Genomic DNA, 144,179 nt, shown 5'->3' on the forward strand with positions numbered 1-144,179 from the left:
CAGGCTCGTGCAGCCGAGCGCAAGCAGCAACTGCGTACCGAGTATCCGGCAGCCTTCCAAGCCGTCGTTTAATGAACCATCGGGATTAACCCAGTGATAAACACTGGGGCCGCACGTTTCAGCTTCGCTGATTAACCATCTGTGCGGAATGCTTGGGCGGTGACATTTTTTTTTTTTTTTTGCTAAAGTCTGAAAACCGTGGGTTTACGAACTTTCATGTTCGTGTATAAATCTTATCGCGCCGCAGCCTTATACTCTGAATGTCGCAACGGGGTCGAAACGTTGGCTCTTTTGCTACTTTACAGGGTTGCTGAAAACCCACAAATATGCGCTTAGACTGTTACGTTTATGTGGCAATGTGTTTTTGTAGCAAAAGTATCAAAAGCATCCGGCCGATAAACTCGACAAGATGTGCGCAGCGCAGTAATTTCCAATACTCCGGTGCTCCAGCGTAAGTGATGTGATTATCATATTTCCTTTTTTTTTGCGATTACATGTTCGGCGGGCTTATCTGTTAGCAACAAAGGACTCCTATTATTGGGAACACGAGCGCAATGTTGTAAGCGCAGGCTGATAGGCACTATTTTCTGTCTGAGACTGCCCCGAAGCCAATGAACCTGACACAGAATGTGACAAACAAGGCCGTTTCTCGTGGTATACCCTTTCAAGTCCCGAGCTTGCGCGTGGGCCATTAAGAGACGCGCTGAAATCATGGCGCACAATCGTTCCTGTGTTTGGTAGGCCGTCGTGATAAGGCTATGCGGCGTTCGCTACAATCGCACACCGAAGAGCGATGGCATCTCGTAATAAGCCGCATAAAGTATCTGTAATTGAGCTGCCGCGGCGGCTGCTTGTATGCATAGAAAGTTTACTGTCTACAGTCGAGCAGGGGCCTCACTCTTGTAAGAACCGCGCCCCCAACTCGGCAGTCCAAAATTTGGAGAGAGAAAAAAAAAATGTTCGAAAACACTAAGCGTGGCATGGCGGTCTTCGGAAGGGGTTGTGAAAGGCTTTAACATCACAAAGCATATATACCTAACGCCACCAGTGGCGCGAAGGATGACGTCATCTGCGAGGAGCGCTGCCGAACCAAGCCCAAGCAAGCAGCGGTGACAGTGTTGAGGATAGACGGATATCAATAACGTGCGTGCTTTGCGGAAAACTCGGCAGACTCGACTGGAGTTGACGTCTATCCGTAGTGCGAAGCATTCATGATTTGTAGAGAACGATTGTACGAATAAATGTGAAGCGAGCGCTTATGTAGGTAATATATACGCAGTGTGTTTCACGTAACTTGAACCAAGGGTTTGAAAAAAAAGCCGGCAGACCCCACGCCCTGTGGGAATCGATGTTATGTGTAGCAGTGGGCGGGGAGCCCACCAAGTTAACGAAACGACCATGAGAGCACCAAGACGTAGGCGGCTGCTTCACGGCCTACATGGCATTCATGTTATGACGTTTCATTTATGTTCGTCATACAGTCTTGTCGTACTATGCCAATTTTTATACATACCAAGTCAACGAAACGACTATGACCAGACAGACAGACAGACAGACGGGCAGACAGACGGGCAGACAGACGGGCAGACAGACGGGCAGACAGACGGGCAGACAGACGGGCAGACAGACGGGCAGACAGACGGGCAGACAGACAGACAGACAGACAGACAGACAGACGGGCAGACAGACGGGCAGACAGACAGACAGACAGACAGACAGACAGACAGACAGACAGACAGACGGGCAGACAGACGGGCAGACAGACAGACAGACAGACAGACAGACAGACAGACCTGTCAAAGTCGCAAATGTTCGCCAAGAAATGCTTCCTATTTAAAAGTGATTAACTACGGCTGGATGAAGCCAATGACATGCGGCTTGCCATCATGTGGAACTCCTTAGATAATGTATTTATGCAGGCAATTAAAACTGCAAGCATGGGCAGAACATAATGGCATTTTGGGAGAACTTCTGAATGGCTTCAGAATCGGTAGATGGTAGAACTAGGAAGCTTGGCAACAAGTATGCGACTGGCATGGTTAGCAACGTGGCAACAAAGAACGTCAAACGCTAAGTCAGAGGGGCTGAGACAATCTCATGGGCAGCAGCCAAGGAAAAGAAACCTGCTGTGAGCAACTACCTAAGAAGAAAAAAACGAAATCAGGAAAGAAAATTTATCATAATTCAAAGAGAACCTCCTTGCTATTCGAGAGAGGTACGCCAAGGAAGAATAAGCATGTGCTTGCTGCAGTAAAGCTAGGGAAACGAAACAACTTTTTTTTTAGAATGTGAAGATATCTGGCCAGTTGCCGGTTTAGACTCCTTTGACCTCGTTGAAGCCCTTGAGTTCAGCGATAGCAGGGGGCAAGGGAATGAAGTCCGCAATAGGGATTAGCAAGAGGCGATTGGAGGTTTGGTGGCCGAAAAATAGGGAGATCACAAACAACGGAGGCTTACAAAAATTAAGCTTCCAGTAGTGGTTCAGAAAGTTTGATTCTAGGAATACTTTGAGAGAGTGTGTGTGTGTGTGTGTTTCAAAAAGACAGTAAGGACATTAGTGAAAGTAATAGCAAGTTTGGTGGCGCAACCCACCACCCCGTGTCAAAGGGGATGCTCATAGCATCCATCCATCCACTTATTATGCAAAAAAATTAATATGCACTTTAGGGTCAAGTGCGTTTCGTTACGTTGTACAGGGAATTCAGAAACGAGCGATCCAACCTTTTGTGGCAACGTACATGCTACGTGACTTTCTTTTGGCGTTTAAAGAAAGCCCGCGAAACATGATATCAAACCACGTGACTGCGCTCATGCGCTATCTTATTGCAGCGCTCTCATCCTCGCTTCGAGCGAAAGAACCGTGCGCGCGGACCGTGGCGGAGTGAGCGGCCGCGGTACTATAGGCACCGGCTTCAGAGTGCGTGCAGCCTCTCTGGCGGTGACACACAAAAAGGAAGCGCCGTCGTCCCGGATAGGCGATAGGCTCACAAGTGCATTATAAAAACGATAGCATTCTTTTATTGCGATAGCAATTATAAGAACACTCGTGGGGTATTTCTACCTTCGCCGTCGGCGTCGCCGTGAGGTCCCGTATAAAGTCCAAGGGCGATGAAACTGTCGCCGCGCGCCGTACGTATGCTGTATGTGCGAGTGAAAGCGTGCGAGGGTGAGCCACCGATCGGGGCTCAATCTGGCGCGCGCGAAGGTGGAATGCGGACAGAAAACACGCCGTCTTCCGCCGCGCGAAAGGCCGCGGGGGGGAGGAGGGGCGGCGTTGTGCTCGGGCAGCAACTGCGTATTTCGCAACCGGGCCCAAGGGGAACTGACTATATCGCGGCCCAATCTCGCGCGCGATAGGGAGCAAAGCGGGGAGGCTGCGAAGGAGGGCGGGGGCGGCTTCGACTCCGCCAACAAGTGCGTACACTGCACGGTCGCGCGCTCCGTATCTTGAAAGGGGCCTGCTGAGGGCTCATACGTTTGTGCGCGCTGTGTCCTCGCCGCTCTTGCGCTGAAGCGAGAGACAGCACGAAGGTCACTTCGCTCGCTGCTGCTACCGCGCTTCTTCACAGCAGCGTTTTCACAGCGAGTGTGCGCGCTCATCGAGTGTGATGTGTTCATGTTTGCTTTTGCGCGTTGACACCATATTCGTGTTAATTCAGTTAGTAAGCAATTGTTTCCAAGTTTATACCGCCGAAATAACTACTACCCTTACTTCGTATAGCTGTCTACTAACTTGCTAACGCAATCGATGCTTCGCTTTTCGGGAGAAACTGCGACTTTTTTGGTACAAACGGATCACTGGGATTACGGACTGTCGGAAAAATTACGCCGAAAGAGCACGTCCCCGTGCGAGGGCCACACCTCGCCAAGGTCGTGAAAAAGAGTGTGGCATGTATACTGCAGTACGCTACCGGCCGTGTACTTGAACCGCCGTTTTCATTAGTGTAGCACGGTCTTTGAGACAACAGGCGGTTTTCAGCTAGGCTCTTAAATCTGTGCTACACGCATTGGCGTAGAATGCACGTAGGTGTGGATCTACTGTGTATGGTCATTGCGCCGTTAAGTTGTGGGCAGAATTACTTCATTGCGTACGCTAATACAAGATATTGCGTATATTACATTAACATGTGAGTGACAGGGAAGTGTGCATAATGTACTTTTTTGGGCGAATTTCAATGTTCTCTTTCGCTTAAAATATTGTATTACGGCACTTGGGATAACTAACTGAAAATGTCTTCCCTCGTTACGTCTCTGTTCATCGGTGTCCAACACGTCATGGCAAGCAAGCGTACCTGCGATTATTACGTCAAACCTCCATATAGGCGAGACCGAGAGAGAGAGATAAAGGGAGAGAATAATTTAGTGATATGATGACTCTAGACCTATTTGGGGCAGTTGGTAAGGGGAAGGGAACTACAGTATCGTGCATGATATGCGATACTTTTTGAAAGCAAATTACTGTTATTCAAGAAACATAGACACATTATATTTACTCATTTAATTGCGTTAAATTAAGGTTCTAAATCATGCAGGCACTAGAGAAAATATGGTGGCAAGCCTCAGCACTCCCTGAATAATACAGCCAGTTTCGGCTTTGTTACCAAGCAGGTTACTGTGTCATGACGTCATGACATAGGATGTGGTCCCGTGATAGCAGGGCATTGTGACGTTTTGACACTCACTTCGGCTTTCGTTGTAAGGGCCGATGTAGCAGCCCAGCAGACGACAGAGCGAGCCAGAGCGTCAAAACGTCGCAATGTCCTGTTCCCACTCGACCGCACCCTATGTAATGACGTCACGACAAAGTTGGAAAAGAAAACGAAACTAGCTGCAGGCTAAATTATTTAGGGCACTCTGAGGCTTGTGGTGAATTTTGCGACATCTACAGGTTTCGGACTTTCATATAACGGAAAAAAAGAAAGGGCTAAAAATCCTTGAAGTTGTTGAATCAACGTTTCCTGCTCCTTTTCCCACACCCATAAAATTTGAAGTAATCTCATGCTGACTACCGTAGTAAAAGATGCAGTCTGCAGTAAAATGCTAAGCGATCAATGGTGAAGCATTATGAGTGTATAAACTTGTAAACTGTTCAGCAATACAAGATATACGTGAATGAGGTTATAATAATATTAATTCTAAATAAAAGGCAACCACTATGATAGCAAAAGACGCAGAATGCAGTGTAAATGCCATACATGGAAAGGTGAAGAGAACATACCGAGTGTGAAAAATAACAAACAGTGCAGACTGTCTGCCAAATAAGATGTGTGAATTATGTTATAGTATTCATAATGAATGAAGGGAACCACTTCTTAAGACTTGCAAGCATGAAACAAAAAAGAAAAAGAGGTACACAAAAATACATATTACTCACGTCCTTTACTGCTAGAGCTAGGTAGCACGTCTGGCATTCGAAGTACTGCGATGCACTTATGCAAGCAATATTCATTGTTTTGAAGAGCCTCGAAGTTTCTGAAGGGCTACTTCCAGTGTAAGTATGCTCCCAGCAATCAAGATGTTTCCTTCAGCCTTTCAATCTGGGTTCAACATGGGTTGGCTTACCCATGTAGTAGTGTGCTTTGCAGCACGGACAACAGTTTCTCAAACTATAGAGCCAGTGCAGGACAGTGACACATCAGTTTGTCCGGTAAAGCAGTGCGAGCATCTTTGAAGCAGCTACTTCAAGCATGACTTACCACGACATTTGCGGACATTACCGCCTAGGTCGCCTAACCCTCCCTCCTTTAATGATTCGGTCGTCACGCATACACGAGGTACTATGGCGTAAACTACAGACTCGCACTTTTCTATCTCCTGCCTTACGTCACAAAATTCACCCGGGAATATACACTACTTCAGCCTGCAATTTTTGTCCTGCTAGCAGAGCGGACCTTAACGACATTATGTGGCAATGCAAGAACCACTCCCCTCCCCCTAACCTTTGTAGAGCTTTAAGTAGTAGGGAGCTGTGGGAGGCTGCCATGCGCAGCTACAACCCCGAACTTCAGGAAGCTATCCTGAGGTGGGCTGAGGTGGTAGAGGAGGCCTACCGCGAGTAGGATAACCTCCCTCGCCTTCTTCCCGCACTTCCTTTCCCTTTAAGATGGGATAAATAAAGTTGTCTCTCTCTCTCTCTCAAGCATGATTCATAGATGGTGTACTTTCTTTCACCATTATAGAATTGATGTAGCTTCCACGTGTGACGGTTCTGCATTTTCCCACACAAGAAAAAGAAAGGCCACAAAGTAAGTAAACTTTTACATTCAGTTGTGTGTTCTTTTTTTCTCATTTAACTGTTGCTAATAAGGTATGTTTTCTCTTTCCCAGCATAAACTAACGTGGATGAAAATGCGGGACTCTTTTCAGAAGCGCTCTCACTTGTGCGCGCTTTGCCTCTGTAGCTTTCCCTTCATAGCCACAGAAAATTGTCAGCGAGTATAGGATACTCTGTTTTTAAGAAAACACGAAAACTGCATTGGCATATGTGCTGAGACTATGCACATTCTACTGTAAGCTTCTCAGTCTGCTAGAGCAGTAAAATTACTGAAACACATACCATTCATCATCTGTGGTTAAATCCATTTCCACCTTCTGAATGTGCGAAATATCAAGGAGGTCATCAAGCACAGGTGGTGCACATCGATGAACTGGTGAAGAAGTTCGAGGAACAGATTCTGTTTGCGTTCCAGTGGTGGAAACTGCAGCTCATGTTTGTGTACCTGGTAAACACAGAAGAACAAATATGCACAAAAACAATTTATAGGAATGATGCCAGCAAAACTATTTAAAAATAAACTACTGCTACATGAGAGGAACACTGTCAAATAAATGTACACAAAACTTAATACTCACCAATAGTTCTCACACATGGCTTTGTTTGCACTCCGCGTGTATACATCTGGTTCGGCTCAGTCTGTATACTGCACTTAGCCGAAGCATACAATGATGTATTACTGAGCTCAACTTCTGGTGTCATCCGTGTCTGACTGGCGCCACTATCAGCTGAGGATGATTCAATAATCACACTGGCTGATGCACATGATCCAGCCATGGCTTCAGCAACAAGCTGCAAACAGAGAAATAGGTGAAGTTTATGAAAGAGCTGGCATGCTAAAAATCGCGGCAACAACGTAATTACTGCCGAGATGCAAAGCCAAAACAAGGATCTGGGGTTGAAAAGCCAGTTCCCAGATTTCTATACCAAATTACATAACCTTTTATTTCTCATAAATTGAAACCACATGGCAGCTCTTGGCTATGCGTAACTACAGCGGAGCGATAAGGATGGGCTGAAAATATTTTATAGGTCCACACGACAGCTGCGCGTTACACTGCTACTACCACGAAAGAAATACATGCCTGTACAAATAATAAAGCAGCCATAAATAAACCCAAACACAGTAAACATGGAAATGATAATAGCGCAGAGACCTCAAATCCACATCAACAATGCGCGAGCCATTGGTCAGTGATAGTCTCAGCTAGCGTTTTCTCGTTGTTTATGGGCGAGGTTCAGGGCATGTTCTCTGTGCACCTGAAAGCACTCATGCAACCGGTAGCACATGCCCGCAGTAAGCTGCACGTGACAGACGGCGGGCAATGAGTATTTGGTGAATCATGACAATCAGCAGTAGAGTGCTAGAGACCCGGCGCTTCTCTTTCAAGTGTAAAGAGAACATGCCCCGAGTGCACATCTCATACACCGTGACCGCGGCACTCGCCGAGCGTGATCTCGCCAATAACAGCACGCTAAAAGATACACCGCTGTGCGTGCCAGGGGCGTATAAGATCGGCTGTCCGGTATCTCGGTCAGCCAGCTTTTATGCGAACACCCCCTAGCTGGCACGCTTCGGCCTCCGCGGCCCGAACTCACGGGCTGCCCTGCTTCCAGCTTTGATCCCCTTGCTACCCCTTTGGTGCCCTGGAGATCCCTGCGCAGCCTCCTTTATTATAATCTCAGGTTCTCTCCTGAGGCCTCCGTTTGCCGGTTACACGTGCCCTCCTGAAGCAGTGCTTGTAAAAAAATCCGATCTATTGTCGCGGCGAAAAAAACAACCCGCGACTTATACAACACCAGTCAGAACCTTGCCCTTGACTTATCCGCACATTCAAATTCGTGCGCCCTGGGGCACCTTTGGGCAAGCCTATGGCTTCAACACGCCTATGCATCAACACAAACACCTGAGGCCGTTCAGTTGCTTGTTTTATGCGAAAGCTACGAGTGACATTTGTGACTACCTATGGCGATAACGGCTGCCCATTTAATTAGTTGATTAGCGCTTACCTCCTTTCTTCTCCTCTTCGCGAAGACAGTATGTTCAGGCAATAGCGGCTTGGAATGGTCAAAAATCGTGGGCACCGCATCAGGCTTCAGCTTCCCTGCTCGCGGCCTTGCACCTGCAGCTATGCCGAAATCCAGCGAGAGGCGCACGCTCAACTCGTAGCACTCGTCTGTAAAGTGCGCCGAGCACAGCCTGGAGTGTTCCGAAGGAGACCAGTTGATGCGACGAACAGCGGCAACCCACTTCGCCCGCAGCCTCTTGTCGACGGGAAACTTGTGAAGAGTCACGTCGGGCGTGTTTCTATCACAACCCACAGCACAACAGATCCTCCCCATTATGCAGCGTTGTGAAATAAACCAACTTGCAGCGCTAAATCCGGAAGAAAACGATACACACGTGCGAGTGCAACGCAGCACGGCACGACCGCCCGACAAGGTCCCATGTGATGTCACGCTCACTGTGGCCAGCGCGTTCTGCCGCTGACGCGGGATTTTCAAAAAAAGTGTTGAATTTGATACTTACTTCAGGATGAATTACGCACTTGCCTTATTCCTGCAAGCTGCTTAAGAGTTAAATAAAACACATGCTTTATCCTAAGACCATTTGTTTTCGTTTGTAAAATGACCGGACAATCCCTTTAACAATACTCAACTTTGTCAATTAACTTTGCATCAGAAACTGGACGCCAGGTGGCGAACGATGTCTAGGCGCGTTCGTGCTTCGTCTTCAATCGTGCTGAGAACAGCGAGAACCGCGTGAACGAAGTAACTGCCGTCCCGCCTCAAGTTAGACAGCTCTGCATTCTACCACCGCGGCTGCAGGCGACAACAGTTGTTGACTACACCTGCACGAGGCCAGCGGCGCGCAACATGGCAGCGTCCAGCAGCAGCGGCAACGGTGGCGTCGCCGCGACGGTCCCGTCGCCCAGCGAAAGTGAAACGCCGGAAGCTCGTGCTGTGGCCATCCAGCGGAAGCTGGACAACGCTTATCGGCAGATTGTGTTCCTCGACCGCGATATCCGCGACCTGAAGCGCCTCTACAAGCGTGCCGAGAGAAACAACAGCTGCGCTTTTCGCTACAACATCCGCATGAAGGTGTCCATCGCGAGTGGCATAAAGATGATGTACTACCACTACGCCAAGATCAAATTGGCCGAGCTGGAGCGCATCACGAGGCAGAGAAACGCGCCCAACAGCCTGCGACGACGCTGATCGCCACAAGTGAATGACAGGGTTCATTCAAGTTTATCGTGGATCTTCCGTCAAGTGCAGCAGTGCTCGGCCGGAGGCCGTCGTGCCGACTTCCCGAACCGTGTTTGTTCACGCTCTACCGTTTTTATTTTTACGTTTCTGTGATAGACTGAAGAAAGTCATAGTTAAACCAATGCGGCACGAAACGCCTCGTGCCTGCAAAGCGCAGAGTTCATGCGGCGACTTGGAACTCAAGTGCGCATCATGCGATTTCCATGGGAGGCCGCCTCTGTGCGTGATGTTCTTCGAAACCCTTGGCACGTTGAGCATGGACGAGCCACTACAGACCTTCTTTGCGAACAGCGATGTTGGTGCTGTGCGACCTGCAACAGAAGCCTCTGAAGATGGCGTCTTTAAAATAAAGCCGTTAAGGCAACCCGAACACCACGACAGCCACCAGGGCATAGCGAAACTATACCTCGTAAGGAGTCAAGTCCGTGTGACGATGTCACTCTGACCAAAGCTTCATGTCTGTTTGCCCAAGCTTCTTTCTTGGCTTGACGAGTCTGTTTGCTTCACAGTTTAACTGTGCCACTAATTGTTTCGTTTCTTTCTTTCTTCTTTTTTCCATGAACTTCTATCTAAAATACAATGTTGGATGTTGGCTAGTCAACTTTCCCTTAGTTTGGATATTACGGTTTCAACATTCTTTCGGATATAAACACTTGCACTGTTTCTGTTTGATGGCTATTCTACCCCAGCTTTGTTGCAAGTTTATTTGCCTCTCAGTTCAACTGTGCCACCAGTTTCTTGCTATGCATTCCTCTCTTAAGTATGGTGTTGGTTGGCCATTGTTCCCTCATTTTTTCGCACTCTCATATATTTATATTCATTCACTGTAGGTAAGTGGTAATCCTGTATTCAGATACCATGATCCACATTGGCATTAACCACTTGGTGTATCATATGATACACATAGAAAAAGCCATTCAAATTTTATAAAATGAAAACAAATAAAAACCTTACGTTCATCTGGAATGTGTCATGCTTAGGAATGATAGCCCTAGGTACCTCAACTCCGAAAGTGATTTTGACGCTACTTGTTTTTGAAGAATGTATAGCGGCAGCTCATTGCACAACACGCAAAACTTCAAAAATAAACAGCTTATTTTCACAATATGTACACTTGAGGTTGGCATGCAGGAAAATACCACAGTCTGTATGCTGTTTATCGGCCTGCTGCAATGATTTGATTTGAACGAGGAAGGTGGTCGGTTCTATGACAAAGGCATCAGTTGCTGTATCATATATGATACAGCATGCATTTATAGGGGTTGTTTTGTGGTGAGGGCAGATATATGTTTCCTCACAAGCGAACGAATTTGTTAGTGAAGTCTTTTTCTTTTTTTTTTCAGGCTGTACTGCTTCATAGAACCATTGTGAATAATTGAGAAAATGAAAATGCTATCAGTGTTGTGATAAACACGGCCTGTTGCCTTGCTCCACAAGCTAATGCTAATGACGGTAGCAGTGACAAAGTTAACTCACCGAGAAAGAGGATGAACATAGTCTCCTGTAAGACTACATATACAAAGCAAAAATTCACATAAAAGAAAGCGCTCTAAAGGTTCTGCCCTAGATATTGGGGCTGCCAATTAAAGACGCCGTCACCAAATTTTAATAAACTCTTGCTCGATCGAACTGCGAGAAATGCACTTCGTATTTTACTGCAAACTTTACAAATTATTTGCAATGGCTCAAATATTCTGTTTTAAGAGAAGCGATGGCAAGCACTAGATGAAGCCTACTTCATTTCACCAACTCCCAATTGGATAGGTTCAAACAAGACTTTGCAGGAGCATGTTTCGCTGACATGTTTGTGCTTGTTCTTCACAGAGTTTGCCGGCGTTTGTTTCCATTGGCAGTTGTTACAGCTTGGTATACATAGCTGTGCCACCGAGTGGGAGCACCAAGATTTTTGCGACTATAGTGTTGTTCTTGATTTTTTTTTTTTTTTTTGTGCCGGCTAAAACTGTGGGGCTGCCACAGATATTGTGCAAAGCAGTCATCATGCCAGTCCCTACCAGCGATCGCTGTAAAGCAGCAAATCAGCCATTAGGGGCACCTAAAATCCTTCACTGTACAGGCGAATTCATTGTAGTTGCCTTCATTGCAGAGGCATTCACATTACATATGAAAGATGGGAATTTGGCTGGAACGTACGAAATTCTTCGTTAGACAAGTAATTCTGTTCTAGTGGTGTTCATTGTAGGGGCATGACATTGTATGTCATGCATCATGTAATTCGATGTACCATTAGGTCACATTACTATGCTGCAAAACGCGATGCAATTATTACATGGAGGTCATGCTTCTGGGAACCAGTGGCCACAGTTAAGCACTTGCTCTCGTGCCCAAAACATTTTTGCTTCATTGAATAAATGACAATGTTCAAAAGGGAGGTAGTGGAAAAAATACTAGGTGAGGGAGGCAAGGTGCTTCAGTGAACCACCCTAAAGCAGTAGCACCTCGACAAGCATATAGCCTTACTGGCTTTCAACATTACGAACCGTTTTCTTTTATTGCTTTGCCAGATTCAGAAATCATTCCTTCAAGTTTGAAGAATGTGCTAGCTTGGATGGGAGTTCGAGCTCAGTACCCCCGATTACAGAAAGGCGATTCTCTGCAGCTACTTCACGCTATTAAGCATGGCATGCTGCTAACTAAATCTTCAACATACGTACCTTAGTTACAGTGTGCCGCAGAGCAAAAAGAAGCACAGTTCAACACAGACACATGTAAATATGTATACATATAGATTTATATTATATATATAGAAGTCTCTTCAAACAACAGCAACAGACTCTGCATCACCTGCTATGTCACAAAGCAAAAGAAACAACAAAGGAAAAAGAAACAAACAGTCGGCAACAATCGACTGAGGGTTATCACAATGGTTTTTCACAACAGCACAACTTCACCAATCGCAGTCATTCGATACAACAAACTTATCAAGGGTGAGACAGAAGTAAAGAACACCAGCGTCTCCATGCCCGCTGCTCTGGCACATTCGCTTCACCTCCTGGCCAGGCAGGCCAGTGCAATGTTACAACTCAGCCACACAAACGAGAAAATATATATATATATATATATTTCTTTTTTTCACTCGCAGTCAAGGTTTTGTCATTTCAGTGGCTGCCACGGACGCTGTGGCAATGGGAGAAACCTGGCTGTCGGCAACCCATGCGTGAGCATTTAACCAAGGCAGTCGCATCCCAAAAAACATGACAAAATTGATGTCTGTCGCAACCCAAGCGGCACACATCTGGTGGGGTATTCCGTAAATGTCCACCTAGTGGACATGTCAGCTTCATCTGCGCTGAAGTTCTGATTTGCTGGGCTGAGGTATGCATCAGACAGAGACAGGCAGTCCAGCCAATCAGCACTTCAGCAGCAGACAAAATGGACACGTCCACTAGGCGGACACTTACAGAATACAGCACTTGTGGTTGTTGGCCATGTGCAACTGTGGTGTCAACGAGCTCTGCAGTGCGTGCTAACTAAACTGCGATATCATTGTGTTAATCACACAGCAACAGCTTGAAACATACCGGGAGGGATTGGTGACCTTTTTTTTTTTTTTTGAACACATGCAAGAGGTGTTGGGCTAACCAGTGATCTCTTCTGCGTGCTCTCTGCGCATACTCAATTAGTGGAGAATTTCAACACTCTTTTGACTTCGCCAGCTTTCTTCCTGTTTCTGCAATGGCATGACTGCACAAATATTGCACTGTCACTGAAACACTGAGGCAAGATTTTCAGCATGCGAGTAGCACTACTAACAGGCTGCAGATAGCCGTCACATAGGATACATACATCCTCAACTCCAACTTTGCTTAGCTCTTCTTAAGAATGACAGAAATATGGTTTAACTGAGGAGCATATTGCAGAACTCTTAAGAATGTCCCGGACATTAAAATAGTAAACCGTCAACTTGAACAGAGTTTTCAGTTTATCAAAACCCGACGCCCTATGTCACACTACTTTTTAGTCACCACGAACATGACTGCTGCCAATTTCAGTACAGTTGTTTTTTGATTGGGTAGACTTCGGCAAGAAATTCAAGATTCGTCCAAATTGTGCAAAGCTTCAATTAAAGGAGGTGTGAAAGAACTTGGGCACCTTCCAGAACTTAAAAAATATGGTATGTAGAAATAAAAGCTAAGTGTGACTATGTCATCTTAATATCAACATCCATTCATGCACCACGTTTCCTCCTGTTGCAGTGAATTTCAGTTTCCTCTTACACTACTATTATGTAGGGCTGTGTTGCTGAGTATTACGCTAGGCTCGGGATTTCTTTATAAAGCAGCACCATGCTGCAAAAAAAAAAGGAAATTACGAAAGGGGGGTTAATGTTCAGATGTGTCCTATGTAGTGTCCCTCGGCAAAGAAATTGCTTGAGGGAAACTTCCTCTCACTTTTAAGGGAATTCTCGTTTTAGCTGCACACAAACAAACATGTCAAAGTGCCCCTTGTAAACTTTAAAACAATTAAAAATGACAGATCAGAACATTCAACTATGGCAAAAACTACAAGCGGTTCCCGTGAAACTGGGAGCGAGTTCAGATCTTGACAGCGACCTGACACCATAGTTCAGACCTCTGCTGCATACAGTGCTGTCGATTACATTTGTTAATTAAATCGCCGCTTACGGTGCACAATGACAAATTTTCACCAGCGAGGCTTGACGTACATGCCTTGGTAAAGCTTCTGTAGTGCCCGTGGCACAGTAATGGGTCATCAGCATAACTTCAAACAAATTGCAAAGTTTTAACTGCAGCCAGACAGTGCAGAAAGTTTCTAAGCTTAAACAGTTACTGTGAGTCTCAAAGTTGCACAATACTTTTCAAGGTATATCAAGCCTGTTCAGGGGAAGAGAATGCTTAACTGCCACTCAACAGTCCTATCTGAACTTTGTAACCATCCAAATGATAAGAAAGAAGCACAGACCAACAGCTGTTGGCTGATAAATGGCCAATAATCCAGCTAAAGTTGCCAGTTATTTTCAATGCAGCAAATTGGGCTAATTGGTTGAGATTCAATTTTAAAGACGGGTGACAGTGCTAAAAACAAGATGTGGAAAGAGAGGGTCGGACACAAGAGTTTTTGTGTGTCTCTTCTTTCTCATCCCATCTTTCCAGCACTACCACACGCATTTAAAAATTAGTTATATTTCCACTTGGGTTGCAACAATTAGATGACAAGTAAATTAAGTTGGGCTTCAAATGCCCGTGCCCCTTACATACACTGCTCACGCTAGGGGCACGTCGGGATGTCGAGCACACTCAAGCCGGCAACGGTTGCCGCACACTCGCTAGGACTAAAAACTGAAGTACTCCTCGGCAAGTGACAGCTGTAAGGGTTACGTCTATTGCAAATAAACAAGAATCTGTCTGTCGAGTGGAGCTCACGTAACCAGTAACGACAATCAGCAGCTGGAAATTCGGAGGCAACACGACAACACTCTGAAAGAATCATGACTGCATTGCTAAAAGCAGTGAGTGAATAAATACACTTGATTGTGAGCCCCAAATGTCACAGGGCAAATAGCATGACAGCAAAGACAAGACCAGTCCAAATGGTGCCATCAATCCAGAGCAAAATTCAGGCGTTTAAGCCCCTTTCTGATGCTTAACACAACAAAAGGACAGTTGAACAAGACCTGCTGTGAATGGCAACTGGCAAGCGCGCAAGCTGAACACTTTTTCATGAACCAGATTTCCAGCATAATTACAACACGGGGTAAGCTCAAAGAACACAATTCAAGCACAACAGGCCGCGTGCACGAAATGCCAATCCGCCACACTGTAAACAGAGGAATCCACAAAGCAACTCTACGTTATCACAACTCTGTCTGGCAATCTGCACCACGACTGGCACTCAGACATTTATCTGCAACGTGTATCATCAGGTGAGACACTGTGAAACCAGCAACCGTACCATTCTGCTGGCTCGGTGAAGCATCCTAATGTACAGTGCGCCAGCAAAGCACGACACCACGAACAATGGCCACAACTGATCTCATTAACAGCGTGTTTTCAAGAGCGATATAACCAGCAAGTAGCCACGTAAGGCTATGTAAGGAAAGAAAAGGGCCGCAGCGATCCATACACAAGCAGCAGACACACAACACAATTGCACAGCATGATCACTGGACTAACAAATTACTCGTGATATTCGTAAGAATTTGCAAAGTAACCACTACTAGCATGTGCTGCCGAGGCTTGTGCCACACAGTAGACCTTTCTGGAAAAGGCAATGCCAGCTGTAGTGCCCACAGGGACTATAAGAACTAGCTCCCTGCACCTCTTTTTTTGGGGGGGTAGGGAGGGGGGGTCCTGATGGGAGTTAGGCAGCAGTGCTAGAATCCCTCCCAACGAAAGCTGGTTTCTGAACCGGCATACCTGCAGACGCCAAGTGGCACAGCTGTGACAACGAAGCCTACAGCGCAAGTGATAAGGTGACGTCGTATTGTGATGGGCATTGCAGCTGAAAATGGCAACAAGAATGTGCGTGCACCCCCGGTGCTCTCCAGGCCGGATGCCACGTCAAATCAACGCCAGGCCTCTTCATGTAGGTCAGGCTTACAGTACACGCAATACTTCGTACATACACTGGCGGGCGAGTCTGGACTTAAGAAAGTTTGGCTCAACTTGTGGAGTAAAATTAAGTATAACCCGAGTGCTGCTTGCACCATGCGGGTCATAAACTCGCTCACAACCTGCTGCGTGCAATGTCAATGTCCAGCCAAATCCAGCCGAAAAGTGCTTATTGGTGTTTCTCAATCACGGTACTAAACTGCGTGAACGGGAAGCTCTGCACGTGTCCTCACATCGAAATGGTGTTCAAGCGCAGGCAACGCGCATAAAAGGGGCCAGTGATGGCATGCATGCAAAACATAATTTCGCTTCAACATTACAGTACCTGCACTGGCACTTTGGCAGCCATTTATGCATGCACAGTTGTGCTTAACTATCAGTAAGCAGGCGTGCTCATATCGAGCTTCAGCCACACTGTGTTGACATAGGAAGATGCAGCTGGCTCTGCGACACAACTTCCTGCTGCGCAGCGCAGACAAGTGCAGTGCTTGTCCCAGACTGCAGCAGTGGCAAAACAGCAAGCACATTGGGGCTAAAGCCTGCTTTCTTAGTGGTGTAGCTTAGTGGTGGGCATTGGCCTCAAGCAGCACCCATGGCAACAGTGTCTGCCTTGCAGACATTGTTGGCATGGTCCAGGAAAAAGAAAGACCAGGAGAAAGGTCCGGGAAAAAGAAAGACCAGGAGAAAGGTCCAGGAAAAAGAAAGACCAGGAGAAAGGTCCGGGAAAAAGAAAGACCAGGAGAAAGGTCCAGGAAAAAGAAAGACCAGGAAAAAGGTCCGGGAAAAAGAAAGACGGTCCGGGAAAAAGTTCCAGGAAAAAGAAAGACGCAATGGCACTTTTTTTTTTTAGCAACAAAAAGATTGAGACTTCCTGAAGGGCTTTGCAAGAGGAAAACAACAAAACAGTCCACACAACAGTCAAACTGCTCAATGCGTGGCGGCTGCAAGGGCAGCAAATGACGGAGCGCTGTCCCTCAAGATTTACGTAACGAGTTTCGGTGGTGGTTAAAGGCACGCGCCACCTTCCTAAGAGACCCACTAGACGTGAAGTTTATAATCTTACTGCTTTTTCACAAGAGTGAACAGAGTGGCTTTCACAAGAGTGGCTGCAATGCAAATACAGGGGCAAACAAAAAGATGTGTTGCCACATTTTTGCGAAAGTTGTTACATGTTTAAAAAGCTATCAGTTAATACTTTCTTCAATAATATCCCACGGGATGGGTACGTTTTGTCCACTACTCTACGTACATTCTTTTGTTGTGAGAGCCAGCAACAGCGTTCCACAATTTTAATACCTTTCAAGTATTTCAATACCCTTTTATAGCTTGCAGCAACAATGGACATGATGCCGTAAGTGCCCACATTTTATGTCAAGACACTAGTCAGTCATTTTGTCGGAACAGATGCACTGATTAGTTCACAATTAAATTTGTTCTACATAATTTTTCGCAATGTCATGCATTGTGTGCCAAATGGGCAGGGAGCGTTTGCCCCTAGGGGGAAAATCCACAAAATGCAGCCATGTGTACTTTGATGTATTTGTGTATGCATACCATTCACCATTCCAATACAATCCTGCCGTCCAGCTTCCAACAAACTTTCAGTAACAAATCCTTATACTCCAGCTCACCAACTGCACTAAGTCAACAAACAGCCAATCACATTGGCTATTAGAACCGTTGTCCCAGGTGCCAAACGGCCACAAATGCCAGCTTAACACTGTGCAATCACTGAAACCTAACCTGTCATTAAGCATATCAGTAACCAGTGCCAACAGTGAAAATCACAATTTCAAAAGTACGAGGGCCGAGTGATTGTCTCCAGAGATGGTAGAGGGGACACGCCAGGATGGCTATGCACAAAGGAACCTTGCACTAGTCATGAAGAACACTATTCACCTAACAACAAGATGCCCAGCAAGCTGTCTGCATTACATCGCCATGGACTGCAGTTAGATTCGTGCACTGCTCCACTAAATTAGACCACCAATATGAAACCACATTATCAGCCTCCAGGCTACACTACGTATTATTATAAAAACTTCGAGTGCTGAAAACACACAGGACATAGAAAAAGAAACACACATTACAGTGCACATTGTGTGTTTCTTTTTCTACGTCCTGTGTGTTTTTAGCACTCCAAGTTTTTATAATAATGCATTACGAACTAGCCCACCTACCCAACCTCTTGCTCTAAGTATACCACAGGATTTCATCCGATTGAGTAATTACGTATCCCACATTGGTTCAGACACAAGCATGGGCACAATTTAAAACACGCTTCACAATCGTCACAACTGTGTCTCTGATGCAGCCGCAGTTTTGAACGATGAAGCAACCGAGACGTAGGTTCACTGAGCTTAAAGCTAAAATTACCCAAAAGTGGGCAATACATGGCCCACCTTAACAGCAGAGTTCCATTCGAACAGAATATAGGCATCAAATTGAGATGAGACACCTACAACAATGAACAGACACTGGCTACCATAGAGACGCATCACGCTTTCTTTCCCCGTCCCTCGAACAAACCTGGTTAACAAGATTGTTCTCTTTGCAATCCCGATAACAGAATTTTTGAGTTACCGTAAAACACATTATGGTAACTTTTTACAACGGTTGTCTCTGAACAGTAACGCCACAGAGAAAGGCTCGAATGCACCATGCTGCTCACCAAGCTACTCAAAACAAAAAGTTGGCACATTTTCAATACAACGCTCATTTAAACATCCACACAAGTGTGGATGTTGCCGTTTATGATTACCTAAAACATAGTTAGCCATTTTATTCTATCTCAGATCGTTTCAGTCTTGAAGCACATGCCAGCAAGCTTGGAAGTCTGCCAAAAAAAGTTTTTCTACACTGCTCGAAAGCACAGACTACACTTCTGAAAAGAGCTCGCCAAGCTTAGTACGAGTAAAGTTTCTAAAGACGTTTGTTCAGACACTCTTTCATAAAAAGCTGCAAGTTTCTAATGCCGCTTCCCCTCTCCCTATTACAGTTTTCCTGGATGTTCTGAAGCTGATTTTGCAGAACCTAACAGAAGTCGTTCGGCCACAGACTATGCCTGCCTTGTTAAATGAACTAGCTAGGAACCCCACAAAAGCTACTACAATGTAACGAAGTATCAGCTCAAGACATTCTGTGATTTTGTGGGCACACCTAGTGCCCCCTTGACAGCTCCTTACAAACATTGGATCGCAGGAAATTAGGCTAGTTCGTGGCGACTGGTCTTGTAATGCACCAAGCACAACTGACAACTTAGAAGGACACAATACAGTTTACACCTTATGTGTCCTTCCGTGGCTATCAGTTGTATTCAGTGCATTGCAACATGAACATTAGATGTTGCACGCCAGAGCTGTGCAGACGCATACGATAGCAAATTGGTTTTCAGTTTGATACACCAGCCCCGATGATTATTTTAAACACTGAAGTGTTGGCCTAACTTGGTCAGAACTTTACATATGCTTCGCACTTGCAGTAGAAGCTACACCAGTAGTATCACAGAAATCTGTGACAAGTAGTAGCTGCACAAATCATGCGGCTTCGTACCAAAATTACCAGTGGCAAATCTGCTGCTAGTGTACGCAAGTGGCGGCGTTACAGCACTTCATGCAGCATGGTAATAACTGGCAGCACAGTCGAACCTCGTTATAATGTGGCCGCATCCAACACAATATCTTCGTTATATCCGATATTCGTTATAACTACGTATGCGTTACATGCCGATATCGGCGCAAAAGACTTTAGATTCACTTTGTAACATGTAGGTTCGTTATATCTAGGCTCAACTGTACATAGATTTGCCTAAACCCTCGTCTTTCTGGCTTCTGACAACCTTCTGGTATCTTGTTTCAACCTAATATTGACATTTGAAATTTGATATATGGCAGTAATTAGCCTCATTTTACCCACTAGCTCCTACCATGGTACTGTTTTCAATACATTACGAGTAAAAACATTTTAAAACGTCTAAAATATTCGCCCGGGGTGACTGTCACTGCCCAAAAGCCATCCAGACCTACTGACACATTCAGGAGTGTCGAGACCTACTTATGCAACCAAATTTACGTCCCATAATGAACTACCGTATAGGCTCGTGTGAGGGCCTCCCTTTTTTTTTTTCACAATTTTGACGAGGTGCAGTCCTTGCACGGGACCAAACCTTTTGGTCAAAATGGTGCCGGATCCCTGGATGTACCACTGCATCAGAGGTCAGCGCGCAGCTCTCACCGTCTATAAGTGGCACGTGGAAGAACGCAGGGCATGAAAATTCGCCGATGCGTGCATGTGGAATCGGGGCATCGAATGCGATTGCTTCACGAATGGAATTTTTCAAAATTTTGGGCTGCCAAGTTGAGGGTGAGGCCCTTACATGAGTTTATACGGTAGTTGTCAAAGTAAATTACTCTGCTGCTCTAAAGAAATGTTGAATGACTAGCGCCCAAAACAGCTAAACAACGAAGAACAATAAAAGACGGCTGCAGGTTGCTCTCTCAGCGGAGCTGTGCTGAATCACAGAAAAAGCCATCTAGTACCCATCATTCCAACGGAGGTGCCAAATTATTCTCAAGCAATTTTAATGCAAAACTTTATCATAGGAATCATTTTTCATGCTTCTTTCTGAAGTGGCTTTTGATCAGTGACATAGTCTACTGAATTCCCTATTTCACGTCAGAACTACAATGTAGAGAGCTGATGTTACTTCAAATCACAGGTCGTTTGTGTACTTTCAGCTTCCGGTATGTTATGCATTTATTCTGGTTGAGAACAAAGGTAGTTCGAGAAGTTTCTAGCCTCCTGCACGTCCCACATCATCATCGTGTCAATATCAGCGTGTAACGAATATGTGCTTACCGTTATCGTGTTGTATGTGACTTCGTCATGGCGAAGTTCTCACTGTACCAAGTATTTTACAGTCTACCACAAAATACAAGGCCGTCCACCTTGCAACTCAAGGAGGTGCAGTGAGAAAGCCTGCTGAGGTAGAAGCAATCTTTCCCAAAAGACAAATGTTCAGTTTTTTTCCTAACAAACCCACAAATTTAAATCTGGCAAAGAAAATCGCCTGAGAAACTAGATTTGGGATACTTTGACCCCACATGCAAGTACTTCCAAATGCAATTGTAAGGTTCATATGGCACACAGTACCAGATACAACTTGTTCATTGTTGATATCCCTACACTGTGTAACTTATATAAACTTCATACTAGACTTAAAGCGCAAAAAAGTTAAGACACAAAAAGGCAGACCAGACAGGACGAGTGCTTGTCCTGTTTGGTCTTCCTTCTTGTGTCCTGGTTTTTTGCACTTTAAGAATGAATTCTTACAAACTTGGCCAAATTTCAGTTCTTTATAAGCTTCCTGTGTCCACTGATCACATAATATTCTGTCTCTCCTCGCCCCGTCCTTTTTTTATTTCTTTCATGTAATGCCTTCTGCGTCTTTAGGGTATTGAAATAAATAAATAAAACTCTCAGTAGAAAAAAAAATCTGAAATCCTGGCTTAAAACCCACACAAGTACCCCTGCGTACAATGATATTCAGATCTCCATAAAAACGACCTAGCATGACGACCTATCTGTTCTAAGCATGACACCACTCCACGGCAATGCATATTATTGTATAATTACCATGAAGCTGCACTGCAAATTAAAATCCTCGCACAACCTGGGCTCCCAGTTGACTTTATAAGACTTTGAACGACTAAAACTTTGAATTTCTCGAGCATGCTTTGAGCTCGCAAATACAGTGATGTTTATTTTTGGGCAATGGCACCGTAGAAAAACGCAAGACTCAACAGAATACAAGGGAACGTAAGCACTACTCTCAACTCAAGCTTTAATCAAAAAAGGCCAAGGTATAGGCAACATGTGGTTATGCAAGGCAATGTTAGCAATTCAAAAGCAAATTATTTCCTTTACAAAGCAAGTGATGAATCATTGATGCAGTTATCTTTTTATCTTTGTGTGACTGTTTGCCAGCGTTTTATCAAGCTCAAGTTTTGACCAAGCATCGTGACCAGACGGCACGAGAGATCACCAAGGCTTGGCAAAGTCAGAAAGTAAAAAAAAAGAAAGAAATGCGTCAGTCATCTATCAGCTGCATTGTGTGAAAAAGAATTTTTCACGCAATTCCACCACAACATCCCTTTGCATGACCACATGTTGTTACGTATACTCTTTGGTTCTGATTAAAGCTAGAGTTGAGAGTGACACTTATATTCACGGCATCTTCCTTTCCATGTCATGGTTTTCTGTGGTGCCATTGCACAAGAATGGACCCACACCAACTCGCCCAACATACCGTACGGCTGCCGACGTTCCTACTCACGTCACGCCAGTCCAAATTCTCTTTTCCCACGTGTCTGTCCCATCTTGTTCAACAATGTATGCATCTGCATCACCAGCAAACGAATGCGTGGCGTTCCTCCCTGCACGGGCTAAAAGATGCAAGCGAATGCTAGAAATGGCAGCTCCGGAGGTTTCCGGCTAATTACGGGATCCGAAAAATGCTGCAGCCTTGTTCTTTTTTTCTTTTCTTTTTTCTCCATCTCTCCCCTTTAAATTGCCACATTTCAACTTCCCAACCGAGCTTCTACTTCAGCCGCAAAGGCCGTCTCGAAACAATGTCTTTGCTCACGCTCACTTAAGCAAACTCTGAACAAGCTTCGAACACACAGTCAGGCACACGCCAACGCACGTGCTGGTTTCTGTGGGTATGTGCACCCCCCGAATGCACACTTTGTGAGGCTACACTAGCAAACTGCGATCACACCAATCTCCAACACTGAACCACTTCACACAAAGTGCTCTGAAAGATGAACTAATGACTCACTGATGGGGAATGTAGTAATGGCGTGGGACCACTCAGCGGGAGAACACTGCGACGCTGTTACTTATCGCACGGAGAAACAACAACAGAACAAGAACCGAAAACAACTGTGTGAGTTTCAGGACTTCACTTTTTGAAAGTGCCGGCCATGGCGTAACTCTCTCATAAGCAGTAAAAGACTGGCAGTCAAAAGGGAGCAACGGTCACACGACCCTGAAGTCAAGGGGCTGACGGCTGCCATTTTAATGATCACCGCGGTAGTGGGGCACAGAATTAATGGCACCTAGACTTACCGATTTGATCATGTGATGCCCAACTCAGCCTGCAGAACAACTGTGAGAGTGCCAAGTCAATGACCAACAAATGCACTGACCTACATTGAAAGTATGCAAGGACTGAGAAACTCAAAGCTAGTAGGACTGGCCCAGAAGTTGCTGCACTTTTGGTCTTTAGGGACACGGTAACACAAAACTGGCATTGACCACACTGGCCGCCCCAAGCCATCGGGCAACCGGCAGCCCCCAGACTGGCATTCTCCAGGCTGCACAATATGCATGACCACAGCTGCGGAAGCTATGAGACGCCAGACCGACACACACAGGAGAAACCGCAGTGACCGAGTGTCTGCCACCAGAAAGTCTAAAAGACAGTCAGTGGTCAAAAGACTGCAACAGTCTCGGGTTGGATAAAACAGGCACACCGCGGTGCCACGGTGCAGAAATTAATGAATTGACCTAGATGCAGAACGACACTCCCAGTGCGGGCGCCGCTGTCATTGAAAGATGTCTGGTAGCGTTGTGGCGGCTCCGGTTGCGGTCATGGCGGCCGCTGCCGCCACGCCCGCGGCTGCCGCAAGCTTCTCTTGGCTCTGCACAACGGCCACTATGTTCTGACAGATGATAGCAACAGCTGGGTTGGTGTCTGGGTTGTCCAGCATGCCTTGGAGCACGTCGATGCCCCCTTCCTCCCGCAGCATGCTGCAGTAGCGCTTGGCTGCGAAAAGGATCACGGCTCTCGATCAACACACACAGCAGCAGACACAACTCTTGGTAGGCAAAAACAAAAAGAAGTTCTTGCTTGCAACCAGAACAAGTGCTCGCGCGTACAATAACATTGACATTGCCTTAAAAAAAATTACCTTGCTCAATTATTGGCACAAAGTTACAGAAAGAGTTTTCAGAGGCGTCATTTATATTTACTCAGCTTTGTACTTGTGCCTGTTAGGCAGCTCAGAAGAGAAGAACACTGACCTTCTTGTGCTCCCAGGATGTTTAACATGCTGATCTCATGTGATAGCTACGTTGCAAGTAATGCTTCTCTCGCCAATAAGAAAATACTTTGAAATCCAGGACACCACATTGAGACACCAGCACTTGGGTTTAGGTGTGAAATTTAAAAAAATATTGCAGTTCGGCCTTCGTTTTCTGTCCTAGTTATGAATCTCTTACCCTGAAATTATTGAAAACAGTTTTGAAAGCACATTATATCGGCTTTGTGCCGAAGAAGGCGGACACCATGAACTGAAGACGACGCACACAGCCGGCAGCAGCTGCATTGTGATCGCTTCACGGAAGACAACGCTGAAGTTACGGTTCGGAGTCCTGCCCAACGTAACTGTTCTAGCCACCTGTTCCGAACAATAAACCTCATTTTAACTGGTGGAGGAGCTGGGATCAACTGCCAAGCTTCCATCGTGGAACTCCACACCCACACGCTACGGCCCGGTATGCCCATAGACAGAACCACGCCCCAACCACACACGCCCCCTCCATCCGTCATCTACTCTGGGTAACCTCACCAGAGGGATCCGGTGGTCTTCTGCGGCCCCAACAACAGTGATGTGGAGGACTGGCTATCGTCTTACAATAGCGTAAGTGCCCACGACCGATGGGATGATGCCACTAAGCTGAACAACATCATATTTTACCTTTCTAACGTGGCTAATCTATGGTTTATAAACCAGAAGGCAGATTTTTCAACCTGGTCTGCATTCAAGGCCACCCTCACAGAAGTGTGTGGGTGCCCCGTCATACAACAGTTGCGTGAGCAGGCACAGCAGCTGAGCGAGTCGTTCACAAGTTATGCTGAGGACTTTCCCGACCTCTCGAAACGCGTCAATGCCTCCATGCTCGAATCTAAAATCAAGCGCTTTATGAAAGCACTTTAAGGTGGAACCTTGGTACAAGCCTGGAGCTGGATGCGGAAGATGTAACCACAGATTACCGTACGTTTCGTCGGCTGTTAAGTGCACTACATGCATTGTTTAAAATTACAATCTTTACGTTACACAGCCTTCCGCATGTTATTCTATATACACAATATGATCTAAAAAAGCTCATGCTACCAAGTGGAACGGCAGATCCGTGGCAAACCGTGGCGTCCCTCGTGGCATGGCGGTGAACATGAGCGCTTTGTGTGTGCGGGCGTTTGCGAGTGAGTACCCGGAGTTCTGTGGTCTCTCAGTGAGATGCAAAATGACACTGAATAATTGTGCCGTAAATAGGTGCCGTCACCACATGAATTATCACTACTGGTACATATCTTACCGCTTCCCATCAATGCCGGTGTGCAATCGCTATTGCGCTCACCTATCAAAGTTTCCAGCATGGTTCCAGCATACAACTTCATAAGCAAGATCATGATCACAGATCAATAAAATGTTTTTAAAAATTTACAGCAATGTTTTCTGTGTTATCACTGTAGGATTGTACACACTTGCCAGTAAGCTTTACGTAGCACTAAAAAAATTTTTATTTGCAGCCCTATTATTTTATATTGGTATGGTGGACTGCATTGTATTCTAATGAATCCAAGCACTGAACACTTCAAGTTTTCAAAACATTAAATATTCCAGGCTGGCTCAACTATGAGATAATAATCTGTTACATCATTTTGACGTAAAGGCACTAGAGTTTTGGTGAGAAATTAAAATAACGAAAGTTAGGCCTTCATTTCATTTTTCTAGCAATGAGCTTCTCCTCGTGAAATTAACTAAAGCAGATTTAAAGGAGTACTTCATCTGCATAAACGGACATAGCCGTTCTTTTTAGTGTCCTTTTAACATACCCTGGGCTGTTTTGCATGCACAGGTACAAACAGTGCTCCGTCGAGTTGCTGCAGTAACTCACCAGATGGCGTTACATGCCGCATCGCATCACGATGAACGCAGGTTGCTCCCAAGGGAAATGAGGACGAGTGGACAACAGGTGTGACGAGAACTGAACACTAGGCAAACAAGTGGCGTGTGTCGACGAGACCGAGAGAGTTGGGCTTGCTGTCGACAAGCTAGCTAACGGGCTATGAAGGTTTGAAAGGATGACAGTGCCTGATGACTTCATCCAGTGGCTACTCCAACACTCAAAGGCAAGCACATGAAGCCAGAGGTGGCAGAAGCAGTACTGGCACCACCGCTGTCATGTCATGACCACATCAACCACACGACCACATAAAGCAATCAGACAATGAAGCCAAGGAAAGCATAGGGGAAATTACCTGTGGTTGAAATTGGAATGTAGAAAATAATTAGGAAAAGGGAAATGAAAGTGGACGGAAAGATAACTTGTTGCCGGTGGGAGCCTAACCTACAACCTCTGCATTACGCGTGCATTGCACTACCGATTGCGCTATGGCAGCGGCTATCAATTTGTGCACTTACTTGGGTTTTAGTATGTTTACTAGATCTAGCCCTAGGAGTGTTAGCCAGTGCCACTGGCTAACACAGTTAATTAAATATCACAAATATCACAAATAAGCACAGTTAATTAAATATCCTAGTAGCACTGCGAAGGTAATATTCTCCTGTTCCAGGATATATAACCGAAAGTATGAGGCTGAATGAAAATTAACAACACCTCTGAAAAGAGCAATTAAGGCTCTATCTTAACTTCAAGAAGTGATGTTTTCATTCCCTTGAATGCAGGGTTCTTTCCCAACTACTCCTCAGCCCTTGCCAGGTTTGTTTCGCGTGTTGGTTCAGCGGAGATTTTCTGCAAACGTAGAAGCTGGTGCTACGATGTTGCGTTTCTCCCAATTCAGAATTTATCGACAGTTCATAGATCCCTTTGTATGTGAAAGTGCGGGAGAACCTGCCACACTGACTAGCCATGGCCACCCTACCGAGACAGAGCAACAGAGCGCTGAGACATCTCCTCTATACCTGCAGTCAAAAAATTTATCCCAAAAGTATTTTGTGTGTTCAGATGACTTCTCCCCAGATGGCACGACAGGTACGCAATGATCTTTCTTTTTTTTTTGCACAAGTTGCTTTTGAAAAGGCTCACAGGGTGCGCTGAAAACACAAGACGTGTATATATACTCGGAAGTGGCAGGGTTTGTGTCAGGGTAGATGCCCGAATAGTTACTGAAGGAGTGACAGTGAAAGGGTCAAAGTAGGCAGCACAGCTTTCAAAAAATAAAGCGCCAATGGTAACGGCACACAAAGAAGAAACAAAAGACAGGACAAGGCACCTTGTTGCCTTGTTCTGTCTTTTGTTCCTTCTTTGTGTGCCGTTACCATTGGCGCTTCATTTTTTGAAAGCTGCGCACCAACTAGCCCCACAACGTGTTTTAGGCAGCACAAGAGGAGGCAAAAGCATGCACGCACGGTTCTTGGAGCAGACGTGGTGCATGGCCCAGACCGCCCACAGCTGCACCTCGTACGCAGTGTAGCAGCGCAGCAATGGGAAGAACGGGTTGAACGACCTGCAACCATGAGAGAGAGGGAGAGAGAGCCATCGATGTCACGTCACTGGTACCATCAGGCAATCCACCACAGGCGCAAGCGTGATGCGCAGCCCATTTAGAACAGAATGCACACAAGAACACAGTTTATCAGTGCAGCAACCAAAAAAAGCTTGCAAACAGAAAGATATAGGAACAGTGTAAAAGAGGCGAAGACAGAGTCATGTGAAGAAGGTGACAAGACAAATGCTGGTCTTACAAACAGCAACTGGTATCACATCTCTTTTTATGCTGGCTTTCTATATTCAGTGGGACTGGGCGTCAATAAGAAAATATTGACCCAGTTAATCGGAAGCATACAACCGATTAATTAACCAATTAGCCAGATTTTCAAATTTACACATACAAAAGATTAGAAAAAGATTAAAACTGGCTGTTTATGTATACATAAATGCCACAAGTTTACAGCTGTCTTTGGCCTGTCAGTGACCCTTGGTGCCAGTGGGCATGGCAATCATATTTAACAAGTCCGGCTGTAATGGCCTTAACACTCTTAATAACGGGAGAGGCAAGATGAGGCTGAGTTCAGCTCAATGCAGTGCTCAACTGGTGCGAACATAGGACAGGATGCTAGAGCGCCAATTGCTCATGAAGGCGTTGGTACACATATTTCAGGTCAAACAAGTTGGAAATATAGTCATCATGTCAAAAGATCAGCTTATGAGAAGTGTGGTGAATCCATGAAAAAGCAAATAAAGGTCCCTGAACTGTTCAATGCATCCTAAAACTTAACACAGAGTTTATCTTAAAAAAAGCATAATGTATATTGAGTGCTACAAAAACTAAGCACAAACTAGTACAGTCAAATCCAGATAATTTGGAATCTCTTAATTTGAATCGACGTAAAATCCGAACTGCTCCGTTGGTCCCGACAAAGTGCTATGTATTTGAACAGAGAAAGAAACTCCCACTAATTCGAACGCCAGAAACTTCGCAACAGTTACTTCGAACTAAATTTCTCACTTCCGTGGACCGCTTTTTGGACAATACCCGAGCTAAAGGCAAAGGTTAGATGCGGCATTATTGCCGCATGCTGTAAAAATGATGAGGAAAGATGGACGGGAAGCCGAGACCAAACTGGAGCAAGCTGAGCCAAGCACACACCCTCCTTTCCCATCCGGCTTAAAAAGGAGCAGAAAGGAGCCCTCAGTACATGCATGATCATGTTACCACACGCTCACCTGTGCCCTTCCCCCCTTCCCCCTTCCCCTGTGCCCTTCCCCTCTATCTTATTGTAACTGGACTTTATACAGGACCTAGGCTTCTACAGGCACCTGTCGAAGCGCACTGATGGAGGAAAGATGGAAGACTTTACCAGTGCGAGCCCAGTGACAGTTTTGCGCGCTGTACCGCACAATTGATCGGGCACTATTTAAAGGTGCTCTTCTTAGTTTGAACACTTCTTTATTGAACTAAATTTCTGGTCCCCCTTGAAGTTCAAATTAACGAGATTCTACTGCACTAGCGTCTATCCAAACTCGTACGCAACACACACAGAGTGGGACCACAAGCGGATCCTGTAGACACTCACAGACTTGTGGCAAAAAGCGTAATCAAATGTGATTCTGAGTCTCTTGCACTCACTCAGAAAACCTTCAGGCGACCAAAACCTATCCAGACACAAGGATAGAACCAACTTTACAGTGAGTCATCTCATGAGTGAGCTCGACAACCTACAGTCACACAAAAAGCACCGTGCAGCGACTGTAATAATATCTACACAGTTGAAACCAGAAAGAGCCCACAATGATTGAGGGAACACCAGTGAAAAGACTAGTATATCCAGACAAATTTGAATGCTGACCACACAAATAGGCGTGATCACTGCCTAGAACGATTGATTGATTGATTGATTGATTGATTGATTGATTGATTGATTGATTGATTGATTGATTGATTGATTGATTGATTGATTGATTGACCGATCAAATGCTTGGGTTTAACGTCTAAATACAACCCTGGGGTTAAAAGAGACGCCATAGTGGACGGCTCCAGATGAATTGTTGCCACCTGGAGCCCTTTAAAGTGCACCCAAATCCATGCACATGAATGTCGTTGCATTTCATCTCCACTGTAACACAAATGCATGGGGTCAGGAATCGAACCCACACCTCAGTGTTCTGCAGAGGAATTCCATGCCCACTGAATGTCATAACCATGCGGCAGGTCTGCATATTGAGCAACATGTCCGTCATCACAATAGAAATGTACCGCAGCACTTGCCTTTTCCTGGAATCCTCTTAATTCAATCAGTGCCCTGTAAGCTTAACTGGGTCATAGTTAATACTAAGCCGTTGGCCTACTGGTGCAGACTATAAGTCACAATGGTTCTTTGATTTTCTCATGCGCTGAAGGTTCTAATATTTAACCGTCAAGTTTGACCTTGCTGGTGACTGCAGTTTCAGAGAAATTACTCGAGAGAGCTCTAGACCAAGTGTCCTCAGGAGCTGGAAGTATTGTGGTTCAGCAATCATGAGAACGATGACTAGTACATGGATTTGCCTAAAACTTCATCCGTCCAGCTTCAGACAGCTTTGTGACATTGCAAATTGATCATTTTTGACACAATATCGCATTATAAGAGTAACAGTTTCTCGTTACTATGCATATGTACAGAAGCTTATTGTCTCTATAGGCATTTAAAAATATATGATTAGAAGTTTAGAAATATGCACCATAGAAAATAACACAATAACTTCAACTTACAGCATACACACACTGTGTAAACTGTACATACAGCATGTAAATCATGCGCGACCCAACTCCACTTTAGCATCCCAAGAACATCTGAAGCCACAAGAATGAAGATTAGACAAATCCATGTACAGCGGACTTCCGTTAATTCGACTACAGTTAATTCAATTTCAAACAAAGGTCCCAGCGAGCGTCCATACACCTTTATGGACCCAAATGTTTCTTATTTCGGTCCTAAAATCAGCATCTGTCGGACAGATCATTCGAACTTAACAAGTTCCCATGCACGTGCCTGACCCATATCGTGACACCAGTAAGAACTCCTTTAGCGACAACATCTGTCTAGGCGGAGCTTTAGGGGCAGTGACTGAGTAGAACTCGTGTCATCGCCCGTCAAAGATGCCTATTTTCGACCCACACTAGGAAGGCTTTCAAGCAATAATGGTACTTACCCGATTCTAAAATGCGCCTTTCGTTTTCCAAGGAAATCGAGCCTGACATTGCCAACACGACAACATTGCAACCAGATACAAAATTAAAACTGCTTGCCTGGCATTCGCATGCTTTACCACATAACATGGCTGTATCGCAGCGAAGAAGCAGAGGTTAAAACTGCGAAGCGAAGCTGACTGTAGAGGGTCTAGGAAGCCTTGTAAAGCTCTGTTGTGAAGATTTTAATTCCCTGGCCTTCCACTATTCGAAGTAGAACATAAACTGATCGAAACCAGGTGGAGTTGAACCAAACACTAACTATGGGCGGGGGTCATTGGCTGCTCACCTGTAAGCAACCATTTCAGTGTCCGGACTCTTCCAGCTTTGCACCACTTCACCCTGCAAAGAAACGCATCTAGTTTAATCTTGCTCAAAAGCCATACGCTGACAGAATGAACGAATCAACATTGCATAGAAGGGTTCATTGCAGCTTTTCCACAGAAAAAGGGATTTCAAGGATTTTCAAGGCCCTGACAAAGGATCTTAAGGATTAAAGCACTGTGATGATCGACAGTTCGAAAAGAAAACAGTAGTGCCATGCAAATATTCAAATTTCCGAATAGTAGCTTCAAATATTGCGCTACTCAATATTAGCTTCTAAAAATTTAATATTCAACTCTTCAAAGTGTAACAATTGTTTCCTATATTCAGCTTTGCCACAATACAGTTGTGCTATGCGATGAAGCATGTCTTCTGTGCCCTGAAGCATACAAAGAGCAGAAAGGGGCAGCCTAATGAGGCCTGGCATGTGTTCCTTACGCACATGTGCCTGCACCGTCTACAGTCACAGTACAAACACCAAAACGTCTAACAAGTGCAATCGAGACGACTAATCAGAATAAAAGCATTGTTAGGGCACTATCTTCTGTTTACACGTATAATAATAATAATAGCTTTATTTCCATCCACTTGATGGAGGAGGCTGCAAGTAAAACCTGCTCCAGTAGAGGCAGCTTTTACTTCCTCTAGTCATTCCTGTGGTCTCCATTTTTTAATTTATATCTTATCTTACTTTAGTATGCTTCTCATTAACTTCTTACATTCACACAGGCAGTTGCATCATGCTTTGCTATTCATTAAGCTTGTTTTACCTGACATTTTGTTAACGAGTTATTTCTATTACAGCAAATTTTTGGCCTCATGCTTTGACAGAACAAATCATTAATTCCAATATGCAGTAGTTCCTATGCATGCGAGTTTGCAGCCACTTTTCTGCACAACAGCTATTCAATATTAGACGAAAATATTCATCCTAAATCACTCTTTGCTTCGAACTTAAAGATCCACTACAGTCCACACACATTACAATGGATTCTCGTACAGCATCCTTTCAGATAAAACAACCATTCTTCTTAGTTTGGTCTTCCTATATTATCCATGCCATAAATCCCACTATTAATGGACTCAGCTATGACTTACTATCAGGTAGAATGTAAAATCTTTTAGGCTAATTTTGTCTAGTTAGTGTAAATACAACATACTTTGCTGCAGCGACACGTGCGTGAGCCAGTGCACTGCATACAACTATTCTGGTCGCTCACGAAATGTGCAAAAAAGAATTCTTTTCTTCACCCTTTCAGTGCTGAGTTGTTTCGGAAGTGACACACCCCCAGCGTCAGGTTTTCTTCTCAGATATTACAACAGAAACAAAAGAAGTTATTTTGGGTGGTGCAGAAATGAAAACATTACACAAAAGATAGCAAATGCTCTCTTGGTGATGTCGTCGCATACCCATCTGACAAAAGGAATGCCAAAAAGAACATGGCGGGACAGAAATGCAGAAATGTTACTGGTACGTGCGTTAGTGACACTGACAAGGTCAAGAGACGAACGAACTAGTGGCAAGATTCCCACATGACGTGCCTCACAACGCCTAACAGAGACTTTTCGGATCAATGACGCATGCTGCTCGTCGTCGCCCACAACTGCCGGCTCAGTGCTGAGCAAGTGCCGAGGAAGCCACCAGGCCTAACCGGCTTAGCTACGAAACTGTAGCGTACGGCGCTTCAAAAACAACTGCTGATCGTTCGCAACATGTATCTTTTTGGCAACGTTTTACTTCTCACCACATCGATTCGCACAAAAAAAGAAGGTAGGGTGCTATTCGTGACGTCTGGACGCGTGTGATGCGGTCAAGCCTTCTGGTGTTCAGTGCAGCAGCCGCCAGACAGCCGCTGAGTCGAACTCTCCTTGTACCGCAGCTATGGTTCACGCTACTGGTTTGACAGCTTTTTTTTTACTGATCACAGTTTTGTATGAAAAACAGGAGCCAATGTTTATGTCAGCGGTGACAATGATGCGCTTGGGCCAGGGTGGCCGGCACACCAGGGTGGCCGGCACACCAGGGTGCCAACCGGCCTTGGTCAGCTCCATGCCGTTGTAGCGTTTTTTAATCTTGCCATTTGTCGACAACCAGCGTCTAGAAAATGGCGTTTCTGCATTGTAGCACGATTCCCGTGCAAACACGTTTATTTATTTATATTAATTTCAATGTTTTCATCCTTTCTGCAATCAACTTTGGATTAGGCAGCAGTACATGCGAAGCTCCGCCATTTTACAACATACTGAGGTACTAATTCTGGTTACAATGAACATTTCTCGTTGGATTATTATGATCCATTGTAACATGCGTCAACTGTATTTGCACATGCCTAGTCATGTTGCATCTACCTTATCTGACCCACAATTAAAACTGGCTCATAGAAACAAGTATTATAGTAAATTATTTAAAATCTCTGGTGCCTGCCATTATCTATTTTAGTATTAACGCAATTTGTACTAGAGCTGAACCTCGCAATAACGAAACTGGCAGGGAAGCGAAACAATTCGTTGGTGCAAAATGAGACAAGACAGATGTGGAATGTGTCGCAAAATTAAACTTTGCTGTCAAAATTCTGCTGGTCTAGTTTGGCAAGCCTTGCTCGAGTCTTAGAGCCAAATTTCCAACACCACAAAGTGTGCTCTATGTGTTGGTCAGTGATGGCGGCATCATGATGGAGCAGCATTTTAGGTCAATCGCTTTCAGAGGTACAATCACTATTGCAAGATTTCATGCAACTCCACACCAGACGCAGAGCAACAGCATTCCTTCAGCGCACATGGTCACCCGTAGAAGCCAGCACGACCGTTGCCGAGCGCAAAAGTGATCGTATCTCGTATCCTCGAAAACAACTGTTCGAGAATGCGGCCTCATCACGCAAATCCACATCCAGTGACGCCAAATCTGTCCACAATGCCTGTTGGATGGTACCGAAGCCTTGAAGCAAGGGCCAAGTTCATGGCCAGATTTTCAGCGTTATCTTTTTTCCGAGTGCATTCCCGCACCCAGCCACAAATTTCCTTTAGAAACGGCCATCTAAAGAACAAAATGCAGTGTCTCACAGCTCTTTCAAAACAGTGCCCAACTATGATCACCTCTCATTTCGATACTGCAAGCACAGCTGGCATTTTTTATTTTAGAGCTTCTGATATATTTTACTTACAGTAGAATACCCACCTTGGTCGCTTAATGGCTTTTGCATTGTGCTGCTAAGCACCAGGTCGTGGAATGAAATCGCAGCTGTCGTGGCCGCATTTCGACGGGAGTGAAATGCAATAACGCCCATGTACTGTGCGTTGGGGGCACGTCAAAGAACCCGAGGTGGTCGAAATTAATCCAGAGTCCCCCACTACAGCCTGCCTTGTAATCAGATTGCAGTTATAGCACGTAAAACCCGATAATTTTTACTACCAGCATGACGTCACTGTAATCTGCTCAAGAAATCCGAAGCAAAAACTTTGGAAACTACTGCAGCATGCTGCTATTCTGCGAAGGTCTTAGACATTATGGTCTAGGCATTACAACTGTGCATCAGCCACGCAAGAGTCTCAAAATTACATTATTTATGTCACTTCGGGCAAAACAAATGCAATGTTCGAAAGGTAGAACATCACTGCAAACCATTACCGGCAATAGGTAATGCGTAAATGAAGCGCTGCCGAACTGTGATCTTCCTGGTAACGGAGTAGTAACAGCTAATCCTTTGCAACACTGCATGGTGTTAGCACATGATGCAGTGCTCTCGCCGACTCGGGTCGCATGAATATTGACAGTAACGACAGGAACGCTTGAGCAGCCATTGTTCCCATAGTGAAAGGACATAGATGGTTGTTCCAAATCGTTGAAACAGATGTAATGCACGTGGTGCCACAGGGACAATTGCGCAACACCGAGAGTGCCGCCGTCGTGGCGTCCGATACTGCACCGGCGGACGTGCCATTGCACACCCCGCATCGTGCTCCTTATGCTGTATGCCTCCCTTCCCTTGAGGTGTGTCCTGAAAGTGAGTGACCTTCTTCATGGCCTCCGAAATCACTCCGGTCACTCGCTCGCTCATTTCGAAGGCCATATTATTGTTGCAGTTGGACTGAAGCAGAGAATGCTCTGCCATGCGCCCTGTTTGGCCGCACTTCCGTGCTCTGGTACTTCGCGCGCACCCTTTTTTTACCTGGGTTGGGTTCGAGGCGTTCGTTGTAACTGTGCAGCAAATTAAAACAGGTTTCTTATATCTGGAAACTGTTTCAGCAGGCAGGGTCAGAAAATCGTAAATGCACTGAAATGTGGTCGTCATAACTGATAGATTGTTATATCTGGGATCATTATAAGTAGGTACGACTGTGTGCGCCAGACTAGAGATGGAAATTGTAAAAAACAAATAAATAAATAAAAATTAATTGGAAAGGAATGTCCCCCCCCCCCCCCCCCCCCCGTTTTTTTTCTGAGCAAGTGGCCAGCATTTCTAGACCCCAACAAATTTTGAACAAAAAGGGTACGACAAGGTGACACGAGAAACATGGCAGTTGAACTGACGGTTGTTCGAACAAAGGAGACCAACTATGTCGCTACTTGTCTATATTCACATATTTAAGTGCCTGTGTTTTGAAACATTTACACTGCATCTGCAGAAAATTTATGTCGACACCATGTTGACTGCAGCAGGTTGGCTTGAAGTGGCATTTCTCCTCAGGCGAATAAAATATATTGACAGTCTGTTCACAGCATTTGTTTATCTGCATAGCACACAGAGTCACCCATCTACAAATGTTTGTTGACAACAGCCTGAACATAGTTTATTGTCAACTTTCCAGCACAAAAAAATAAGTTTTTCTTGGGCCATTCTAAATTTAGAAATTTTACACCTTTAGTAAGTACTGCTTTAACCTGCTGGAAAATGATCACAACCGAGCCATACAGTGAAGCCCGACTCACCAGCTCCTTGAGCATGTCCTTCAGGCTGACGCATTCAACGTTCCAGTGCTCGGGCCCGTCGCTAGCCAGGTGAGCCACGATGCCGGCTGCAAAGTAGCTCACGTCGATCTGGCTCGAGTGCAGCAAGTTCCTGCATTATTGCGTGATGATGATGATCACCGATACAGTTCATTGGCACAAGAGCAGCTATGACCATAGAGCACCAAAACAAGGGCTATTCATAGGCTGAACGTAACGATAATAAACAAACAGACAATCAGTGTATTTAACATGGAATAAAAATGCTCGCCTATGGTGCCACGTTAAATGAAAATAAAGGACTATCTATTTTCATAAAAAGGTTGCTACAGACAAAATGCAGGCCTGACGGTTAGAACTGCTACAATGATGCTATTGCACGCGCAGTACCTCTTTCGTAACGTGCATCTTTAGAAAGCGTTATCATCAATGCAAAATCTTCAGATTTCTTTTCCTTTTTCTTATTTTGATGGCTGGCACAGCTTTGCGTGTTTTTGATTAAACCATTTCTGTGCTTTGAATGGCCAGCAGTTAAAACTTCCGTATTCCAACTTCCCTATTCAAATGTACGTGAAATGCATAAGTGCTAATTTCAAATAATTGTTGACCCGATTTGGATGCCTTTTCCTGCATAATGAAGAGAAAGCTAAATTCTACAGAATGCAGGAAGCAGAATTTAAATTCAGGGACTTACAGTTAGTTTATACAAAAAACATAAAAAATCAGGGGTTAAAGAAAGAGAAATGAAACTGAAGTCTAAAATTTACAAATTTCTAACACCGAACCAAAAGGACGTATCACAGTTCTGTAAGCTGCATTTGCTAGATGTAAGCATCTGAAGCAGACAAATTTTATGTATGAATTTAGAGCTTAAAAAAAAAGTTGTTACTATATTTAAGAGGCGTGATCAGAAGGAGACCAGAATGATCACACAGCACACAAACTAGTGAACAAAATACACAGCGGCTAGTGACGCTCACTAGTGACAGCTCTTTGCAACACTTCTTGCCGCATCCCACCACGACTGCCAGCAAGTGAGCTACAGCCAATGAAGTAAACAGGTGCAGTGATGAGTCTGCAATTTTTTGAGGCAGTCGGAATGAATGACTTGGAAGAACAATGTATTTATATGAGCTTGCGTCTTCCAACTCGAGAAAACTCCAACCTAAACACGGAACATGCTCCAACAAGTCTTCGGGGATGAATTTGTGTGTCGATCGCAGTGCTTTGAGTGGTACAGTCGTCTCAAAATTCGCAAGAACGTCGACTGATGAAGATCCCCCCCACAGCGGACGACCTTCCAAGTCAACAGGCGGAGTTGACATCAAAGCAGCTCCCGATTTGTTATCCGAGAAATTGCTAAAGGTGTAGGCATCGATTCCTAATCATGCAAGGCAATTCTGAGAGAAGAGCAATAAGCATCACATCAACACTGAAGAGGACCGGAAAGCTGGAGGCAAGGTTATGACTGCTTGATCAGTCATAATCCTGTCTCCAGCTTCCCAAAAAATTGCCCATAATTTTAGAGTGCTGTGTCATCACGAACGCTCAAAAGCTACCACGAAACGTGTTTTGAATACCGCAAGTTGACATGAAAACCCAGGATGCAATGTCAAGATAACAACCCACGACACAATATTACAACTTTATCTCTGCGTTTATGAAAAAAGAAAAAAAAATGAAGTTTCTACCATGTCACAGATTAAGGAGACAGTTACTTGGCCCATGCACATGGACATGCTGCTCACAGCTTCTGATGGTGGCACCCATACTAAAAAAAAATGAATTTTTCTCTTTATTAATGTACCAGTCAGTAATAAGAACTTACTTCAAAAGCAATCATGTCCCTGAGCTGTCCTCAGGTCTCCATATATAATTATGAAGACAGCTTGGAAAGATGGTGCAGAAATACATGTTTCCTTGTTTGAAAATACATTCCCTTCAAGCAGGCTTTGTTTCAGCCATACTTTAAGCTTACTGTCGCACTTTTCACTATGTTCGCACTTTTTGTGAGTGTCCGTGATGCAGCACAAGCACCAAAAAATGAGTGTAACAAAGAACTCCTCCCTTCTGAACTCCATTCGCCGTGGCCCTCTAAATGTTAACACAATCGACACATTAATTTCACTTTCTGCTTAATACGAAAGCACTGAAAAGTCCCGGCGAGAAACTACACATTGTTATGGAAGGAACACTCGTTTAGTTCGAACTCGAAAGAATTCCACTTCAGTTAATTTGGTGTCCACCGACCCACACCACTCGGGCAAGTAGCAGTTTGCTTTACAAAAAATTTAGCAGACGATGCTACTGCTTCCCTAGGTGTGAAGCTGTTTTATATAAATTTATTTTTATCTTTTGGCGGCCGATGCTCATTCTTTTTGTGAAGCAATTTGTTGCCACTTATTTTGTGTCGTGTCACACTGAGCCAGTGTCTAAACACATCGACGCTCCCCGCCTCACGCTGGTGGACTCACACTTTAAGAGTAAGAAACAAAGACATTACAATCTACTTCAAGTGAAAAAATAAAAAAGATTTGAATTTTAGTTCGTTTTGCTGCCATCTGTTAACTTGACCGTTCAGATATTTCGTCCAAACCTTGCGGTCCCGTAAGGCTCAAATGAATGGGAGTCAACTGTAACTGTTAAAACAACAGCGACTGGTCACTCACCGCAAGATTCGCATGAGGTTGTCCTTCATGAGGTCACTCCGCAAGCTGGGCACCTCGGCGATGTTGTTCTGGGGAAACCAGCAGAGTTCACGCACTCAACGGTCGGCCACATAATCAGCATCGGCTGCCAACACTAAAATATCTCCAACGGAACAGATAAAGCACTCCATTTCCAATACATCTGATGCAGCATTCCTGCTTGTCCACCATAGCACACGAAGTTGACAGACAGAACACAAACAGCCATCAGTGTCATGTTGAAAGCACCACTGCAACTATGCAAGGTGATCAACGGTTGAACAAGGAATGTCGCTGTAGCTGGCGAGTTTCCTTGTTCGACCCCTGTTGATCATAGCAAGCGTCCGTCTTAATGTCTACTTCTGTCCTCTGTGTAGGTACAGCCGCTCACAGATGTCATGGCCATTGAGGACATAGTCGGTAATCGTGTACTGTCATGCAACAAATTAGGGCTGGGCTGGGATCAATTAAATTTGAGATGATTCAGTTAATGCCTTAACCATGATTAAGTGGCTTGATCACATGAGCACAACGAGGTAAGTGTCTTCATGGGGGTCCCATGTTTTCGCTTGCTCAGTAGCAAGGAAGAGAAAACACAGGTTGAGCTACAATGTTGGAATCACGTAGATGGTGCCTCTTAGGGCAAAGCTCGCCTATCTGCACTATGCTTTGACCTACTGTAGTACCTGAATATAATTCATACCTTCATTTTTTTTTTTTTTTCAGGGAAAATGGGTTCGAAAATTGCCTATGCATTACAATTGGATACAAAACCAAAACCATGTTTGCTGCATTGGCAACATCACATGCAGTGCCATCGCCATCAAAAAATGGGGACAGAGCACATTTTGTGAATGTTGTTATCAGTTAATTTTGTGCTCGACTATGATCTCGAGTGGCATTCTTGGCAAATAACTTTTGGAGATGCTACTACCACTTTTGTGAGATTTCGCATGAAGTGTGACTAGATGTTTTGGAATACTCAGCCCCAGCGTTTCTGGTGTTGTACCAAGGTTGCTATCTGTGCAATGTGCCAGGAACGCTGTTGGACGCACAGTTCGACAAGTTCAATGCAGAGACTCGCGAAAGTATTCATAAAAGTGATCGCTCTAGAATACCACCCCCATGCGCTTTGTAGCTATGACCAATAAAGCACAAATGACGATGACGACACGTCGCCTTCATTATGAAAGCTCATAAAAAAATCCTTCTGTGAAGGAAAATTCCGCATACTGCGTTTCTGATCACGAACGTGGGGAGCACGCTATATCTTTATTTCACGAAGTGGCAGCACGTTAACATTCATTATTTGTATGCGTCGCCGATTCATATTTGTATATTATTTATTTTCTTAAGCCCACAAAAAGTGGATGCGCATTAGATTCGGGGGCACGTTAGAATCGGGTAAATACGGCATTTCAGCTAGAATAGGGGAAGTCCAGTTTCCGCAGCACCTGCTAGTGCATGGGAATTAGAGTGCCAGCGACGCACTGATAACACTTGTATTGCCAGAGAACATTTGACAAGATTTTTTTTGTTTTCTAAGTGGACTTGTGATCTACTTAGGCATTTTTCTTTTCCCTAGGAGGCCCCTAGCTAAGGGGCACTACATGAAGGGTAGTGAGTATTGATATACTTGACGCGTCCACTTATGCAAAGTGCTGCTGACATAATATTAAAGGCAACTATAAATCTGTAGCAAGGTTCATTTTTGCGTCGAAGTTCCTGCATGTAACTCACCAGTTTTCATTCTCTACCTTTCGTACATAAATCAACAAATTCAATTGATAAATTAATTATTCCGTTTGAAGGTTCCAATTCTTCACTTAAAGATTCTAAGTCAATGCACAACCCTAGTCAGAATACTAGATAATAATCTTATGCTAGTGTCCATGGCTATTGCCATGATGGGCAACTTGTGGATTAGGGATGGTCAATTAATTTTTTTATTTGATTAATGATTAATCATTCATCATATTAGCCTTTAATTGATTAAGTGCTTTCAATGCAGGGTTTTTCATCGATTAATCGATTAAACGAAATTTTTGCCGGGCCCTTTTAAAATGGTTGAAACACTGCATCTGCTTTTGTATGACCCTACTTTAATGTTTCAGAGGTGGAACCATGTTTGAAACACAAATGTACAAACATTTGGTAAAGGATAATCTTTAACTTGTTGATGGCTAAATATAGTTGGCACTAGTGGCCTTTGAAAAGGTAAGCAATATATGTTATAATATGGCACTTAGTGCAGAATTAAATTAGATTAACAGCACTAGTGAAACCTCGTACAGTACAGTTAAACAAAAAATAAATATGGCAAAAGGGAAAGGTGAAGTCCAACTGACATATGCAAGAAATTGGAATATGCACAGGGCAAAAAGAAAATTGCTGGTTTAGGAGTTGAAACCACCTGCTCTTTCCTACAGAGCGAAGGAATGTCAACTGGCTGGGATGTTTGGGTGAAACGGACGCCTTCTGTGAATGGCCAAGCAACCAGCCTGCGAGAATAAATGCTTGGACACTACAGATTTGCTGGAATCGAGGTGAACTCCATCGCTATGTAAAATGCATGCTTCAAACCGGCGCGCTTGTTGTGTCATGTTGTTAGTAGACTGGGAGTGGCACGATGATCAACAACTGGGTTGCTATAGTATGCCTTAAATTTCTAGGGCATCTCCAGCCTCTGGCTTCGGGTGGCATGGTGGGGTGTACGGTGTTGCGGAAGAGAAGGGAAGTGCTCGGTTCTACATCACTAGGGACTTGGAAGAAGATTCACCGACGATTACAATACTCCCTAATGTGAAATTTGAGCACAGCTGTATACATGTCTTAATTTCACAATATATTATTGGCTAGTGCGGACATTCTGTCTCATGCGACACGTTGCAAATGGAGCTAAGTGTGGTGCGGCTGCCTCGCTCATTGGCAGATTGCGAGAGGAAGTGCGTGGGTGACGCGTGGGCACGATTCACAGCAGCTGCCGCAGACAGACCACCACTCATGCAGCACTTTGTTTCCATACAGACGACACGTGCTACTCTGGCACCACCTTGTAGCCGTCGCAAAGCCCCTCGTGCATGACGCTACGCTTTTTTTCTCACGCTTTTGTCATACCCTCCTCCTTCGCTTTCCTCCTCGTGCTCTCTTCACTCTCGCTGCTTTTTTCATCCCCCTTTGTGCTCCACGTTCGCTCTGTGCTCTTTCACCGTGCTCGTTCGCTCGGCTATGAGCTAGGACGCCGATACCGACACTCACCGCAGGAATGGCTGCCCCTAAGAGCTGTGCTCTAAAACAGTCGCCAGTCACTCTACCACAGCCGCACAGTCACTGCTCGTGCGCCACCATTCCAGTAGGGTTTCAAAATGTTTGTGCCACTCCTGTCGAACTCATGAAAATGATTAATTGAGCAGGTCTAATTGATTAGGTCAATTAAATGAAAGGTGGACGTCAATTAATATTATAATAACCTTGCAGGATACACTTTACATTTAATCGATTAATTATTCATTGATATTACCAACCCTGTTATGGATTTGCCTAAACTTCACCCTCAATATATAATGATAAAGAAAAAGTCACAGTTTAGCCTAAGAGGTGAAGCATTCATTGTGATAGCAAATTAATAGACAGCCATGCGAAGTAAGATTAGTCATTTTATCAGCTGCATAAACTGCTGTAAACGTTCACTTACAAGCTAAATTAAAAAGCAAGTTGTCACGTGCGCACAGGCAAACACGAACACATTTCACTTGACGACCGCAGACACTTGCTGTCAGAACACTGGAGTGATGAACAGCGGCAGCAGTGGCAAGTGAACTCCCCTTCGGGCTGCCTCTCGCTTAAGCATGAACTAGTCGCGCAAGAACACAGCGCACACGAAGGCATGAGGTATATACAGCCGGATGGCCTTTGAACTCAGTGCAGATTGGCTCCAAGATAAGAAGTGTGCAGCCACGCTCGGCCATCGCAGCTGCAGTAGAAGAGGAGATGTGCACTAACCTTGCCCCCCCCCTCTCCTGCACGAATGAGAAGATGGTGTGCACCATCCCCACCTTATTCCCTTGTGAGCACAAGAAGACGCTACCACATCAAGCTTCCATAGTTCTTAGCTTACCCTAGCAACCTTTTACTCGCACCTACAACTACAGTGTGCAGCCGTAATGTTATCACGCTTGGACTTTGTATGGAACGTAACGGCGACATCAAAGGTGACAGCAGAAATTCACCTAGAGTGTCCATACAACTGCTGTCGCAATAATAGTAAATGGATACGAGAGGCTTGATATTTTGTTATTTGCAACCATGTGAAAAAAGAACTTGCTTCATAGTTTGTTTTCTTCTATAACTAAAAGAAACTTCAGCTCCTCGGATCCCCTGATTTTTCTCGCTAAGTTTTCAATGTATCAAGCACTGTTCAATTCCTCAACATATTGACTGTTTATTAACAAAGATTCACTGACTTTGTTCTGCAGAGATGTTGTGAACAGACACTTCACTCGAGCCATAGCAAGAATGATCTATGCCACATACAGAAATGCTTATTCATTAAACAAACATTCATACAACTCCAGCCGAAATACTGGTTGCCATTATACATTGTCTACAAGCAGGCATCGCTGCTGCAAGTAAGTGCAAGTAATCGACAGGCCCCCCAAAAAAGCTGCCAGTACCGCACAGAGGGCAAAGCACTGACAGCAATAGCAAGCTTCTGCGTCGCACTCAAACTCCTCGGACTGTGTTCTAACTATGCGTGTGTACGACATGCTGCTGTGACGTAGTACGCAAGGTAAACTCCTCCTGAGCAGCGGGAACAGCGCCCTGGCAGCTACCAGGCGTCTCACAATGCTGATGCGGCGAGCGCCACCAGTGGCGTCATAGGCATTGCACCTCGATAGTGGACAAGGATGAGAGCAACGAGAAACCGTCGGTGTTAGTCAGCGCCCAATAAAATACTATGGGATAACATTTGCTCAACGTTTGTGGCTCAGACCCAAGCATACACACAGCAGCTCCGCAAGAACACTAGAGCACCTATAACATGCATGCACACGACGTTCACACAACGTTCATGTGGAATGCCGCTTTTGCTCCACCCCCGAGGCGATTCAGCGTAGCGTTGACGGCACGTCCCCTTTGCTGCATCATTTTTGAAGCAAAACGCACTTTGCGTCTGTTGAGACTGTGTGACCCTCCCCGTGAGAGCCATGCATGCATCGTCAGTGGACAGCACAACAACAGCAATGCCGACAGCATGAACATGCATTGCGCATCCATATGATTGCTATCACGATAACATCATGCTCTGAAAAATGAGTCAGGAACTGTATTTATATTCCTTCAAAATCAGTTCTGCCTTGAGCTAGGCGCAAATGACAAATAGTGAAGTTGTTGGTCTCCATACGAAAAGCATAAACTAGTTCTGAGTATCGGCCATTTTAGGATAAAATCATGAATGTATGATGCTCAAAACAAGCCATCTGACATGACTTACCACAAGACCAAGGACCTTGGTTTCAACGGCGCTTTCCCCAAGGAACAGCTGGAAAAAATAAGAAGGGGGGGGGGTGTACTTAATGCCAGCCTCTTAATTGTCAAACACATGTGTACTCACCGTACAGTGTACAGTGATAACGACTAATCAAGTTTAAAAGGGAATCCTGCGTTTAAAAGAGTACTGACATGTAGGGTAAAGAATCGAGTAAACAGCAGTTACACGAGGACCTCATTGAAGAACAAGAACAAAAGAAACATGTGGTGGTTCCACAAGAAAAAAGGAAGAAAGGAGACCTTGTGTAGGTTCAGGAGGTGCTTGAAACAATGCAGGGCAACCGCAAACAACACCACTGTTGAGATTCTAATTCACAAGCTTGAAGTTTACTGTATGTATCCTATTCAAAGCTGCCAACTGCTGGCTCCCACAGAGCACAGCCATGTAAATCAGTGCATATTTGCTGGTTTTATGTGCCAGCCAACATCGCAACACATGTTGACTAAGGCTTTTGACGCAGCAGCTCCCCTACCAAGTCCTCAAATTGCAACACTCAGATGCAAGATGCCATGGTGCGTCCATTGACCCCTTGCCGTAAATGTAGTTACACAAAGTAAAGCCCCCAATGATTAACTAGAAAAAAACTAACTTCAACGGATCTGTGCAAAGTGCTAGTAGGCATACTTCATGAACAGCATCACCTGACAGTAAACTTCCTGAAGAATTTTGATAATGCCGTCTCAAGCTGATGCTGATATCTTCACGGGGGTCGCTTAAGTCTACAGAAGATCCTGTATGCAAACAGCGTCATAAACTTTTCAATGACCCTCTGCTGATCTCCACGGCACGCATCTGCTCTACCAACGTTCATTTCAACTTTAGAAAAAGATTTAAGGCTTTAGCAGATCTGCTCACGGGTCACACTGATCAGTCAGTATGAACAATTGCTGGCATGAGTTCGGAGACCACGGCATCAGCAAAAAATGAAAATTTCTCCTGGCACAGCTTCACAACGTGAAATTGCTGCAATTTAATGAACTGGTTGAACATACGTGCATACGTGGCGAACATACGTGGGCTGTGCCAGTGATTCTAGCCAGCATGCCCAGGCTGCAATTATTATCTTTTTTTTTTTTTTGCACCGTCACTGGGCTCCGAACTTTTGCTCCTGACTGCACATAGAGTCTACTCGATTCTTCTAATGCCCCACCCTCAATACATCATATCGTTGGCCTGTAGTGATTGTTCGGGAATCGCTGACAAGCTACGTATTTACAAGCACAGACAAGCTTTGAAGGGCTGACTTTGTCACATCATGGCACACGTGGCACGAGCAAGTGAAAAGTTCACAAGCCTAGATCGGAGAAAGTAAGACGAAACAAGACACATCCGGTCCTTGCATGAACTGCATACAAAGGCAAATATAGGAGGTGTGAATGGTTGTGTGTGAAAGGCTTTTACAGCATCATGAGTCCCGTATTCCTCTCCAGAGCAAATAATTTCTGTCCATTAAAAGCTTAGCTTCCCCACATTTGCTGCACCATTAGATTCATCAAAGGTGTACTGCAGCAGAATAGATTAAGAGTTTTCAATACTTCAGTGAGTTTTGAAAAGTTTACGAAATGCGGACTCAATGTGTAATCTACACAGACGAACGTCGGATACAAGAACTTTAACTATTTCATACCAAGCACACTTGGTAAACACCAATTCAGCCACATGAAATATGTGCCAGATGTAATAAACACTGTCAGAAACAATGAAAGTGAGCCCACTACGTGATGGCATAATTACAAGAGCGATGACATAAGCATCTACCTTCAGAAAAACAGTTTGCACATTTTGTTCAAATTTGCAGCAAACGTCCAATCAAAAGTGCCTCAAGATGTGCGCAACGAATTTTAAGCATAATTTGTTTTTCACCACAGCTTTTGCTATTGCTATGCTATATTGCTGTGTACAATAGGCACAGTGCCTGAAGAGGTTATCTCGTTTGCATGCTACTCCCATAATAGTTAAGCCTTCTTCCTAATAAAAAAACTCCGGTCAGGAGCTTTCACAGCAAGTGTTGGTTCAAATTTCATTTTTTAGATTCATACTCGCAAAGCTCGTCACACTACCAAAAAAAATTCAAGTGCATGACAGGTACTAATCCAGTCCTACTCACCTCGAGAACGTTCAAGAAAAGTTCCATGCCTCCCTTGGACAGAAACACGGAGCACGTCTTGGGCGACTCATCTGCACATTTCAGACCAGCAAACACTCGAGACGGGGCTTATTTTTAATTTACAAATATGGTTGCCCTGTATATGGCTTTTGCAAGAGCAGACAACAATGCATGTGTAATAACAGTGACAGCAGCACCGAAGAACGTAACTCCAAATGACATGTCTTAACTAGTTTGGATAGCAAATGCACGTATGGGAAAAACCAAGATACTTAAAAGGACACTAAAGGCAAATAGTAAGTCGACGTGGACTATTTAAATACCATTCCAGAAACCTCACAACGCTTGTTTCATGCCAAGAAAAGATTTAGTTTACGAGAAAATTGCATCTGAAGGGTCCGAATACCCTCGTAATTCAAACATCCCGCCACCAAATCGGGAGAGTAGTGATGTTGCATGCACCATCACCACCCTTTGCTGCCGTCGGGGAGTAAAAACGGCGCCTGACAGATGGCGGTATGGGGTTTATTGCCCAAAACGCAAATGCGCGGCCATGGAGAAATGGAGCCAAGAAGGGGCAGTAGATTCGCCGCTTCAGCTGCTTTTTGGACGACCGTTCAGGCATCCCACGACATCACATGGAAGTTGAATTCTCTGCTACTTGCAGTTTGTGCAGAGTTCCGCGAGCCAGTAAAACCAGTGCAGCACTACGCATTAATGAAGCTACTGAAACACAAAAGCGTGGGCGGCGCAGAGTCGGGCAAAAACGAAACCTTTCGACCGGCCGCATCGCTGTCCAGGGCAAGTAGTTGAGTTCAATGAGTTCTTCAATGAGTTCTTCAATGAGAACTCTTCAATGAGTTCTCAATGAGTTCTTCAATGAGAACTCTTCAATGAGTTCTCAATGAGTTCTCTTCTTTTTTTTTCTAAAAATGAAATAGAACTGGGCAAGTAGCATTTTATTTCTTCTCATAATGCAACACTATGGCATTTTTTGGAACGAGTGGTTGAGTACTAGTGACAGAATTTAACCAAGGAGTGCTTTTTCATCAGGCAAGTACTTGAATGTCCCAGGTGAGTCTCTAATCATGCCCTGCATTTACCTCAATTTCTCGATCCGCTCTGTCCGCGATAATATTCATGTCTTTTACATTCTCTAGCACTAATGTATCACTTTAGCTTGAGTTAATATTTGCCTTTAGTGTCCCTTTAAACAAAGAAAAGCAATGAAAACGGCCCTAAGATACCGAGAACCAAGAAAGTTGTTAGGCATGTTTCATTCAGTTGCACTTATAATTTCCTACTTTAGATCCTCGAAAATTCGGTGTGCGTTAGATTCAGGGGTGCAACAGAATCAAGTAAATATCGTAGCTGCAGTAAATCCTCATAAACTTAAACCCTGATATCTTGAAATATCAGTCAGTACAAATTTTTTTGGGCCATGGTTTCAACCTATGTGTTTTTCACCACTTATCCCAAAAAGCTTTTGCACCCAAACTTCGGATATCTAGAAATGTCGACTACCAGGAAAAAAAAGCGATGGGGCAACGCAGACAACATTGCTTGCACTTGCTTTTTACCCTGTGGCAGTACGCTAGCCGAGCAAGATGCCACGCTGGGCTGTGCTCCCCGCTTATTTTTTCCCCCTTATTTCTATCAATGTCCACTTGTACACACTGGCTCAGCTGCTTGCTTCCATTTTGTTCTGGCCTCACGCAGCAGCGGTGACCTGCGAGTCAGTCTTGTTTTTTTCCCCTCTCATTTAGAATGTCGTCAGTAACACATCAATGTGGTCGCAGCATATTAGTCGTGACCTTGGGGAGGATGATAGGCACTTTTCAGAAGGCGCAATCAGCCCACGTGCTGCTGCCAAAAGAAACTAGCATGCGACCCCCTCGGCGTGGCGTTATCCTTATCAAGCCGTGGGCACTTTAGCATGGGGTCCTTATCAAGCCACGAGATCACAACTTGATAAGGATGCTCGCTTCATGTTTGCACAACGGTGAAGCATGAATGCCGCATCATCAAAGGCTTGAAAAATTATGCGCTTCCGTAGTTTCGATTCTTAGAAGGTAAATTATCCAGAATTCATTACCATGCAGAAAGTAGCAGTGTGAGCTTTGTTTCATGTCTGAAAATAGTTAGGCTCAGATGACTGGATTCAAATATATTATTAGAATCAATCGTCTTGACTTTGTGCCAAGCATGCTATCTTGGAACAGTGTCAGTAAAGTCGTTGCCCATTGACGCCAACGTCTCCAGGGCCAATGCTCGTGAAAGTAACCAAAAATATTACTAGTTGTACTTCAGAAAGGTTCCACTTGGGCTATGTGCGACCAGAGAGATTCTATTTTCATGATTTCGCTTATCTCGAAACTGCACTTATATAGAAATTGTTTTTTCAGTTCTCGCAGCTTCGAGTTAACGAGGCAGTTTACTTACAGACAGGTGCAAAACCAAGTCAAATACTGCGTTTTGAATCAATATTTAAGAAAGGTTCCCATAGCACCAGCATTGGATGCAGTCTCATTAGAAGCACCATGGCTTAATAGAGCAGAAATCCATGTTTGTTTTAGTTCTAGTGGCTAAATGTATGTTCTTGATGAGAGCAATTTGGGCATGCTAGTACATGACCACAGAGTAATGGCGTAAAAACGAGGCAAGAACACGCCTATCCTGTCCTTGCCTTATTTTTGCAGTAGTACTCTGTAGTACTTAAAGCAAGAAGGGTAGCAGTAATGCATCAGACACAAGAAAGGTGTCAGGACAAATGCCATAACATAGTGTTCGTCCCATAACTTTTATTGCAGCCATCATGCTAAGGCTACAGTTACTGCTTAAAGTATCGGCTGATTAGCCCAAGAACACACATTCTGTTATGTGTTCAGTACAGTAGACTTCTGTTATTTCGACTCCAGTTAATTCGACCATTAGGTTAATTCGATCTAGACCGAAGGCCCTGGCCAGTACCCAAAAATTTCTGTGAGCCCAAGCTTCTGTTAATTTGATCGCAAAATTGGTCTCTGGCGAATAATTCGAACTTGACTGGTCAGCTTCGATGCAATGCGGCCGTGTTATGCGGTGAAGCACACCAAAAATCGAAAAGGGCAACTGTCACAGGACAAAGCACGCGTTTCTAAATTATACAGGCGTGCATGTGCCATCTCGAGTCAGAGTGCAAGCACCTAGATGCCTAATAAGCATACTAGCCGCCATTCAGGGCTGTTTCTGACGTTGCTATGGCCATGTGAGCCCTCGTTTTGCCCGCCATGTATGTCTGATCGTATAGGAGACCACTAACTTGGCCGAGTATTTGTTCCTTAATTATACGTGTGCGCACGCGCCGTACACAGATAAGCAGAGAATAAAAACATCCGTGTTTAGGGAAAGCTAGCGAGAAGGAAAACTGAAATGAAAATGAAAAAACTCCAAAATTCAAGGAGACATTTAAAGCCAACAAAAGAGCAGGGGGGAGTCTATCTAAAACTATAAAGGGCCTGCCAGTAAACTCATTAGGTGTCTCGATGCTAGTACTGTGACTGGAGACAGCGCATGTGCGTCGGTAAATTAAGGAACACATGCTATGTCCCGCAACAGCAGCACCTTTCACCGTTTGGCATGCTTCACCGCCAAGCACAGCTGTATTGCTGCGAAGCTAACATCAAAGGCACATACTGCCAAGTGAATCAATGGAGCGTTTCGTAGTTTTTTTTTCTGCCTTTTCTTTAATTCGATCCGCCGGATAATTCGACCAGTTTCGTCGGTCCCGTCATGATCTAATTAACAGAAGTCGACTGTAATAGCATTTGCACTCTCCAGGTGACATCATTTCAAGTGACAAGTGGCTACAACCTTACAAATGAAGAATGGAAATTCCTCTCATTGGCAATCCCCACCTGTAAGGTTCCAAAGGGCACTGAGCGTGAACTTCATCATGATGTCCACTTCACCAGCGTACAGCTTGCTCTTGACAATTCGCAGTAGGCGTTCCATGTACTCTGGCTTAGCACCCAGGGATGATGTCTCTGAAGTGGAGATCTGCAAAAAGGTGGAGCAGAGCTCCTTTCTTCCGGCATGCATACCGCTAGCAGCCAACGTCATGCAGACGAGTTCTGGTTCGCAAATTTTCATTACAGGCAAGGACATGTGGCTTAATTATCTTGGCTGAAGTCTGAGAATTACTGACTACAGGCATCGAACTTCTAAGCTGCACTTCTAAGCTAATCATTATTGAATATATTTTCCCGAAATGTCACATGGTTGACAATTTGAGATGAATGTTACGTGCTAGTTCACACCAGATATGTCTCACGAGCCAAACGCATTTGGCCATGTATCACGTGAAATAGTGTTGCACAGTCCCGGCTGCAGATCTACAAGCAGCAATTTTTGTTCATCCCTTTTAAAAAAATGTTGGCTATAACAAGCAAAATCTTTCTCCGAGTGCAACTTTCTTATACTGACGTTTCACTGTATGCACATCATGATGCTTCAGGCACAAATGCCCAGCATACCACTGCTGCTGGCAATCCAGCATTTGTTTCGGCACAGCGAGATTTGATACATCCACAGCATAATCAAGCAGACTTAGTTCAAAACATTTAAGATGTATGTAATTAATTTAAAGAATTTAACTTCGCGAAAGTTTTCCAGAATCAATAATCTAATCTCTAACAATATGTGGCCTCTCATCTGCATTAAAATTGCCTTCCACCTTTCCTATGGAACAAAATCTTACGGTGAAAATTTGTGACGCAAAGCTTCCCTTCAATATTCCTTTTAGAGAAAAGCACTTCTTGTTCGACCTCTTGTATAAACACTTTTCTTGACCAATCTTAGGCTTGTCAACTTAGAAGCATGTTTATTGCTCTACACCAAAAAAATTTATTATTCAAATTATGTCCAATGCATATGCAAAGAGAACTTCCTTTCTTTATGCACCATCTAACTTAATAAACTTGTTTAGTGTTTCTCTTTAGTGTCCCTGCAAGTCCAAGTGCACAACTTTATAAATGGCATTCTTTTGGGTCAATTCCCTAAAAGCTATTTGCTGTGCAAACAAAGAAAGTCGTCGAAATTCATTATGTTCAACAATGTGAACTGCAGAATTCTACAGAGTATGCGCTGGTGATGAAACAAGCTTGTCACTTATATGGATATACCAAGCTCACCTTGGCAGCAAGGATGGAACAGATGGCAACTGACATCCGGTTCATGGATGGGTCGTCAAAGGCCAGCAGCGAGTCCATCACGAGCCGAGCGCAGTGGTACCGGTCAAACGTCTGCCCTCCCGCAGGAACAAAGCAAGAACAAACGCCATTGTATTGCATTAGACTATGGCTGAATATTAGTCACCAAGTTCGAACAGTCAAACCATAGAGCGTCTGACAATGCTACCTAGGGAGAAATTCAGCACCACCATCTATGAGAGTTTATTAATGGACTAGTGACGGACATTTCTTATTTATTTATTTATTTTTGTAGAAAATGTACCGTATACTTCTCATACATTACAAAATGACACCTAGCAAGCATGAACATAGGTAAATGTTTATTAAGAGATCGTAATTTAACGACTAGGTTGGTCTGAACCTTGCCGAGAATGCTGGACCTTGCCAAGGATGCAGGATCAAATCCTGGCCATGGCAACCACATTTCAATGGGGGCGAAGTGCAAAACACCCCATGTACCGTGCATCAGGTGCCCCTGAAAGAAGCCCAGGAGGGTCAAAATTCATCCGGACTAGCCCACTACGACGTGCCTCATAATTTGTGGTTTTGGCACGTAAAACCCCAGAATTAAATTTATTACGTTGGGCCGGACTTCATGGACATTATTGCAATGCCATGACACAGAGCGAAATTTGCTGATGCCATATAGCAAAAGGTTAGGTATGATGACATTGACAATAAAAAAAAAATTTAACCAGAGTGCTCTTTGCGCTTCCTGTGGCCACACTTGCGTGTGGCAGCCACAATGATCACAGGAACAAAGCGAGCCACTGTATCATGACGTCATGACGCATAAAGCTTTTTGGTACCTAAATCAAAACTGGTTTGCAGAAACAAATGTTATAATAGATATCCTCGGTCAGTTTGGCGTTTGCCACAATGGCTAGGAACGTGTTGTGATGTTTTTTTCTCATTTTCACAAAACATCATTTTTGATGGTGTCACAGTCCCGGAGCGATGATATCTCTTGTTCTACTTGTCTTATCGAAATAATGATTTATTTTTCTTTTTGTCGGAACTGTAGACAATTAGAGTGCAATGGAGTCTATAATATAAACAAATAGTATTACAGACATTTTCAAAAAGTAATTTGTCCCAGGTGCTACTATGGGTACTTTAAAAGTCTGCCATGCTCTCATTAGATATAAAATGGGCTTCAAACAGTATTCTTGCTGTTTTGCACTCCTTGTTGGTTCCACATCATTTCTTCTTGTCAATCTCTAGTACACCTTATATAGTTTAGTAAATAGGTCACCTCCAAGCAAGTTGTGAAAAAAGCTTAATTTTCTTCATTTCTAAGACATTATTTACCTTGCAAGAAAACAATGTACATCTTAAATTAGCACACTGAAGTACATCAATTCAGCTACTTTCATCCAAATCCACCCAGAAGTAACAAATAATTTTTGAAGAGCAGGGTCCCCTCTTACAGGGCATGCTGACAGCGTGAGAATGCGGAGATATAAATGTTTTTACTTGTATTTAAAACACCGTAGCCTAAAACATGGCCATGGCTGCGCAAATAATCCTTTTTTGGAACTAAATGCAGTTAAACCTCTATATAACGAACTCGGTAAATAGGAACTTTACTTCGTTATACTAATATTTTGTTATACTGAAATTCAAACTTTTATGCAAATAAGTACAGTTGCTGGTAATTTTTTTTACGCTAAAGGGACCATAGAATTTGTTGAATTATCAGGTAATCAGAAAAATAGAATTTCAATTAAACATTTATTTTGTTGAACTTGAGAGTCAACTACTAAACATACGGTTTCATGCCATATCGACAATATCTTCACATCAGCGATATGAAGCAAAGCATGCGAAGCTTTTGCATCCACTCCTCTGCCGCGACTGATAGGGTCACCTGCAGTGGGATGATTTATCATGAAAGAGTGCAGGCAGGGGGCACCAAACGCTTCGTCTACCTTCAAATACAATGCTTCTATGAAACTACAGGTTACGCGACCTCTAGCGCTAAACCCTGAGAGAAGACAGCAGACATGAAACCACGGCCATCTCGACTCGCCCTACCTCTGCACCCACCACAGATTACCTTTAGACAGGGCATGCGGGCCATGTCTGCACTCAGCCGCACTTACAGCCATGCGGTCTGGCTAGGAGAGGAGATGGATGCTCACCTGCCTCCCACTCCCCCTCTCCCCCTGCTCGCGTGGGAAGACGGCGTGCATCAACCATCAAACTTTTCAGCTCACCCTCAAATGCTCTATAACTCTATGACAGGAGCGAGCACTAAGAAAAGGGAGGACACAGGTCTGCTGCAAAACAAGGGTGAAGGACATTGTGCAGCCACAGGTACTTGCTGCACGGTTGAACTACATGTTGATGCACAGTCGTATTTTTATTCTTGTTACTTCTTTTTGAGAACTAAGTACCAGTGCTTAAACAAATATTTTTTTCCTGTTATTTTACGCCCCTGCAATCCACAATCCAGCCACACGATCACAGCAGTTTGTGTTTGAAAGTAAGTCGGAGATGAAAACCATGGAAGAGAAGAAGTTATCCACCGTAGATGGGGTGAAAACAGCTTCACAGGGGCACTCCACAGCGTCAAGCTTCAGAAATTTCAGATACTTCAAACAATGAGTGGAAAGGCTGGACACATGTATTGCCTTTAAAGAAGATTAATTAAAAAGCAATTGACTGCTTTTTTTTTCTCCAAAATGTAAATGATTTTTTTTTTAAGGGCAGCCCTAATGTTCTAGGGTTCCCCCATCGTACAACAACATGGCGGCACCACTTTTGCCCTCAAGGTAACAGTAAGAAACTCTATGGACTGAAGCAGCTGAGCTTACTGGCACAACAGCAGGTAAAAGAGCACACAATATCCCTTGGGATGATCTTAGAAAAAAATTACACCGAGGATGGCCCCACAAGAAAGGAAGGTAAAAGACAAACACGGCACCGTGCCTTTTTTGTGGTGCCGTCTGTTAGTGCCTTTTTTTTTTCCAAGACCATAACTTACCAACTCATTCAAATTATGACCTAGTTCCGTTCAATTGGGTTGGTCCTACTGTTATGACTTGTTTGTTCATTTACTACAGTTTACGCTCGTTATAACGGATCCACGTACAACAGCCTTTCGGATATTGTGAACCATATTTAAACCTTACTCTGCTCTACCTATTTTAGTAATGCAATTAAGTTCACTTTTAACGGACCGCGCTACAACAAACGATTGGCTACAGAGGATGAAATTAGCTGCAATCTTTAACAAATTGGGCCTATAAGACATACTTTTGCAGCATCGACACGGGCTGACAACAAACTTGACCACACCGGTGCCTGCACGCTTATTCCAGAAGTTTAAATTGCGGCTGGCAACATTGGAAGCCTCTGGCCAAGCCCAGCCTCTAGCCAAGCCAGTCTGAGGGCACATTGGCCACACATGGTGTGTTATCGCTTGTTTATGCCATTTTGTCATTGTGTTCCCATGCTAGTGAGTTATGCCAGAGCACAAATGCTGAGTAATGGCCTCCAAAAAAAAAGCAAGCAAATTTTACTGAGCTACAATAAGATTATGAATACAGCTGCACACTGTGAAAAGCATGCGGACATCGCAAGAACGATCAGACTACCAAAGCAGACTGAGTTCAATTGTGAACAACAAATACATCACCGGCAAGAAAATGTCGGGGGGAATTAATCCTAAGCACTTCAGGCTCTGTGAGGCAACATACCCGGATGTTCAGTCTGCACTTCTTACGTGGCTGCACGATGCCCGAGCTTGCAGTATTCCAGTGAACGAACTACTGTTGAGGAAGCGAGCAGAACGTCTAGCCGTGGTCCTCAGACACGACAGAGTCTCTTTTGCAATAACGTTGTTAGACATCATGACCAAAGTTTCAGAAGTGAGGAATTCCAGTGCTCCAACCCCATGTCCTGGTGTATATTGGTGTACATTATGGAATTCGGATAAACCGGCCATTTTTGTCAGATTATCAGGGTTCGTTGTAAGGAGAGTCGACTGTACCAGCACTAGCGAAAAGTACCATCGGAACCACTAAAACTTGCTGTCATTCCAGGTCAACACAACACCGATTTATAGAACCAGCAAAAAGTCTGCAGACAACGTCTGTAGCATACTGGCTCTGTCGCACTGGGCTGATGCAGGTGCGACCAGTGACAAAATGTTCTTAGTAGGACAGGCTCTGAAACCAAGACGCTGAAAAACTATCTTGCACTCGAACTCCCGACACTGCGTGCTACGCATATAGATGAAATGATTTACTGCATGCAACAGCAGCTATAAGTTACGAAATGGGCCAGTTGAGTCCTCTTCACACCTTGGCTCAAGAACATCAAAAAATGGCATAAGAACGATACCTGATCTGAGATCGAATAAATGATCATATTTTCAAAGTGAGTTTTCTGACCACTAGGCCACGGTTGCTTTGCACAGGCAAACATGGCTTAAAAGCAAGTTCAACTAGGCAAATTAAATTGTGGAGTGTACAATCCCAAAACACCTCATGAGCTATGAGAGATGCATCTTTCAACCAACTAGGGCATAAAAGTTTCCTGCAGAAATCACTAGAGGGAGCTCTGGCGCTACAATTGTTCAGATGCCACAGGAATTATGGGTAGCACATGGATTCATTTACTATAACTTTTATGCCTGTGGCTTCAGACATTAATGTGGCCATTAATTATTAAGCCTTACCTTTCTAAATTTCCAAACAATCATAGTCTTCTAAACACAGCAAGGCAACAGGCAAGTCCCTGAGCACATGGATAATCATTCAGGATTGTCACACTTAAAAGACAACATTTTATTGAAAATGATCAATCCTCCAATGTCACAAAGCCATATTGAAACCAGAAGGAAGAGGTTTAAAAAAGTAGATGTACCAACCATCCTTCCTACGATGGCTGAACTACCATATAATTAGCTCCCGTAGACACCAGTGCCCGAGTTCCATCGAGTAATTTTTGCAGGAGACTCCACAACCTAATGTTCTTTAACGGGAACCTAAACTTAAGTGCACAGGCATTTTATTATTTTACACGCCACAATTGAGAATACAGCCCGAAGCCTCGTGATTAGCAGCAGACTGCAGAGGCGGGTAACACTAAGGTTTCAGTAAGTGAAAAAGAGTACGTACCACATCCTGAAGGATCCGGTCGCTGCACAGAGTGAGCAGCGTGTTCTTCTGGAGCTGGTGGAGCAAGAAGACAGAAGTGTTAGCAAACAATCACGATGTTACAAAGTTTATATTGTCATGCATACACTGCTTAATGATTTGCCGGTGATCGTTTTTCAGTGGACCGTCACTGTTATCAAGTTAGTGCTTGGTGCAAAACACATCATCCCCTGTATTAGAAATTTCTCGAACGTGGTACCACTCTCGAATGCACATGAGCAGCAGTGATAATTGAGACATCTATAAATATCAAACAAACTCAGTCCATAAGATTTAGACTTTATGAATGGCTGACTATGCTTGCCATTATCACTGTAAATTGAGTGTATGCCTTGCCTATCTGGGCACAAGTTTGCCCAATAATGGCCGATAGTATTCCTAACCCAAAATTTTGACAGTGCTTGGCGCTTCACCATAACTACAATGCGACAATACACACTATTGCCCAAAAGAGGCTCTGCAACCCTCTCCATTTGCAGTACCGAATGCCAAGCGTTGCCTAAATAGGAGCCCAAGGTTTAAAAAACTCGTCCAGCTAAACCACTATCTGATTTCTGCTGAAGTTTTGCACAGAAGCAGCATTTTGCAGTCGGTTCAAGAAATTAAATTCTTGTTCAAGTATTGAACCTGCAACCTCGTGCTTACCAGCGCAATGCCACAGCCACTGAGCTACCATGACAGGTCTTCCAGTCTTCTCAGTTTAACACTAGTTCATTTGTGAGAATTGCTCGTCTTGTTCACAAAAAAGCCAAAGCCTGCCACAACATCCCTAAAATTATATAGTTTTCATGGTGATGGAATGGGTGGCATTATCTGTCACCACTACGGTGAAACAGGACGGCTCAAATGAGCAACGGGTGACGGTAAAAGAAAGGTCGTCTAGCACAGCAGCACTTCCCATAACAATGGGGCACAGCTGCAAGACAAAGAAGAAGCTGCCGGGCGCGCACCGATACTGATCACGTCCTGCCACACACCTGCTGGTTCCGGGGGAAGTTCTCCATGGCGCTGAGGGTGAGATCGACAATCTGCCGGAGCCACCGCGGGTGCACCTTCTGCCCAAGGGTGCCCTTGGACAGGTTGTAGAGGCAGGCCGTGGCCGCCATCTGGATGGCCAGCACGCGCGGGTGCTCCGCCATGCCTGGCAAGATCAGCTGAAACGCAACAATCGCCACTCACTGATCCGCTCATCAATGTGAAAGAACCTCTGAAACTCATTAACAAGTTAATTAATTGATAATCAACTGGTCAATAAGTAACTAATACCATGGAACCCCACTGATATGTTCTTCGCTGTTACGTTTTCCCAGCTTCTACGTCACGTTTTTGCAGTCCCGACCTAAAGTCGACTGACTCCTACGTATGAAGTTCCCATTTGATACGTCTTCATTCTGTCATGTTCCCACATGTTATGTTGCATTCGAATGTGGTGGCAACGAAAATTTGGTGCAGAGCCAAATTCACTAGCATGTTGCTATGAAGACGATAAATGTATACTCACGGCCTGTCAAGCCCATGGCCCCAACCCAAAATTACGGAAGTGTGCAATCGTCAGTTGTCTTGACGCAATTGTGGTTATAGCCGGTTCCCTCAAGTCAGCTTCACTGCAATACAGCGGAATCATGTGGTGAAGCACACGCAAAAAAATAGCCTACGCCCCTCGCCGGCTTTGAATGCAACCCATGGTACGAGTGCAGCCACTGATTTCAGTCTACGAACTGCCCGGTGCATCTCGAAATACTGTGGTTCACCCTCACACAGTTCAGTTTATGGGCCTTGGATCCCCTTATTCTTCCTGTTTATTGCATAGTGAGGGCCTCGAATTTGGCACATATACTATACGCCTGCAGTTGAAAGGATGTCCCACTTCGGCCGCTTTGGCCGTGAATGGCGCTTGGCTAACACTCCCAGGGCCAATTTTGTACAGATACGCAAATACCCAAGAAACTGTACGCGGAAAAGGCCCACACTGAAGCTGAATTAGTAAAGCATCAAAACTGTGGTGCGGAAAAGATTATTTGGCTCCCACTCGCAGCAAGTCATCTTTTCATCTGCTTTGTGCCCCTTTACGTTGCTTTTTCCACATTTCAATTAAATGTAACAATTACCCCCATTCTTTCTCTTGCTTTATTGTCCATTTCTTCGTATGGTTGTGACTGATATACAAATTGAGCCCACCAGATCCTCTCATCCTTCTTGAGCGAATAAAGGGCGCCTTGCAAGAGAAAACCATAAGCCACATAACCAGTAATCCCATGTGAACACGCGGGGCCCTCAGACGTTAACTGTCATCATCATCATCATCATCATCATCATCATCATTCTATTTTGATGTCTACTGCAGGACGAAGGCCTCTCCCAGTGATCTCCAATTACCCCCATCTTGTGCTAACTGATTCGAACTTGCGCCTGCAAATTTCCTAATTTCATCACCTCAGCATGTGTTCATATTATTACGATATGATCGGTAAATACCCGAGAGACGAGCCGCCATGAGAACGACGACGAAGTGGGTCGGTGCCCTTGGCGCGAGTGAATGTCGGCCTGGCGCTCTGGCTCAATTTAGTGTAAATAGTCTGTAAATAGCCTCTTTTGTCTGTGTCTTTCTACACGTAACATTCTGGTGGAGGTGAGCGATCCCCGTCCTCGCCACGGAACTCCGGAGTGGTCGGTACGTCGAGCTTGTCACCATGCCTCCCGGTGACGAGCCCGCCTCTGCAACGGCTTCGGCTGGTCCGACTGCTCCCGTCGTCACTGTTGCCCACCATCGCGACCCTGGTGTGTTCTCTGGCCTGGAGGGACAGGACGTTGACGAATGGCTCAAGCTATATCAACATGCCAGCGCTAATAACAGGTGGGACCCAACCATCATGCTCGCCAATGTCATCTTTTATCTTGGCGGCACGCCACGCGTGTGGTACCAGACGCATGACGAAGACATCAGCAGTTGGGACTCTTTCAAAGAACAGCTACGGGAACTGTTCGGCGACCCCATTGGCCGCAAGGTTGCCGCGAGAAAGGCACTTGCGTCTCGCGTTCAGACATCCACAGAGCCGTACGTTTCCTACATCTTCGACGTCTTGGCTCTATGCCGCAAAGCTGACGATGCTATGTCTGAATCAGATAAAGTGTCACATGTCCTAAAAGGCATCGCCGACGACGCTTTCAATTTGCTTGTTTTCGGCAATGTCTCGACAATCGACGACATCATTAAAGAATGCCGTCGCCTTGAACAAGCCAAGAGCCGTCGTATCACACACCACATCACGCGGCTACCCAACACCGCTGCTACGTCGACATGTGAGGGTCGATCGCGTCAAGCCACCACCTGTGACGACGTCACCCGTCTTGTTCGCCGCGAGCTTGAGGCCGCCTGTTCGCCAGCTTTCTCCACGACGCCTCCCGATCAGCCAGCAACCACGATTGCCATGATTCAGGCCGTAGTCCGACAAGAATTTGAGAACATGGGTCTGAACTCCGTGTGTTCAACATCTCAACCCAGCGTTCCCCAGTTCTCCACCGGCCCTCCTCGTCCGCGCCAGTCCTTTTCCGCCACATCTCGCCGCAACCCGTCCGATTGGCGTACCCCTGATGACAGACCAATCTGCTTTCACTGCTGTCGCATCGGCCACGTCGCTCGTCACTGCCGCAACCGTTGGCCTCCGCCTCCTCGGACATACGCCGCCACTTACTCCCGCACCTTTCGACCGTCTGTTCCCTATGCCACCCGCCGTGAACCCACTGCCGCTGATGCTCCTCTTCCGAACCTTCGCTACAGCCGCTCGCCCTCACCTCGACGCCGTCAGTCCCGTTCGCCCCAACCCCGCCGCTTCTCTTCGCCGCCTATCACCTCCCGGGCCCAGCCGGAAAACTAGGCACTGCAGCTTCTGGAGGTGAAGCTGCGTCGTCGACACTGCCCTCAAATCCTCTGCTCACGTTAAACACGAACCAAAACCTTCTTGACGTTGACGTTGATGGCTATCCTGTCACGGCACTCATCGACACAGGGGCACATCTTTCTATTATGAGTGCTGCCTTCCGACGACGACTGAACAAGCTCCTCACCCCAGCATCGGCACGCGTCGTCCGCGTTGCGGATGGTGGTACTGTGCCTATCATCGGCATGTGTACGGCACGTGTTAGCATCGCCGGCCGCCACACTCCTGTCCTCTTCACCGTGATTGCTCATTGCCCCCACGACCTCATTCTCGGCCTCGATTTTCTCTCCGCGCATTCTGCTCTTATTGACTGCTCTGCCAGTACCCTTCGCCTTGAGTTACCGATTCTCGCAGAACCTTCTGACGCACCCCAGTGCCGCCTACGCCCCACTGGCTTTATTTGCCTGCCGCCAAAATCAATAGCCTATATTGAACTCTTGTCTTCCCCACCAGTCCCTGATGGCGAGTACCTCGTCACTCCTCTGCGCGACATTCCACTACAGTATGACGTTACCGTGCCTCACAGTATACTTACTGTTACTGCGAACCGCACTTTCATGCCTATCTTTAACTTTGGATTGGCGAAGCAAATTCTACCACAAGGTATTTGCCTTGCCAACGTTGATTGTCTCGGCGACCATCACGTGGCAAATTTATCAACCGACCCTTCTTGCGAGCTTAGCAGGCCTCTCGTGCCAGCCTCGGCCGCCGATCCCAAGATACAGAAAATGGTTGCGACGGACCTGTCTTCTGCGCAGGCTGAAGACCTTTATCGAGTATTATCGGCCTACACAGATATTTTCGACTTCGACGATCGCCCTTTAGGCCAGACACTCGCGGTCAAGCATCGGATTCTTACTGGCGATGCTACTCCTATTCACCGACGACCGTACCGAGTTTCTGCGTCGGAACGCCAAGTTATTCAAAGCGAAGTGAACAAAATGCTAGACAAAAACATCATTGAGCCTTCTTCGAGTCCCTGGGCGTCACCTGTAGTGTTGGTTAAGAAGAAGGATGGCACGTGGCGCTTCTGTGTAGACTACCGTCATCTGAACAAAATTACTAAGAAAGACGTCTACCCGCTCCCACGTATAGACGACGCCCTTGACTGCCTCCACGGTTCCAGCTATTTCTCTTCTATTGATCTTCGTTCTGGATACTGGCAGATTGCTGTTGACGATATGGACAGAGAAAAAACCGCGTTCATCACACCTGATGGCCTATACCAATTTAAAGTAATGCCGTTTGGATTATGCAACGCCCCTGCCACCTTTGAGCGTATGATGGACTCCTTGCTCCGAGGTTTCAAATGGTCCACATGTCTCTGCTACCTCGACGACGTCATCGTCTTCTCACCCACGTTCGACACTCACCTTGAGCGTCTCACAGCTATACTTGATGTATTTCGAAAGGCGAAGCTGCAACTTAACTCGTCCAAATGTCGTTTCGGCCGCCGCCAAATTACTGTTCTGGGCCACCTCGTTGACGCTTCCAGAGTACAGCCTGATCCTGACAAAACTCGCGCTGTCCGAGACTATCCGGTTCCGAAGACAGCCGCCGACGTTCGAAGTTTTGTAGGGCTATGCTCGTACTTTCGTCGTTTTATTCAAGATTTTGCGGCAATTGCTAGACCCCTCACTAATCTTTTGAAGAAAGGCGTACAGTTCTCGTGGGGTACTGCAGAAGCCGCCGCCTTCTCTCGTCTCGTTACTCTTCTCTCCTCACCACCCATCCTCGCCCACTTCGATCCTGATGCCCCTACAGAATTGCGTACAGATGCCAGCGGTCATGGCGTAGGTGCCGTCTTAGCCCAGCGTCAGCGTGGCCAGGATTGCGTTATTGCTTATGCGAGCCGCCTCCTCACACCACCGGAGCGCAACTACTCCATTACAGAACGAGAATGCCTTGCTGTAGTCTGGGCGGTAGCGAAGTTCCGTCCTTACCTTTACGGTCGCCCTTTTTCCGTAGTCACTGACCATCATGCTCTCTGCTGGCTCTCATCGCTAAGAGATCCTACAGGCCGGCTTGGTCGATGGGCTTTGAGGCTACAAGAATTTTCATATTCCGTGGTGTACAAGTCTGGCCGCCTGCACCAAGACGCTGACAGCTTGTCGCGCTACCCTGTTGACGACCCTGACTCCTCCAATACTACCAGTGCTGCTTGCATATTCTCTGTGTCGCAGCTGCTTCATTTCGCCGACGAGCAACGTCGTGACGCCTACATCAGAGCACTCATCGACCGTTTTGAACACACTCCGGCCGACGCCACACTACGCCTCTTCGTCCTCCGCGATGGTACTCTGTACCGTCGTAACCTTCATCCGGACGGCTCTGAGTTCCTACTTGTCGTGCCTAAACACCTCCGCTCAACCGTTTTAGAAGAGCTTCACGACGCACCAACGGCAGGACACCTCGGCGTATCTCGAACCTATGACCGTGTACGTCGCCGTTTTTTCTGGCCGGGCCTTGCCCGTTCCGTGCGACGTTACGTCGCCGCCTGTGAACTTTGCCAACGACGCAAGAAGCCTTCCCAGCTCCCCGCTGGTTACCTGCAGCCGCTCGACATCCCTGCCGAGCCCTTCCATCGTGTCGGCTTAGACCTTCTCGGCCCATTTCCGGAATCTACATCAGGAAACAAGTGGGTTGCAGTCGCGGCGGACTACGCGACCCGCTATGCCGTAACACGCGCTCTTCCGACCAGTTGCGCAACTGATGTTGCGGACTTCCTCCTGCATGATATCATTTTGATTCATGGTGCTCCGCGTCAATTGCTAACAGACCGTGGCCGTACGTTCTTAGCCAAAGTAATTGACGACATCATGCGTGCCTGCGCAATACAGCATAAGTTTACCACCTCCTACCACCCTCAAACGAACGGCCTCACTGAGCGTTTGAACCGCACCCTTACAGACATGCTATCCAAATACGTTTCAGACGACCACCGTGATTGGGACCAGGCTCTACCTTACATCACCTTTGCGTATAACTCTTCCCGTCTCGACACTGCTGGCTATTGTCCTTTTTACCTCTTGTATGGCCGTGAACCGACGCTACCGCTGGACACTGTGCTTCCGTCCAACACAGCATCAACTAGCGCTTATGCCCGTGATGCTATCGCCCATGCTGACCATGCTCGCCAACTTGCGCGCGCTCGGCTACAAGTCTCTCAAGACAAACAAAAGCAGCGCTACGACCTCCGTCACCGTGATGTCACTTTTGTCCCCGGCACCCTCGTGTTACTTTGGTCACCATCGCGTAAAGTTGGCCTTTGTGAGAAACTGCTTTCCTGTTATACCGGCCCATATCGCGTGCTTCGCCAAGTGACAGATGTCACCTACGAAATCGTTCTCGCCACGCCCACTACGTCCTCTGCTGTGACTACCAGTGACATTGTCCACGTCGCCCGACTCAAGCCCTACAACTCTCCACGTGCCTTGGATATTTAACTGCACCGTGACGGCGCTTTTGCCGCCGGGGGGTAGTATTACGATATGATCGGTAAATACCCGAGAGACGAGCCGCCATGAGAACGACGACGAAGTGGGTCGGTGCCCTTGGCGCGAGTGAATGTCGGCCTGGCGCTCTGGCTCAATTTAGTGTAAATAGTCTGTAAATAGCCTCTTTTGTCTGTGTCTTTCTACACGTAACAATATATAGGGATCATATGGGACATGCCCAATATGATAACGAGAACGTATAGATGTTTATATGGGACCCCATATCAGATTATCGGACATGGAGCATATGGTTCTTTTTTTCTAGAGGGTGCGTTTCACAAAACTCTGGGTAAGGGAGTGCACTGCGCATCCCAATTCACGAGCGTCACCTCACCTTGATTACGTCGACCCGCGGCTGCGAGTAAGTTAACGTGTACTGGTAGAGGTAGTAGAGTGACTTCTGTACATAGTACGGCCGATCGGGGTACCTTCGCAGGGCTTCCAGGATCTGCCGCTCATCGGCGCATCCGGTTATCTGTGCAGGAAGGAATCAAAGAGCATTCATGGCAGGAAGACCCACAGCACAATTTTTGGGCCAGGTATTCGCCACTAGAATCATGTCTGCGCAGTCACGGCTCGCGCGAATTTCAAAGCAGTATGAAAATTCAAGAGCCTCTCCGCTTGAGTTCACAATGGCTCAACATCAGAAATTTTGTTGATGCATTCTCGTAATACATGACCCTGCATAATGACAAGCTTGCCAAAGTTGCAAACCTTATTATAAAAATACAAAACATAGTTTAGTATTACTGCCAGAAAAGAATGTGTCCATTATTCGAGAAGTGTTCGAAAAGTATTTAATGTATGATTCTATTTATGCTCAATGCAGTCACAAAAATTACTATTTGCCCATTCCTACTCATCGATAACAAGTGATGGACCTCTTAAGCAGGAAATAAATTACCGTGCAAGGGTGCAGGGCAGAGCATAGAGCGAAGTCTTACAGTAAACTTCAGGTGACTGCAGCTGAACTGTTGAGGCAGTGCTTTGAAAAACTACGCAAGAAATTTCCTTACTAGAGCCTTGGAGCCACAGAGCAACAGTCAACCTAACGTGGCTTATGTAGCAAGTTCAACACAGGTCGTAGGATGTACCTATCTTCACGCAAAGTTAAATAACAAAGGAAAACACCACTACTCTGCAAGCCAACCATCAACAAATACAGTAGACTTTTGTTTATTCGAGGCCGGTTAATTCAATTTTTCGGATAACTTGATCTCAAACAAAGGTCCCAGCTGGCGCAATTGCATTTCTACGGGTCCTAACTTTCGTTATTTCGATCCTAAAATTGGCTTTTGCACGATAATTCTACCTTGACCAGCCAGCATGCACGCACCTGATCCCTATGCTGACCCTTTAGTGGCAGGATCTGCCTCGGCTTAGCTTAGGGCACAGTACATGCACTGAACAATCACCATATCCCATCAAAAACATATATTTTTAACCTGCCCTAGGAGGATTTTCAAACAATAACTGAAGCTTACAATGACTGATTATTGTATTTGCCCAATCCTAATGCACACCCCATTGTTTTCTTTTTCAGGAAAAAATGAGCCAATGATTGCCAGCGCAGTGGTATCGGACACCAAACTAAAACTGCCTTGGCAACATTCGTATGCTTTATCGCATAACGCGAGCGCATTGCGGCAAAGCTGACTTTAGAAAACTGGCCACTATTGTGCAACACGTATTAGACCCTTACCTGTTTTTCTTGCTAAAATATCAGGTGCACATGGGATTTATACCTTGTTTAGAAGCTTTAATGTCATTTTTACATTAGTTTTGCACTTTAGACAAAACAACCATTTGGCACCCATTTGTTTTGGGGGTGTGTTAGAATCGGGCAAATGCTGACAAATGAATCAGTGGTGTTTTGGCATTCTTTCTGCGTCTTATTAATTCGACCCACTGGGTAATTCGATCAATATCATCAATCCCATCAGGGTCAAATTAACGGAAGTCGACTGTGTGGTCAAATTTACTGCTACAGAAGCCTTTACGAGAAGCAATATAGACAATACTTTAGTAACTTTATTTGCACAAAATCTTGAGCATTTATTTTTTAAAAGAACAGTTTCCTGAATGTGCCATGACTCTAAGAGAAGACGCCTCCGGTAGTTGTTGGTAGTGGCCCCTTTTAGAGTTTTGGCACATTCACAACACGGCTAGGAATCATCAACCACTCGTCGGAAACTTTTCCCACTGTCTACTTCCACGGACTGCGCAAGGTCTCTGCATGCCTGTCGTCGAGCCACCGAAAACATATATAAGCACTGCTATATGGTTCGCCAACTTGCCCTTGAAGGAGAAGCCGGTCAAGCTCCGAAACATCGGGTTTCTTGAAATAAACACCAGTTGGAATTTTCTCAGTCGGTAATTCCAAAACCAGTTCAGACAGAATAGAGAACTCAGCGAGCTGAACTACATTCCTGACACAGCAGTGCAAAGAATACGTCAACCATCCATTTCTTTTCTGCGTCTACTACTTTGAACTGCTACGCCACGATTTGGCTCGTAGAAACAAGCATCACGGTGAGTCATCAAGGCGCTCTGGAGCTTGCCATTATTTTTCCAGGGTTCAGAGTCTTTTGACCTTCGTTCAATGCAAGAAAATGACAAAACTGAAGAATGTCACGTTGGTACTAAGTGCAGCCAGCTGGAAACGTCACGGGTCAGTCACACCACTCACCACAAGGTCAGAATGAGCGGGGAGTTCTCGAGTGAAGAAATCGTCAAAGCAGGCGTCCGTCTGCACTAGGCCCAGGAAGGTCATCTTTGGGTGGGCCTCCAGGAAATTCCTGCACACCGCATAACAGAGGCTTGTAACCAGAAGCAGTGCAGGCACCTCCCAGCACATGGAGCAAGACAGTTTTTTTGCCAACAAGCCTTGACCCATTCTGATGGCTCGATGCCTACGATTCTCTGCTGAACAAGGTTGCGAGTTTGATTCACGGCTGTGGCAGCTGGATTCTGTTGGGGCCGGAACGTAAGAATGCTCGTGCACAATATCGGAAAGAGTGCGAGTCTGCAGGGCAACCCGATAGATCCAAAGCATACAGCTCTCAGTTGGACAGGTGCCATGTTCCTAATGCGTTAGTGTCGAACACTAAATCCCAAGGATAGTATGCATGTGACACATGTGAGAGTTCCAGCACTACTTACATACGGCACGCATGTAGTGTCGAGTACCCAGCGCTAACATCGATGCGAAAGCCCTTGCATTTGCTGCTATACTAAGATACTCTCTCCTAGACTGATGCATTTAATATGCTCTAGAGCTGTTTTGATACCCTGCTGTAATATTGTTCCTCTGTTGTTGTTTTTTTTTTTGCCGGGGATGCATTGCGCACACCACAATGTTATGTCGTCTGCATGGCTTCAAATGGTATATGTCTACAAATTTTTTTGTTGGGTCTTTGAGAGTGTTCAGCAGAAGAGTGTAGGTGATAATACAGAACATTTGGGAAACTGGAAGCAAACTGGGGCACTTAATCTCTCAAAATTCCACGGTGGATTTATGAAGGGCACCGTAGCAGTGTGCTCTGGATTAATTTTGACTTCGTGGAGTTCTTCGCCGTGGCCCCAAAGCATGGTTACGCAAGTATTTTTGCATTCTACCCTAGTCAGAATATGGCCACCATGACTGGGAATCAAACTCGCAACCTCGTGAACAGAAGCACAAAACCATAGCTACTGGATTGCGATATTAGTACTAGCATGGAATGTACTTGTTCAAGTAAATCTGCTCCTCGTACTGCGTCAGCAACAGAAACCATCGCCTTAACACTCAACCAACCTATAGAAACATTTCCTGTGGCCTGGTAACCATTTGATAAAGTTGGTGTTGACCTCTATGGGCTCCTGCAGGCAGATCAATGATTCAATAAGGATCTCTACCGTCTGAATTGTGATGCCAAAACCTCAACAATGTCGGTCAGCAGCAACTTGTGACATTGCTGCCTTCATTCTGTGCAACTCTGTTCTTCGCCACGACATGCAGCAGGAAATGGTCAGGTATGTGTTTTTCTCGAGAGGGAGTTGTAGCCCGTCTGTAAACATATTAACGTTTACGAAGTACTGGTTTACCAGAGCCATGGACATGTCTCTGCAGAGCAACACCATGACCAGTGACAACAAAGCACCGCTTGCAGTCATGACCAAAACATGACATGTTGCATACTGGAAGAACAAAGGTGCACAAATAATGTGCGATTTGCCGTAACCTTACATCCACCTTTAGCTGTATTATACGAAGGGCAGTCGAATCTTGACACTTCGAATTCAAAGGTGCTTGAAAATTTGTTCGAATTAAACAGAGTGCAAATTAAAGGAAGCTCATTGAACAGAATACTTCACTTTTTTTTTTTGCCACGCAGCTGCTAGGCAGTGTGTGCGGGCTAAACTAACACGAGTTACGAGTTCCAGAAGAGTGGCTTCACGGCAGTGTGACAGATTCTGCCGTGAAGCCACACTTCCAGGCAAATTTTTTAATGCACATTTTGCATATACCCTGCACCACAACTTTACTCTCGGAATTAAAAACATTTTGGTGCAGGTTATGCGCACCAAAACACAGTAAATGCAATGGGAGACGGGAGCAGCAGCCGTCGCGTGTCCGCGCTGCGACGTCGAAAGCCCCACCACCCAAGTTGGTGCACTGCTGAGATCACAGTCGGTGATGCGGTACGTTCAAATTAACCAATGCAAATGCTCATGCGGTCGAATTACTGGGCTCTCTCGCACACTGAAATACACATCACTTTGACAGGAGCACAGCATCAGCTTGAATAAACAGGAAGCTTGAATTAAGCAGGTTCAAATTAACGAGGTTCCCCTAATTATTCTGCAGAAGGAATTGCAGATCAGAAACAACTGCACTGCAAAAGGCACGGAGTGTAGACTCCTCTGAATAGCTTCCAGAGCGTTTCCTGCAAAGTGTGCGACAGAGTATGTAACAATGACACGTCGAGAGTAGCCTCGCTGGTGCGCGGGAAGAAGGAACTGCACCTGAGAGCTTCAACTGTGAGTCCGTCCTTGCCGGACAGGTCCAGCGAGACCAGGTGCGGGAAGCGGCGGGGGTCACGCAGCAGCCACGAGACGTCGTGCCGCAGCGGGTGCAGCAGGTCAAGCGGGTGGTCTCGGTCGTCCGAGACGTCCAGGTGCTGCAGCCGCTGCAGCTGGCACAACACCGCCTCCTCGCCACCGCAGCTCTTTAGGTTGTACATGCTAAGCGACCGCAGGCGGTCCCGGCAGCGAAGAAGAGGCGAGATGTCCCTGCCAACAAAGCAAATTTTTTAAAAATATAGAGTGTGGGGCTTTAACATCCCAAAACTGCAGAGTGGGTCATGAATGCTACGTGGAGGGGTAGGAGTAGGGAGCGGAGGGGCTACGAGTGAGTGAGTGAGTAAAGACTTTATTGGAAAACAAAGTATTGTCAGGTGACCTTGTGATTAGGCAGCCACAGGCCCCTGGGCTCGGGCAGCTTATTCAGCTCTCTTGATGACCTTGGCCTACAGGTCAGGGTCAGAGCTGAGCAACACCACCTCCCATTGCTCAGTATTACTTACTTCATGATTCGTGTGATTTTCCGCTGGGCGTGACCACATAATGTGGAACAGATCCGCTTTTTTCTTACAATGGTTACGTGTATTAGGGTGTTGGTCCAGGTAGTAGTAGTGATAGGCTACGGGGTTGGGGTAGGTGTTTGTCTGAAGTCGCCTACAAGCTACTGGTCGCTTGTTAAGTGATTTGTGAGGGGCTACGAATTAATTTCGACCACCTGGGGTTCTTCAAAGGCCCACTGCAGTGAAATTTCACTTCTAAATGAATAGCATACACCATTTAAGTAATCTTGGCAAAGCTGCAATGCTGGTAATTGCCTAATTTGCTTTACTAGCAGCCTTTAAATGGTATCTAGGGTAGACGATGCATGCATTTGGTGGTTAGCAGATGTGACTCATATCACAGCGCATCCCCTTCGAGATATTTCAGCGCGCTGCAGGCAGCTGCAGTTCCCGCCTATGCTTGGAGGTTGCACTGAGAAGCCACACTGGTTCTCAACGTTCTGGGTTACGTACCGCTTCCGGTGAGTGGCACTCGAGGCTTTCGGCTTTTTTTTTTTTTTTTTTTTCTGTTTCAGTACCAAAGAACATTTATTTCTTGGAGCGTCTTGTGGCACATTCACTTATATTTCGAGCCCAAAAATTCTGCACAGAGCTTCTACACTAACTTAAGTTAGGCTTTCTACGTGGTCAAAAATTTAATTACAGTTAGCCTTTAATTTGCACCCAACAAAGCGCAGTACCATGCACGGTTTTTAGTTCCACCACAACCATAGAAATGTGGGCACCATGCTTGCGAGTTGAACCAACAACCACATGCTCAGCAGTGGAATACCAAAGACACTGGGCTGATGCAGCAGGTCCCTGTCAACAATTTTTTTTTTTGTGGTTACTTAACCAAAGGTCAGGCAATGCCTAAAGAAGACATACATTTACAGGAAGCTGCAGTCGAGCAAGGTACTTTGCTGGAGCCATTGTTTCAACAAGGGAACTTGTCTGACATGATCAGGCGAACAGAGCTGTAATAGCCCCTTGTGTAATACCCCGAAAGAGGTCTTTAAGGAAATAAAGCAAAACAAAAACCGAAACAAAACTGGTTGCTGCACTTTCTATTGCAAAGTAAAATTCTAGCTCGACAGTCAACCATGTTATGGAATGTTTAACACCTAGACATAGGCAGGTCAACAAAATCGCCCCCAAACAAGGCTGCACAATCGTGGGAGGAGGCACCCACTTGATGCGCGTTCCCGAGATGTCGAGCGCCTCGAGGAGGGGCAAGTCCTGGGCCACAATGTCAAGGCCGTGGCGGTTGAACTCGGTGCCGCTGACGTTGAGGGAGGTGAGTCCGCGCAGCTTAGACAGCGCCACCACGACACAGAACTTGGAGCTGGTGAAGGCCGTGCGCGCCACGTTGAGCAGGCGCAGGTGGGCCAGCGACCAGTCGCCCAGGCAGCCGATCAGGTCGTTGACCGTCACCCGGCTAAGGCCGGTGGCCTCCAGCTCAGTCAGCTTGTGCGAGCGCAGCACTCGTAGACCCCTGCGGTCCACCACAACCAGGAGATAAGTGAACGACCCTGCTGAGTTGACTTTGCCTCCTTAACCCATCAAAACAGCCTGTTGTGGTCTCGCGCTATGTATGCGGCGCGAGCGTAGTGTGTAACCAGTCACTGAAATGTAACCAGTTGCTGAAACACATTTAATTGTTTCGTTGCTATTTGTTTATTGAACAGAAGTCTACATACAGTGTTTGCGTACCGGACAGACTATGCGTCATGGCCGAGCGTCAACTGAGCTTCGATGTCGTGGTGACTGTGCCGTGTCTGGCTGCAGCAATCACACAAGAAAGAAGCCTGGCAATAGGAATGTTGCCCAGATTGGGTCCTTCTCGATACTTGGTTATCTCTCTTCTTCACTACAGCCGCATTGTAAAAGAGCACAGCAGCTATGTGTGAGCATGCCTCTGCAAGGCCTGCCTGGCAGGTGCAATGTCCAGTCAGCACCTCACCCTCTTCTTTTATGAGAAGCCACAGCGTGAGTGGCTTTTCATTTAATGATTGTGATTGACAAACTTGGGGGGGGGGTAAAAAAAAGATATATAACTGTGTTGGCCAGACCAGCACAATTGACACAACATAAAAATTATGAAGGCTGTGTGGAATCACAGTGTTTAGTTCTCGAGATTTTTTTTTTTTTTTTCAGTGATGCAACGTTAACGCCACCTTTAACGGCACAAGTGGACAAGACACAGTAAATCCCGTAATGAAGGTGATCATGTTATGCGAGCACTTTGACACACGGCTGCCGCACCCAGCCGCTTGTCAGATAATGTGTCCTTCCATCGACTTGTAGGCTTTCAATTTCTCGTGGCTCACAAATCTCGTTGTATTCACAAGGTAACTCATGATATCTGCGAGATCCACGCGAGGCAGTAGTCCGACATCGTGCCAAAGCTCATGATCTTTGAGTTTAAGTGGGTCAACACAATCCCACAAGCCCGTTGTTTCATAGTGTGATTTTTCTGGTTCACTCAACCCATGCACGTACGTGCTTAAGTGCATCGTTGACACACGACGTAGCACTCGATAGCCAATTAAGAAAAGCACTTTGAAAAGGAAGTTGCACGGTTTGTGCGTATTGGTAACTGCTTGGTGACGCAGGCCTGCTCGCATAGGCAGCGCAAATTCACGATTAAAGTTATGACGACCGCCGCAAATACTGCTAGCACTCCAAGCGGATGACGTCATGTGCATAACCCCTAAACTATACTGAAGCCGATGTCAAAGTCACCATTGAAGTTTCCTTGGTAGGCTTGGAAGGTATGCTCCTGTTTTCAGGTAAAATGAGGCTTGCCGCCCAAAAGTGGATCACAATGCCCAACACGGCCAAGCAAGAGCGTATAACATAACTCACTTGGTGGTGACGTTGGCAGCATTGTGTATGCGCACCCTCTGTAGACGGGTGGAGCGCGCATCGAACAGGGTCAGGATGCTGTCGTTGAGCAGGCCGCGCACGCTGAGCGTCTCGAGCACCTGCTGTGACACCTCCCGGTGGAAGAACACGTCCGGGTCGCGGAACGAGTACCTGCAGCCGCCAGCAAATCCAACCACCTGACTCACCAAGCTGTTATTGATACTCGCCCTAAAGCCCACAAGTGATGCCCAGTGATTGTGCGTGATACAACCACACTGCGTTGCATTCATTGCTTGACGCAAAAGTGGGTGGAGATTGCCCTACACTCTAGCAACCCAACCCCTTGGTTAACACTAGCCCACAGCGTAGTCATGAGAAGCTTTCTCCTTCACAGCCACACGCCAGGACCCCAGGGGCCTTTTCTCTTCGTGCCATATGGGACTAAATGTTCATTCAGTGTTGGCTGTGGGTGTGCCAGGGGTTAAAGGAGCCCTGAACCACTTTTTATCGCAGTTGAGGAATGCATTTGAAGTTAAAATAGACTATTTCAGAAATACTTTGCTGCAAAAAACACTTTAATGCATTCAAAAGAATGGGAGTTATTGGCAATCAACGATCGCCTGTGGTCCCCTTCACAGTGCTCCCATTCTTTTTTCAATGCCGAACTGCAAAGGCTACGGTGGAGCGGGGCATGCCCACAACCCTCTGTCTACTGAAGTCACAGTGGCACGCAGTTCAAATTTGATTTTGAATGTTCACTGAGGCTCCACTACTTCTGATTTTGGCAGTTAGGACACGCCAAACTCAGACACTATCCCGCAACTCTCGGTGGAGTTCACCGTGTCTCAGGCCTTTGCTGCTGTGCTACAATGTACTTGATAGCTATGCGCGGCTTTCCCACACCGAGTAGCATGTAGCACATTTCCTTTCGCGTTTATCTCTACAGCAATCGCACAATTTCCGAGGATCGAACGAAATGTCATCCTTATATTGTCGTAACGAGCTTCAACCTTATGGCGACATGCATCGAAGGTGTGCAACTCAGGAAGCAGACAACCTGTTCCCGTTGTATGTTGTCGCTCGGGCAAGCTCTCCATGCACCACTCAGAACACGCAGTTGTCCTCAGTGAGCTGGAGGGAGCTCAGCAAGCAGGCTCATTGCGGCATGCCGCGGCAGCCACGGCATTTCCGTTATGTAGCAGACGCAGCTACACGGAACTGTAGTGCGTTTGCTATATGCACGAAAGTGCTGGAGTGCGCGCTCGCGCTCGTGTGCTCCAGTCTGGCTGTGCTACAGGGTGCGGACCGCCTTTGTCCTGCACCAGCCTGACTGACGAATAATAGTCACATACAAAGTGTGTATTTAGAAGTGCTGTCAATAGCTCAATACGAAGCAATGTCTCTCAAGGTGTCTAGCCAGGAGCTGCCAGGAATGAGCATGCGCAGGCAAGCATGTGTGTGGCCTGACTTTAAGTTTCACGTGGTTTGAGGCTAGTTGAGTGTTCAAAACTAGTTGATATTAGTGAGACCAGATGGCTACGACTCCGATAAGCAATGTGACCAAAGTTTAGATCCCAGGCAGGCAGCTACGTTCGAGTGCAAGCACATGACAGTCAGCTTGTCCTGGAAGTACACAATTCTTATCGAAATTCTAAATGCATATTTTTGCTCATTTCAACCTGTTTAGTAAGCTGCATCAATAATACACACATGAACAGTAGGAAGAAGCGCATTGATTCAAACACCATTTTCGATTGATGTCGGCTATCGACTAACGGCAGTGCGCTATGGAATCTGCCCACTGACATCAAGGGGCAGTTGCCGGCAGTCCTGAATAAGTGAGGAGAAGGCCTCTGTTGAAACCAGAGTGCTTAAGAAAAAGATAACTTTGTGCCCCGCTTGTGAGCACCACTCGGAGTGCAAGATTTGGCTGAGATACTCACGGCAGCACATACTATCCCCAGAATGTGTTTTTTCACGAAGCCTGAGGGGTGGTTCAGGGCCCCTTTAAGTATAATGAACGCCATTCCTTTGTGAGCCTAGGCACCAGAGTGTTTCTCGAGGCACAATGCTTGCTCCCTGTAAGAGGCTGATTACACACTACTTTAGAGTGTGCAACCGCCACAGGTGGCGTCGGCCAACATGGCTAACTAAGCTTAAACCTGCCACAGTCGGTACTCCTCTGCACCTTGTAGAGAGACCACAATCGCCATCACTGACTACCTGTGTGCACTCACATTGAAGCAAACAGCCATGTGACAAGGGTGCAGCCCAATCTTGCGTTCAGTTCTTTCGTTGAAGAAAAGCCTTACTTAGCACGCAATTTATATAGCAGGAAAGAAGGTTACAGGACAGAGCTTTCAGAAACATGGATGCGCAAGCATCTACCAGTCGATCTTCATTCAAGTGGCACTATCCAGTTAGGCCAAAGTGACATTGACACCAAGGTGACATTGACACCAAGGTGAGAAGGTGACAGTGAGGAGAGACTGTTTCTAATTTTTTCTTTTACGCAAGATTTGTTGTTATAAACCACAGACCAACTAGCCTACCAAGAAGTTCTTTTAACAATATAATATAGCCACACAATGACTAAGGCATCACGCTGTGCTAGCAGGATGCCACTGTAAAATAACATCAGTCTATCTCCCCCCTAAAAAAGTGCTCCTGTGGACATGAGCATATACTAATCTACACATCTCATACTATGTGGTGGCTTCTGTACCAGTGCTTGCCAAGGTTCCTGCGTAGTATGACAGTTTCGCAGCACTGCAGCAACTAGCATAAGGGAGTGCACGGGAAACCTGTATAAGCATTCATGATGTCTGTGCCCACTTTTTGTGCCAGCATATGATCGGCCAGAGACTACAAGAAGAAACAAGAGCAAATGTGTGATGCCTAATCAGATGGCTGTGCAAGACATATTTGCACACTTCAGTGCACCAACAGATCAAGTACCTGTGACGAAGTTTTTGCTCGCAAAATATTACCTGCTTTATTGTCCCCACCGATCTTTGATACTCCGTTTCAAAATTTGCGGGCAACTCAACAGGAGCTACGATAGTAGTGCCGTTGTAGAATTCTTTGAGCGTTTTGCAGTACAGTTGTTTTCACCTGCATCACTTTCTACAGAATAACCACTTCATGGGTTACAGCTATATAGCTTCTGGATGTAAGCTTACGTCAAATCATGCAATATTTGCGTACCTTTTATGGAGGCAGTGGGCAGCATACTATGTTTTGATCATAGAGTTTCATACAATAATCACTACACTCTAAGAACAGTTTACGCCCTTTGGAGTGCCCCTTCTGTCACACAACAATAATTGTCATCTGCCTTGATTCGTTTCCTTTCTTTAACGCTGCGAGCCCGGTACTTTCCAGTAACAAACGGCACACGCGTTATCAGCATGATAGCATTGCCGACAGGAAATGCTATCATGCTGATAATGCGCATACCGTTGATAATACGCATCAAGGCAGATGACGATTATTGTTTTGTGGCAGAAGGGGCGCTCGAAAGGGTGTAAACTGTTCTTAGAGTGTAGAAGGAACTAGGGCGCTAGTGTCTACAGGAGCTGCGAGCGGGGCAGTTCAGTCGGCATGGGAACAATGGGTTAGTGTATTTGCCTAAACTATGTCCTTCTGGCTTCTAACGGCCTCATGACTTTGCAAAGTCATCACTTTCAGCAAACTACTGTTGTGAACAATTAAACAAACATTAATAAAATTGTACTAAGCAGCAAGATTTGAACACAGGACCTCTAGCACAGAAGGCCGCTGCTGAAATCATTACGCCACGGATGCATGCATCAATGAGCTGCATAGAACGCCCTTGCGAATTTCTCACGGGCAAGCTGGCACATTGAGGCGTGCGCATGACCTGTTTCAATTTGGCCACCTCAACAGGCTGAACCACTGCAATTAGTAGCGATTGTGCATACTTGCAGAGTCTTCTTCATTTAAAGAAAAGTACAGGTTGCTTTGAAATTCAGGACAATGAAGGTGCATAAAGCATAATAAACGCAGCCACAAGCACGTTCAAAGCCACAAGCAAGAAGATCAAACAAATCCACGTACTACGCATTATTCCCATGGTGGCTGAACGATCACAGCACCAAAGTTCCCTATAGTAATTATTGTAGGAAACTCTGCGGTATTGCTCACGAAAGCAATCAGTGCGCTGTGGCCACTGGCTGCAGAAACATGTTTCTTTGCTCGTCCAGTGGTAAAAGGTTCAGCCTGGCATGTGCTCTGTATAATAATTATGCAATACTTTGCAACGTAAGTGTGAAATTCAATGTTACATTGAATTACACGACCCATATGTACGTCTCTTCTTCTATATGGGACACATTATTTTTTGTTCACGAATGCAAGCAGTGAGAGAAGCTTCTTTACCCTTTGCAGCATTGTTTCCTATGTATAAAGTGGAGTTACATGTCCTTGCATCTTCCCAATGCAAAGAAGGAGAAATGCAGGTTGCCAGCATTGCGCACTCACCGCACCGCCTGCTGCTGCTCATCTGTCTGGACCTCGCATATGGCATCAATGTTATCACAGATGAAGTCGATGCAGCATTCTTGCAGGGATGCTGGCGAGTCGTACATGCTGGCTTCAGGTGCTCAGGCCTTTAAAAGAATCATCGCTCTCTTTGGGGCCTCTCGCGCCGGGCTCCAGTAAGCAGCAAGCCACTTCGTCACCACTGTTTATGGAGAAAGGGGCAAAAGAAATATCATGCTTTTAGTATCACCTTCACTCTGTGTTGCAACAGTGGTATTCGGACACCAAAAGGCTCCCTCGTTATTGTGTCAACTTGTCTATGAATTATAAAAAAAAGAAGAGAGTTCAGCAGAGGTAGCAATAAATAATGACAGCACAGATGGCATTCACTGAATGGAATGTCATGTTTACAAGTGTTCAGGGAGGACAACAATGTACAGTCTGGTTGATTCAGCTGATTGACTCACTTGTACTGAAATTCTACTAAAGCGTCACGAACCGTACGTACACTGACCTGTACTTCTATCTTTTAACATTTGTTTTAGGATTTTGCACTTGCCACTGCTTTGCGTTTGCTCAAATTTTGCAGACACGTCACATTTTATGGTCCATATTATTCAATGTAGAGCTTGTCATTGTTACTTGCCTGGATTGTCAAGAACAACATGCAAAGTTGCCTTTATCTGCACCCCTCGCAATAATAAGTGGCATAAAAACAAAACAAAAATTGCTGCTATGACGTCGCCACCATTTTCAGCACCTGTAGTATGGTAAAGCGTGACCTTCACTATTAGTTTCCGTTACTCTGAGGCATAGGTCGAAGTACTCAGTTACTATTACATTCACTGGTACTCATTTCACAGTCACATGTGTATGAGTGAGTGACAAAGGAGTGACAAAGGAGCGACAAACAAGTGACAAAGGAGTGATGAAAGTATGAGCATCGGTGAGCACTGGTGAGTACGAAAGCGACTGAATGCTGTTGGGCGTAAGTGGAAATGAGCCTAAGTGAGTACACCTCCTGAAAAAAAAAAATGCTGCTGAGTGTTTGATAGTGAGTGTGCACCCATTCCGCCGACCTATTCTTTGAGGGAGCCGTTGCAGTGGCACGTGATGTGGGCACCACAACAAGCACAGACGAAGGCAAACCTTTTTTTGACAAACTAACCAAGTATCGGCGGCAAGCATTGTACGGAACGATCTCGAGCATAGAGTCCAATCTCACTGCGAAATTTTAGCGAAACAAGATAAGCAACAAATGCCAAATCTCTTGTTGATGTTTTTTGAAGTAACGACACATGTCATTGTATATAATGTATGTAAACATACTCACATTAAAGTTGCATACGGTCTTGAATAGTATGCTAGTCGTACATGCTGACCCCACAATTTGATTTATTTTCGAACTGCGTTACAAGACATTATTGTATCATGAAGTTCAGTAACCTTGTTGGTGACATGCCCGAGATACAGCTTCACCATTTTCAGCAACTTCATCCTCAGAGAGGCAATCACCATCAGAACCTCCTGACAAACGGATTGTGCTGAGAAAACATCATGCGCAAGATAAAACTATCGAGGTCACTGAGGCCAAACGTGCAAGCCAGAATTGTGTGTGGCCTCCATCTACAGCTGTGCCCCATATTCCATTCTGATAAGATGTGGTCAAGTGTATGCCAGGGTTTTTTGTTTTTTTTTATATCCAAAAGGTCTTATAGCTTACCTGCAGCAAATGCCACAATCCAGGAAGTCCACTGGATTAATCGAAGTGGCACACAGTAACTGCACCATAAATCGCAATGTGATGTCGGCTAATTCAGTTTCCTTTAAGTGCCTATTTAGTCATTCACATTAAGACAGGTGTACCAAATTATGGTATAGAGGCCAAGAAGTAATGAAGGTGCAGCCGTTTGGCCGAAATCCTGTGTGTAGCCCAAGTTACTGAGAAATAGGTCTTCAAATTCTGTGGCAAAACGCATTTATGTTGCGGTAAACACCTATTACAACCGTTTAAAAAGATGCAGTGCTGATCAGTGTTAACTGAAACAATGTAATTCGCCAGAGATCTCAAAGTATAGGATTTCTGCTAAATCGATGTGCCTTCATTAGTGCTAGGCTTCTATTTTACAATTAGGATATCTGCCATAAAGTGAGCAATTTAAAGAAATAAGTGGTGCTTGTTAGGTGACCAACATCCCGTGGCGATTTATCTTGCAAGCAATGTATGCCTCTTCAAGTAATTAGGCTGATGTGACAGATTGCGGTACCTACCACAGGCGAGATTTAATAAGTCAGTTTCCATGGTCGCCCATAGAAAACTTTCTTAGAGGTTCTCTATGGCAGCACATCGAAGTCAATTAGTGATCACCAGAAATGAAAGAGGGGGTGTGTATATTGTGAAAGATGAGTAAGCAAGTGAAGTAACAAAGCTCTTAATGCTTCTTTGAAAAAGGTAAGCAATAAACATTTTGTTTCTGCGTTATGGTGCATTTTATTAACGCAACAACTAACTATTAGTGGCACTGCCACCTTCACATTGCTTTCGATCAAAAAGACAATAATACTTTGTTTAATAACACAGAAGTGACCAAACGAATGATCATTTCGTGCTTCAGACAATGAAAAATAGCCTGAAGGCTAGCAGGCAAAGCCTTTCGTCATTCTGGCGCTGAGCAAGGAAGCACAACAAAGTACACGCCAGCGGTGGAGTAGTCACAGCCCAAACCCAAAATGGATGTCTCTGGATTAGGTAACAGAGAATTACAGAAGGCTAGTGTTTAAAATTAAATTCTGGGGTTGTACGTGCCAGAACCACCATCCTATTGTGAGGAACACCGTAGTGGGGGGGACTCTGGGTTAATTTTGACCACATGGGGGTTCTTTAATGTGCGCCTAGACCCAGGTACAACACGAGTGTTTTTGCATTTCGACCCCATCAAAATGAAGCTGCCACGGCCCGGAAAGGGCCTGCAAGCTCAGCAGTGCGACGGCATAACCGCTAAGCTACCATGGCGGGCGCAGGTGAGGCGCAAATGATAGCACACACGCACAGTGAAATAATTTTAGGACGTATGGCTTATATTGTGATACTTGGCCAGGCATGTGTGTAGCTCGTCCCATTTCTTTCCAGAAATTATCTGAAATATCTGTGCAGGGAGCAAAAGCAAGAACTTATTCTTGGGCTAGGTGCGACGTGTGGACAGTGTCTGTATCAGCCACCTGCAGGTGTAATTCGCCAGAACATCTTGGTGGGATAATCGGTGCCCATTCATTAGCACAACTATCTGTGTGACAAAAAAAAAACTGCATGGGGATACGTTGACAGGATGAGCACAAACTACTAGTTGGAGTTTAATGTTTGCTTTGTGTGAGAATACATACATTGGCGCACTTCATAATGCACTTAGAAACAAAAGGTGAAGGTACACATTTTCGGCCGCAGCACAATCCAGGAAGGATATCTCAGAGTTGCACAGCAATACTAAGGTGTCCCTTGCACAGGCGCTTCCTCTTTTCAAAATCTGAGAAGCCTGTATTAGTTCTTGTGCGTCCTTACTTTATCCTAGTATCTTGATCGCTGAGGAATTATGTCTACGTGCCCTTGTGAGGTTTCGCTTTTTTTCCGTGTGTGTGCAGACAATTATGCTAACACTGCAGGTGCTTGGCGCATTGCTCCTTTCTAGGCTGTGATACAACAGGCCACCTCCCTGTAGGCCACAATGCATGCCTCACTCTTATACCTTGCACTAGTGAGCAAAGTAAACTGTGCTATCAATCTGCATGGTTCAAGTCACAAAGTAAGGCACTAGCCTAAAGGAGTGAACAACACGGCCACTGGATAAAACTTACATGAGAAAGTTGGGCAAGTCCATACAAAATGCATGGCTGGCCTAACAGCACAAGGAAGATAAAGACGACACTGCTATGTTTTGGTGTTTTGAGCCCGCACGGGCCATGGCTTGTCTTGCTTTGATGTGTTATTTGTCCCGGTGGTTAAAAAGTGATTTCCATCAGGAGTTATGTTAGTTTCGAGTCCAGGTTTCTTTACTTCTGTCTTCACCCGGCCTACACTGTTGGGCCAACCGTGGATGAAACTTGCAGGGGCAAAGCTGATGAAACTAATCTGCTAAGCAGGGCCATTTTTGAGTGTAGGCACATTCAAATGGTGCCAGGGAACATAAATAGGTACATCAGTATCCTGTGCGCAGCCCTGGTCCATGCCCAACAGGTAAACACATAAACAAAAGTGTACACAGGTGCATCCCAATGCACTCTAGAGTGAATTAACCAAGACTGCCAACTAACCAATCCTGGGGTCGCCACCTGTGCCTAGAAAAAAAAAATGAAATGGCACCAAAAAGGGGGTTGGGGTTCTTGTATATTGTGTAACATACTGCATGCTAAAATGCAAAACGGAACTGAAATAACGTAAAGTGGAGATATGTCAACTACAAACAAAGCCCGATCAAAATACTTTACACTCTTAAAAAAATTTGAACCCTTTGGGAGATATCTCGTCCCACGACAATAATCGTCATCTGTCTTGCCCACACTTCCTTTCTTTAACGGCAAGTGCATTATCAATGTGACATGGCATTCTCGACAGGAAAGTAGCGAGCGTAGCGTTTCCAAGAAAGGAAACGCAAGCAAGGCACATGACGCTTATCGTTGGGGGAAAAATATACACCCCAAAGGGTGCAACTTTTTTAAGAGTGCATATAAAATTTGGTACACTTTTAAAACCTTCATGATGTTTTCATTGAAAATAATTTACTCATAAAGCATATGTTATAGCCTACAAACAACATAGAAATATGATTGCAAAAGTCAAGATGACAATTAAATGCACGTTGATTCAAGAAATTAGGAAAAGCTTTATGAATCAGGAATGAACTCAGTTGCAAGAATTCAGTTGCCTGCTAAGTATATGAATGCTATAGCACTTGCGATGCAGCTTGTAAGGTGCTAATTTAGAAAAAATCGGAAAACAGGCCAATGACATGCTGTGCGTGTGTCACATCAACACCAACAAGGCTAGGTGGTGTTGGTCAAAGTGGCAGCTGGCACTGTGCGGGGAAAGACCAGAAGTGCTGGTAGAAAACAAGCAAGGTGACAACGCAACCAGCTGGCAGTAACAAAAAGGCAAATTGACCATAGACTGAAAGCACTGGATCTATAAGAATGACTGTAGACGAGTACTGCAAGACCCCAAGAAGTACAGCTGGACTTATGAAGGAAAATGTTGCTACTGGTTGTCTATGGCAACCTCTCCTTTGACAAGTTTACCTCCAACTTGTGGATCTTTTGGGGAGTGGTGTGGTTATGCTACAAGGATTCTATTCAAAATTCGAAACACCTACAAGACAAGCTATACATTGATCACCATTATCAACTAACTGCTCTGTAACGATTGCAGAAAACTTTACGCATCAACTAGCCACACCACTTGACATTACCACACCTAGCCTAGTTAAGTACATGTAGCTGTCCTCACGGTCTAATGAGCCTTCCTCCTACAGCTGTTGTGCTCCAAGAGCCACGGCCGCTTTCAGGCATGAACAGCTGCAAAATGTTTTCCCTTGACACCGTTTATTTACTAATTACACTGGCATATGTTACAACAGTTGCTTGGCCATTTTTGTAATAAAATGAAAGCTCCTTCATAAAAGCCTAAAGGAGTTTCTGCTTCAAGCTTTTTGCGATAAATTCACAGTGCTCTCTTTCGCCAGTGAGACGAGAATATGGCCCGGTCGATCACTTTCGGTTAACTTGACGTGACGTAACGTTACCCGTTCGCCGGAACGACGGGCATTGCGTCAGTGCAGACGGTACATGCAGGCAGCCGATCCTTTTGAGCTCTATTCCATCCTGCCTACCTTGCAGCGAACACACATACCGCAGCAACGTGAGAGCCGGACCCGGACCTTTGTGGGCTTCGTCGTTACAAAATCGTACGTTGAGTCACGTGGCGCACGCGACAACAAACACTCGATCGGCCCGCGGTGCGCCATACAAAGGCAAAACCGCGGCGGCCGCGAACGTGAAACTGCGGCCTTGCTCGCCTTTCGAGAGCGTTCGACAATGTTCAGCGCTAGTTCTGCACCAGACGGCATCGGGAGGTGTCGACCTTCAAAAGGGAAAGCAGCAACCAGATCAAGAGCGCGGCACGTTGCCGTTTTTCGCCAGACCTCGCGAGTACGCGCCGACGGCCTACGTACCATACTGCGCGCTTTAAAGCTATCGGCGAGACGCATTCAACGTCTGTCCACATAAACTTTGCAACATTTCACGCTCAAAGTCACTATGCAAAGCTCACACGGGCATGCAAGGTACGACGGTGAACCGATCGTCAGCAACGCAAAGTCAGGAGAGAGCTGACGTTTCAAGTCGCAATGCCCTCTGAAAGAGGGTTTTTTAACCTCGCATAATTAACATTGCGTATCGCGCCGCAGTATCACCCAGCTGAAGCGGATATCGGGCGATTTCAAGGCACTGAGGGCGCAAAAGCAACAACGCGGTGCCGTGCTACACTTTAGCCGTGAGCTTTCATCAACCATACGCGTAGTAACATCATACATTCCTTCTCCACGCCACCGAGTTGTCGCGTCAAGCCAGCGCGGATATATAAGACAGAAGCAAACACCTGCACGAACGGAAAAAAAAAAGAACCGCGCTGCGCGACTCTTTCACCCCCCGTTCCCGAAAGAGAAGCAAGAACGTGGTGAAATGTGGACCGAATTAACAGCGCATGGGCGCAGGGTAAAAAAAAAAGGGGGGCGATCGTGACCTCGCAGCGGCCAGAACCGATGACATGCGAGACGGCGGTGAGCGCGTTTCGGAATACAAGTCGTAGGTGAGGGACTGAAACGCGGGATTAGGGACCGGAGCCGTCTGCATCGTTCTGCACAAGTGACCACAAAGGCCGCAAGCAGTTTCAGATCGGTCCCTGTGTAAAAAGACGCCGAGCAGCTCGTACCTTCCTTCCTCGCGGACCGACCGCTCAGTGGTTTCGCTGCGCTGGTGGCGAGAATAACCGACGCTCTGGTAGCCGAGTGTCCCTCATAGCGTAGCTGAAGTCGACAGATGCTCTTCCGAGTCTCGGGAGACGACGATCGCGACGTCTCAAGCGGTGGCTGCTGTGTCGTGAGTCGCCGCGCTGTCCAGCGAGTGTCCTACGGGGCGGCTGGGCTTCGTGCGAAGCCGATCGTCGTCGGCTGTCTGGCCGGATTGAAAAAGAAAGAAGAAGAAAGGAGCGCTGCTGATGCGGACGCACGTTGGTTCTTCGTCGGCTTTCTTCCTGGAGCCCAGCCAGCGAGCCTGCGGAGTTTTCACACGGGGTCGCGAAGGTACCGCGATAAAAACACCACAAAACCGAAACCTTCCCCCCCCTGGCTTACTAGGCCCGACGAGAGTGAATGAAAAACGTTTTACGAAAGGCGCCGCTAGGGTCGCCACATATTGGCTCACTTGGTGGGTGAAACGAGTGAAACCAGGCGCTGGTGAAACCGCCGCGACATAATAACGTGTTTGGTAACACTTCTTTTGGGCCTAGTTGGTACATACTTCTGAACTAAACGTAACAGCGCAAACAACCAAGACGATCCACAAAAAGAAAGAGAGGACGCGCCAGTGTGTGTCCTCTCTTTCTTTTTGTGGATCGTCTTGGTTGTTTGCGCTGTTACGTTTAGTTCAGAAGGAACGTGTTTGGGCCGACTCTCATTCGCTTCAATTTTGTCACGTAATGCTCTTTCCTAATTTTCTTCGTACTTGTCAGTAATGCGGCAACGCGCCACTCATGGGCGTCTGCTAAACTTGTTCTCTTCGGCAGTTGTTTCGGTTTTCTGGGTGACACTGCAGAAATTACAAGTATCAACATTTTGTGTGCCTGGAAACCGTTGCGAACACCTCTCAATGACGGGCTTCCAGTCATGCATTAGGATCATGCCCAACCCTTTATTTCATATAAAAAAAAAACTTTGATATTTGTTTCATTACTACTCTGTACTACGTAACATTACAATGTAAGCATCTGTAGTCATAGAAATCCCAATGAAATTTCTTTCATTCGCATCTTCCCTACGTTTACGGAAATTCAAGCGCATTTCCTGAAAAACTGTGTGCGTTAATTTAGACAAACATACATGGAACCAATAAAAAACGGATGCGCGTCAAAAATTGGCGGGCGCGCCGGGATCGAGGTAAATAACCCCAAATAAGGCAGCGGTGTGTTTGCTCTCTATTATAACTGTCAGATAATTAGATAATGTCCGACAATCCCATCACCGTTAAATTAATGGAAGTAAGACTTGATTAAACAACACGTATGACTGTATTTACCCAGTCTTACCAGCGCCGACACAATGGAATTCCGGTCAATTTTTCCCTCTGGTGTGCTGCAGGGCAGTGACCCCGGTACATTACTTTGTTCGGATATGTATTACCGACTTACCGAATGTGTCCTCAGGTGCGCATTTTTTGCTGACGGTTCTATAATTTACCGGGTGATTGCTAATACACTGATGACCACGTAAATATTCTTATGACCTTAACATTATTAGCAGTTGGTGTAGCACATGGCTAATGTTGCTTAATCCAAATAAATGTAATGTCTTTCATTCGCAATAATTTCAATGCAAACCTCTCGTACTATATTAATAACAACTCTGTGCACATAGTATACTTCAAATATCTAGGTGTAATCCAACATCAAACCTTTCCTGGGCTACACATATCAACATTTGCGGCAACACCTCTTTGTCTTTGGGCTATTTACGCCGGAATCTGCATAAGACACCGACTAATGTATGCACATTAACACATCTAACATTTGTTCAACCTAAGGTTGAAGTTGTTTCTTCCGTATATATGGTCCCCTCATTAGATTTAACCACTATGCTAGAATTCGTTCAGAATAGAGTCGCTCGATTCATCTCACTATATACAACTACAACGCAAGTATATCGCAAATTAAAAACAATTTATCAATTCCTTCTTTGAACACTCGTTGTGACGTAGCGCTTTTGTTTTGCAAGTACATTCACGGACCTAGGTCATCACCAATAACTCTGCAAGTCTCCATTCACGTCACTCATCTTTCTTTAAGGCGCGTCTGTGGGAACAGACACTTTTAACTCGTACCTGCGTTCGTGTCATCCACTTGCGGAACGAGCTTACCGATATCCTGGTAGCTGAAGCTAACAAAGAAAAATTTCATCACAACATAATCACCCATTTATTTAACTTCTTGTTTGCTTTGCTTCTTGTCTGCATTTCTTATCTCTCTTGCTCCGAGGTTTTTCAACTTAGCGTAAACTTGATTCTTCATGTCACCATTATAAATAAAGTGTCCTATAATGATTTGTATAATTGTATGCGCCTTATATTATTTAAAATTTTGAAGCTTCCCTTACCCAATGCCCTATTCTTCGGGCCTGTAAGGCATTTTGAGAAATTCACAAGGTTTTATGTTATCCCCAAGACGACTTGAAGGCAGAAGTCGATGTGCCAATGCATTAGACGGATGCATGACATACACATCGCCCTTAATTCGCAGTCTTCCCTCTTAATTCCAAAGGTTCTGGGTTTGACTCCTACCTATGGTAGTGGGTTTGAGTGACTTATCTCTATCTGAATTAATTTTGCCTGAATTAATGTAGCCTTCATAAACACCAAAGGTCATGGGTTCGACTGCCACCGATTGGCGAAGGTTCGTAGCCTTTTGTAACTTTCATGTCATCAATGCATTTTCACTTAAGGTCAACCGACTAAAGAGACATATAATGCTTTTGCCTTAATGAACAAATAAATACACTTTTTTACAATCACAGTATGTCTCTTACATTTCTTGAAACAGCAACTTCACCATGACAGTGGTGCAATCCACTGGCAAATTATTCTTTTATTAGAGTCCTGTACATTCGGTGCATACAGCCATGCTATAATCTTTAATGGCCAAGGTGACAAGTGCCTACCTGACAGATCAGAAGAAGAAACATGGAAGCCAGCAGACCAGTACAGCGTGCACAATTCAAAGGGCACCAAAGCACTGCAGCATTCAAACCTAAACTGTGTTTTTCATGTCTTTGGTTTCACTTCCAATCGCCGATGCCACACAGCTCGCAAGGCAGGCGTGCTCGTAGCAGACGCAATACAAAACACGCAGCTGGTTGCCGTTGCGACACAAGCTGCTGTACAGTGAAAAACAAGAAAACAAAATGCCCCTGAGCCTTGAAACAACAGTAAAGTTTTGCAGCATTGGCATTGTTCAAGTCCACAGAAATGGCAGTAGCCAGCCTTGAAAAAGAGAAAAAAAAAAACTGGGCTCCTTCAGCACCCCACTTTCGAAAACGGAGCGTACGGTGGGTGGTTTGTGTGAAGACAACGCATGGCGTCGCCAAATCCTCGGCACACTGTAGTCGCCGCCACTTCGACAAATTTCACAGGTGGACGGGGTCTGAGAGCCCGTCACACCTGTACTGTAAGGTCGAGAGCAATGTTTTATACGAACAAGTCCAGCGTGGCAACTAGCACGTCGCGCGGCACACTTTCTCTTGCGCAGACAACGGTTTGACCACCGAAAGCACAGGCAGTGGCTTCGCCAAACTTTGTACAGGTGGTACCAACGGAAAGTTACAAATATGGTGAGAGACAGCGGGACGAAACTTCGTGCTCGGGTATTCCCGGCCACACTCTCTGCACTAACTGGCCGCAGACAAGTGTGCGTCACTGGGAACAAGTGCCACCCTTCTAAGTGCAACACGGCACAACGTAGGCATGAGGCAAAATTGAGGACGAGTGTGACAACTGCATGATAGAGATAAAGAGAGAAAAAGAAAGAAAGAAGAAAAGACTGCAAGCGTCAGTTGCAGAAGGCAATGACGACACGAAAACACTTTGCCACAGTCTCATGATGCACCCCTCTATCTTGACTAGCAAATGTAGTTGCCACACAACAGAGTTGGTTTAGCTGGGCAGCAATGCCACCTGACAAAAAAAAAAAAAAAAGCTAAAGATGGGCATACATTTCAATAACAACATTAACTGACACCAGTTGAGACACCCGAAATGTGCCTCTTGCCAGTGTGCAACATAAAAGGCTGATTTTCTTCCCACTCACACTTCTGGTAAAGGTTAAGGACCGCCCAAAAGGAAACCGACACCGTTTACATTATCCGGGGACAAGATAGCATGTAACTCAAAACTGCAAAGTGTAGAATGCCACAGGAAAACTCTTTGCACATTGCATAATTAACACGACAGACAACAAAAAGGACGAAGGAACGAATATTTTATAACATCTGCAGCAGAAAAAAAAGTGGAGAGAAGATAGCAATACTGTTTGCGTTCCCAACAAACATCACACCCTCCACTGATATCGTAACCTCGCTAAACATCCAACAAACACAATCCACAAATGTCCTTCACAGTTTTGAAGTTTGTAACAGTTTGTTCTTCTGCACAATGATACCCACTTGGATAGAAATGAAAAAATAGAACTGGAAAGAATAGAAAGCATGTGACAGCTAGCTTTCTTTATTCTTGCTAGAACAGCTGAAAATATGAGCTGACAATGGTGAGGTTAAAACAAGGAAGACAGATGTCGAAAATGATATTGTCAATAGAAATTTCTAGCAGTACTCCATCGACACAAGGTCAGCTAAGGTGTCTGGCGACGCTCCTTCAGTTCAGAAAATCAGTAACATGGTTGGGTTTTAATCAGCGTCCCAAAATGCAACATCTTATATAAGTGCCGCAGCTCCCCTCCTCACTGGAGGCGATGCGCAGAGGTCAGAATTGTGGCACCAGGGCTGGGCAGTGGACAAGCCTACTACACACCGCTACAGACACACACAACCACTCTTGCACAAAAGCATGGTTGTGTCACCAAGGCAATCTTCCAAAATAACGCGCTCGCCGCCAATATCAATGGCCAGTTCAGTGGGGGCTAAGTGCCCGGCAGAGTTGCACACTTTCCGTGGTCGTGACGCTGCTGACGCGACGACGAACAGGAGGCTGCTCAGCTAACATTCCCAAGGTCTCGGAAATGGTCGAACACCGCAATAACAAAGCAACAACCGTATCATTTGTAGCGCACTGTCTTGCACGGTATTTCAATGCTTCACAGTGCCGGGGACAGCATGAGGCAAGGCAATAAAGCCTGTCAGTCACGCCAGCCATGGCATAAAGACAAGTGATAGTCACGATGGTGTAGTAGCGGTGCGATGAGGATTTTTTTCGCTTACGACTGCACACAGTCTTGCCGTTCAACCCAGCTGTATCATACATGGTCAAAGGACCAACGACCTTGCGGTCTCCATCATTGCTATGGGCACAGTGCCACCCGTCGTGTGATGGGACGGGACTTCCGCACCGGAGGTAAACAGAACACCGCAGCAGCAACAGTCAGAACAGCTGTGGCGCTTGCCACAACAGTGCCTTGCTCAGACATTCCAGAAAACGAACAACTGTGGGCGACGGGTGCGCAAGCAACACGAGTGCAACTCTGACAGTGCAAGCGTGACGAAACAGTGGTCCCAAACCAAGCTGGTGACCGTCACAACCACCGAGCCTGCAGCCCTTGCCGGTCGCAGTTCGGCGACATCATTTGGCCCCTGCAGCGGTGACACAGAACGCGACGCTTTCGAGCAGCGGCATGAGCAGGCCGACTATAACGGGTCCGTGTCGTGCATCAGCGGCAACGTTCCGCAGTCACCCCCGCGCTTGTGAACAACGTCGTGGTGGAAGAGCTCCAAGCCCCCCACACGGACAGACTGATGTGTTGCCCGCGAGCTACCCACGCTTCGTGACGAGCCACTGGCAGTTGAAGCGGACATTGACGTGGCGACTGGTCCCGAGTTGTCGGGGATGAATGCCGCCACCAGCAACGCCAGCATTACCAGCAGGGCACCGAAAACAAAAGGTGGTCCAGGAACAAACTGCGAGGAAAGGAAGAAAAGTACAACAGCCGGTTAGGGCCAAGAATTCTCAGCAAGATACATGCTATAGTGTTCAATATGAGCTGCGACGCACAAGCCGCGGCTGCAGTGATGCTCTTGAGAAAAACATGGAGGGGGTTTCGCCATTCCAGCAAGGTTCCAGATCCCACACTTTCTGTCATCAGCTTTCTTTGTGGAGCAATAATGCAATGGCCCTCTAAGCAGCGCGAATGTTCTGCACTTAGCGCAGCGTGCTTCATAACAGTGCATCGCTACCGTAACTCCGCAACCACAGCTCAGACCACTTATAATGCAACGTTTTATAGCACAGGACCGGACATAACATGTTTTTTTCTGACTCCTGTTTATTTTCCCATAAAACTCAATGTATGTGCGTAGCGCTTATAGTGAAGCCACACGAGACACAATACGGGTTTATAATGTGGCTGCTGGAAAATCTCGGAGAAGAGGCAGCCAGCGTGCTTCTCCACAAGGTGCGCCGGCTGAGGGGTGGTGCACAGGAGGAGGAGGTCATGTGCAGCAAGCAAACGGACAAAGAAAGGAGGAAAAAAAATATGCGTCGCCAGCATGCTGGTTCAGCAGGTGTGCATGGTTGCCTAGGTGACAGAGAAGCCCGATACTCCCGCCGCTTGTCAGCAGTGCCCGGTCCGCACCGAACACTTGCACATTGTCACTCTTGAAATGGTAGGCTGCACGAGTTCAAAGCCACACTTCTCGAGGCGACATTCTTATGTCACCCACCAGCGGGCAGCCAGCGCACAGCAGCTTCATGCTCCTTGCTGTCGCAGCGCGCTGGCTGCCCGCTGCTAGGGGACGTAAGCACAACGTTGCCTCGAGGGGCATGACTGTGCGCTCACAGTAAGCAGCCCCCCACTTTCGGCTTCACGCACTCTCTGATAGCCGAAATTCGTCGTGCCGCAGTTCCACGGGTAATCGCGTTTTTCCAGATCCAGAAGTTGATGTGGCTTGTACGGAGAGCTCGCTTCGATTCCTGAATTACAATGAGCTCACTGAGAGTAATAGTTTCAAAGTTGATGAATGTATTTTTGTTAATTAGCGACTAATTACCCGGTATCACCTGTCACTCTGTGGTCACCACCACAGATGGCGTGTCTCCGAAAGAACCGTACTTCTAATTTAATACGGCTACTTTTAAATACAGTTAAACCTGGATGTAACGAACCTATATGTAACGAATTCCTGGATTTAACGAAGTTTTTGAATTCCCCAACGCTGCCCCCATTGAAGCCCATGTATTTTCGACCTTGATGTAACGAACGCGTTGCGGCGGTTAGCCTTGATGTAACGAACTCCCAAAGCTGATCAGTCATTACTTTTAGCACTTTTAAGGAAAATTCGGCCGAAGAAATGCTCTAGATTATTGAATATTAATGCTGTAAGGAGCCAGCAGCTACGCGCACGCCAGGGATTGCCGCGACCGAGCAAAGTTAGCGATGATGATGATGATGGCGGCAACTAGCGCCGCTCCGTGCCTAACGTAGCAGTCTTTTCAGGCTTTGCTTGTCTAGCGTGGCACCAGGTGGCATTGGTATCGGCAGCTGATTTTTCTTGCAGAATTATTTTGTTTCGTATGGATTTGAGGACAAGCATTCTTATTTTGTGATTTTCATTTGTTTCAACGGCTTATACACACTTATGTGTAAGAATTCACTTGAAAAGCAACGCTGATAGCCGGTTCTTTCATTGCCAAGGCGCCGGAAGGGAGAGGGGGAGGGACGATGACGAACGATATCCGTCACTTTTTTTTCTTTCTCTATGGGTGCGTTGCATTCGCCATCTTGAGTGTTGTCCTGCGTTCTGCACGTGTGCGTGTGTCAACTGTGCTCTGGTACTGGTTTGTCCGACTTGTTTTGGAGGTGCTAGGCCTGCCTGTCGGCGTGTAGTCGTGCGTCTCCGCTTCTAACTGCGTCGTCGGTTGGTCGTGATGAGTTCTACTGCCAGAAAACGAAAAGTTCTGTCTTTTGAAGACAAACTCGCAATTTTAAATGCAGTCTCCGCGGGCGAGAAGAAGAAGGACGTTGCCACCCGTTTCAGCATTCCAGCGAGCACACTATCAACGATTTTGAGTGCGGAACACAGCATCAGAAACGCAGTGGAGTCGGGAACAAGCTCGAAGAAAAAAAGACTGAAGCTGTCCACATACACTGATGTGGACAAGGCAGTGTTCACGTGGTTTTTGGACACGCGAGCCAGAAATGTACCCATAAGCGGCGCGATCTTGCAACAGAAGGCAAAGGATTTTGCGTGTATCTTGGGTCATGACGATTTCAAGGCAAGCAACGGGTGGCTGCAGGGATTTAAGAGCTGGCACGGTGTCGTCGGAAGAGTAATCAGCGGCGAATCTGCCTCCGCAGACAGCGATGCTGCTGCTTCGTGGGTGGCTGACAAGCTGCCTGGAATCCTGAGTCGCTTCGAGGCGGCTGATATCTACAATGCCGACGAGACAGCTCTATTTTATCAAATGCTTCCGGGCCGCACGCTAGCGTTAAAAGGCGATGACTGCCGCGGTGGAAAGCAGAGCAAGCTCCGCATAACGATTCTGCTGTGTGCCAACCTCGACGGCACAGACAAGCGAGTCCCGCTAGTTGTCGGCAAAAGTGCCCGTCCCAGGTGTTTTAAGGGAACGAAGCGTATGCCCGTGAAGTATGTGGCGAATTCCAAAGCGTGGATGACTCGGCCAATATTTTCTGAGTGGTTAAAGGAATTTAACCAGGACGTCAAGCGGCAAGGCCGTCAAGTTTGCCTACTGCTGGACAGTTGCTCGGCGCACCACGTCGAGGGCCTGCAGCTGTCGAACATCGAACTGCATTACTTCCCGGCCAACTGCACGTCCCTAATACAACCCCTGGACAAAGGGGTCATTAACAGTTTTAAATGCTGTTACCGGCGCCGACTAATCCTGAAAATACTTCTCGACATCCGTCTGGAACGGGAGATGAAGATCGACATTTATCAAGCAGTCGAGATGCTTGCTGCCTCCTGGCAAGAGGTCAGGGCAGAAGTTATCGCGAATTGCTTTTTAAAGGCCGGAATAGCCAAAAACGCACGGGCTGGTGCCGACGAGGAGGAGGAAGACCTTTCTACTCCGTCCAATGTGGCCGAAGCGTGGAACGAGCTATGTACTAACGGTGGTGTACCCGACGACGTTGAACTGACTGACTTTTTGTTTGCCGACAACGCCGCCGTGACTACAGAAGAAATGTCTGATGCAGCAGTAGCTGAAAGCGTGCAAAATCCGGATGGCGGTGATGATGGTGCTTGTGAGGCAGATCCGTGTGACGTGCCTACTGCAAAGGAGGTGATGAACGCAATGGACGTTATGTGCCGTTTCGTCGGCTCGCTCGACGATGAAGGAGCTCTACACGATTTAGCCTCTTTGGAGCGGCGTGTTGTGCCTACACTCGTGCCGAAGAAGCAAGCGGAAATTACGCAGTTTTTTAGTGTAAAATAAATGATTGAAGGGTGAGTTCACCTTCACGGATATATTGAGCTATTTGGTTTCGTTTCTGCATCATTCGTACGAGCCTTCACGCGAAACCTGCATGTAACGAAAACCTGCATGTAACGAAAAATTGCGAGCTTTTGTCAACTTCGTTATATCCAGGTTTAACTGTATTGCTTAATGTCCTTGTACCCGGTAGTGCGGTACCGCTTATAGTGTGGAAGTTGGAAACTTCGGCGACTTGCATTATAAGCAGTCTATGCTGCATTCTCTCTCTCTCTTTTTTGTGATGGACAGGTAGCTCCTCTGCTTGGGTTCTTTACCATGCTTCCAGACCTACACGCACAAGCTTTTTTGTGTTCTGAAACCCAATCAGAATGCAGCAGCTGTGGCCAAATAGTTAACCTGCGACCTCATCGTCAGAACACCATAGCCACTCAGCCACTGCTGCGGGTGGTAGTCACAAGAGTGGCAAGGAGGAACCCCCTCTTCAAATGAGAGGGGGCGCTATCTTTATGTGCCGTGTCAGCTCCCGGTGCCACACGTAGTAAATACAGGGAAATCCCGATAATTCAATATCTACCAATTCAAAGTGACGGATAATTCAAACTGCTGTGTTGGTCCCAGCTAAGTCCTACGTATATATGAATCGAGAAAAACTCCCACGAATTTTAACTCCCAAAGCCACGCAACGGTTATTTCGAACAAGATCACTCCTTCCCACGCACCGCTTTTCAGACAAGCACGAGCCAAAGGCAAAGTTTCAATGGGTCGCTAGCTGCCGTAATTTTGCGCGCCGCAAAAACGACGAGGAAAGACACACGGGAAGCCAAGACCGAACCAGAGCAAGCCCACTCGCCTTCGCACCCCTCCTCCTAGCGCTCGCCTGATCACACTACGCTGCACTTGCCTATGCCCCCCTCCTAAGGCATGCTAGATCATGTCACCTCCAACATCGGCAATGCAGGAGTATGACACATGTCAAGCCACCATCCTTCTCTGCTCACCCTCGCACGTTTTCCCTCACACCTACAGCTAACACCACACGAGGCGCTAGCTATCTCATCGCACTTAGACTTCATACAGAACCTAGGCTTCCTCTGTCTTCCCGTCACATGTCGGGCACTGGTGGAGGAAAGATAAAGCTTTTTCAATGCAAGCCCAGTGACAGTTCAGGTTTTGCGTGCTGTACCGCACAAATGATCGGGCGTTATACTAAAAAAAGCTCTCGTTATTTCAAACTCCCACTTTATTCTAATGAATTACCGGTCCTCTTCGAGCTCGAATTAACCAGATTACACTGTACAAAATTTGGCTGAAATGCTCACAGCCGCATGCTCCATCCGTGAAGCGTGTGTTGCTCGCCAAGCTCTACGCTTGTGTTTCAGGCCACCCCCTTCCCATTTGGAGAGCTAGAACAAAGAACGCATGTCCCCCTACGTTGATGCTAAGCCAAAGTAACCAGTGTTCTTTAAGGTCTTGCCGTCTTCCACAGGAATGCCACTCACCCTGAGTTCATTGGGCACCGCAGATCCATTGGAGAGGGTCGGGGCGGTCATGGGCGGCGCCTCGTTCAGATCCACGTGGAAGAGGTAGAAGATGAAGCCAAACATGGCAGGCCCGAGGCCGTTGCAGAGGCCGCGCATGCCCGTGATCATGCCTTGCACCAGGCCTGCACGCAAGCAGCACAACATCAGTGGTGAAGGCCATAAGCAGAAGCGACGACGTTTCTTGGACAGGCGCAAGCCAGGGCCACAGCCTATTACCGGTCAATCACTTACGGAGGCACTACAATCACTTTTGCAATATTTTGCGTGAATCAGCGCCAGATGCGTCAGCACATATGGGCAACAGCGTTGTGTCGGCGCAGTGATAGGAACGATGGTCCTTGCAGACGGGAATGTGTGTGGTGCTCGGTCACAGAAAATCTCAATAAAGTGATAGCATCCCTGAAAGCGACTGACAGATGACAATGGCTGACGGTGACCACCAGACGCTCGTGCGGTGGCGAAGAGGTTACGATCTGCTATGCCTTTTGCGTAATATGGACATCATATAACGCGAAATGAAAATATGAGACTTTATGCTACGTCGAATTAAGATTCTATGCTTAGCATTTTAAACGCTATTTTTTGGTCACAAATGCGAGCAGTTAGAGAAGCCTCACTTGCTTCCGTAGTGTTGCCTGACATGTATGAAATGGAGCATAGGATATAACACAAGTGTTTTTGAGTCAAATGTGACTTCTGTTATAACCAGACTTGCACATGTTAGAGAGAAAAAGTAACCAATTGCGATTACTTTCAAAAATGTAATTGATCACAGTTACCACTTACTGCCATACAAAAGTAACTGAACAATTAGCAAAAAGTAATTGATTAACACTTTCCTGTCCGTGCCTATTCCCACCAATAGCCTGCTATCTATGGTTGCAATTTTGTATTTTGCCGCTTTTCGAGTGTCCAAATACGTAAATGTCGGCTGGGCCGAGACAGATCACGCACCCTGCTTGTCCGCCTCCGCATGCGTTGACACAAAGGAACTGATGGCCGGATAAGAGATGCTTGCCACTGCAGCAAGCCCGCCCGCCGACCACATCATCCTGGGACGAGAGAAGCACAACGGCGGGGGCCGTCAGGCAACATACCACCGAACTCGCACGGACGGTGGCACCAGATTTCCCTTCCGAGGCAACATCGCAAGAAATGAGCCAGGGTTTGCCGTACTCACCAGCGCTGCGAGCCGAATCCGTACCACACAAGCTGCAGCATCTCGAAGAGCAGCCCCACCATGATGGTGTGCTTGCTGCCCACTGTCTTCATCAGCAGTGTCAGCACCATTGTCTGCACACAGGGAAACAACAAGTCCATGCAAAAACGCCTCGCAGAGGCACCTTGCACGGGCACACTACTTTCTGGACACCACAATCAATCACCCCCCCACCACCCCCCACCTTTCACATTCCAGGCAACTTTTTTAAAATTTATTTAAACCATTATGGCTCATTGAAAGTTCTTGAAACTTGCTCAATTCACTCTTTGACTCCTTCAGAATACCATTTACTAGTCCATCTTTACCAATAATGAATTAACCAGGCCCCTCCTTCGAAATCCATGACAAACTAGTCACGGAATTTCAAGGCGGTGTTGGCAACCATCTATTCTGTTTTTGTGTCTTTTTTGGCCTACCAAGCCTCTTCTCCCAGTAAGAGTGGCTCCTCTGTTAGGCTGTGGCTAAACGTACATGTGACGTCTTCCATCACTTCACAGATATGTTTAGACAGATCTGGCACTGTTTTTATAGAACTACATCCTATGTTTGCCATTGGTTTTGCCATGTTTCGCTTTAAGATATGTCGGGCATAAGCACGTTGCAAATAGGCACTTCCCTCATGGCAGCGCTCATTCTGGGTGTGTTGCAGTGCGGCATGTCTGTCTCGGCGCAGCTCGCACATGTCGGCGTGTTCATCATCGCTGTAACACCTGCCGCATCATCTTCTTCCGTGGCGTTGATGCGCGCTTTCACAGCAAGAAAAACGCATTCCCATTTGGTGCCCCTCGACGCGGTACGATGACAATGCGTGATTGTCGCAAATAAAGCAATGATGCAATTTGAGCCCTGCTACCGATCCATTCAGCTGATTGGTGGAAGTCCCTTCATGTTGCAGCATTTCGCAACGCATCAAGAGTACCGCACTTCCTCGAAAATAGGTCAAACACGAATGTAGGTCCACCCCTACACATATTGGACTCGCCGAGAGATAAAGAAATATAGTAATAATTCGAATACAGGTTCATACTTATCTTTTTACAAAAATGAGAAAATTCACATGACCACTCTAATTTACTGTAAGCTTGGCTACTAAATCTCACCAGTTGATGCCGCAAGCTGCATCCTCATCGGAACTGCCAATAGAGTCATTGCTTATTGGATGCGTCACAGGCGTTTTCGGCACTCGAAACGACGTCATTCTCGGTGCCGTCGAGTACATTGGATATGCAGCATTTCTTGAAGGCAGTCTGGATAATCTCCAGACTGGCTATACGCTGGTGGCGTGATGGAGTAACTGCGTTAGCTCGCTACTTTTACTGGCTCTGTTCACGAATATAGGTCAAAGGTTCTTTCGTCACATATATAGGTTGGTAGCTCATTTTGGGCAACATTTTCAAAGGGGAAAAAGAAAGGTCGACCTAAATTCGAATAAAAACTGCAGTTAAAGATTGAGGCATTAGGGGTCAAAGATGCCATTATGCATTTAGGTGAGTTAAATAGACTGTAGATTATTTCGAAGAAGATGTTGGTCAAGAACAATGGCGCTGGAAACCCACCTGTGCAATGACTGAGAGGAGGCCCACAACGGCGATGAACAGTGCAACTTCCTCTGCCGAGAATCCCATCACCTGTTGATGAGCAGAGGAAAAGGTCATTTTTGCAAACAGAAAACAGGCAAGCACTCTTGGCACACAGAAATCAAAGGTCTAACCACACATTACAAGCTGCATTGTCAACTATTAAGACAATAAATGGCGGTCAATCTGGAGCAATTGCCTGAAATCATCGACTGTGTGCTTGGACTTAACACATACGGTGGTATGTGCCTCGGTTCACTAACTTGATTCTTGACATGACTCTGGTCGCAAACCCAATTGTTTGTGAACCAAAGCAGTTTCCCCACAAAGAAGAACGTGTAGCAAATCCTCTCTATAAGAAAGTTGAGCTGGGAGTGGAAATAACTTTGCTATATCTGTTACTTTGTTGTAACCATTGTCAGTCCTCACAGCCGATATACCCCATGACGACAGTGGGTAGTGGTGGCGTTGTGGCGAATTACCACTGAGTAAGCCGAAGCCAGTGCAAAAGCTCTAACACAATGCGAAGGAACCCAAATGAAAGCTTTCTGCCATGTCTTTGTTGGGAAGAAAACTACTTTCTCAAATGAAGCTATCAACACTAATCCACCTTTGCCATTGTTGTGTGGCCACAAGCGCTACAACAGGTCTTAACGTTTCGTGTAAGCCTTTAACTTCTTAGAACGCTGGTCGATTATACATGACAATATAGAAACATTTCTTTACACTGGCATCCAGCTAAAGCCTTGCAAAAGTAAAAGGTAAGGGACTTGCAGAGCTCCACCAGAACATTTGCAAAATATAGAAAACTGAGCGGCCGTGGAGAACATAAGAGCAGAGGCCGTATTTCGTAACGGTTAATTTCATTTTCGATTTCTTCCGTTCGTTGTGGCAAGTGCCCAATTCTGGTGATTATAATGGCACGGCTTTGTCCGAGCGAACAACAAAGGCTGAGCAGAATGGAAAACGAAATACACCGTTGTCAAATATGACTGCCAAAAGACAATAATAGCATGGGCGCCCCATCAAAAGGTATTGTGGGCCAAAATAGAGAAGGTGCAACGCCAGGCAGCGCGCTTTATTTGTTCGAAATATAGAAGGACAGACTCAGTTGCGGCGATGTTAAAGTCTTGCGTTCTTGAATTATTGGAAGATAGGTGCAAGAAGCAGAGAGTAAAAACGTTATTTCAAATAATTCACGGCGAACAAAAAATTAATAAAGATTTGTATTTAAAACCTCCAGGCAGACTGAGCTCCCGCTTAAATCATAGTGAAGCTATTCAACCGTACTTGTCCCGAACCAATGCCTTTCGTTGTTCGTTCTTCCCAGAGTCAATAGAGCTGTGGAACAAGCTGCCTGCAGAAATTGTTCGCAGTTCTGATACTGCATTGTTTACAAATGCAATCAAGGTTCTTTACTAAAACTGTACCACGTGGATATTGTAAAGTGTTTTTCTTTCCTTTTTTCTCTTTTTCCTTTTTTTCTATTTGTGTGCGTGCGGCAGCTGGTTGAACATTTGAATACATGTTTTATAGTCTGTATATCGTATCTTGTATTGTATCCGTAGGACACTGTAGTGCATGTGCATATTTCTTTTGTATCTGGCTGTCTTGTACGAACGTATATGTAACATCCCTCCCTGTTATGACCCTCAACTGAGGGTTGACAGTATTTCTAAATAAAAAAATAAATCCCCTTGACTGTGTATGTGACCAATTTATAGCGGCTGTGGTTATACCGGTGTCACATGGGCACAATCAGGATTGAGTTTATTAATTTTGATTGGCTAACTTGTGCAAGCTGCAGAAGGGAGCCAATCACTATTGAGAAATTCTATCCCAGTTGGGCTCAATCGCATTCGAAAGTGCCCCGTGTAATTGGGGTACTAGAGAGGTTAAGACAGGGCAACACGTATCAAAGCATCCTCCATGTACTGCGAACTATGCCGCAAGCCACGACCACACGCTCTGCTGTTCATGTCTGACCTTCGACCAAGATGCAGCAGGTTGAGTTCGGGTATGACTACTCTGACATTCTCAAATTCCTAAACTTTTCCAGGTTTTCCCAGAATTTCTTTATTGAAAACTCCCTGGCAAGTCTATGCTAGAGGCGGTTCAGGTGCAAGGATAAAATGGTGGTTCACAGCATGCCAGGTTACTATGTCAGCCCATAATTTTTTTACAACTTCTACCAGTAAGCAGGTAAATCAGGTGGAATGCACTATGAGATTATATCGAATCATGTGTTTTCCGATTATTCCAACTACCTGGTAACGCTTGCACTTGCAAAAACAAAAAGAAGAGTGAGGTCACTATTACAGGATTGCGTAGGTTAAGTTAAAAACTTCGTTTCCTTCTCGCATACCGCTAGCTTTGGAATTTCCACTGTTTAACCACACGAGGGTTCCCGTTGCCGTCCTTGACTTTGGGACCGTCGTCTGTATACTCTTTGTAATGGACTTACTGTTCCTTGATTGAAACAGTGGGCAACAACTTACCTCGTTCAATGCAAGTAGGGTGAACATTGCCCATTTTCTAAAATTAATTTTTCAGAAATGAAAAATTCCCTGGAAATTCCAGGCTTTTCCCTAACGGTAGATGCCCCACGTATGCATAAAGCACACGCGAGTGCAAGAGTCGGCGGGAGTTGGTAGAACGCAGGTGTGGTCGCTGACTCATTGCCAGGTGGCTAACAGCACGCAGCAGTTTCAAACTGCTATTTCAGACAGGCTGCTAGCACTATTTTTGTTTATTTCTTCTTTTCAGACCTGCCAACCTCAAAACTTAAACTGGTCGTAGCCAAAAAGTACTAAGATCTAATGACATGTACTGAATATCATTCGGTTACTCAAGAAGTTGCCTGCTTATTTAACATTCGCCGGCTTCGTTCTGTGGAGACGTTGCCGACAGACACTCTGTTCTAACAGCTGCAGCTACAATGGTCTGCTACAGATGCTCATGTAGAAAGGGAAAAATTGCCATCGACCCCCATAGGAGCACTCAGCTTTATAGGCTACAAACAGCTGCAAACAGTGATTGTCCATAAATAAGAACAATGTGAAGTACATTCATGAAATAATCACTTAACATCTGCCAAAATTTCTGTTGTCGTTATACATTGGTTTTATACGCACATTGGTGTTACTGCTGCATGTACGTGCGTACGATCGACGGGCCCGAACAATCAATCTATATAAAATCGTTCAGTGACTCTACTTTTATTCCTTCAGTAGTAGTGTTACCCCAGATTGGTGAAGGAATAATTGTGAAGTTATTGGGGTCTGTACATCAATTGTACACAGGCTCTAAAAATTGGGCACTGTACGATAAATTCCAAAAGTTGGCAGGTATGAAACCCGAGTGTATAAAAATGGGAAGGTTCATTTTTGGGACAATTGCGCAGCCAGATTTCGGCCAAAATGGCACGAACTGATCGGGAAACGTTCCAACACTGAACCGCGTAGGCGAGAACAAGCGCCACACACAAATGAATGGCAAGTAAATGCCAGGACACTGACCAGGCGCAGGTAGACGAAAAAACAGGAGTACTGGCCAGCCTCGGGCAGGTACGACAGGAACACGGTGACGCAGAGCATCAGGATCATCGGGTCCTTGCCTACCTTGCGCAGTGCCTGCGTGGCAACACAATACGAGGGTAGCGGGCTCGCATCTTTAAGGACGGATGGAAAGTTACATTGAAAAGCTTCAACAACAAGTGGACTTGTTTGCATTGCTTACAAAAGAAGTGCAAGAAACGATTGGCAAGCAAACGGCCACAGAAGTGCTAACACCATAGCATCTGCTCGATTTACTAACTGCACCATCTATTAGAGGACACTTTAGCTGCGGGCCGACACCAATTTCCCTATTCAAATAAATGCGAAATGCAGAAGTGCTCTTGTTAGACTATCACTAAGATGATATGAAGGAAAATGGTTGCACTTATGAGGGAAAGAATTTCACCGACTGTTGGAAGCACAATTCTGATTTAGGGATCCTTTTTAAACATACTGCTGAAAATTGATAAAGCTTAAAATATTGTAGCATGAGGCTTGCACATCCATGATACTGCATAAAAAAAAAAATAAAGTAATGCAGTTTTGTAATCTGCATAGGTTCAAACATTTGAAGCAGACAAATGTGATACATTACGTTTTCACATTTTTCATTAAATTGTTTTAATAGTCACAAGGGTTTTGCAAAAACTCTACTCACAAACTAGTCGTACATTCAGGCTGTCCAGAAAAATCCGTTTTCTCAACATGCTCCATCCTTTCATGTTTTACCCGTTTGGCAGCAAAAATTACCTTACTAAAGTAACATCAAAGCCTAACAACTGATTTGCGCATCCCCCCCCCCCCCCCCAATTTCATAAAGATTTGGCAATCCCAACAAGAAACAGTTGGCACTTCCGTCCCAAGCACCAACTATACTAGAATCCGGCTATGATGAAATTTTGGAAAACATAAAAACAGCTAGATTGAGACACTGTAGCGCTTAGGGTGCATGAAAAAAAAAAGAAACAAGCCTCTGGGCACAGCTGGGCCATATCGTTACCACAGGCATTTGCTCACCGAGAAGGGGTCAGCCTGTTCCCAAGAGATGGGCGAGCTCCACGAACCCACAGGTCGGAGCTTCTCCGGCAGGCTCTCGGGCACCGCGACCAGGATGAAGAGCACGTCCAGCAGCGCGATGGCCGACGCCAGGGCAGCCACCAGGGCGTCAGAATACTGCCGCGCCAGGTAGGCGCCCAGCGCGGGGCTCGTCACCAGACTGGCGGCGAACGTGGCCGAGACGAGACCGTAGGCCGCACTGCGGTCCTGCTCGTCCGTCACGTCTGCCACGTAGGCGAACACCACCGAGAAGGTGACCGCAAACACGCCCGACATGGAGATCATGGCAAAGTACCACCAGGTGTTGATGCGCATCAGCGGGATGGGCGCACACGTGAAGAACACCGTGACCAGCAGGAAGAACTTGCGGCCCCAGACGTCCGACAGGGCGCCCACCAGGGGAGCGCTTAGGAACGACAGGAAGCCCTGGAAATGGAAGGCGTGGTGCCGGACCGGTCAGAGGGACACTACAGAGAAATGCTAAACTGGTTTAGACCGAAGTGCTGTCACTGGGTGTCACAAACCGGCCAAGGTGTTAGGACAGGCACGCATGCTCTTAAGGATTCCCGTCATCTTGCCTAGCTCGCAGTTTTGCCAGTGCAGTGCCGTGTCTTGTTAATATTTTCGACATTAATTTCTCATAAGGGCCGTGTCCGAGTTATCTCGTTCAGGTATTTGTACACACTCCACGTCGTGCCTCAGTTAAGTTGTGCAACAATTTCGGCTCACTCCCTGCCTTTTTTTCTAATTAATATGCCATCATGAAGTCCCGTGTACTGGTCATGACATCCGTACACAACTCGGTCATCGTGAAATGTCATGACAGCTTTTATTTGTACAGAAAGGTTCATGAGGTAGTGTTGCTTGGATGGCGCATGTCTCTCAAATTCTGGCATGGCTCATAAGCGTGCAAAAAGTACATGCGGTTCTTGAGTGTTGCCTAAATTCCAAGAACTCCACTTTAACTGTTATTTGCAGGACACCGTTCATTAAAAGAAAAGAAAAAAGAAACATTCGACATATTTCTGATATACTATAACCTAATTAAAATCATTATAATAATTTTTGTTTTACTATGTATCATGATCAAGAAATTTTGTGAAGTTTTCAGAGAAGTGCGAGCAACAAATACAATTTAAATTTAATTTAGGTCAGCTAACATGCTACTTCAACATAAGTTGAACTTGAATCATCTTGGAAACAATCTACTGGCATGTGACAGGAAGAAGCACCAGGAACAACACCCGGCGCTCAAAAGGTTAAGAGATCTTGGCGAGGCCTCCATGGTGCCAAACAATGGGGCCCACAGCTTACTTCCGCAGCATAAAATAACACACACAAAACAAAAATAACAGAAAGAGAATAACCTGACAATTTCACATGTGCACCAACTTGTCTCCCTTTTAGTTGCCCAAAACCAGGCCTGTATATTCACGGAGCTTCCAACTGCCCACCACATCATGAGAAGCCAACAAACATAGACACCAAGGACAACATAGGGGAAATTACTTGTACTTACTGATTGAATGCAAAGAAATGATAAATTAATGGCAAGGAAAGTGGATGGAAAAAACAACTTGCCGCAGGTGGGCAACGATCCCACGTCTTCGCATTATGCATGCAATGCTCTAGCCAATTGAGCTACCGCAGCCCCGTTTCCCCATCCAGTTTCTTGGGTATTTATGTGTTGCTACTAGAACTAACCTTGGGAGTGTTAGCCAGTGCCACCATTTACAACGGATGTGGAACATCCTTTCTGCCACAGGCATCATGTGTACGTGATCTATTTGGGTGAAGGCAACTGGTAAATAAACACGCACATGATACTTGAAGGCATCAATGTTGCCGGATTCAAGACCCTCGTTACGTAACTGCCCACCAGCCATTCATGATAGCAATAAGATCGAGAATGAGAAAAGTGCCACGGCAATGGTCAGTTGTACACAATGCCTATGCAAGAGAAGTTCGTAATTTCAAGCTCAGCTTCGCTTTTAAAGCCAGAATCAAGCTTTAAGAGAGACATGGAGAGAGAGAGTGGGGGGGGGAGGGGCTTGTGCAAGAACTCACCTTGATTCCCATAATGAGGCCATTCATAAGGAAGGTGTGATTTGGGAATGTTTCATTTAAGACCTGGAAAAGAAAGAAAAATAAATGAAATGGGAATAATTTTGATTTCAAAAGTATTCTACAAGTGATGCTGTCAGCATTTCAGTTTATCACAACACAGTTTTTCACAGAAAGAGGACGAGGCGTGTGGGGGGAGGGGTGAATACAGCTGTGTGTAACAAATATTTTGTTGCGATAGCAATTATATGGACATTCTAAGTGAATTTTTGTTGACGGTGTTGCCGTGGGGCAATGCATATATTTAGCTATATGTAGGCTATATACTTATCCATGCCATATATGCAGGCTATATTGCTATATTATTCAATCACTAACGTTGTTCATACCCAGTCTTAGATTCTTGACCAAGTTATTCATCAGAATTTCGAGAATGGCAGCCCACAAACAAATGCCACGAAACATAACATTCACAAGCGCGCCTTTTGTCATAAATCTCCTCAGAGTTAAATATTAAATGTGCAAAAAAATATGAGTGCTCAAACATGAAAGTGATGTCATTTTACTGGTGTAGATCTTTACGGGCAGTGTAGTAGTGCCTGTGCAATCTCACTACAGGTGCTACACGATGCATTCAAGCTTTCAAGGGTGCCAGAAATTTTGGCACCCCCACATATGTCACGTCCACATTAATCGGACCTGCGTATGGTTGGAACACCATCTGAGAAAGCCAAGTGCAACGTTAAACCCTCCTACCGCAGGTCAGTGCTTCGACCTTCGAGCGAAACTGCCAATTTTTTTAGTACACGCAAAAACTACAAATTTTTCTGTCGCATAATAATATTTGGGGGAATCGGCATCTTCACATTTTTCACACAGTGATTGCACATGATGCGTAATTAATAAATCACTGATTTACTTACAAGGCAAACGAACACTAGGTGGCAAGAAAAAATAACTCTACTGAAGGCCCACATTCAATCATTGTGAGCAATCTGCGACATCTGTGACACTGCTGCCTTAAACAAGTTGTCACTCGTGCCAAGAACGCTGACGCTGAGCAGAAACAAAAACAAGAAGTTCAGCAGATCCCACGCAGTAGAGAAATTAATGTTGTGTAAAACATTTGGCAGGCAGCTGGTGATCTAGCCTTTGGGGACACATACTAAAGTGTTACCAGAGGGCACAAAGTATGTGTGCAAGGTGAGTAAATGTGCGTACGGTGAGAGCATGCGTGTGCTGACAACGGCAATCACACGACAACCGATGCATTGTACTTGGGCAAGGAGACATTACATCCCGCTCTGTTGCTACTAGTACCTGGTGGGCTGGCAATGAAGGTAATGACTGGGTAAGCTGGGACAACCCCAAAGTCAGTGCAATGCACAAAGTACCCCAAATGATAGCTGCCACAGGGAAGAGTGGCGCACACTCGCTTTTACGCACATATTGTTGCAGTGTGATGTGCCGCGCCTGTCAACCATCTCAAAGCATTGGCCCGCATTAGGGAAGGTGTTTCAACGTTGCTATTCGGTGACACCATTCGCACGCCTGTGGTTTGATGGTTAGAGCAACAGGCTATTGCACTACGGGACCGCGGTTCAAACTGCACTGTCGAAGCAATAACTGTGAATTTCTTCTCTAAGGTAACTGTTAATTTGGAGATGCCCCTAAAGAGGCAAGGCAGGAGTCTACCTACCGCAAGAGTGTCTGGAAAGAATCAAAAACTGCATTAAGAGCAACAAATGCGCCAAAGTTCTGGTGCACAGTGGGTGCTACCGCATCTGGTGCTTTCCTGGTGGCTGTGAGCACAAAAGTGGCCCGGTTCCACAGCTGCACGCATTGGTCGATGGCACCTGAAAGCAACTAATTGTATTCAGAGTTACAACAGAGTCTCTCTCTCCCTTTCGTTCACACAGGGAGCCTGTACGGCCCACTAGAGGGACCCTACAGAGGGATTTCAAAGGAACACTATAGAGAAGGCCACTCTTACTGTGAAGGAAGCCTTGGTACGACACGGAGCTTGCAGAAACGAACAATGGGTGGCCGCGCAACTCTTAAGGTCTTGCACGACTTAGCCATGGCATCGAGGATTTTGACGAGATATGAGAGAGGTTTAGCGTGTCCAGAATTCTTGTAAATGCAAGCAGATTGCCGAGCTGGTAGAGGTGAAAGAGTGAGTGGCCAGAGCGGCTGGATAGTGGGCGCCGAGCTCCACCACACAAACCCACAGCTAGTACTGCAGTAATCCGGTGCATTCTGCTCCACTGCTAGAGTAAATTTTTGGCAGTGGTGCAATCGTGAACACGTTGCATTTCTAAATGCTTCAAGGTGGGAGCAGAACTTACATCTTCCGTATTATGCATGCGATGCTCTATCATTAAGCTATGGTGATGGCTATCCTTTAGTCCACTGTCTTGGTTTTATGTACATGTGTACAAAGTTAGCCCTGGGTGTGTTAGCCAGCGCCACTCAAAACCACGGCAGCCGACATGGAATATCCTTTCAACCGCAGCTGTCATGTACGTGACATTAGGAGCAGGCAACTGGACATACATATATTACCTATACATATACCGTATACATTCGCTGCCATGAAGTCTGCCAAAAACGATGCCCTCATTAAGCATAATGCGACCAATAAGGATTCAGGGGGCCAGCCACATTTTGACATCTCTGTTGAACCTGTGAAGTCACACTGACGTACTGACACTGCAATTTGGGAACAAAATTCATGAAAGCGACTTCGGTTTTCATTTTCCACCAGCAATACATTTCTCCGGCCAATCCAAGTTGAAGTAACATTTGCATTGACCACTTAACCAGTGTACGATTTTTTTTTTTACTTTAAACAATCTTTTTAAAAATCATACGGAGCATATTGCGAAATTCAGTTTGTAGAAGTGGATTACCTGAAGAAGCAGACCAATATATACTTGCATGACAAATTGCAACATATGGGCGGCTAATTAAATAGATTCACTTTTCAAGCAAAGGTTTAAAGAATTGCATGGAGTATATTGCACATCTCAATCTGTGCAGGTGTATTAGCTGGAGACGTATACATTGCTTGTGCAACAAATTGCAATGTTCAGGTAGCTAATTAAAAAACATTCACTGATGACTTTTCTTGAGCTTTCACTTTGGAACACATGTTGCAATGCAAAATTGAATACGAGCAGTAGCAATTCTTCCAAAATTTTATTTTCATTTATTTCACAATAAGAGCTTGATCACAAGAAGAGAAAATAAAGGCCAAACTTTCATATTTTTTTAATTTTTGCACCGAAACCCAAACACCGTTGTGTCATTGTGACTTCACAGATTTCAAGGTATTATCTCATATTTGGGCAATGTTCCAAGTTCATTCTTGGGCTTCTTTATGATATAATGCAGTCTCTTTCTACAGATAAACAATTAACAAAGGAAGAGTAGGCATTGTCAAAATCCATGACATCATAGTGAACTGGTGCGGAAATTTCTAAGGCGGCAGTGCCACCCGTCTTTAGTTTTTCTGCCTTTTCTTGTTCAGCAATCCTCCTTTCACAGCAAGAGTGGCGTTTCTGGCATTTTAGAAGTGTACTTAATACAGCTCAAGTTATTTTTCTTCTCAGTGTTCCTTTAATGGACAGGCATCATGCGAGAACAGAAGGAAATTAGCACTGTTTGCCCCCAGAGTTGTGCCTGTTCAGGCTAGTGATGTTCTCTGCCCACTTAGCAAAATCGCTGCTGTGCAACTTTTTCTCACGAGAGGAGCTCACGTGAACTACAACTCACCTTTGACTGCGCTAACAAGCTAGCAATAGACACAAGGACAGCAACGAGTGCAAGTCTGCTTCTGAATTCTACTGTATGCGGTAGCAAGCTTCATCGAATAAAATTCAGTACTTCTCATGGAGCTGTTTGAAACAGTTTTATAAATGCGCAGAGTGTGGCTAGCAGACCATGGAAAAGCAGTTTGGTGACTGATACAACTGAATGCGGAGCTTGGAGGGCAACAAAGAGGCATCTTGTGGCTGGGGAGGCCTCAAAAACACTCTTAATCCTCTGGTAGCTCCCAGATGCTGAAACACAGAGGTCTCGAGCCAATCGTGGTATTACGGGTGCAACTCACCGTGATCATGGGTGTGGTCAGGAGGCCCCAGGCAAAGAACTCGAGGAAGATGACCACTACTGCATGGTAGACACTTGGCTCGCCAAACCCCGACGTCTGCACAGGACACAGGTGCAAAGCTTTCAATCAGGAAAGGATAACTGTGGTACGCCCGCACCTTGCTGAGGCAAACACTGTCAGCTTGTACAGATCCGTTTGTGCTAGCCCAGTGCACAAACACGTTGCTTCACAAGGGTTTTCTGTCTAGCATGTTTTATTATTTAAAAAAAAAAGGCATGATTAAACATTTCTAAAAGGTCCCGATAAGTGCATTTAACTAATCGCAGAAAAGCTTGCGGTTAGTAATTGAAACCACGGTACCTAAGAGATCATTCCAAAGTGTTATGGCTCTTGGCAAAACCAGAGTTCAAAACATTTATTGTACCACATATATGTTTGATGTTGAGGTAATTATGAAGAGGGATGTATGTAATAGTTTTTCAAGCACCAATGGGGCTGGAATATATATGGATGTATTTGTGCATGAGACAGAAGAGCAACCAACCAAAGAATACTGCCCAGAAGCACAAAGAAAATGTGCAGAGAACAGCGGCATACAACGTAGACAAACATTACCCAAATATATGCCAGCAACATTTCTCTATTAATATAGTTCTACTCGCAGCATACAGTCAAGTAGACTGCATGAATAGGCATTTAACGTTTAGCCATTTTATCCGGTGTGTTGACTCAAAACACTTCCGCATGATGGATAGAATCTAGACAGCAGTGCAGGCATGTGGTTCTGCAATGCAATATTTTTTTCAGGCTGAATGAAGCACGCGATCTGTTATGAGCTCTTGGGCAACATGTGACATGACCTAAATAGTTGTTCGCTGGCCGGATCGCAAATGCATCAAAGAGTGCCTCGTCTTTTTCACCAACTGCCAGCTGCGACGTTAAGCGTCAGCAGACAGCTCTGCGATCAAAGCCCACCTGCGTCCTTATTATTATTATTATTTTTTGTTTCTTTCCATCTTCCATCAGTGCTGCTGTAAACGCTAGGCTAACATCTGCTACGAAAAGGCAAGACCTTTAACTGCGACTTCTAGGAAGTATCTCCTCCATGACGCATGAAGCAAAGTCCCGGGATTGTACCCTGGAAAACAGAAACCTTAAAAGCGCGGGCACACTAATTGAACGCGAAGTTGGCGAACGTTTAGGGCTACACGAATCGGACCTCTAAGAGCACACTAGTCGATTCAGTTCCCGACTGTAACAATTTCGATCAAACCTACTCAACGAACATCGAGCGTTGCTACACGACATTCTCAAGCCCACTTCACACGGACGACTCCATCGCAATCGTAGCTTGGTCAGGCTCACGCGGATGGAATTCAACGAGAAAGGAAACTGCCCGAGCGACAGGGGGCATAAGAAACTAATGGGAGTGGTGTCGCCTCCAGATACGTCGACTAAACCGCTGACGACGCGTTGGCCGATCAGCTCGCAGAGCAAGACTGATGAAAACGCGACATTCCGAAACGGAAACAAAACGACCGTTCGTTATCACAGCGGCGGTAAACGATAAGACATGCGCCAGACTTACGATGAAGCCATCCTTCATGATGGACTTGCGACTTCGGATGATCATGGTCGCAACTTTTCGGGACACTTTGGCAGGCATGACGAGCGCTCGGTTCATGGGGAACTCCGTCGGGAGATTCACCGGGCCCCGAAGAGCCGCGGAGCGCACTTTGAAAAAGAATTAACGGCAAGCCACTGGCTGTCCTTGTCGCTATGACGCGGAGACGAGACGACGCGCACGGGCGCCGCAAACAGCTCTTCTTTGCCGTTGGCTGCGTGGTGCTGGCGTTAGGGGGTTCCCTTCGGTTCAGAGCACTAGGCCTAAAACGCTCCGTTCGAGTCGGCAGTTTCGGCGATCTTCCCGTCGGTCCGATGACGAAGACATGGCTCGTTGCTGTGGTCAAGGAGTCCGCAAGTTCACACACTGCCGATTGCCGCACTTTTCGAGCGAACACACAAGCCCCATTGAATGCAATTCTAACATGTTCCCGATGATATCCGAGTTCTCTTTTTCTTTTTTTTTTGGTAGAGGGGCGCCTGGAGAAAGTGGTCACCTGTTGAGGTGGTGAACGAGAGGACCGACCGCGACGACGATGTTTCCGACTCCAACAGCAACGAATGGTCTCATAGAGGCGCTGCTAACGTGTCTCGAAACCGAGCTTCTACAAGCGGACGCTTCATCGTGTTTGGCGCTCAAATAGCACTAATTGGTGGTTTCGGTTTCACTTTCTCATAAATTATTGTTTTGAAAGTCATTATAGTCAGTATTTTCGAGCGTAACAGCTTCGCTCGTGAAATACGTGTTGCTTTATTGCGCACTCATTGACGTTTTACTGTGATATCAATTACAGGGACGCTCGAGGCACATTCGCTCGTGCTGTCACGGCATTGACGCACATTCTGCTCCGCGGGCGGAGGATTACAAGATGATCAGGACGCGAGTGGGGAGCAGTGCGTTTGGCCATGGTTTGGCTGCAAAAACAAGGAAACCAAGTGGTCGCCCTGGCAAGCTCCGCTATTGCCTCCTATGCGATGGCTCCCGCTCAATCATCGCTGCAGCGGAGCCATAGTAGCGTTCTGCCTCCCACTACTATAAGCACTATAGCGTTCTCGCTTCAAGCTACGGTCTCATTTTGTCCATCAGAGAGCTAGCCTACACAAGAGCGCTACCACAGAGTTTCAGACAATAATTAATATCGTAGCAAACTGTATGAGTGCGACCACCACCGTGAGCGCGACGGACTATTCAGCTTAAAATTGCATTCCGCAGTTTAATTCAGACCACCAGGTCGAGCATCATCACGGACTAATCGTACTGTTTCGTAATCGTAATGTTTTGCCTCGTGTACCACGGGTTGATGTGTTTAAAGGGGCCCTGAACCACCCCTCGGGCTTGGTGAAATAACATAGTCCGCGGGTAGCATACGCTGCTGTGAATAACCACGTCAAGTTCTGCTGCCGCACGCGGGGCGTGGAACTCGCAAGCCCAGTCGCGAAGTCACCTTTCTCTCAAACGGTCTCTTTTCAACAAAAGCCTGCGCCTCATTCTCTTCCGTACGCGTTATTCTGCAATGAAGCGGATTCCCATACGCGGCTGCTATTGGTCGCTGCCGTCTGCTACATAGCGTAGATACCGCGGCCGCCGTGAGTCCACTGGCTAAGCACACTGTAGCTCACTGAGGACTAAGCCGTTTAGGCTTACGTTTAGCGCGTCGTAGGCACAAAAATCGGAAGTCGCGGCGTCTACGTTAAAGGGACACTAAAGGCAAGCATTAAGTCAACGTGGACTTTTAAAATACCATTCCAGAAACCTCGTAACGCTTATTCCGTCCCAAGACTTCGCTTAAGAGAAAATCGCGCCTGAAGGGTGCGCATACCTTTGGCGCAAGCCAAATCGCCCGCCCCCGAGCGGGGGAGTTGTGACGTTGCATACGCTATCTTTGCTCTTTACACCCGTCTGTGAGTAAAACGTTGTCTGACAGACGGCATGTGGAGAAACCGAGCCAGGACACAGCGTTGGATTCACCGCTGCAGCTGCTCTTGCTCAAGTGGGGTGGACCGCTCGGGCAATCCGCGACACATCGCATATAGACGTGGAAATCTCGGTTACTTGCATTTTTGTGGGAGTTTCGCGAGCCAGAAAAACCAGCGCAGCAATGAGCGATAACGAAACTACTGAGACGCGAAGGCGCGGGCGGTGCTGAGTCGAGCGAAAACGAAACCTTTCGATCGCCTGCGTCTTTGCCAAGGGCAACGTCAATTAGCTGTTGTTTCTAAACAGCGAATAGAACTGGACAAGCAGCATTTTTTGACGTCTTATAATGGAATGAAATTGTCTTTTTTATAACGTGAAATGAAGCACTAGAGACAGAAATAAAAAGGAGGAGGAGTGCCTTCGTCATTGGGCTATAAAAGCACTTGAATGTCCCTATAGTGGGTTGCAAGTCGTGTCCTGCATTTAGCTCAATTTCTCATTTACTAAAACATTGTTCGCGATAATATTAGAGAGTTTTAGAATAGGTGCCCCAATAGTTTGGGTCCCCAAAGAGCTGCCTTTCCTGCCTTTCCTCTCGTTGATCTCTCTCTCTCTCTCTCTCTCTCTGTCTGCGTGCAAGAGTTCGTTCTTTATTCTATGGTGCAAGCTTCAGCCAGTTAGACGACAGACCGTTCTCGGAAGCGAAATTCCCCTGACCTAGACGAGCGGACTAGACAAACTAGACGAGCGCTTGCGAGTGAGCATTTATCAGCGAGTACGCGCACACTGTCCTTCTGCTTCTTCCTTACAATATTTCTTCTCCTTTCCCCACGTGTAGGGTAGTCAACAGGGTGAAACCATGGTTAACCTCCCTGTCTTTCCTCAACGTCTTTCTCTCTATCTATCTATGACATTTTGTAGGAGCCCCTTGACTTATCGGCCAGTCTACAGATGACGTACAGGCTGCCATGTGTTTAGCTCTGTCGGACGTATTCAGAAGTATCCTGCTCGCGGTAATGATTCAGCCTTGCGAGACTATAGGACGTTCCAAGAGCTTGCAAACTGGCCTAAGATTTTCAATGGAGTCAGGTCGTTTATCAGGTTTGGGAATGGGACTTATCTGCCGAGCGTATCCAATCTTCGGGTGAGGCGGACGGCGTTCCAGATTTTAATAATTTCATCCATTTCATCCAGCAATTGCCGTTTCGTCATCCCCTGTGCGGATTGTGATTGCGTCTACATAGGGGAAACGGACAACTTTAAACAGCGGCTGTGCCAACATCAAAACGACGTGGATAACAGGCTTCAAATGCTTTGGCAGAGCACGCGCCAACGATTATGCACAATGTTGACTGGATGAAATGTAGTCTAATTGGCTAGGAAAGAAACTGGAATACACGTCTGTATACGTGGAGTCTCTCGAGATGTACAATCAACAGAGAGAGAGATAGAGAGAGAGAGAGAGAGAGAGAGAAACTTTATTTGGTTCTTTCAAGGATTTAGCGTCTCGAGGTCTCCGTCGTCTTCTTGGGCGCCGGCGACTTGGAGCCTCTTCCGGCAAGGGTCTATCAACAGAACACACGCTCAATCGAAACGAAGGAGCCCTCCCCAGGTCTTACGCGCGGTGCTTGCGCCGCATGCTAAAACGTACTTGAACAGGCACTTGAACCTTTTTCGCCCACTTGTCAACAAGGCTTCCGTATGGAAGCCGAAACGTCCTTGTCTTTTAAATAAGTTTTACTTGGTCGGTGTACGTCCTTCTTTGTCATGAAGGTTAAGATTCTAATTAACATATACATTAATTTTTTTCCTCTTCGTTTTCTTCATTCATTCCTCTTTTAAGGCTACTAGGTGCCACGTGGTGACGCGCTGCGTGACAGGGACACCTGGGGGCGACTGCAAGCCGGTAATTACATCTGCCCATTTTGGGTCTGTCTTACAGGGGACGAAAATGACGCCAAATGCAAAGGTTGCGGCGAGAGGGTAAACGCTAGACCACATAATCTGGGAATCTGCCGGTTCCCCAGGGATCAGCCAAAACACAGATCGAAGAGAAGCCTGGGAGGTCTGGCTGCGAGGCGAAGACCCGAACGTCCAGCAGCAAGCCATCCGCCTGACAGCTGAGGCCGTGAAGATGCAACTTCACTAGTCCTTAGTCTGCCTTAGTCCTTAGTCCTTAGTCCAGGCTCAGGCAGTCCCTGATCCCCCCTCAGCCTGCGTGCCGGGGCCGGGGTCGGGCAGCCCCTTTTCGGCAGAAATAAAAGTCTTTCATTCATTCCCTTCGTAAGAGAGGGACCGTTACAGGAACGTTTACACACCTTTACTGTCACTTTGTTTTCTTTCTCGTCACTTGTCATTCATTCGGTTTCGCCATAGTGGGCACGTCCCAGCCTCCTTGGTATGTGTGGTACCATTCCCGAAGTCATCGTCATCATCAACGCTAGGAGCTCGTCGCCATTTGCAAGCACAGTCTGCGCTCCCGTTCGAGACTTCCAAAGTCAGGTATACCTGCTGTCTTGAAACGTGCTTACTGTTCCACAGCGAAGCACGTTGAAGCTCGCTTTGACTGAGGTATAGTTAGCATGTGGCGATAATATTTTTTTAAGTAAACTAAAGCTAAATTGACCTAGTGACTAGGACTTCTCGAGTCGCGCCGGCAGCTAGCTGTTATCCAATCGCCATATGATTTCGTGCCCTTAATTAGAATGTGCGACTGATTTACCTTATTCGGCGTTAAGTCGACCCAGGTTGCCGTCGCTTGTAATTGGACAGCTCCAGGTTTTTTAAGCCAATCTTTTTTAGCGAACCTTTAGTGACATTGCTGACCGCAGCTGCTGCTGGTGCTGTCTTGCCGAATACTCCATCACAGCTCCACGCGCGTATGACAATATAGTGAAAGATAAATAGTAGAGTTTTACACGCCCAACCCCTGTAGGATTCCCGGGTTAGATCTCGCACGCGTACATAAATGCCCAAGGATCAATGTGGACGTGGGAGCAGCCATCGTTGTAGCTCAATTAGTAGAGCAAGGCGCGCGTAATGCGGATGGCGTCGGTTCGGCTACCACCAGCGGCAAGTTGTCTTATCGTCCCCCACTTTCATTTACCCTTCTTTACCTTCCTAATTTCTTTACTGTTCCTACGCTTAAACCTAAAAAGAAATAATTTCTCCTGTGCTTTCCTTGGCTTCATTACTTGTTAGCTTCACGTTGTTGTGACCGTACACACACACACATATAACAACGTGAAGCTAACAAGTAATGAAGCCAAGGAAAGCACAGGATATATATATATATATATATATATATATATATATATATATATATATATATATATATATATGAACTACTCTCGCGCAAGCGAGCGCGCTGAGACGCTTAGCCAATGCCTCCTAGATAGCACAAATCCGGTGCACTTCGATCCGTGACGTCACGCTACCTTGCCCGACCGCCATAGAATCTAATGGGGGACGCTCCCGAGCAGTGATTTTGATGCCACCGCTTTCGGCACGCCGGGCTCGGCAATGGTAATGTTGGTCGAAGGAGCATGCCGTCACAAAGCAGAGTGCACAGGCCTGTGCTGGGCGCGTTCTAATTTGGCCTTACCGAGGCGCGCAGTTAGAACGCAGGCGAGCGCTCGCGTGGACAAGGAACGCGCGCGTAACACAGGCTTCCGAGAGCGAGAGCGACGGTGACGTGGCGTCGCGGCTATTCCCTCTCCCCTCGCGCGCCACCTGGCGCGCCAGCGATAAGCAGGTGTTTTCCTTTCGCCCGCTCGGCTCCATCGAGGCGCTTTCGTGACGCGGCGTCGTAGCAACTAGGAATTTAGGTGCCGTTTTTCGCCTGTCCAGACGACAGACGCCGGCTTTTTCGCTCAATGGACCATTCGACGCTTTCGCATCAGAAGTTTAACAGAATACGCACACTAGATACATGGCGCCAACGTCGCGAGCTTAACTTGAGTGTCCAGCATAATGAATATCGCGATCTAAAGTACGAAGAGACGTTAAGACAAGGCGAGGCGTGACGAAACGCCAGCCTTGAAAGCATGTCGAAAAAACATTACCCGTTCCATGAAAACACTTCACTCACGGCGAAAAATTTTCATGGAAATAGTGTTTTGATTGCATCGCACGACAACCTGGTTTCACGCCGTTATGTGCGTACGTGCGAATATGTACTGTTGGAATCTCAGTGCTGACGCCCGTTATTGCAAATGGGTCGCAAGCCCCAAGGGCAGCGTTGGCCTGGCGGCCTGGGGCACAACTGGAAGCATCCGAAGGTCCCGGCAAAGCATGAGTCGACTGGTAACAGAACAACTTGTTTATTCTAACATCGCAAAAGAGCGGCCGGTCAGGTCGACCGAAGTGGAGAGACGGGAGAGCACGTAACTCAACAGAAGAAATCGGAGCCTCTCTCTCGGCGTCCGGGGGCAGCTGCTCTTATACTTTTGCAGTTGAGGGCAAGAAGGAAGGCCTCGTGACGAGACCACGTGACGGCGGGTACGGACAGACTGAGAGACACGTTGAGACGAGTGTAGTGACTCAGCCGCCGAGCAGGCGCCGATCAGACCTCTTCGCTTCACACTTGGGGAGCTCCTCTCCCCGGCTGCCGCGCTTTGACAAGCGTGGGCACACACACACACACGAAGACACGTAGCACTGAAACACGCCTGGACGCGCTTGGCGGGGAGGCTTTGCGGCAGCTCCGAACGGGCCAAAATGTCCGCCGCTTTGAACGAAGCCCCGGCGTCCGTTGCATCCGCGCCGGCATTACCGCGCGTTGTAGGCGAAACGTAACAGACCGCCCCGCCGGGGGAAGGAGATCCCGATGGTCAGGGGACTGCATCCGCTGTCCGGAGGGATGTCGCTCGATGATGCTCATAACCGAAGTCGGGCGTCCTTTGGCGTTTCTTGAGCGCAGCGCACAGAGAAGGCCTCGTTCTCACGTTCAGGTTCACACAGGACACTGCAAAGTGACTTCGGGAGAGTTGACATTTTTGTTCTCGTTTCCGGCAAGCGTTAGAACTACGCCGAAAGTCAACCGCTCAGTCAGCAAGCACGGCACAACCCTCACTAAGCCCTGCCAGGCTTCTCAGAGAACAGACCTTGAAACTCTTGTAAGAGCTGGTGTAGTTCGGTTTTCTGCTCAGGCGACAGCGATGCTTTACTGATTAAGTCACTAATGACTTGATCGGTGTCTTTCCTGTTCGTCACTGAGCCTAGTCCCGGAAGATCGACCGGAAGCTCTTCGGGAACGTTTACCATCATGCACACCACTGCTTCCCGTTGTTTATAGGGTTTGAGCAGATTACAGTGGTAAACTTGCTGTGCTTTCCGCTTTCCTGGCAGACTCACCACGTAGTTAACGTCCGACAGTTTGTGAACAATCCGTGCTGGGCCCTCCCACTGCACGTCGAGTTTGTTTTTTAGCGATGTGCGCAATATCATGACCTCATCGCCCACCTCAAAACGACGGGCCCTGGCTGTCCGATCATAATAAACCTTGGCCCTCTGCTGGGCCTTTGCCATTGCTTCACCTGACAACTCCTGTGCCCTTCTTAAGCGTTCGAGGAGCTTAAGCACGTACTCTACCACGACTGGGTCGTCGCCCCTGCCTTCCCATGATTCTCGAAGCATGCGAAGCGGAGATCGCAGCGAGCGACCGTACACCAGCTCAGCTGGCGAAAACCCCGTAGCCGCATGCGGCGCGGTCCGTAATGCAAACATCACCCCAGGCAGACACAGCTCCCAGTCAGTTTGATGTTCAAAACACAATGCTCTCAACACGCGCTTCATGACGGAGTGGAGCTTCTCAACGGAATTCGACTGTGGGTGGTACACTGAGCTGTGTAACAGCTTTACCCCGCACCTTTCGAGAAAGGCTGTCGTCAAAGCGCTAGTAAACACTGTGCCCTGATCTGATTGGATTTCCGCAGGAAAACCAACTCGCGCAAATATGGACAGTAGTGCATTGACTATCTCAACTGAGCTGAGTTCTTTAAGCGGCACTGCTTCAGGGAACTTTGTCGCTGGGCAGATCACAGTCAAAATGTGTCTGTACCCCGTGGCTGTTACCGGCAGAGGTCCCACTGTATCAATAACGAGCCGTCTAAAAGGCTCCGTAATGATAGGTACCAACTTCAACGGCGCCCTCGATTTGTCCCCTGGTTTGCCCACCCGCTGACAGGTGTCACATGTTTTCACAAAGTGGTCTGCGTCCCGAAAACACCCTGGCCAATAGTACTCTTGCAAGAGACGGTCCTTAGTTTTCTTAACTCCTAGGTGTCCGGACCACGAACCCCCATGCGACAAGCGCAACAGATCCTGACGGTAGCACTGAGGCACGATCAGCTGATCGAACTCCACTCCCCTGCGGTCTAGATACTTCGGGCACAGGACCCCACCTCTTTCCACAAAGCGAGCATTTTTCTTGGCGATACCTTCCTTGACAATGCAGCGTATGTTTTCTAGGCTGCCATCCTTCTTTTGCTCGGCTATCAAAGCCGACCGGCTCACTTTTAGCAACCTATTAAGTCCGTCTGACGTAGGCGCGATGAGCAAATCTGCAGATAGCTCTTCTAACTTTCCCGCATCGGGAATTTCCTCTCCAGTATCTGGTGCCTTTAACGCTACAGGCTCAATTTTATTCAGTTCGGGCGTGCTCTGAATATCAGCTTGCTGCGCCTCTGACCATTTCTCATCGTACGACAACGTCGGCCCCGCAACTACCGCCTTTGCAGCGAGCTCCCGAACCTTTGATCTGGTTAAGGCCTGAACGCTAGCCTCACCAAACAAAAGCCCCTTCTCGCGCAGGAGGTGATCCGACCTGTTCGAAAATAGGTACGGGTACTGGGGGGGGGGCAGCATAGATGACACTGCGGCCTCCGTCTCAAGCGCTCCGAAAGGTCCTTCAATAAGCACTTTTGCTACGGGCAGACACACGCTATGAGCTTCCACGGCTTGCTTGATCCATGCGCACTCGCCCGTGAACATATCGGGTTCTACGTAAGAGGGGTGAACTACATCCATTGTAGCTGCGGAATCGCGAAGCACTCGGCACTCTTTCCCGTTCACGAGGAGGTCTCGCATGTAAGGCTCGAGAAGCTTCATGTTCTCGTCAGTGCTGCATAAAGACAAAAACACGACTTTTGTTTTTGTTTCTGGACACTGCGCCGAAAAGTGACCCGGCTTCTGGCACGTATAACAAACGCGCGCTTGCCTCATCTCGAACCGTTTTCTGCGTTCGGCTTCGGCTGCCGCCGTCTCCTTACGTTCGGTCGGACTGCTTTCACTCGCATCCGAACTACGTGTGTCCCCCTTTGCTCTCATGGGCGTGAACTTCGGCCTCTCAAACTTGGAGCCAAATTCACCCTTTTGACCGTCCTTAGCTCCACGAGCCCGACGCGTCACAAACTCCTCGGCTAGCTCAGCGGCTCGAGCCACCGTACTAACGTCTGGCCTATCCAAGACCCAGTACCGCACGTTCTCAGGTAACCGACTATAAAACTGTTCTAGCCCGAAACACTGCAGAACTTTCTCGTGGTCACCAAACGTTTTCTCTTCTTTGAGCCACTCCTGCATGTTTGACATTAGCCTGTAGGCAAACTCTGTATATGACTCACTTTTGCCTTTCTCATTTTCCCGAAACTTCCGACGGAACGCCTCCGCTGACAGCCGGTACTTTTTTAGCAGACTCGGTTTCACTTTGTCGAAATCCTCTGCCTCCTCTCTCTCCAAGCGAGCGACTACGTCGGCCGCCTCGCCGGGTAGCAAAGTGAGCAAGCGCTGTGGCCACGTTTCCCGAGAGAACCCCTGCTTCTCGCACGTTCGCTCAAAGTTAACCAGGAACAAACCAATGTCCTCTCCAAGCTTAAACGGCCGCATCAGGTCAGTCATTTTGAACAATACTCGTTCTCCTGCACCGTGTGCCTGACTTCCATTACGAGCGCGTTCCATCTCTACCTCGAGACGCTTCATTTCCAAAGCGTGTTGACGGTCGCGCTCTTCTTTTTCTTTCTCTTTTTGTTCTTTTAGTTCGCGCTCCTGTCTTTTTGCCGTCTCCCTCTCCTCAATGGTCTCAAGGCATTCCGACAGCTCGTCATCCTCAGCTTCTAACTCAAGAATAGCCCTTAGCAGTTCTGGTTTTCTGAGTTTGTCTGAGACATCCAGACCCAACTCTCTTGCAAGCTCCAGCAATTTCGGTTTGCGCAACGACTTCAAATCCATGGCTGCTCTGAATGCTGCTTTCTCTACTGCCTACTATTGTCTTGCCGCAAACTAACCCGGCAGCAACGACAACCACAATTACCAGCTCTGTTTCTGACACTAACAAAAGCCTGGCAAAACTCAGAAGAAGAAAGTCCCGCACTCACCAAACCTCGCAGCCAAGAATTCAGCGCAGTCGTTCCGCTGCAGGCAACCAGTCATCACACAGGGCTCGTTGCACTGCTCCCGGATGGTCGTTGTGCTGCTCAGCATACAGTCAACTGCATATCTTCGCTGCTGGCCTCCGTTGTCGCGATCTCACCGCTACCAGCCAGTTGTTGGGTATCGCACCGCTGGCACGAGTTGTTGGAACCTCAGTGCTGACGCCCGTTATTGCAAATGGGTCGCAAGCCCCAAGGGTAGCGTTGGCCTGGCGGCCTGGGGCACAACTGGAAGCATCCGAAGGTCCCGGCAAAGCATGAGTCGACTGGTTACAGAACAACTTGTTTATTCTAACATCGCAAAAGAGCGGCCGGTCAGGTCGACGGAAGTGGAGAGACGGGAGAGCACGTAACTCAACAGAAGAAATCGGAGCCTCTCTCTCGGCGTCCGGGGGCAGCTGCTCTTATAGTCTCCGAGTTGAGGGCGAGAAGGAACGTCTCGGGATGAGACCACGTGACTCTGGGCCCGGACAGACTGAGAGACATGTTGAGACGAGTGTAGTGACGCATCGCCAACCCGGCGACGGGCAGACCTCCTCGCTTCTCACTTGGGGAGCTCCTCTCCCCGGCTGCCGCGCTTTGACAAGCGTGGGCACACACACACACACGCACACACGAAGACACGTGGCACTGAAACACGCCTGGACGCGCTTGGCGGGGAGGCTTTGCGGCAGCTCCGAACGGGCCAAAATGTCCGCCGCTTTGAACGAAGCCCCGGCGTCCGTTGCATCCGCGCCGGCATTACCGCGCGTTGTAGGCGAAACGTAACAGTACACTATGAACCCTATCGAATAGTTTCTCAATATCACGGGTAAGGAACGAAAGTATGTATACGGAATCAAACTATTCACTAAGTATTGAAATGTAGTACAATAAATATGTTATTCATAATCCGCTTGCACTATAACGACCAATCCTCTAACTTTCGTTCTAGCCTATTGGACACGCCAGTGAAGCGAGGTTAGTACCAATTGTTCATTCTACAAGAACTGTCTGTTAAGGGGATGTATGCTTAATTGACAACCTCTATATTTCTGAACAGCAAAGATGGACGGCTACGGTGAGTAAACGGCATTTCCCTCCTTGCCCAGCGCCTGTCTTTACCTAAACACCTTGTAAATATATAGGTGCACGAATATTCGAAATTTCGAATACGAGTCGAATATAGTATTTGCTATTCGATTCGTACCTGATTCGAAAAAAAAAATGACTGTTCGAAGTTGTCGAATATTCGTTAGTTCGAATCAATACCGTTGTCAAATGGGGATATCCTTCCGAACGTCATTCTGCTACACGAAAACCGCGGTCGTTGCACGCAATAACTTGTTTACGAACGAACGCATGGAACGTTTCATGTCTACATAATAGTTTCAAGTTTTAAAAGATCAAGGTTCGTCTTAGCTAGACAATACCGATTTTGGCGCCTCGATTTAGGCGAAGCAATTCATTATTTGGCTCACATATTCGTTTGAAACAATGTACGGTGCTGTTAAGTATACAATGCACGTGGCTTCTTCAACGAACGCAACGCCTTTTTTTTTTCATTACAGTTACAGTCATTGAGCACGACATACGATAATCTTTCGAAGCCGCCGTCGCGCAGGCCTTTTTCTTGTTGATTACAGGGTTCAGCCGACCGCAATTAATCAGAAAAATCAAAGGTTACCCAGGGAAAGAAATTTTTGCAGAGAGCGTGCGGAAGGGAATCGACAGCTGAGAATTGACGTCACGAGAGGTTAATGGATTACGAAACGGCATATATATTTTTTTTTTTTTTGGGGGGGGGAGGGGGGGAGGTGTGATCCAGATTAACCAAGAGGGTCTAAAATTGCGTTTATTAACATCTCGACTTCCCCAGGCGTTCCTATATATATATATATATATATATATATATATATATATATATATATATATATATATATATATATATATATATATATATATACCTGCACCCAAAGTGCTATGGTGCTCAGAGGCAAATAGCCATATCCAGTGAGGCGTTTCATCTTCGAAAAATAAGTTGATGTGTCGGATAAGAGTTAAATACGGGCGTTAATTTTGAACACTGGCTATTGCGGAAGCGAGCGAATAAACACATCGCAGTTACAGCGTTGGGCAAGCCCACGAAGGAAAGGTGTATCTAAAGAATCTGCTCATGATATTAGTGAGTGGAAAACACTTTTTAACTACCCGCGGTGTAATAGTGATGCAACTTATAACCTTCGTTCTTCTTCTTTTTTTTTTTTTTTTCACGCAGGGACGATGGATCCACGGGGTAGATGGGGCCCTTACGGTAAGTACGTACATGCCATTTTGCCTCTTCTCTGGCGTTTGTCTTTGCCTATACAGACTGACATGGTAACCGAATGAAGATTGAACTTTTGCCATGCTCTCTTTTTTGTTAACCGCTTTCCTTCTATAGCACGTGACAGATTATGTCGTACGAGTATGTACTGTAAACATTCTCGGAAGGGCAGCTTTTTGTATAGCGAGCACTGCGTAACAAGTGAAACCGTGTGACATATGGGGGGGGGGGGGGGTCGCAGGTGTGGCCCCGCGTTCTCAGCGGCGTCATTGTTATTGCCTGGTGTTAGCACTGGCTGTTTCGGTTCTTAGAGGGCGCCCAAAACATAACGCTTTCTCTCTCGCCTTCGGTATATCTTAACCACAGGCGCTGTTTCTTCAGCGCAGTCTATACTTCTCTAGAAGAAATGTAGACATTCAGTCAATAACAAAAACAACGCTGACTTTCTTTTTTTTTTTTCTTCTCTGATAACATCGACTTCCACTTATCAGAGCTCCGCCGTTTTCTTCGGCTATACCAACGCCTCCTATAGATGGCCCCGGCGCACCTCGATCCATGACGTCATGCTACTTTGCCCGAGCTGTCATGGAATCTAATGGGAGCGCTCCCAAGTAATAAGGCACGGTGATTTTGACGTCACCGCTTTCGTCACCCCGGACTTGGCAATGGAAACTTCGGTCCAAGTAGCGTGACGTCATAATGCAGAGTGCAGAGGTCTGACATCTAGAGGGCGCTGGCTATGCACGCTTTTGACGCCGCAGGCGTATTGCAAAACGTGCCGCGCGCGGTGAAATCCATTGATTGCGCATGAAAGGCGAGCGAGACGACGATAGAGGAAGAGCGGATGTGCTAGCGGACGCACCGGAACTGTATATAATCCCTCGTATGTATGGACCGATCGACAGCTTTTACCCTGGTGACGTCACGTGCGTGACTCTGTGCACGTGATGCGAAGGCCGGAAAAGACCGGATGTGCTAGCAGACGCACCGGAACTGTATATAATCCCTCGTATATATGGACCGATCGACAGCTTTTACCCTGGTGACGTCACGTGCATGACTCTGTGCACGTGATGCGAAGGCCGGAAAAGACCGGATAGGAGCACGAGGACGCGGTTTTGAATTATCAGAGGGTTGTCTATGCCTCTGGCGGTGCGATGGTTCAGTCACCATGGGAATGACGGGCAGTCCATGGACATGTCTGATCATCGTGCTTGGGGCTTTAGACGTTCTTGTGGCTTCGTTTATTGCGCTTCTTCAGGTCGTAAATTGGCCTAAATTTCGAAGGAATTTATACTTTAATGCAGAAGGCAATAAGAGTCGGCAAGCACGCATAATCGCTGCTAATTGCTGTGGTTCCGCTTGTCCGTGCATCCGTGGCGTAATCGTTTCAATACCAACATTCTGTACCCGCCGTGATTGCTCAGTGGCTATGGTGTTGGGCTACTCAGCACGAGGTCGCGGGATCGAATGCCGACCGCGGCGGCCCTCATTTCGATGGGGGCGAAAACACCCGTGTACTTAGATTTAGGTGCACGTTAAAGAACCCCAGGTGGTCGAAATTTCCGGAGTCCTCCACTACGGCGTGCCTCATGAACAGAAAGTGGTTTTGGCACGTAAAACCCCATAATTTTTTTTTTAATCGGGCTTCTGTGCTAGAGGCCTCGTGTTCGAATCCTGCTGTGGGGCAATTGTAATAAAGTTTAATTAATCATTTATGGCGCAGTACTTCCTTAAAGAGGATCCCCTTGCAAAGGCAAGAAGCCAGAAGGACGCAGTTCAGGCAGGTCCATGTGCTATCCGCCGTCCCCACGCTGGCCGTGCTGCACTGCTTGCAGTTCCCTCAGACACTACCGCCACAGTTCCCTCTAGTAATTGTACGAAGCTCTATGGCATGTAGTAAAGAAGGCATAGGAAGGAGCCTCACGTGATAACCCCTCGAAGCCAAGCCACAGGAAAGGGGGGGGGAGAAGGAGAATCCAAGAAGATGCCCGGAATTGTACTATAACCACGTGATCATGTACCACGAGAGCCAAGCGGTGCACCCCACGCTTGGTCTCTAGGGGCAATGTCGAACAGCAAATTGGTGTTCGACATTGGAACTTTGATTTTGCATAATTAAAGGAGTTTCCTTTGTCATGAACTGATACATATGGGTGGATGGCATCATGTATTTTATTGAAAGGGAACCCCTCCACCCTTGTGGATTTCTGTATAAACAAACAACCGTACACTACAAACTAGTGCTAAAGCTTCACTAAGACCTCAAATTGATGTGTGCGTGGCGTAATTACAGATCGAAGCTAGCCATCGTGGCACGTCTACTAGCAATCAGAGGCTCCCGCATTTTTGAATATCTCCCATAATTTGACACGAACTTCACTAGCGCTTTACAAATTTTCCTAAAAAACCTTCCTCACGCGCTTCAGGAAAACACTAAGCTGTGTGTCAGCATATGCGACATCAAATTGTGGGCGCAGAAGTAGAGTGAGAACAAAAAATATAGAAGTTGCTGTGGTTTGGTCGTGGTGGCTCAGAAAAGGAGAGCCAACGTTATGACAGCAGGGCCAGTTTTTGTGGCAGCTCTTTCACTTCTGCATAAAACTTTTATCGCACATGTCATGCACTTTGTGCGTTCTATCATTCTCCGGATAGGTGAAAACATTCCCAGCGTGCAACGCGCTGAACAGCAGGTAGTGGGAAAGGAGGAATAGAAGAGGGAGCGACTTCAGATGACGTGGGCCGGTGAACGTTAGGCGTGTCTTTTATCTCAATTATGCGAAGCATATTACTAGAGCTCAACCCAGCTCCTCAGGCGCGGCGGTGTCGCCTTCAATACGACGTGACACCGTGACGTCACGAGAGAGGAGAAACGGGGCTCCAACTCGCGCCGTCGCGGCGGTATATAAGCAGCTGCGCTTTTTCTAGGTGGCTTTGGCTCAACTCTTGCAAGATGGGCTGGGTGGGAATCGAACCAGGGTCTCCGGAGTGTGAGACGGAGACGCTACCACTGAGCCACGAGTACGATGCTTCGAAGCGGTACAAAAGCCCCTCTAGTGAATGCGGTGTTGCCTTAGAAACGAGCTGTTTCTAAGGCTCAGGCGTGCGTCGCTTGCTCAGGCGCACATTTCGTTGCCGCGCCGAACGCTGCATTGCTCGACGCTCACCGCGTCCAATGCGGGGCGCGTAGTCGCTGCGCCGTAGCCCATTGTCTTACACCCCTTGGCGGGTCGACGGGAACGCTGTCGCGTTCCACTGTTGAAGGCGAAGCAGAGTAACGCATGAGTTGTTTCTTCTACTAGCCGAACCAAATATAGCCAAGCAACAGCAGTTCACCAGGCTAAACAGTGGTTCAACAACTAAAATAAAGGCTAGTATGCTTCGCATCCTGGGCTTAACCTTAGCTAAGCCACAGCCATTTTTTGTTTTTTCCTTCCGTGGTTTAGGGGCCCCTTAGGAAGAAGGAGCCGGATATGACGTAAATGCGCAAGAAAAAAGCACAGGTTTTAACGAAAGCAAGGTATCGCGGCGCGCACTTGCCGTGACCAACGCGGAATTGTTTCGCTTTTCGGTTACATCGCCGTAGACGCCCATGAGCTCGCCAACTTGCGACGCTTCGAGGAGACAGCGCACTCTTCTCAGCACGCAGTGTTGTTTTACATGAGTTCATGATAACTTAAGTGTCCATCCCACTAATACGTGAATTTTGTGTACTTGAATTCATTCCCTCTCTCGACCATCACACACAGCGCACAGGAACCATCGGCCTAAACCCCTGTGACGCGAAAAAAAAAAATTCGCCAGACACATTTAATAATAGCTTACGTGTGGGAATGCGAAAGCATTGTAGTCGCCTCGGTGATTCATTTTTTCTGCGTATTCCTTATCCGCGCAAGCTCTCTCTTGCGTTTTAACTGCGCCCAGAGTAAGGCCAAGCGAAAACGAGCCAAGGGTCTCAACGCGCTCGCTTGCCCGCGAGGAGTTCGCAATTCGAAGGACCGCTCAGCGGCATTCAAGTGGACATCAATGCTTTTTATTCCATACACTCGTTTTATACGCTCATGACGTGGCGCCGCCTCCTACCCATTGGCTGCGCTGTCACCTGCCCAACGACGCACCGCCTATAGAGGCGCCACTGATAGTCACCTAGCGAGCGATTCCAACAGTACGCGCGGGAGCAGTAGCAGACGACAACCCATTGCAGCAAGTTCGCGGGTGCGATTTCCTCTTTGTTCGGCTGCCAGACTGCTTTTTCTGCGGTGGCAGGGACGACGCTGGCCTCTGTGGGAGCGGGTATGAACACGATGTTACTAGTGTTTGGGACAACATGGTCCACATACGTGCCAGGTGCGTCCCGCAGACAAACGCCATGAACCCCATTTACATGAAGTGGAGCTCATGTTAACTAGCCGATAAATTTTGTTGACTAATGCGATGTCTCGATAGTGCTTTTTTTTTTATTATACCCTTGCCGTAATGCTGCTTGTGTACCTCAATAATAAGCACCCGTCGTTACTGCAGACTTGTATCAAACAAATCCGCACGGTGCGATGTCTGCATATGCCGTTGCGATTTTTCTGCCCATTAATACATGTGACATCGCCGAATAAGTGCAGTCGAAGTCGCCTCAAGAAGAGTGATTGCGAATTTATTGATGGAAACGCGTGCACTAGTCAACAAAGTCACCAAACGCGCGGGGCGTGTTATATAGTGCTGTAGCGCCGATGCAATTCTGCTGCATACGCCGATGAACTGCCGTTCCCGCTGCAGTTATAGCAATTTTACATTCCCCAAGGGAGCTCCTTGGAAACGTACAAAGCTAAAGTCTGACTAACTTTTCAGTCCTTTTTTATATTACTAGACAGAGGTGGCACATGATATATTTAAAGGCAGAGCAGCGCCAGTCAAAGTAGATGAGCGCTGGTGGCAAGGCTGGGTTTAGTCCTCTGCAGCGCAAGCATAATAAGAAAGAATCCAGTTGAGTACAAAATTCACATGCAAGAAGGGACTACGATGTGAAAAAAAAAATCACTCGGCGTGTTAAGTCTGCTCAGGCAGCATCGAGGTGTGATGACTTCCCAAACGTGACGCAAACTTTTAAGCGAGAAATGGAACAAAAATACCATATGCAGCAACTCGCCCGTCAAATGACTCGCCAGTCAATTCTCGCCCTGGACTACCTATTTTCTAAACACAATAAAAAACACACAAAAAAACACAATATCTAAGATGCCCTCGGGCGAAAAGAATAAAGCTTTTAAAGAAGCACTCCCTTGGTATCATTCCGATGACTCACAGCGTGAATTACACCCTTTACAAACGAAGCAGGGTGACAACCTCGCAGCTCAAAAGAATCAACAAAAGTTATGCATGGAGCAACTAGCAACCGTTAAACATGTGTGAAGCCACGCATAAAATATATGTAAAAACATGCAGTGCGCGACAGCTGGTGCGAGGATTTACCAGGCCACATAAAACCAACAATTTCAGTTCTTGCAAACTTCAGTAGCTTTAGCATGCAACACAATGCGCTCGTGCAGTCGTGCTGCCTAGCTAGCGCAATGCGTTAAAGAAGCGGAAAACAATATAAGCGGCAAACGGCATTCCGAACTTTAACGAAATGGCTTTAAACCGCATGCTGCACTGCAGACGAACTTCGTCGCTTACGCGTCTAGCTATGATCGAGTGAAAAAAAAACAACAACAAACACCGACGAAACAAAGGAAAGGATGAGAGCAAGACATTTCCCGCCGAAGCGACGATCCCTTTTTGCTCCCGTTGCTCTCGTTGATGAGGCTTTGCGGGGAATGATTAGAACCGTATCGCCGGCACGTTTTCGCAGGTATTTGAGCCCCCCCCCCCCCTACCTGCAACAATTATTCTTCGACATTCCTTGAAGCTCTGGCCACCCCACACATGCGAAAGGTGTTGCCTATCTTGCTCCGAAAACGTGAATAAGACAGAGAAGCACCATCAACGACACAACAAACTACGGCGCGTGGCTGGCTCCTCTCCCGTGTGTTCTGCGCAAGGCCGCCACCAGTGGCGCGTCCATCGGCGCGCACTACGCGTATAGGCCACGCGTTCGGTCATCCGGATGACTGCGATGTGACGTGCGCAATGACGCATGCACTAGACACACATTTAGCCAATCAAAACCTTGGAGCCGCCGTGGCGTCGGCGAAGCGCGCTCGTCTCGCATCTCGTAGGCCCGGGTTCGATTCCCACCCATACCGAACTTTCCGTAATACTTTTTTGAAAGGCATTAGTTTACTTTGTTTGCAGGAACCTCCCTGATGTACTTGACGTCTGTTCGAGTATTCCTTGTGTGTGTTTTACTCTTTGCCGTCGGCCGTTTTTGGTACCACCTTTCGGTCACTGCGCCGACTACAACGCCGGATTTTCGCGTAATGAGGCACATAATGCTTTCGCATTAACCCGACGTGGTTATTAGCCCCGAGAACGACCTAGAGGGGCGCTGCGAGCGCCGCTCGCGTGACGTCAGGGCACGGACTCGCGTCTTTCGTCTGCTGCAGTTCGGGCGGTGTCCGGACGCCTTCTGCAGTGTTTCCGTTTTTTTCGCTCTCGTTCCCAATGCTTGTATACTTATGACGGGCCTCTCAAATATATATTTTACTATGTCTTCGTTCGAGAAAATGTAATCAAGGAGCTTATTTCCTAGATGACAATACATTTCTCGAAGGCAACGCTATAGTGCCATCCGAGGGAGCTCAGACCAGCCCATTACGGGTTTTTCATGCGCGGATCTACATTTTCCAGTGGTAGCTCACGGGAATAATAAAAGCATAGACTCAAAAGCACAGCACATAATAATCTAGTTAAGATTCCATACCCACCATGGTGCAATATGCGTGTCACAATTAAACGCTGACTGTATATCACTTCTACAACATTCATCTTGATATTAACCCGCTAAACATGTTTGCTCACGACGACTAGTTCACGGTATAATATCGAATTTTTTTATTTCTTCACAGAAACCCTCGGCAGTAACACGAGGACTTAACTACCACTGCAGTTTAGATTCGGCCACCACCACTTCCGTTTTTAACTAGTTTTCAAAATTAGGCCGTTCTTCACCAGTTAAATTTAAGTGGCGGTAACTTGAAGCAAAGCTGATTGAGGTTTACGGCTGTTTGCAGCACACAGAAACGAATGTACCAATATTTATTCCCTTTCCGTGCTACACGTTCAACTCACTTGAGCAATTTACTGGTGCTTCTTGCTTGAGAAACAGACATGATGAATCTGTTTGGAGAACGGACACAGGCTACTCCGGTCAAATATTTGAATGAAATATGCCTTTTGTACCGGTTCGCTGCAGCCAGAAGAAGCCAAAGGCCCATTCATTAGTAGCGTTGCACATATTTAAGATATCATTGTTCCCCAGTGGGGGTCAAGTGTTCATGTGAGACTTGTGGTGTCTTCTTTAAGAGGCGGTTACGCGTTTATGCACTGACGAAGCAAATAGTTTTCAGTCTGTGTAATTAAACAACGCAGGATCGAGACATGTTGAGGCAGAATGTGTTTGCATTTTCCACTTCAACGCAGCCTAAGCTGCGCTGTAGTGCCTCGAGTATGCTACAGGCATTGTAATTGGAGCTGTAAAGAGCTACCTCATGGTTTCAATTCGAAGTTGGAGTGAACTGCTGGGTTTCGCGAACAATGCGCGCATCACCGTAACGACAGTCGGTTGCTTCCATTGCGGGAGGGGTGTGCCATATCGTCGATAAAAGCTAGTGAGGGTCACTATGACACATTTCATCGCTTGCATTTGATCGCTTCTCGAACTTAAACACGAATTTTTTTTCTTCATGTGATTGCTGTTATGGTATTCGTGAAGTATATATATATACTACACACGATGCGCCATCGTGTTAACAGCCGATGCGTTTCTGGGTGCTTATTTCAGAGAACGGGGAAAGTATTGTACCAAACTTTTTCACACAAAATGCGCGCCTATCTCGTCCATTTAGGCCTTAATACAGTTGCCACATTTCATTAAAAGAACTCACCACATTGATAATAATTATGAAGAAAGCTCCGCTGGGAAGTGTCCTTCTAACACGGATTTATAATGTTGACTACAAATATCAAGGTATTTCTTCCACGTAAAATGCTCTCTCTCATACTTAAGTAATAAGGGAATGTTAAGTGTTTAGATGACCATCATAAATAACTTCGCGTGTTGAACTTGCAGACGTTAATTTTAAGCAAAGTTTATGAACAGAAAGGGTGCATATATGCATTGCAAGACCAGTAGACCCCTTCAGCGCTACATAGCTTGCGATATCCAACTCGCGAATCGTCATGACTCACGCGGTTTCAAAGAAGAAACTGCGGCCCGCGCATGGCAACAAAAGTAATCCGAAATAACCTTCTGTTAGTAGGGCTCAAGCCGCCAATACCCCAAGCAGGCACCAAGAAAACGAGCGCGCGCGGCAGCCAAGCGAGCCGGAGCGAGCAGCGTCCTGGCCGTGACGTCACTCGCGATAGGGCGCCACTCCAAATTCTCGCCGCTAATGGTGTTGGGCTGCTGAGCACGAGGCCGCGGGATCGAATCCCGGCCGCGGCGGCCGCATTTAGATGGGGGCGAAATGCGAAAACACCCGTGTACTTAGATTCAGGTGCACGGTAAAGAACCCCGGATGGTCCAAATTTTCCGAGTCCCCCACTACGGCGTGCCTCATGATCAGATCGTAGTTTTGGCACGTAAAACCCCGTAATTTAATTCTTTCGCACTGAAAAAAGAAAAGCCACCCTCACGCAGACCGTGACGTCGTAGGGTCACTGTCGACTACCAACGAATAAACTTAACCTCACAAATGTATCGCTTTTGCTGCGCCGAGAGTGATACCTCAGAAGGCCAATGCTGGTATATTGTCAGTAATTCAAAAAGCCAATGTTGGTATATTGTCAGTAATTAATTTTCGCTCAATTAGCAAATCATTGTTTATTTTTTTGGTCAGAATGTACTCTTCGTTGACAGAAACGACTGACAGAAATGTTTTAATTTTTTCTTGACGCGGAACCGTGAGGGGGCTTCTGCGGGGTTAAACAGACATCCGGATAAGACGCTGTTAGAAACGATACAGGGGTGACACTCCGCACGTTCCAAGTGCCGCAGGCTCATTCGTACGCAGTTTCCTGCAGCGCAAAGAAGGCATATCATCGCGGGGGACGTGTTCTGCGACGATCACTTCGGCGATTATATCGCCTTCGCGTGACGTATAGTGCTGAACCAGCCAATCAGCTCATCCGATTTTGCTCGACCAGCCGAGACGTTTCTTTCACCCCTCTTTCAATTCCCTCTCCCACTTGTGCAGCGCGGTTGAGGTGTCCTCAGCTGAGAGACAGTTACTGCGCTGCACTTTATCCCTGCCCGCTGAACGATTCTTCCGTGGTGTATACTCGACCTCCTCGGATCCTTTCAACATTTAACATGAGGGGTGTCCCTCCCACACGCGCTCAGTGCTTACCCTCTCCCTTTTTCCCTCTTTCTATTCCCCTTTCCCCCCCTCCAGTGTAGGGTAGCAAACCCGGTGCTCTTCTGGTTGACCTCCCTGTCCTTTCCTGTCCTTGCTTTCTGTCTCTCTAACATGAGGAAGCAGTTGGTCCACCGCCTGGATTGCCTGTTGGACGCGATACGCAATTACCAGTGCGCCCTTCTCAACCAGCTGCGCATTTCACGGATGTCAGCGACTTTCTTTCTTTTTTTTTTCTTTTTTTGCGATATTCATGGCGCACTCCACCGGAGCAGCTCATTTTATCACGGTCGCGGTGCTTATTCTCCCGCGTCGACGAAGACGTTGTCGGATTACGCTCAACCCACCGTAATCTGATTACCGCGCTTATCGGCCACGGAGTCATGAACTTATCGAGCGTCCCATGCATGGCCGATACGTGATCTCAATGTATACGTTCCTGCCTATTACCCTTGGAGGGCTGTCCTTCTCACGTAAGAATTTCAACTTCGCGAAATGAAATGCTGCGATGTAGCATAACAGTGTGTGTGTTGTTTTTTTTCTCTAACCGGGTAAACGCTTGTGAGGACCGACGTCGGTGCTGTTGTGAGCGCCACAAAGTTGCACGTCTTGTGACCAGAATCCACTGAGTGAGATTCGGTGTGCAAGTGAGTTTGAGTGGCTAGATTCAGGGAGGCTGAAAAGAAATGTGCGTTTTTCGCACATCGCCTTCGCCGAGCTCGAAGGCATTAGATAATGTAACCAACAGGAGTGGAACTAGATGAAGAAGGCGACAGAATTTCAGTCATTTCATCTGTGCGTAAAGAAAAAATCGAAATGCAACCACTGGAAATCCTTTCTTTGTTACGCGCTGTGCCGACTCCGATTGGATGAAATCGCGGATGTGCTGTGCGGAACAGCCAAGGCAACATACAATTGTCATCTTGACATTTTCAAAGTGCAGAAGAACTCTATCAACATATTAGTTTTCCTGCATTTCGATTAGGTTCATGTCCTACCCTGATAAAAGGCGGTTTCTATCCCTAAAGAATACACATATCGCAATTTGCTCAGGCCAAACGCCTGAACTAAAGACAAAGAAAAAAAGCTGTAATATCTCTACAGAGCGTACAAAGCTGCTGCTTCGCGCAAAAAAAACGCGATGGCTGCGTCACAAAGACTGACGCTTTCGTGGCGGGGGACGCCTACGGAACCCGGTGTGACGTCATTTCAGGTAGCTCCCACACATATACTTTCGAATTATCCCCAGTACGAACCCTATAGTGAATAATTATACAATACGAAGAGTACTAATGTAAACTATTTACAGCGCAATGAATCAATAGTATGCCGAGAAATAAATGAATAAGCGGATCGGATTCCGTCAGTATATCAATATAGGACGCCTCGCTAGCATTCTACCACTATATTGTTCCATACGCTCCACGCATTCTATCGCTTTTTTGTTCTTTATTACTATTTTCGATGTTTAGAAGGCTGTCTTTTTTTATTCACTTGCGCTTCTAATTACTTTTGTTGCGAGAATACATACATGTGCCCACTTGTGCGCATTACTTGTTTAGTTTTTCCTGTGCCTTGAGTTGCGTCTGATATTGAATTTTAATGCGTACTAAGTTTCTAGGCGTTCGGTTACTTAACAATGCATCTGATTTATTCGGCACTGCATACATCTGCTTATATTTGAATACGCCAATACTGTGCAGTTTCTTGTTCTTTTTTCTACATTCATATATGTTGCCCATCCCGATTGGGCCTTCCTGTAGGTCTGGAGTACTGAATAAATAAATAAATAAATAAATAAATAAGGCATGCCAGTGAACGAGGATCAGAAGTAAAATCTGCACACCAAGTTACCAAGTAAAAAAATATTTGCAACGAACCTCTAACGCATGGTGACTGAGCATGTGGATTTAAAGTAATGACCGTTATTCTCTGTGCAGGGGGAAGGACCTCTCTCGGTAAGTGGGATTTTGCTGCTGCTTGACGGGCGGGCCGTTTTTGAATGGGTTATGTATACAAACAAATAATGAACTCTCGACGAACGTTATTATTATTATAATAACAATAATAATAATACTAACACTAATAATGAACTCTTGCCGTAGAAGTAATAGTATATATAATTCCAGAAGTTAGTTAGTCTTTCAGACGCGGAGCAATTCGAGGAAACCGTACATTCGTGCCAACACGGGCTTCGAAGCGTGCGCCTGGTTGGGCTTTTCTGACGTGCGTTCCTCAAACATGTGGTGACAGTGTATAGGGTGTGCATGGCGAAATCTAAATTCTTAAAAAAAAAAACAAATAGAAGAAAGAGGATTACGCCCACGTGGGAATCTTTCTCAGCTCGGAACGTATATAATTTCGTTTCACAAGGCTTCCAAGTTTTCCATGCAGTATATGCGCAGTACATTATTCCCCAACAAACGCAATATCCTATTATTTCCGATTTATTAAGGCGAAAGCCTTAAGCGGTTCGTTGCAACGGCTCATACCCGAAAACATACCGCGTGTGTAGTCCAGTGAAGCAAAACATCACCAGGAATGGCTCATACCCCCGTAAGCAAGCAAAGGTGCAATGGCTGAATATAAATGAAGAAACGAAAGAAAGAAACAACGAAGACAGAAAGACGGAAAGAAAGAGAACGAAAGAAAGAACGAAATAACCTTTTGTTAGTGCATTAGGTGCTCGCCTGTGTCGTTGAGAAGGTCGACGTATACAGCGCCATACGTTTACTTCACACTGCGGCTCGCTGTATCTTGCAAGAAGTCTGAGCCCTCCAACTCGACGCATAACTCGATGCTCGATAACTCGATGCTCGATAACTCTATGCTCGATAACTCTATGCTCGATAACTCGATGCTCGATAACTCGATGCTCGATAACTCGATGCATAACTCGACGCGCTATCACGTGTGCAGCAGGCTTTTGCCTTCACGTGTTACCGGAGTGTAACATGCCGCCGAACGTTTTTTAAAGGGTGTTTTGTTTGAATTGCTTGCATCTAGTAGGCCGAAAGAAATGCATTTACAAAATATTTCGTGCGAAAAGAAATTGTGTCTGAGCGCCGCTTGGAGTTCTACCCCTAAATGCTAAACATGATGTGCAAAAAAAAAAGACAATAAATTGAAGTTTAATACAGAAGAAGCGGAAATTCCGCTTGAGTAACTTTGACAGGTTGCGCTTTACTGTGCGTTCTCCTTTGTAGGCCACAATTTGATTTTGGGGCTCACCGAGCCAGAACCTCAATAAACGCGAGCATGCGAAAAGGCATTTATACGGGTCATTGAAATATCTGCCTCGTCTTCTCATGCGGCATTTTCTTGTTGATATACTTGCTTAAGGTCGCACAACTTAATTATATGCGTGCAAAAAAAAAAACCCCTTCATCCATGCAGGTTACACTGGCGCGTACACCAGTAAGTATTTGGCAACAGCGTTTCTTGCACAGGTGTCCTACTCTTTTTTGTTGCGAGCCACCAAACTTGCAAGCTTTCCATGCAATCGATATCTTAGTGCAGAAGTAGCCACACATGTACAGGAATCTGAAACGAGACAAAACTCGTTCACCCTGGGTTTGAAAATTGTATACATTCTTCAGCATGAACATCTTTTTTTTCTGCCGTTAGCAACCATGTCTTTCTATATATACACAAGACAGTTATAATGGTAATAGAATAAAGACGTATAATTTGCACATTGTTTTGAACAATCCCGCAGTTATAAGTGAAGCGCACTTCAATATAGTATATACGAAGATAGCGGAAAGACGAAAAACATCAGATCTTCGTAAATTTTGACACACGTAAAAAAAACAAAAACTTTTTGGGTATATAGCCCCTTGCACTCAGGCTAGCGCGCGGGAGAACTGGAAATCCAGCACGGATTGGTAGACGTAGTGGGCCGGTGGTGAACAATGGACGAGTGCCTGTAGTTAGGTCCCTGATGCTTCTCGCGTACGAAGGCACGGATGATACAGCACGAAGAACAGCATCGTCAAGCAGCCGAGAGTCGTGCATGACGTGGTAAGGGGGGAGGGGGGCAACGTGACGTCACAGAACTTCGTCGCATAGGCTTAGGAAATTAACGGGACGCTAACTATACATAGAGACGAGGGATCCCCAAGGGAAGCGCGCCCCCTGGTGTAGGCTTTCATAAAGGCATTCTCGAGTTATCTGTTAGGCGTATACATAAGTGATTGCGGGCAACTATAGCTGCAGGGCGGGCAAGAGAATCACCAGGCGTAAAGGCCGTGGACGAACGTGCATGAGATTGAAGCGTTGCGTAGTTTGCTTTGTAAGTGCACCATCTGCATATAGCTTATCCCCGTAACATCTTTGGTGGAGGTTCCTCCGGGTATGCGCTCCGCTGGTGGGACAGCAACGTCGCCTCTTTAGCGCAGGTCCTGGCGCAGGCAAGCAGCCGATTTGGCGCAGCAGCAAGTGCCTTTGGCGCAGTGTCCAACGCACGTATGGTTACCGTATACCATGCAAACTTGAACTAATATCGTTGATATGTTGTAGATACAAGTTCGCGCGAGGCTTTACCCTGCAAGCGCGGTCAGGAAAGCGCGCGACGCTCCTCCCCACCGCTAAGCACAATGGGCGCTGCGGCCTGGTTCGTCCATATGGCGCAGAGGAGGAACCATGGACAAATCGCCAACAAACACGGGTTTATTAACCCAGGATGCAACACAGTGCGACAGCCACGGCTTGTAGGCAAGGGCTCACTGCAAGACCGATCGAGTACGCGCACCTGCATTGAACATGACATCATGCAACATACTCATGTCACGCCATGCACATTAGAGTTTTAGAATAGGGGCCGCAAAGGTATTGCGGCCGCAACAAAGAAAAAGAAAGCACCAGCGCCACTGCGCATGCGCAACACCCGCCGTGGTTGCTCAGTGGCTATGGTGTTAGGCTGCTGAGCACGAGGTCGCGGGATCGAATCCCGGCCACGGCGGCCGCATTTCGATGGGGGCGAAATGCGAAAACACCCGTGTACTTAGATTTAGGTGCACGTTAAAGAACCCCAGGTGGTCGAAATTTCCGGAGTCCCCCACTACGGCGTGCCTCATAATCAGAGAGTGGTTTTGGCACGTAAAACCCCATAATTCAATTCAAGAGGCAATATACTGTTACGTGTGGAAAGACACAGATGAAAGATGATATTTACACGCTATTTACACTGGAGCCAGGCGGCCAGGCTGACACTCGCTCGTCCCAAGGGCACCGACCAACTTCTTCGTCGTTCTCGCGGCGGCTCGTCTCTTGAGCATCGCTCGATGATACCGTAATATTACCCCCCGGCGGCAAAAGCACCGTCACGGTGCTGTTAAATATCCAAGGTGCATGGAGAGTTGTAGGGCTTGAGTCGGGCAACGTGGACAATGACACTGGTTGTCACAGCGGAGGACGTAGTGGGCGTGGCTAGAACGATTTCATAGGTGACATCGGTCACTTTGCGTATCACGCGATATGGGCCTGTGTAACAGGAAAGCAATTTTTCACAAAGGCCGACTTTACGCGATGGTGACCAAAACAACACGAGGGCGCCGGGCACAAGATGGACATCACGGTGACGGAGGTCGTAGCGTTGTTTCTGCTTGTCTTGAGACACTTGTAGACGAGCACGCGCAAGTTGGCGAGCATGGTCAGCATGGGCGATGGCATCACGGGCATAATCGCTAGTTGAAGCTGTGGCGGACGGAAGCACAGTGTCCAGCGGTAGCGTCGGTTCGCGGCCATACAAGAGGTAAAACGGGGAAAAGCCAGCAGTTTCGAGACGGGAAGAGTTGTATGCAAAGGTAATATAAGGTAGAGCCAGGTCCCAATCACGGTGGTCGTCTGAAACGTATTTGGATAGCATGTCTGTAAGGGTGCGGTTCAAACGCTCAGTGAGGCCGTTCGTTTGGGGGTGGTAGGAGGTGGTAAACTTATGCTGTATTGAGCAGGCACGCATGATGTCGTCAATGACTTTGGCCAGAAAGGTGCGGCCGCGGTCTGTAAGCAATTGACGCGGAGCACCATGCATCAAAATGATATAATGTAGAAGGAAGTCCGCAACATCAGTTGCGCAACTGGTCGGAAGAGCACGGGTTACGGCGTAGCGGGTCGCGTAGTCCGCCGCCACTGCAACCCACTTGTTTCCTGACGTGGATTCCGGAAATGGGCCGAGAAGGTCCAACCCGACACGATGGAAGGGCTCGGCAGGGATGTCGAGCGGCTGCAGGTAACCAGCGGAGAGCTGGGAAGGCTTCTTGCGTCGTTGGCAAAGTTCACAAGCGGCGACGTAACGTCGTACGGAACGGGCAAGGCCCGGCCAGAAAAAACGGCGACGTACACGGTCATAGGTTCGAGATACGCCGAGGTGTCCTGCCGTTGGTGCGTCGTGAAGCTCTTCGAGAACGGTAGAGCGGAGGTGTTTAGGTATTACAAGCAGGAACTCAGAGCCGTCCGAATGAAGGTTACGACGGTACAGAGTACCGTCGCGGAGGACGAAGAGGCGTAGAGCAGCATCGGCCGGAGAGTGTTCAAAACGGTCGATGAGTGCTCCGATGTAGGCGTCACGGCGTTGCTCGTCGGCGAAATGAACCAGCTGGGATACAGAGAATACGCAAGAAGCACTGGCAGTATTGGAGGAGTCAGAGTCGTCAACAGGGTAACGCGACAAACTGTCAGCGTCTTGGAGCAGGCGGCCAGACTTGTACACCACGGAATATGAAAATTCCTGTAGCCTCAAAGCCCATCGACCAAGCCGGCCTGTAGGATCTTTGAGCGATGAGAGCCAGCAGAGAGCATGATGGTCAGTGACTACGGAAAAAGGGTGACCGCAAAGGTAAGGACGGAACTTCGCAACCGCCCAGACAACAGCAAGGCATTCGCATTCCGCAATGGAATAGTTGCGCTCCGATGGTGCTAGGAGGCGGCTCGCATAAGCAATAACGCGATCCTTGCCACGCTGACGCTGGGCTAAGACGGCACCTACGCCATCACCGCTGGCATCTGTACGCAATTCTGTAGGGGCATCAGGGTCGAAGTGGGCGAGAATGGGTGGTGAGGTTAGAAGAGTGACGAGACGAGAGAAGGCGGCGGCTTCTGCAGTACCCCACGAGAATTGTACGCCTTTCTTCAAAAGATTAGTTAGGGGCCTAGCAATTGTCGCAAAATCTCGAACAAAACGACGAAAGTACGAGCACAGCGCTACAAAACTTCGAACGTCTGCGGCTGTCTTCGGAACCGGAAACTCTCGGACAGCGCGAGTTTTGTCGGGGTCAGGCTGTACTCCGGAAGCGTCAACGAGATGGCCCAGAAGAGTAATTTGTCGGTGGCCAAAAAGACATTTGGACGAGTTAAGTTGCAGCTTCGCCTTTCGAAATACACCAAGTACAGTTGTGAGACGCTCAAGGTGAGTGTCGAACGCTGGCGAGAAGACGATGACGTCGTCGGGGTAGCAGAGGCATGTGGACCATTTGAAACCTTGGAGCAAGGAGTCCATCATACGCTCAAAGGTGGCAGGGGCGTTGCATAATCCAAACGGCATTACTTTAAATTGGTATAGGCTATCAGGTGTGATGAACGCGGTTTTTTCTCTGTCCATATAGTCAACAGTAATCTGCCAATATCCCGAACGAAGGTCAATAGACGAGAAATAGCTGGAACCGTGCAGGCAGTGAAGGGCGTCGTCTATACATGGGAGCGGGTAGCGGCAGTGGGGTGCGTCAGAAGGTTCTGCGAGCATCGGCAACTCGAGGCGAAGGGTACTGGAAGAGCAGTCAATAAGAGCAGAATGGGCGGAGAGAAAATCGAGGCCGAGAGTGAGCTCGTGGGGGCAATTAGCAATTACGGTGAAGAGGACAGGAGCGTGGCGGCCGGCGATGCTGACACGTGCCGTGCACATGCCGATGATAAGCACAGTACCGCCATCCGCAACGCGGACGACGCGTGCCGACGCTGGGGTGAGGAGCTAGTTCAGTCGTCGTCGGAAGGCAGCACTCATAATAGAAAGATGTGCTCCTGTATCGATGAGTGCCGTGACAGGATAGCCGTCAATGTCAACGTCAGCGTCAAGAAGGTTTCGGTTAGTAGGTAACGTGAGCAGAGGATTTGAGGGCAGGGTCAACAACGCAGCTTCACCTTCAAAAGCTGCAGTGTCTAGTTTTCCGGCTGGGTCCGGGAGGCGATAGGAGGCGAAAAGCAGCGGCGGGGTTGGGGCGAACGAGGCTGGTGGCGTCGAGGTGAGGGCGAGCGGCTGTAGCGAAGGTTCGGGGCAGGAGCATCAGCGGTAGTGGGTTCATGGCGGGTGGCATAGGGTACAGAAGGTCCAAAGGTGCGGGAATAAGTGGCGGCGTAAGTCCGAGGAGGTGGTGGCCATCGGTTGCGGCAGTGACGGGCGACGTGGCCGATGCGACAGCAGTGGAAGCAGATCGGCCTGTCATCAGGGGTACGCCGTTCGGACGGGTTGCGGCGAGATGTGGCAGAAAAGGACTGCCGGGGACGAGGAGGGCCGCTAGATAACTGAGAAACGCTGGGTCGAGACGTGGAACACACGGTGTTCGGACCCATGTTTTCAAATTCTTGTCTGACGACGGCCTGAATCATCGCAATGGTGGTTGCTGGCGGCTCGGGAGGCTTCGTGGAGAAGGCTGGTGAACAGGCGGCCTCGAGTTCGCGGCGAACGATACGGGTGACGTCGTCGCAGGTGGTGGTCTGACGCGGTCGACCCTCACATGTCGACGTAGCAGCAGTGTTGGGTAGCCGCACACTGTGGTGTGAGATACCGCGGCTCTTGGCCTGTTCAAGGTTTTATAATGGCGTCGATAGTCGCGACATTGCCGAAAACAAGCAAATTGAAAGCGTCGTCGGCGATGCCTTTTAGCACATGTGCCACTTTATCTGCTTCGGACATATCGTCAGCTTTACGGCATAGAGCCAAGACGTCGAGGATGTAGGAAACGTATGGCTCTGTAGATGACTGAATACGAGATGCAAGAGCTTTTCTTGCGGCAGCCTGCGCCCAATGGGGTCGCCGGACAGTTCCCGTAGCTTTTCTTTGAAACTGTCCCAACTGTTTATTTCGTCATCATGCGTTTGGTGCCACACGCATGGGGTGCCGCCGAGATAAAAGATGACATTGGCGAGCATAATCGTTGGGTCCCACCTGTTATTAGCACTGGCGTGTTCGTACAGCTTGATCCAGTCGTCGACATCCTGTGCCTCCAGGCCAGAGAACACACCTGGGTCACGGTGTGGGGCAACCGTGACGATTGGAGCAGTCGAACAAGCCGAAGCCGTTGCAGAGGCGGGCTCGTCACCGGGAGGCATGGTGACAAGCTCGGTGTGCCGACCACTTCGGAGTTCCGTGGTGAGGACGGGGATCGCTGACCTCCACCAGAAATGTTACGTCTGGAAAGACACAGATGAAAGATGATATTTACACGCTATTTACACTGGAGCCAGGCAGACACTCGCTCGTCCCAATGGCACCGACCAACTTCTTCGTCGTTCTCGCGGCGGCTCGTCTCTTGAGCATCGCTCGATGATACCGTAATATTATATATATATATATATATATATATATATATATATATATATATATATATATATATATATATATATATATATATATATATATATATATATATATATATATAAACATACGGCTCTTAACCGCTATTGCTGCGAAAAGCAAAAAAGAAAGACGTGCGCAGCTTGCTCCAGAGGTGCAATTGAGGCTGGAGTCAACACCGGAGCTTGTGATCACCTAGCTTTTACGTGGCTTGCCTAAGTTGTTTGTAGATTTTACGAGGTTATGCTAGGCTTTGCTAAGTTGTTGGTATGCTTGGCTAAGTTGTCTCGGCAGGCTAGACGCTGGAAGTTTTCGAGCAGTCGCAGGCCAGGATCGCTTTCTCGACGACGTCGAGCGTTCAGGCGCCGACTCTCGCGTTCCCTGGACTGAAACTCGGGGTCCTCGTTACAGCAGACGTTTGGGCGAGTTGGTAAGACATATTTGAAACAGAACAGCGTGGGGTTCACGGGGACAAGCAATCCTCGACTCGGCGTCGCCTCTTCTCAGCCGCAGCTTCGGCGCGGTGTTGCAGATCAGCTCGGCGGCGACGCATCGCTTCTCGCTTGGCAGTACGGCGCTCTTCGTGGTAAGCCGCCGCTTCTTCGGGCGTCCGGACTTTCTTCGGTCTTCTCATGGCTGCAGCACGTACGCACGGAGTAGAGGAAGCGCGAGGGGTGTCGCCGCACCGGGTTTTCCGGGCTTTTACTCGCCTGTGACGTCACGACTCCTCTTTAAGCACGTGGGAGGCGAGGAGGTTATGTGGCTTGGTGCTGTCGCAGGTAGTTACTAGGCAACGCGCGACGCGGCGCACAGCTGGGTTGAGTTTCGTGGTAACGCTCCACGGCGGAACTAAAGTTTAAACAGCTCAGCTGTTTAAAAAAAAAACGAACAAAGTGGACTGTGGCCAACCCGCCCGCAGACGGTCTTCCCCCCGTCGTCTGCAGCCGCCCCTTCCCGCCTGCAAGAGCCGGCAGCGCAGGCGAGTGTTGACCGTGACCACGAAGAACCCTCGCCTAAACTTTAGACGAGGATGCGCTGGCGGCCAACCAGGGTCACTCTGCCGCAGTCCACCCAGCGAACAGCCCGAATCAGGGTGACCATGGGCCACCCCGTCACAACAATAACCTCGAACCTTCCGCCTACCGATCAGACAACGTCGCGATCCTTGACCCCTGTGTCACCGATCGGGTGATGACATGATAGTCCTCAGCGCCCAATATGCTTGTGGAATTCTTGCAAACCGCTTGGACCCAAAGTCGACGCAAATGTTTAGCGTCAACGAACAAGGCGGCACCCATAGAAGTGACGGCTCTCGCCGTGGCCCCTGTACCATATTCTACCACATTCGGAAATACCATTCTTAACTATCCAGGGAAAACACTGGGAAGGCAGCAGATGGAAATTCAAGACGATGAGCAAAACGAGAAGGTTAAAGCAGGAGCCGACGTTTCGACAAGTGGACTTGTCTTCTTCAAGGCTATGCATTCTTAACTATGCACCACGTGCCATTCTTATTGCAGCGGCTCTTTTTCAAAGCCCCGCTATCACCCACAAACATCTAAAAAGCTTGCCTTAAACCTAGAATGCGACATTCTCCTTCGGCAAACTCCGCAGTACCACGCTAGTTCGATGAACACCGAAATGTAAAGCGCCATGGCAAGGCGGTACAGCGGCACTACATTATATGTCCGTCTGAATTGTTGCATGAAACTCTGTATCCGTCCGAGAAAAAAAAAATGTGTGAATGACGGACCGGACGACTTCGACGGGAGCATACAGTTTCTCAATCTATGATGATGATGTTAGCGTGCTGTTGGTTCTGATTTCAGTTTTGCTATAGCTGCGAAGCATCGACGGAAGGAGGGTTTCGCTCTTATGCGTGCATTGGCGCAGGCTCGGCGCAAGATTCCGGTAAAATGCGGTTGTAGACTGTAGTTGTGGAATGTAGACTCTACAATTC

General features: G+C 46.6%; 3 protein-coding genes across 3 annotated transcripts; all 3 read right to left on the bottom strand.

The window, feature by feature from the left end:
* Window positions 1-6,561: 6,561 nt before the first annotated feature.
* Window positions 6,562-8,706, bottom strand: LOC126517991 (uncharacterized). Its single transcript, XM_050167834.3, has 3 exons — window positions 8,285-8,706; window positions 6,853-7,066; window positions 6,562-6,719 (listed from the first exon to the last, which is right to left on the bottom strand). The coding sequence occupies exons 1-3, from the start codon at window positions 8,615-8,617 to the stop codon at window positions 6,706-6,708; spliced, it is 561 nt and encodes a 186-aa protein (XP_050023791.1). The 5' UTR covers window positions 8,618-8,706; the 3' UTR covers window positions 6,562-6,705.
* Window positions 8,707-12,275: 3,569 nt separating this feature from the next.
* On the bottom strand, window positions 12,276-84,828 carry LOC126517981 (protein zyg-11 homolog B-like). Its single transcript, XM_050167823.2, has 18 exons — window positions 84,291-84,828; window positions 77,315-77,516; window positions 72,812-72,982; window positions 71,136-71,438; window positions 69,348-69,614; window positions 67,030-67,138; window positions 64,675-64,815; window positions 57,883-58,059; window positions 56,867-56,920; window positions 51,678-51,788; window positions 50,403-50,544; window positions 46,507-46,577; window positions 44,343-44,390; window positions 38,831-38,898; window positions 36,144-36,273; window positions 31,182-31,234; window positions 27,573-27,670; window positions 12,276-23,962 (listed from the first exon to the last, which is right to left on the bottom strand). The coding sequence occupies exons 2-18, from the start codon at window positions 77,419-77,421 to the stop codon at window positions 23,742-23,744; spliced, it is 2,271 nt and encodes a 756-aa protein (XP_050023780.1). The 5' UTR covers window positions 77,422-77,516; window positions 84,291-84,828; the 3' UTR covers window positions 12,276-23,741.
* Window positions 84,829-87,192: 2,364 nt separating this feature from the next.
* LOC126517985 (hippocampus abundant transcript 1 protein) lies at window positions 87,193-111,120 on the bottom strand. Its single transcript, XM_050167827.3, has 10 exons — window positions 110,462-111,120; window positions 108,874-108,969; window positions 104,763-104,825; window positions 102,657-103,121; window positions 101,601-101,714; window positions 98,062-98,133; window positions 96,464-96,576; window positions 96,238-96,335; window positions 95,242-95,405; window positions 87,193-90,249 (listed from the first exon to the last, which is right to left on the bottom strand). The coding sequence occupies exons 1-10, from the start codon at window positions 110,555-110,557 to the stop codon at window positions 89,980-89,982; spliced, it is 1,551 nt and encodes a 516-aa protein (XP_050023784.1). The 5' UTR covers window positions 110,558-111,120; the 3' UTR covers window positions 87,193-89,979.
* Between the last annotated feature and the right edge of the window lie 33,059 nt (window positions 111,121-144,179).

Source organism: Dermacentor andersoni, chromosome 11 (assembly GCF_023375885.2).
Source record: "Dermacentor andersoni chromosome 11, qqDerAnde1_hic_scaffold, whole genome shotgun sequence".
Lineage (NCBI taxonomy): Eukaryota > Metazoa > Arthropoda > Arachnida > Ixodida > Ixodidae > Dermacentor > Dermacentor andersoni.

Coding starts and splice junctions, on each gene's coding strand:
- LOC126517991 (XM_050167834.3), bottom strand. CDS start 8,617: ATGGGGAGGATCTGTTGTGCTGTGGGTTGTGATAGAAACACGCCCGAC. Junction 7,067..8,284: donor CGAAGAGGAGAAGAAAGGAG/GTAAGCGCTAAT, acceptor CTCTGTTTGCAG/CTTGTTGCTGAAGCCATGGC.
- LOC126517981 (XM_050167823.2), bottom strand. CDS start 77,421: ATGTACGACTCGCCAGCATCCCTGCAAGAATGCTGCATCGACTTCATC. Junction 69,615..71,135: donor ATCTCGGGAACGCGCATCAA/GTGGGTGCCTCC, acceptor CTTTGTTGGCAG/GGACATCTCGCCTCTTCTTC. Junction 36,274..38,830: donor AACCTCATGCGAATCTTGCG/GTGAGTGACCAG, acceptor GCAATAATGCAG/GAACTTGCTGCACTCGAGCC.
- LOC126517985 (XM_050167827.3), bottom strand. CDS start 110,557: ATGAACCGAGCGCTCGTCATGCCTGCCAAAGTGTCCCGAAAAGTTGCG. Junction 103,122..104,762: donor GCCTCATTATGGGAATCAAG/GTGAGTTCTTGC, acceptor TTCCATTTCCAG/GGCTTCCTGTCGTTCCTAAG. Junction 95,406..96,237: donor TGCGGAGGCGGACAAGCAGG/GTGCGTGATCTG, acceptor GCTTGCGTGCAG/GCCTGGTGCAAGGCATGATC.